Source organism: Chaetodon auriga, chromosome 1 (assembly GCF_051107435.1).
Source record: "Chaetodon auriga isolate fChaAug3 chromosome 1, fChaAug3.hap1, whole genome shotgun sequence".
In the NCBI taxonomy this organism is placed as follows: Eukaryota; Metazoa; Chordata; class Actinopteri; order Chaetodontiformes; family Chaetodontidae; genus Chaetodon; species Chaetodon auriga.
Window position 1 is genome coordinate 10,439,723 of NC_135074.1, and position 144,179 is coordinate 10,583,901.

Genomic DNA, 144,179 nt, shown 5'->3' on the forward strand with positions numbered 1-144,179 from the left:
TTTCCAAAATCTACCCACTTAGCTACACAGGACTTTTAATCTTCTCCATCACTATTGTACTGCCACTTTTTATGCCCTGTAACTAATAGGCCACCGGGTGTGAGCCCCACAGGTACCCTGGTGCTACAAAGAAACTGTACAGGAGTGATGTGGGGGTGCTTCAAAGGGACTAGTTGAAGGCGGTGGAGCATATGGAGTGGAAAAATTCAGCCAAAAATGAAAACCCTCTTCTGAACGAGGACATAATCGTCCTGCACATAACCTAAATAATACATTTCAGGTTTTGATATAACTATTACTGCCTGCGAAGAGCTCTTTGATGTTAATTGAAACCACTGGGCAGCAATCTGCTTTATAGCACTGACAAATAACAGTTTCCTAGGGCGAAGCATTGAAGGTTAGCAAGCAGAGAAGGCACATACTTGCTCCATATGCTCATTCGATATAAATAAAAATCAAAAAAGAGCTTGTCTTCACGGAGGCAGCACAATATGCAGAGGATAGTCCCAGGCCGAAGTTGCGGTGAGTGAAAAATGCTGTTTACAATTCTAACAGTACCTTCACCAGAGGTCCCGTGTGGTGCAGGACAAAGCTCCACTGTATTGTTTTCAGTTTTCCCAGTAGTTTGCTTCCTCTCTTTCGGACAGAAAACCACCGCTTAACTTGATAACGTAATAATAAAATCTAGGTGGCCCAACAGAAACTCCTGCGTCTGAAAGATATCATTATTCAAACAGGTCCGTCTCTTGTAGTTCTGATTTTTCAGGCCGTACAATAGTTTCAAGCATGGGGGAGATATGATTGCAGGGCTGTGGGCTCTGGTTTTAATACAGACACAACACAATGGTCTCTGTCTTCCTTTACTGTGCTTTAGCATGTTCTGGCACCGTGCTCTTCTCATCTTTTCTTCTTCCCCTGCTTTTTGAGACGCTCATTATATCACAAAAAGGAGCCTTGTCAGAGGGTCATCCTGATCTGATGCAATGCACAATAACAGAAAACATACCCCCATCATGAGCGCGAACACATTGGCTGGACCAGTAGACAGGGCTATACGATGATAGAAGAAGTTCAAAGTGATTTTTTTCCCCCTCCATCCCATATGAAACCACATCAGAGAGCGTACAGGGATGACCTTGCCTTATGCTGAACCCCACAGGTCGGACATGAGAGGAGAGGTGCCTGCTTTAGAGCCTGATTCACTGTAGGACAAATGACAGGCATTGTTGAGGATGGTAATTGGCTTGTCTCCATGTAAAGAGCCTGACTGTTATGATTGTTCACAGAGCCTCAGATCTGACCAATGAGCATAAAAGATCCACAGAACTTTCTAGTCATGGACATGTTCCTCATCATAAATGACTGGCAGTGAGAACATGTGAATGATCGGCTGACGTGTTCCCTAAAGTAACATACTATAATGATGGATTGATTTTATGGTTCGAATGAAGTGGTGTAGATGTAAAAAAGAAGAAAAATAAAGCATTTTTAACTTTAAGTTCTGACAGTAATCTGCAAATAACTTAAAGGAACAATTCTGCATTTTTGGAAATAGATTTTGTGTCTTCTGACAGACAGTTACAGTAGATGAGAAGATCAATGCCTCTCTCATATCATTACAGTAAAGATGAAGCTACAGCTAGCAGCATGTTAGCTTAACTAAGCCCAAAGATCAAAAACAAGGGGATATAACCAACCTGGCTGAAATTCAAATTCAAAGATACAAACACTTCTGAAGCTCACTAATTAACACTTTATATCTTATTTGTTTAAGCTGTGCAATATCCAAGTGTGACAATGACAAGTCATGGTTTCACAGGTGGTTACGTTTGCCTGCAGGATTTCTTGGCCAGGAGCTGTGACTTCCTGGAGTCTTGCTATCACCTTGAATGGTCCAACGTTTTGTTGTTACACTTTGGTTTTTGTGCAAAGGAAATATCACATGCTTAATAGTGCGATTTGGAGGAGTTGGTCAGTACATTTTGTCCTTGAGGACTGCACCAGGCTAGCTGTTTCCCCCCATTTCGAGTCTTTATGCTAAGCTAAGCTAACTGGCTGCAGAGTTTAGTCTTGAACAGTATTACAGACATATTGATCTTCTCATGTAAGTCTCTGTAAGAAAGCAAGTTAGCATATTTCTAATAATATATCTAAGGTCATGGAAACTTTCTTGAAATACATTTTTAAAGCAGTTCACTTAATTATGAGCAAAGCCATTCTCTCTACCCTTGCTCTGACATAATTCCACAAATCTCCATCGCTGAAAACTAAACATGATTAGAATAGTTTATATGGTTTGTGAATAATTTAATTGGGTCCACTGTGCACATTCAGCCATGGCGGTTGCAGAGACTTTGACACCATTCCCCCAATGAGCCACCAGCGATTGAATTAAAAACCAAGCTTGTGCAGGGATTGTTGGACAAGGTAAGTGGCCTGTCTGCCATTAAAGGGCCTATACATTATGTTCACTCAGAGAGCTCCAGCTCTGACAGACTCAGCCAAAAAAAGTCAGTCAGGGAACAGTCTGTTCCTTGAAATGTTAGCCATAAAGATGACTGACAGTGTGAATATGTGAATGATAGTTTGACGCATAAAAGGAACATAGTGTAACGATAGATCGGAGTGATGGATGTTGGATGAAGCAAGATTTTGACATTATAGGATAAAAAAATAAATTATTTACAACTTCGTAAGATTTTTTCCATGATAGTAGCTCTCAAAAGGCACTATAGGCTGACATATGTTAATGTGAAAAAACATATATATGCATGCACATGGATCTAGTTTTCACAAAGTGATTCCGAGGATATTTTTCAAACATTCTCCCATTGGACGGCCAGGACAGAGGAGAGGAAATGTAGGTTATAAATAGGAATCAAAAGAACTCCCTCCGTTTATTAGTAAGGGATGCCAGAGACACCGGCATCTTTGAAAGTGGGAGAGCTTTTGAGCATTTTACAAGACAGGTGAAAGAAACATGTGTGTTAAATCAATGTACCCGGCTCACTTGGGTCAGCTCTACCATAAAAGAAAAGAGATTACAAAGGAAACTAATGAAGACACTGATCAAAGTCTGTAATGGTAATATGTAACAGGTGTTTCAGACCCCTGCAATCCGCCTCTGCACCGCCCTCCCAGCACCACCGCCTGCTCCATCCGTGAAACCCTCTCATGTATTTCACATGTGCTTTGATAGGAACAATGGCCAGAACACATTTCAGCACTATTCAAAACATGTTACGAGCAATCTGGATGAACTCTTGGAGGGTACTCCAACTGTGGGTGATACATAAAGGCAGCCGCATAAGCCCTGTGCGTTTACGTGAGTTGAAAAGGGCTGACGCGGTTAAAGCCCACACCGACACAGAAACACCTGGATTTGAGATGCATGCAAAAAGTTGAAAGGAGGTTGGCGGGACTTGAACTGGAGCACGTTCAAAGCATGATTGCTATTTTTACACATAGTCTGAGATGAAAGTGACACTGCTTTTGATTTACAAAAAGGGGGAGGCAGATGGAATACTCATGACCAGGATATTTTGAGGAAAATAGTTAACATTTTTTTAAATCCTTTTCCTCAAAAAGCAAGCTTTCAAATTATCACTGAACTGCAGTACTGCAACAACAACAACAACAACAACAACAACAACAACAACAACAACAAATAATAATAATAATAATAATAATAATAATAATAATAATAATAATGCTAGTGTGTATTAGTACTTGCTTCTGCTTTTCCATATCTACTTCATATTTGTTCACGCTTACGTCAATCACTGTTTTAAAACCACGTTTGCCGCCATATCTATTCAGTTTGTAGATCTGTACCTGCGCCGCAGCTGCGCAGTGCAGCATCTAGAGCGTGCTGATGCTACTTCCGCCACGAGCGCACGTTCATTGTGGGATCTGTAGTTCTTGTCGCTACGCTGTTCGCGTCTCCTTGAAGAATCTCTCCACAAAAAGCCACTTTAGACAGATAATATGTCGACTGGACTCTGACTGACATAGGACGATCAGCTGCGCTCGCATGTGCCCTTTATAACACAAGAGTAGATTTAGGCTCCGTTTGTTCGTGTACTACAACAACCAACGTCGCCCCTAATGAAAGCGAGGCAGTGTAAACACAACTCCAGGAACATGAAAAGATCGGGTGACAGTGAGGGGGAGAAGAGAAGAAAGGTATTGATAGCGTTTTTCTCCGTTAGGTCTGGCATATTTCTGAGCCCTGTCGCTCGTTGAATATCTAATGCTCCTTATGTGATGCTGCTGGCTGCATTTTGAAGGCTACAAAGCCGCGGATGTCAGCGCATACCTCACCTTGCCTGTTTCCTTTATTGTGTTTTCCATTTTCCCCCCAGTCTACCACAATGAAGAATTACAGTTGCATTAAAACGGCGCTTTATCACGTAAATACACTGCTGATAAGAAGCCGTCGCTTGCAGAATGACGTTTTAGCGACATCCCATATCAAGTGTGATACACGGTGTGAGTTACAGTGTGTAGGATGCTTGTGAGACTAGTGCAAAGCATAAGCATGCTATAGGGAGTTATTCACATGGATTAAAAACAAACAAACAAAAGGCAACAACAAGGCTCAGTTTGGGATGTCAGTGTGGTGTGAAGAATGAACAAAGAATCAATGGTTTCTTGTGTAGCAGCATCAGGAAGAGGTCAGTGCAGTCAGTAAAGATAAATGCTAAAGTTAGTGTGTCTCACGTTTGGCAAGGTGCCAGGCCAGCAGTCTACAGCTGGCTTCACTGTAGATACAGTGGATAATTACTGCAGCTCTGATGAACTGAACAAATGATAGCCCATTGACTAATGTTGTGAGTGCTGCTCTTAAACATTACCCTCTGTTAATGTGCCAGCTGTAGATCCTGTTCAGGCATAAGAAAAGAAGAATCCTGCACGCACCTCGATTCAGATGTGTGCAGGATTATGTCCACGTGCTGCAAACAGAGATGCAGAGGTGTGTCTGGAAGCTGTGATGACCAACTGTTGTGTGTGCTGAGCTGTGTTTCGTGCTGACCCGGGCTTAAACAGGCTTTTGCATGCTGTATAACCGTAACTTTGTTGTTTGTTGAGATTATACTGAAGGAGAGAAAGGAAAGGGCTCTGCTGTGCCCGAGGCATGCTGGGCTGTGTTTCGCCCATAGTCATACTGTCTGTCTGTCTGCCTCTCTGTCTGCTTCTCCTCTTATCTCCTGGCTTGGACGCAGTCTGCCGTGGCACATGTGTTTGGATCATGTTAGACAGCAGTGAAACTATGTAGGACGTGGTTCCTCCTGTTTATGAAAGCAGCCATGGCGGCCAGATGAGCGGCTCAGAGAGAGAACTCATTCCAGCTGGCCCTCAGGCAGTCAGGCAGCACTGCGCAGACCTAATGGCTTAGCTTCCTTTCTCTTTAGATAAATAAAAGGATGAGCAAGAGGAATTGTAATTGCAGAATGACTGTATGACTGCAGAGCAGCCAAGAAAGGAGCTGCATGCATTTTGGCCACTTTTTATAATATCAGCAGTTGTGTAACGATACAGTTATCATGATAACTAATAACTTGGATACGATGGTTGTCTTATTCAGTGAGCGAGCGTGTTTGCAATGCTGCACAAAGTGAGAGATGTGCCATGATGGGCCCGCTGTCATTCTGAGTGAGGGAATGCAAGCACCATTAGTACCAAATGAATACACACAATCTCCTGAGAAAAACCCACCACAGCAACTCAGTATAGTTTACTGACAGGTGGTGGGATGTCTTAGCCTATGTATATATATCTTTATACTACCCAGGGGGAATTCATCACACCCCATCCATATTAATTCACATTGTTTAGATTTCAAAATCTGAAATAGCTGTTTTTTTAAAATTTCACTAGAGGTCTGATCCCTCAGACATTGTTGGCACACTAACTGCTGGCTCACACCTACAAAAATGCAGACCGCTTTAGTCTGTATGCATTGCTTTAGGTTCTGAAGTAGCTATATTTTCACAAATTTCCTCCCCATAGCAACATTCAGCTGAAAATATTTCAGTATGTTTTATCAGGATTGTCATCACAAGATGAATTTCCACACATGCCTTGGCAAGTGTGGAAACAGCGCTGGCCCTGTCCCTTAACCCGATGTTCTAATGCTGTCTTTGATGCTAGCTCACCATTTGGACAGTGATGACAAGTATAAAGTGCTGTGTCGAAACAGGAAGAGTGTGTGTGTGTGTGTGTGTGTGTGTGTGTGTGTGTGTGTGTGTGAGTGGCAGGCTAAGTAATGATCACACAGGGTCACCAGATGTTGTGAGGTCCTGGGCTCAGCCTGGCCCATTGCTTAGATCAGCCTCATTGGTTTGCTCTGGTTGTGGCATCTAGTGCAAGCTGTTTAGGGTATTTAATTTCTGAACACTCATTAAAATGGTTTGTGTTTCCCTTGGCAATTCTGTTAAATTAACAACTACCGAGGTAAAAGCTGATTATGTGGCCACACATCCAGACATGGTTAATCAATTCTCCCACACAAAATGTTAGCTGGTGAATTAGTGTAAAGGAAACGATTTATGGCGACTAATGCCGACGTCCTGTCATGTCAGGCCTGGTGTTTTAGCAAGAGGGGGGTGTCAGATTCAGCACATTCAGCAGCTTTGCGCTCTGCCGGCCATCTTTTTCTCCCTTTTAACCCAAGCTACATGCTGCTTGCTCTATTAATGAGCCAATAATGGAGAAATAGTGTTGGGTGCTGACATAAAACATGGGCATGGATACCTAAGGCAGGGTAGCACATAAGCTCCAGCAGAGCTAGATTTACACCGAGGCTCCGTGTAGAATGGTAGAAAGGGGAACACTCGGCATGGGGGCTCTCGCAGCTCCATCAGACCCCCGCCGGTCGAGCTGTGGAAAAGCCAGGCCTCAGAAAAATACGGCTGTGGCAGATAATGATGCCATTACACTAATGGAGCTGGCAAATGAAGGAGAACCCAGATGCCCTGCTTTATTACCGGAGGGGGTCATTTCCTCGCTGCATTCCTAATGGCCTGAGCACACAGTATTGATCAGGCTATCATGCTGCTAATCCTCTACAGAATTACTTATCGCTGGCTAGGTGTCGATCTACCGCGTGCCCCGCTCTGGCCTTGCCACTGGGCGGCCACTGTGTGTCCAGCAGGGACCCACCGGGCCGTTTATCCAGTCATGATTTAGGGCCAAGCAGGGATGGTGTCTGGGAGGTCTTCAGCAGTGGGCCGGCCAGTTCGATGTGTAAAAAGAAAGGAGGCAAATGAACCTTACAGGTTTCATTTAATTAAGGAGTAGGCAATGATGTGGTTCCTCCCTCTTTATGGCCCCATTGGCTGCTGTGGAGCTGGGGAAGCTGGGAGTTTTTGTGTTGTTCTCAGTAATTGTGTTGTGCTGTAAATAAGAACAGGCAGCTCTTGCGCCATCAGTAGCAGCAGGGTGTTAGATTTTTGCCAGGTTGTTGGCCTGGTTTGATTACGAAGTGCTCTACATATTTAATATTTAACATAATTCCTCATGCAAATTTATGTCTTTAGGCCGAATTATAGCGGACCCCCCATTCTAGGACTGAGTACTTCAGTTAGAATAGTGTCTTTACGTGAAGACTGAAGAGCATTTTCTACATTTTTCATGGTCCGCATTATTTGAACATGACCGAGAATGGTGTAGCCTGGGCCCATCATCATTACTAATGAATAGGAGGGTCAGGTAGCACGCAGCACTTTGCCCAGGGCTTGTGACCTGTCATATCCTTGGCCCCTTTACTGGGCCCCAGTGTACATTAGTATCCTCAGCCCATTGGAAGCATGGCATTGTAGCATCAGCAGACCCCTCTTGTCACCTCTGGCCTTGGCTAATCAAAGAGTTTACCTTAAGGGGGGCATTTAGCCCTGTTCGTTAGGGCACTCCAGTAGCCATAAAGAAGTATTTATATATTTCCATCTGGAACAACCTGTCGTGGCTAGGGAAACTAGCTATTGATCCAGATATTTAGTCATTTCTTTCTGCGTGTGCCATCAATATTGTGCAAACATCCATCCACGCGAGGCTTGACCTCAGCCCCTTCGTCTATTTTTCGCTCCCATTGGAGTTCAATGATATACTATTCTGAAAAGTAAAATCAATGAATGAATATGAAGTTTTGGTGTGTAATATAGTGCAGGCCCAAGGCCCCGGGTCTTTCATTGATCTGCTGTGTGAGTGTTGGAGGGGGCTGATTAGTCTGCTGCTGAGCTTTTCCTCTACATGTCTTTACCTTGTCTTGCCTATTTGATCTTTGGCTCATATATTTGGACTGAGTTGTTTACAGATCAACCTGGGTACTCAAACCACTCTTTGAAATAATTCAGCCAACATACTAAAACTGTTATGCATTCATGTTCCAGCTCAGTGAGCTAAAAGAATGTCATAACTTACATTAGAGTGAAACTAATGAGATATGAGATGCAATCCTGAGATATTTAGAATAGTACTTTTTTTTTTTCTTTTACCGTTTTGGAGGAATAGAAGTGCTTTTTGTCTACATTTTTTATATATTCTCTAATTCGACTTACATTTTGGACATTCACTTATCAGCCTTATGAGGGTTCTCATGATCAATGTGAGAAATCCTGCACGTCATTCTCTCACTTCCTGCCACCTTTTTTTTTTTTATAGCCGTCTGTGTTGAACGCATGACATTTTAAAGGTGCATGATGTCTACATTTGGTTTGCATTTGGAAGGATATCAACTTTTACAGCCCCGCCTGCATTGTCTCAGGGTATGAGGCTAAGATGGCCTGCCACAGACTCCCATATGTGCTGAGGAGGGCCTGTGATCTTACTAAACTTTTAAATAGTAAAACAGAGAGAGCAGAGAGAGCCTATGTTACACTTTGGTATGGCTTGGGGATTGGATGCCATAGTGAGTCATAATGTAGCTGAAAGGGTCATCCACAGAGGTTTCCTCCATGTATTGACTGCCATCCATCCCCTCTGACTGGTTGAGCACTATATGGCATGAGGCAAGATGATTGAAAGAGTTCTACTGAAGGAAAAATCAGATGTATTTCCACAGACCACAGATGTGAGGCAACACAAATCACATCTTACGCACATGCAATTATGCGTACTTTGATTTCCTAATACTACCAGCGTTACTGTTTGCAACATTCTCCCAAATAAAAACATCCTGCTAGTGAAATACCACTTTAAGTACCGATACTTGGGCCTATTGCTGTGTTTAGCATTTACCACCGGGATGGTTTTCTCCTATGGAAGCAGTCACAAGGATTGTCCAAACAGCACTTGACAGCTTACGTGTCTGACAGCCCCTGCCGAGCACCTCATATTAGTGTTGAGGCATTAGCCACAGATGTCAGCGTATTCGCAAACACGGCCGCGATGCGGATCATGCAAACCGGCCGACCACATCAGCCGTCAGATTCAATGAGATTACATCGAATGTGACCTGCCCAAGTAGGGTTCATCTGTCATGCATGTGTCCCGTCACAAGAGAGACATAGAATAATCAGTTCAATCAATAGATGGTGGTGGCTCATTGGACTGGTGCTGAATAAACATGGGAATGACCCTCTCACCCCATACACAGAGGCTAGATCCTCCAGAGGGTTCATTAGCCACTCGAGGCTATGATCCGGGCACGTCGTTATTTTCCATTTCTGTTTGTTTGGCATTCTGGTGGTGGTTTTTTTTTTTTTTGTGTGTGTGTGTGTGTGTGTGTGTGTGTGCGTGCGCGCGTGCAAAATGTCTTTGAACCCACGATTGTGTATGTGTATGCACGCACGCATCTATACGTGTATGCGTGTGTCGAGGCTGCTGGTGGTGTTTTTGCGAAGGGAACGTAGCACGAAAATGATAAAAATCTTCAATAAACGTGTTTAACACTGAAGATATTGGAAGGATTAACAATTACACATGCAATATAACATCAGACTTATTCAGTCTCAGCCTCCGAAGCAACAACATCGACAAAATCGATGCTACCCAGAATAGATCCTAGCTACCTGAGTTGTTGCTAATTTTAGCGAACTCCAATAAACATGATTTCACTGTGCAAAGCCACCTGCATAGGACAGAGCAGTCTTCATGCTGTTTATTTGTGAATTTATTTTCCTTTGTAATGACTCACCTTTCCAATAAAGTAGAAGTGCCTACTGCTACGTTGTTGCTCAACATCTGGTTTCAATGGAAAGTCCAGAACCCTTCATCACAAAAGCTGCAGGAGACCAGGTTCACAAGGCGCTGTAAATAGTAACTGTTAATTTGTACATCATAAGTTCTTTTCCATAAACGTGAGCAATGAAAGTGTGTTAAAATACCTGGCATTTAGCTTATTGCTTTGTAGAGGCTGAGCATAGGAAGTGCCTCCTTTAGCCAGAGCCAGCTTTTTGCATTGCTATTAACTTAGCCAGCGGAGGTACACTTGGCCTCCTCTGCTAACCACCATTAACAAGATACCACAGGTTGTTTTCGCTTGTACAAACAAACAATATTATTTTGTAATATATTACTGTGCGATATTATATAAATGAACAAATAAGTAATCATTGCCATGGTTTAAATTGGGGAAAAAGGCTAATTGTGAAAACTCAATTAGCCATTAACCTCATCTCTGTTTTTCTTAAACCTGTCTAATAGACAGTGTAAGGGCACATAGGTAAAAGTACTAATGCCACACTGTAAAAATACTCCACTACAAGTAAAACTTCTGCATTCAGTATCTTACTGAAGTAGAAATAAAATGTGCTTAAAGTCTCAAAAGTAAAAGACTCATTGTGCAATAAACTGGTCTCTGTCAGCGTTCTGATATTATATTTGATGTTTTTGGATTGACATTACTGCTGCACTAATGTCTATATTTCTTTTTATTGCTGTAGATATTTAAGGTTGAGCTAATTTTGACTACTTTATATGCTGTTAGGTAGTTAAATCTACAGCGATGCATCACATCCTTGAAGATCATGATGTATGCAGCGTTGCTGTCCGGTGTGAACCACGTGTCAGCCCTGTCAAAGCATTTTCCTGCTAATCAGAGAGGGTTTTCAGAAGTAGGAGACTTTTCTCAACACATCAAGGAACACTTAAGCCTTGTGTTTAGCAGAAAAAAAATCACATTCAGATTGACCAGATTTGAAAATACATAGTTTTCACTTGACAGGAAGGGTATGAAAAATTCTAATCTGAAAAGCAACTAAAGCTGTCAGACGAATGTAGTGGAGTGAAGAACAGTGTTTGCCTCTGAGATGCAGTGGAGTCGATGTAGAAAGTTGCATAAAATAGAAATTCCTATGTTTAGTACAAACACTTCGACTTTGTGCTGAAGTAGAGTACTCCAGTATATGTACGTGGCTACATCCCACCACTGCTGATAGATCACAAAAACACTGAAAGTGTTCTGAAAAAGGATTTTTAGTTCTCCTCATCAGGTGCTTTTGGTAACTGCTTACATGTGAGAACTTTAGTAACCGCACCAACCTCCAGTCTGGAGCAGGCTTCCCTGGTTATCCTGGATTTGCTTCTGTGGAGCTTTTTGTAGAGCTTGTTCCAGCATTTACTCTGCATCAAGTCTTTGAGAAGTGTCTGCTCACTTCAGGTAGTCTGTTCATGTCTCAGTGATTCTTCCTCTGAGCCCCCCCATGTGTTTTTTCTTCATCAGCCTAACTTTTCCTTGCATATGCGAAGGAGCCAACGACAGCTTGACTGGCATGCTGTCAGACAGGCGATGCCTTTCCAACGGTGGAGCATCAGCCTTTTTCCTGAGAGCTCGTGTGTGTGTGTGTGTGAGTTTGTGTGTGCTTAGAAAAGTGGGGGTATTGTCAGGACGTGACCGGCACACTTTGCATGTTCTCCTCGAGACAGGTGCTCCTGGGCGAGCACTGGTGCATGACAGTTGCCTTTCATCGCTGTCTTCTCTACACTTAACCCCTGACCAGCCCTCCCTCCTTCCTCTTCCTCCTCATCGTCTTCTCCTCTCTCCTCCCACCCTCTTTCCTCCACGTCTGACCTCTTCTCACGGCGCTTCCCTCGGCCGTCCTGAGTGATGGACTGCGAAGGCTGGTGGGCGGGTTGCGTTTTGTCTGTGGTGGTGTGGTGCGGCAGGCTTGTCACAAGCTTAACACTGTCAAGCCACGGAAACCCAGCTGTCCAGACTGAACCGCACACGCACACACACATGCACAGAGTAACGCCCACACACGCACACTTACACCCACACCACAACTTTTTGCTCAACAGTCCGTAATTCCATCCACCGGTGCTGTCAAGCACTTGATCAAATGTGCATAAAGAAAGGAGCCCCTTGGCTGAATCCCATCTTCTCTCTCCCTATCATAATGTAGGCAGATTTCCCCTCCTCTGCCTGTTTCTTCAACTCTGTTTATTCAGATGAGGCTGACTGGGGGGCAGCGGGTCACATCCACTTGCCTGGCTAAAACGGTCCTGAATTGAGGGTTGTCTCCAGTGAGATGGAGAGAGAAAAAACACAAGGAGGGGTTAGGGAGGGCTGCCGAGCGGTCATGTCAGGGCTGTTTTCGGGGCTATTTGTGTGTGTGTGTGCATGTGCCATGGCGGGGGTAGGGGTTAGGGAGTTTGAGGGTTCAGTTGTCAACCCCTGTGTCATGCTTGCCCTGGCCTTGTTATGTAGGGGGCATCCACTGTCATTTGTTGCGGGACTGTTTGAAGTGGAGTGAGCCACAGAAGCATAAAAAGCAGTCAGCACACTGTGCGCTCTCAGGTGCCGTCTCACACACACACACACACACACACACACACACACTCATTTAAAAGGACAAACTCATACTCTACGGGAAATAATCCCTCTTAATGTGACACCCCAAAACTTTGTGTCTTATCTCGTTGGTTTCTTTTGCCAGATTTGTTGTAAGGTTGGCCTTTTAAATCGCACCTGTGTTAATTCAAGTTCAGGACTGATCCAGATGTTTCGTATAGGATGTACTTAGTTTTCTGTTGTTTCCCACTTTTATTCTTCGAGCGTCATCATGTTAAGTGAAGTAGGTGGATTAAAGTCATGCTTGAAGCCAACTTTGGGGAAGACATACACTAGGTAAGCTTGTGGTTTTCATCCGGCACTCAGTCTGCACTTCCAAGTTTTTTTAAGTTTATCCCTGTGTGTGTGTGTGTGTGTGTGTGTGTGTGTGTGTGTGTGTGTGTGTGTGTGTATGTATCTATGTTTGTCACTGTAGGTGTATGTGTGTGTTTCATCTGACATACATCTCCCACATTGTCTCCACTATGGAAAAACAGCAATGGTTAAGACTCCTTAAACTTGTTGTCGAAGTGTCAGCGAAGACATGAGCGCGGCGCACACCATGAGCTTAATCCAACAACAGCCCGTCTGCCATACTGCCTGCCTGCTATCTGCGAGCGAGTGGACCCCTTCCTCTCAGCCATTGTCATATATAGGGGGCATTGTCACATATGAGATGGACTCATGTAAATGCGGTGACAGGCTACTGTCTCGGCTGACTGACAGCACAGAGGGATTGGGCTAATCTGAATGACTGATTCGAGGCGCGCGGCGGCTCGGCTGTCCCCATAACTCCTGAGAAATAGACAGCTTCAGCGGAGTTATCTGTGTTTGTAAGTCCTTCTGCTGCGCTGGGATGACAATAGGGATTAGTGCCAAGGTTCTTTAAACTGTTTTTTTTATTTTATTTTTGGGAGGGGGGAAGGGGGCCTCTTATCGGCGTCTCGGCAGGATGCTGCCGCAGCCACTTTTCCTTGACTGTCAATTAAAGAGGGGATCATTAACTTCAAGGGTATAAATGTTCTAACACTGGTATTACGTTGGGAAGCTAAGTCGCTGACAGATGTTCCAACTTTAATTCTCCACTTGTTTTTTTGTCCTTTAATTAATTTATGTATCGCTATTCGGGTTTTAAATATTTTCTCCCCCTGTCTGCTCTTTGTTAGCCTGTAATCTCAGTTACCATGGTAGTCGCAAAGACGATTGGGCCTTGTCACTCGGCTGTGTTTCTTATGAGGTTCAATCGGCTAATGTATTCAATATCACCAAAAACTGAAAGGTAAACAGTATCTAATGGCGCGTGCCTTCCTGCACTGCCTCAGTGCAGCCTGGAGGTGCTGGGCGGTGGGAGAACAGCATGTCTGCCTCTAGTTCTCCAGGCTTTTTAGGAGGACCCTACAACTTCGAACGGTGCTTGATAAAAACAAAACGAGCGCAGCTTGTATCTCCGTACGCGCGCGTGTGTTTTTCGGGAGGCAAACAAAAGTAGCGTACTACTTTGGGGTATTTCTTTTTGGAGGCTTTGTTGGTGGTTGTGAAGCACGGGTGTGACAGCTGCGGTTGAGATTCACTCAAAGTGGAAGTGCAGACACGGAGCTGTGACGGGATACGGTTAGGTGTGTACTGTAGGTAGCCTCACACAGAAAGAAAACAAGAGGAGGAGAGACGTTAAGGGGAGTGGGAGAGAGATAGGCGACAGAGACTGCTAATGGGCAAACTCTCTTCATCCACCACCACTGCCATCACCACCACCACCCTGTTCTCTCATGACAGCTCTTTTCCTTTGTTCTCCCCCTCGGCCCACTCTCTGCCGGGGATTCGTGACAAGTTTTCGCGGGCTGATCAAACGCTGCGGTGACACCTGATTAGGATATAGCGCGTGTTTACAGTCGCGCATGGCGAGGACCCCCCCCTTCTCAGACAACAAGGGAGACTTCACCTTGACTAATTAAATTTGCACCTGCAATGCCAGCTGTGACAGCCACTGGAGGGCTGCATTTATTTATGTCACTCCATACATACTTCCTGTGACGTTGTGGAGGCTGAGTTTGCAGTATAGCTCCTTGTTTACCCACAGTTTTCAATGGCTGTGAGTGATATCATGGCTTTCAAACGTGCTTCATAAATAATATATATGTATATATATGCTGCATAGTTTTAACAAATAGAATTTATAATTGCATGTCTTGCTTTTGATTTGCTCTCCTTTAAAATGACAAAATTAAATGCAGTGTTCGCTTAGCTTGGATAGCAGGTGGCATAACATACCGTATCAAATTCATTTGCATGATTAGGGGATTTAAACAGAAAATAAAAGCAACGTGTTGATCAATTTTAGATTGTGTTGCGCAGTGTTTCGTGGAAGCCAATGGATGGTGTCGTTTTTCAGGGTCAGCGCTGCACGCTAACCAAAACAAGTTGAATTCTGTGTTATCACTGGAGGGTTTTTGACATCTGATGCTGAAAAGGTTTTGAACCCTTGTTTAAAATAATGTGATTTGTGTGATGGATTAATGTGTGTACATATGTGTGCTTGTATATGATCTGCCTTTCGGACTGTGTGTGTGTGTGTGTATCTATCTAAATCAGTGTTGAGGGTGTAAAAGGCCACCGCTGAAGTGAGCAGGACATCATTCACCCAGTAGCAGGAGACAGCGCCGGGTAATTTGTGGCTCTCCCCTCTGTCTCGCTCACCCCCCCTCTCTCCTACCCCACCATCCTGCCTCCCCAGCCTCAAATTGACCAGGCTCGACTGCTGGTCATGCTGTATTACATGGGTTAGATGAAGTAATTATTTCTAGGCCACTGACTACAAGCAAGATTAATAGTTTTTGAAACGGCCATAATGGAGGGCTGACCCGCCGTGACATAAGCATTATTTCAAGCTCACCTCCACTCTCATCCCTCTCACCTCTGGGCGCTGGCAGAGTGTGATTTATACCTGGGTTAATGAGGGGAGGGGACCTAGGAGCCCAGGGCCACCAACATACCAGTGCAATGTTACAGGCCCGCTCCCCCAGCTGAGCAGACAGCGGGCTCACCGGAAGAAGCTTTTGAGTTTTTACTTGGTAGAAATTTGAAGACAAGATGCAAAGTGATTGAAATCATTTTTGAATGGCATCATTGTACTGCATGTTGAAATTTGACTCGAAATGCTCGGCTGTCTCTGAGATGTCCTCAAAACGAGGGAGCGATGTGCTGCTGACATCGAAACCCTCCGTCCTGGGTCGCTTCATCTGCCCACCACCCCCAACCCTGATGCTCTGGAGCCTTAAGGACCAGAGAAGCTGGAGAGTTGTCACTAGGTGGCACTTGGACATCATGTTATCAGATGCTCTCTCCCCTTCACCCCACCCCGCGCTCCTCTTCCCCTCCCTCTTTTCCTCCCTCCTTTCTTGCCTCGCTCACTTCCTCCCTCCCCTCTGTGCTAAGTACACCTCAGATGTCAGGGTGTTTTATTTTTATTGGATGAGGGCAGTGTGTAATGCATTCACCTCCGTTCCTGCCAGCTGTTAAATGCCCCAGAACATGGTCTGGCCGGGCTCCGCCCCGTTAACCCCTCTGATTGGCTGTAATAATTAGCAGAAGTGAACAGTAACTATGGCGCCCAGCGAGGTTTGGGGACAGTTTGCAACTCCCTGATACAGTACGTACGTGACAGAATGGTCCATCCTGCCCAGGCGTAAGTGTCTTGGGTCCGGCCCAACCTGGCCACATCCCCCCCTTACTTGAGTGCACGTGTGTTTTTTAAGCTTTAATATTAACCCTCAACTTAAACACATGCATGCAGTGTGGCACCAGCAATTACATTTTCAAATGGCTGGGTTTGTAAACCTCCAGGATGTTAATCTGTCACCATTCAAGCTACTGGGAAGAGTGAAAAGAGGATTAAGTTATTCAATTCCTGGTAGAATATTTTCCTTTGTTCAGAATGAGTGAAGGAAAAATAAATAAAGAAATGAGGTGGCTTCTCAAGCAAGACAAGTGCCGTCTGCTATACTTCAGGATTTAGCTAATGCCATTATAGCAAACTTATCTGCCTCAGGATTCCAGGAAGACAGGCTGAGGGTCTTGTAAACAGCCACAAATGATATTTGGCCCTTCAATTCAATATTAATCTCAGGTCACATCATAAAGCCAGTTTATCTGGGTCAAAGACTACATGAGATGGAATTAGACCCGTCCTAGATGTTCAGTCTGCATCTGTTTAGCCCCATATGTTTTTCTAATGGCTTAGGTGATTGTCAGCATTTAGATTTAGGCCACAGCTCTGGCTTGTTAATGCTACCGTGTTCAAAAAATCAGTTTCAACAAATAGGTCTCAGCAAATAATTCAAAAGGCTGTCCGTCTAGTTGTCTTTAGAAGAAATGTGACGTAGTTGATTGGAGAAAAGTAAAGTGCGTTTTGATTGATAGGCAACCTATCTTGGAGAAATTGACGCCGACAGGAGCCTCTCCATTTTTCACATGTAGTATGATCCTCTGGGTTCCTTCTCCCGACAAAGTGGCTCATTTCATGTGCTGTGGGTGAATGTGACATACAGCTGAGTTGATGGTAAAATATCCTTGAAGTGTTTTGTCAAGCAACATACTTTATCAAATCTTATGTTTAGCATAAGGTTATAATATACCACATGATAATTGTCACAGCTGTCAGCCAATCCTGCGCAGTACCCCTGCCTTAGCCCCTCGCTTACCCTTGACTCCCAGCCCCTCCGGTCGGATTGCACATCATCTTTATCCCAGATGAAGTACCAGACTCGGTGGTGTCAGAAGATGATCTAATATGGAGCTGAAAGGACACAGAGCTGGGAAATCATCGTCATTTGAAGAGGTTGCTTGTCACTTGATGGGTTTGATCAACCAGTGCCGCGGTACACAGAGCTGGGTCTTTGCACTGTCTAACAGTGGTACTGGATTAGAGACACAAGCCACTTCGACTGTGATCAGTCACTCACACACGGAGACACGCGGCAGGACTGAAATCCTCCACGCGCGCGTCATCCGCATCATGTACGCATTTCTCCGTCAAGCCCACTGTATGGAAATGAGGAGCGCTGCTTTTGACAATGATAGTACATGCCAGTTTTGCCTCTTTTTTTTGACGTTTTAGTCTATAGCTGCTGGTACTACTGCCTTATAGTGAGATACAGTACCAGGGCGTGCTGCTGCATTGCTGCCTGACCTACCTGAGTGCTGCTCATCTGTGACATGCTGAGACAATGGCAGTGTGTGTGTGAAGAGTCTGCCTCTACACCCCTCAGACACTGTGTATGGCTAAGTGCTATTGAATTGTTTATTGTCACAAATCACAAACCTTTCAGTGACGAGGTGCGACACTCACTCGTCCATCCGTCCGGCTTCCCTGCCCTGAGCGATGTGCTGGTCTGCTGGGCTCTGAGGAGTGTAACGTCAGCCTCTGGAGCTGGGGATTTTAAACGCTCCACCTGCTTATCGATCTCCTCTGCCCCGCTGAGCCGGGCGAGCCCAGACAGCAGAGAGAGAGAGAAGGCGAGATGCAGAGGGGAAGGGCGATCTGGTGGCCTCAGTCCTTCGGTCCTCAGGTCTGTCCTTGACACTGCCTGTGGGACAGGCCTGGAGTACGCCTCTTGTCCTCCCTTTAAGCTCCACATCCAGCCCCTACAGCTAGCCGCCTCTCCCCCTGGGCCAAACTGCACTTTGCACAGCCATATTGATTTTTTTTGGAGGGGCAGGAAAAGTGCGGCTGGGTGGTGAGAGCGAACGGGGGAGGGAGGGGGGAAATGGAGAAATTGAGGGAGCTTTCTAAAGCACTGACTTCTCCTTGACTGCACCTCGAGACGCGACAACCCTGTTAGAACAACTCGGTGGCCCTGGTGCCCCGCTGAAAACTGCTAATCACAGTCTTTCAATCAACGCTCCCCTTCCTCTCGTCTCTTTCCTCCCTCCATCCCTCTCCCTCCCTCATTTTCTCACTCTTTCCCCTGACTTTCCCCCCGCTGAACCGGACCCTGTCTGAATACCAAGGGACTGCGTCTGCATTAAAACTGGCCATTCCACATGGAAAACAGCTGACCTCATGAAAGCATGTTGTAATTTGAAGGTGAAAACTAAAAAGCTTTTCTCGATCGACATAGTCTTAATGGAAACATTATGGCCCGGCCGCAAACTAACAATTAAGGCAAAATGGCAAACGGCCCTTGCATACTGGAGGTAGCAGCCAAGAGTTCACGCAGCTCTTTTGATGACAAAAGCTGCTGGTTCGAATCCTGCGCTGGGTGCGAAGCTCAGCGTGCCCTTGAACAAGCCGTTTAACCCCCAGATCCTCTGGCGAAGAAACTTTTTACTGTCCTCCAGAAATCTTTAGATGTAGTGTGCAGTTCTGTGTGTCAAATTGTATGCGTGTGCGAAGCCACGAGCATTTTCTGATAAAGTCTCTCTTCTGGATAAATAAAAAGGTTATGTAAGGCATACATGGACAGATCTCTTAAATCGCCCTCCTCTCTCTCTCTTCTCTCCCTCTCTTCTCCTCTCCAGATTTGACACTTGCTAAAGGTCACAGAAACATCTTTTTTCCCCCTTTGAGGTGTAGATAAGTGTGAAATAGATGTTGACACCACAGACACATTGAAAAGCACTTAAACAGAGTGGCAATGTGCCAACCTGTCTGCGTCTGGCTTTGTGCATTTATAAATACTTTTGAATGATTGATCTAGAAACCTGGGTCTCTCTGTAAGCCTGTCAGGTGCACTGAGAGAGATGGAGGGTTCAAAAAACAGATGAGGCCCACTACTTTTTCTCTCTCTCTCACATGCGTGCACATATACTGTCCACCTGACAGAATCACACGTACCCTGGGATGCCTGGAGGAGTAGCTTTAAGTCTGTGTGTGTGTGTGTGTGTGTGTGTGTGTGTGTGTGTGTGTGTGTGTGTGTGCGTGCGTACACGTGGCTCACAGAGAGAATTGGACAGGACTTTTGATGTTTAGTTAAAATGGCACACCAGGTGTTTGTTAGTGTGCCTTATCTCACACGTGTGACATTTCTCAAATGTGACTGGGCGCCAATAAAGGTGGTCACATTGTGTGTGCGTGCGTGTGTGTGTGTGTGTGTGTGTGTGTGTGTGTATGTGTGTGAATCTAATTAATGAGTGGCAGTGGTCCCCCGCAGCTCTGGTAATGTGCTTAGATCAGTGTTATAAACAGGGCGTGAAAGGTCTACCCAGCGCCAGCCGTTTAAATGACTGGCCTCTTGTTCAGGTAGATGGATGGAAATGTTCTAATATTAATGATCACGTCCCCCGCCGACCTGTCGCGAGGTGAAATGAACAACGTGGCCCTCAGCCTCCAACAACAATTAACGGGCCAGAGCCGACCTGTCTGCCATTTGTCATCACTTACCCCACCTGTGGACCCCCACTGAACACATGCTGAACGTGTCTGTCGATATATACACAATGTTCGCTTCATTGTTTTGAAAAAAAAAAAAAAAAAAGGTTCATGGCATAGCATTGATTTCTGGGTGGGTTTTTTTCTTTCTTTGTTTCCAAAGTTAATGAAAAAGAAAAAAAGTTTCTGATTTTCAACAGTGGAATATGATCCAAACCTTGATATGTGTGTGCACATGCGTCTATAGGAGAAGCATGTGGAGGATTATGGTCTTAATACGGGACATAAGCATCTGATCCATATTGTTTGCATGAACTTGGATGGATGACCTTGCATTAAACACGATTTGTGAATGTAGCTTCAACCTACATGCCAAATTGAATATGGAATTACAGCTCAGGATAATACAGATTATCCAGAAAACAATTGATATCCAATGGAAAGTAGCTGAAGGACAATATATAGGCGTCTCTAGCAACATCCTCCTGATTGACCTCTGCGTCTCATGGTCCTATTCATATTCATGGCTTGATCCCGAGCAGGAGACATGGGGTTACACATTACCTAGCTCTGAGGTCAGCTCCCACACATTCCAGTTAGCCATTGCCCAGTTAACTTTCATATTGAGTCACCAAACTTGTAGCTGCTGTTCTTAAAATAAATGAATGCCACCGGTGGCTGTAAACAAAATGTCAGAAGTCAGAAGCGGTTAATTTTTACCCTGAATGTTTTTTGTTAGTGTGACGTGGATGAAATGAAGCTGCATAATCTGTGAAAAAGGTCATTTCTGACATTGTAACCAGTACCGGAGCTGTTGTTTTTCAGGTTGTGTATTAGGTAGGGTGGATATATTTTTAGCTGCATTTGGGAAAAAAGAGAAGAAAAGTGGTACGTGATGAAACCCTGCAACAAGAGGCGCTGCAACACAAGAGGAACCTCTGCACATGTGGTTGTGTGTGTGTATTCTTGTGTAGGTACTTGTGTATGGTGGCACCTAGGTGCTGTGTTATCTCACCATAGTTCAAGTTAGTGGCATACCCTGAAGATGAGGTAGACCTCGAGCTATAGAGACCTTTATGGCACAAACGCGACTACTGTTAGCTGCTGCGATTCCTCCACATGTGTATGCTTTCCTTCAGTTCTTTCTATGTTCTAAGCTGAATTCCGTCTTCCTACAGACTTTATGTCTTTCTGTGCATCACACACGCAAACGCCAATGTTCTGGTGGGGCGGGCACTCCCTGCCCTTGTCTGTGTGCTCTGTTGCTTCACACGAGCTCCCTACATTCTCCGATCCTGTGCCAAATCGACCGGGGCGGAAGCGCTTTGATGTACGTGGGCAGTCTGTCTGTTTGAGTCCAACGTTTTACAACCCACTTGTCAAAACTGTTGATTCACCATCACTTTAACAGAGGAGGACCAGTTCTGAAATGGGTGTCACACAAGCACCAATGGCTTGCTGTTTAAACACGGAGCTCTATTACACAGCTAACTCTCATCACATCATCTGGGGCTACACAAGGCCTGAGATCTGAGGTTTTCTTGAAGGCCTTGAAGAAAATATGGCGCACAGTGCTTCTTGCCTCACATTTTGGAGTGTGATCCAGCCCATTGTCACTCCCAATGAGTCAAATATGGCAGCTTCAAACTGTGACGCTAACCCTAACTCTTAACTAATGTACGTCCGTTTATTTTAACTCAAACCCGGATCTGTTCCTAAACCTAACCGAGTAGTTTGGCTACCTAAACCTCACAACGTTATCCATGTGTGTATTATTGTTCTCAGCAAGCTTTATCTTGAAAGTCTAACCAGATGTTGCATATTTATTGTCGCTTAACTTGACTGCGTAGCCCTGCACATGCAAAAGTGACGCTAGAGCGGTATGTAGAGCATCCTAGCTTGAAGCGTCGGGCCGCTGACCAAACTGCTGTTTTTGACAAGTTGGGAGAGAGAACATGTTGGCCGAAGAATAAGAAGAAAATATAGATATCAGCCAAGATGGAAAGAATGTTTTCCTAAGAATTTATTTGACATGGCCTATCATAAAAATACACTGGAAAGCACAAGCGCCACCACATGGGATGGGACACTTGTACTTATCAAGCCATGTTCAGGGCTAACTCTGCATTGAAGCTTTTACGTGCAGTCTATGATGCATCAGCCAAATCTACACAAGACCAGTGGGACTTGTGTCCTCCTTCAGCCTCCTTCAGGGGCAGACACAAGTGAGACTGGAAGTGTTTTTATCCCCGCAGCAGCAGAGTTATCTGGCTATTTTGAGCTATTGATGCTAAGCGCCGGACATTAATCTACTCTGCGAAGAACGCTTTGAAGAAAGTGTCCGCTGAAGTGTCACAGATGGGGAATAAATGAAATTAATAAATATATGGTACACACAGTTTGATATCTCTTATAGGCCAAGATCAAAGCAAACCAATTGAGTTCTATTCTACCTAATATGTTTTTCTGTGATAAACAGTCTGGCTGAGGGAATAATCCCATCAAGGAAGAGAGAGATTAAAAAAGAAGAAAAAAAAAAACGAAAAAAGCATCAGATATATCACTCAGTGCAGACGGTTGGCACGGCTACCGTGAAGCATGCGTGTTATTATGGGATTGGTAATCTCGTTTCTTGGGTCTGAGTGGAAACGCAGACCTTTTTTTTTTTTTTTTTTTCTTGCACCTCGTGGTTTTCCTTCCAGAATCAGGTGCAGACACAGAGACAGGAAGACAGACACAGCAGCCCTCTGATACTGTGAGACTCCATCTGCTTCAGAGGGCTCCGGTAACTTCTTGTCTTTCTTTTTTTCTGTGGAATTTCTGAGTAGCCTGATGTATTTGACATGTGTGTGACAGCGCTGGTTGTGTGCGATTGGGGTTGAGGCATCATGCTCGCTACCCCGGCTGTGCGTTTTTTTTTTTTTTTTTTTCAGGATGGGCATGTATGTGTGTGTATCTGTTGGAGCCTTACACACACGCACCCACACATACAGTGCGAAAACACACTTTTGTGCTTGTTTACACAGCAGTGGTTTGCGCGCTGTGACTAAAGCGGACTGTAATGATCTTACTTATGTGCACACATGCACACATCTACAGTGGATGGATGGCAGGATATGGATCCGTACAGACGCACAGCAGCACACAGATAAAAACACACACAGATACACACAGACACATACACATACAACACTAGCCCAGAGCCTCACCTTGATATCTTGAGCTTCTGTCATGAGTTGGAATTTGACACCAATGAATGTGTGTCAGGTTGTCAATTTCTTCCAACAGCTTTTGAATGCAGTCTGGCCATGAATAGTGCATGTTGTTTTGTTTTTTCGATTCCAACTGTCTGCAAGTCTGTTTTTGTTTGTTCCAGAATAACTTGGAAGGCCTGTACACTCATGCGCATCCTTTAAGAAAACTTTCAGCAGGTGTTGTGTTGTTTAGCCTAAGGTAAAGATTCAGCCCTGAAGGTAAATTCACCAAACTGCTTCAGATCTGATGCCCTCTCATTTCTTCTGCCTCCGTTATTGGGATCTCTTTTCCTCCCTGCTGTCTTTAATGCACATACTTTCACCGCTTTCCCTCGTTTTGATCCAACCCCCTTTCGCGCCAGGACACACATGCACTTTAATGTTATTAACTGGACATTTTATTTCACTCAGAAAGTCAGGATGTGTTTTGGCAGCCGGTTCCCATATTCCACATGAGGTCCTCGGCATTATTGGGGCAGGAGAAATGTGAGACGCTTGTTGTAAATGTCTCGGAAATATACGCAAGGCCGGGTCGCCTTAAACTATCGCAACTGCTATCACTGCTGCTGCTATCAAACTATCGCAACAGACCATTCATGCAAAACTTTTAAAGATTTAAAAAGACAGTGGCATGCTGGTGACATTTCTCCTTCCCTTGCTCTTGAGACACCATGCCGAGGCTGTGTGTGTGTGTGTGTGTGTGTGTGTGTGTGTGTGTGTGTGTGTGTGTGTGTGTGTGTGTGTGTGTGTGTGTGCGCACACCTGGTGGGAATGAATATGAGGTTCTGAATGCGCACAGATACAACACCTCCATGTACACACACCTACGCACAAGCACATACAGGAGGGCAAAAAGAGGCAGGGTGGGGAAATAGTTGTGAAATTTATTTGGGCATATAGTTTTTATGCCAGTTGCCATTGGATTTATAGGTCAGAATGGAATGCGTCCCAATGAAAAGTGCTTTGATCCCTCCACCAGGTTTACGTTTTTATTGGAGGAGCTCTGTATGGCGCAGGGCATCTTTTATAAGGTTGCGAGGAACCCCACGGCAGCCTTCACCAAATCATAAAAATGTGAGACGTCAATGAAAAGGGTTACCAGGTCCCTGTGACATCACTTGTTAAAATTGATTTATTAATTTGATCCCCAAATACCTGGCGATTCAGTTTACATGATTCGATTTTCTGTTTAACAGATTGATTGCTGTGTTTGTGAAGAACTGACTTATGAAGGCCGTACCGGACCATAAGAGATTTTTGTCACACAAGCTCTATGTTTTTGATTCTTATCCCAGGAAGTTATAATCATTTTGTAATTGTTTGCCCAGTCACATCACGTTGGTGTTAGAAGGTGGACGTTGAAGGTCAATCTAAGTCCATCACGTCAGTCATGTGCATTTTGCTTCCAACACCGTCACATCGTCCTCTCACCAAAGTCCCCAAAAGTTAGTCACTGAATATATTTAAATAGAACAAAATAAAGGCATAGATAATTGATCGTTTAGACGCCAAAGTGAGCAGATAAAAATATTCACAACACGGTCCCTTCTGCTACTTATCACCCTATTATGCTGTGTTGTGTTCCACAGAGGCGAAGGCTACTGCAGGAGTTGGGAGACCAGAAGATCCCCTTTCTGGGACCTTCAGATCGGGGATTTCAGCAACTGGTGAGCCAGCCACCCTTCCTGATAATGCTAAGGATGCCTAGACCTGTACTTTAACGGGCCTACAGCAGCCTTTTAGCCAGATAGTTCAAATCTGAGGAAGATTGTAATTCAGTTTTAGTCAGATTTGTTCTGGTTTTGTGTGCCATGATCATCCTGTAATGATAAGAATGTCTTGTGTCTTCAAGTGGGACTCCAGTTACTCTGGCCTGGTTCTGAGGAGATCCTGCTCGCTGCCTGCTGAGCTCCATGGCCGGGTGCAGGCTGCTCTGCTCACCCTGAGAAGGAAGGGCTGCCTGCTGAGGGATTTGGTTCGCGTCCGTGACCGAGATGTATTCACCGCCGTGTCACGGGCTCTGCTGGGTGAGCCCGGTCACACTTATCGCTATCTGGACACACGGCTCTTTGCCATCCCCTGGCACAGTGAAGACACGGAGGTCAAAGGACAAAACTGTTGCGACCCTGACTTGAGGGCGGCCTGCAAGGCATTGTGGGAGCTTAACACCTTCCTTTGCTCTGACGTGTCTCAGCTGAAGGAAGGAGACAGGCTAACGCAGTGTGTGAAGGTGGAGGCAGAGGCCAAACAGGGCGAAGAGGGGGACACGGAGTCTAAACACAGTGAGGACTCCAAGAATAGCGAAGGAGGGGACTCAGAGTCCCGACAGAGTGAGGAGGGGGACACGGAGTCCAAGCACAGTGAGGAGTGGGACATTGAGTCGAAACACAGTGATGAAGGCTGCTCTGGGTCAAAACAAGAAGTAGAATGGGAGACTGGGTCCAGACACAGCAGTGAGGAGGGAGAGTCCTCCAAGGTCAAACCAGGTGAAACAGGTGTCGCAACAGGGTCGGAACTCAGCGAAGGAAAATACCCCGACTGGGGGCCCAAAACTATCAGCGGCACAGAGACTGAACCGGCGGCGCTACGGACCCAAGAGAAACCTGTGGCCCAGCTGAAGCACAGCTTGTCAGATTATCACATTGAGGACAAGGAAGAACCGGCAAGCGGACAGAGCTGTTCCCAGCCGAGTCCTCTGCAGGTATGCACCGGTCCAGTCAAGTTCAATGTCACCTTACTCAACTACATGGACCCGGCAGCTATGAGCCAGCTCAAAGAGGAGCCTTATTATGGCATGGGGAAAATGGCGGTAGGGTGGCACCATGATGAGAACCTCATCACTCATTCGCCAGTGGCTGTGTACAGCTACAGCTGTCATGATGACAAAGGTAAGGTCAAAGCTAAAATATCTTACTTGTCATAACTGTGCTAATTGGTTACACTTTAGAATCCTTTATTTCACACTTCTACGCTTAAATGCACAATATTTAATGGTTGTCTTAAGCGTGTTGTTTCTGAAATTAAGATTCCTTTTTGTCTTTCACCGCAATATCCCATCAACTTATCTCCGCGGCTTTATGGTGGATCAGATGCAGCTAACCTTGTGTATTCTGGCCCTACAGCAGTGCTGTAGCATCTGTCGACATGGCCTCTGGTGAGGCAACCATCAGATCCATCTATGCGATAGTGTCGGGGCATTATCAAATGTCATCACCGGCTGCCTGCTGACAGCCTTATCGCCGACGTGCGTTGGGAGATCACAGACATTTGGATCTGAGCTCTTAACATGTGCTCAATGGCGCCGTCTAACAAACAGGCCTTATCACACACCCTGCATCTCATCTAAATCATTTCCCCAAGAAATGATCGATGTGCAATTATCTGATATGGAATAATGAGCCCTGCTTTGATAAGTGTTCCTAGACTGTACTGTATGGATCATACGATGTCTCCTAATTACAGAATGTGCACTCTATCAAGAGCTGATAGCATTTCCTGATGGGGTTGATAGAGAATCTCGGTAAGAGAGGAACTTTGCCTCTTAGAGCAAACACAAAACAACTACAGAGGACAGTGCTGCCGTATCAAAGATGTTTCATTTGAAAAAGGCTCCCTGTAATTCGTATGTGTTCTTGTTTTTTTATCGTAAAAACAATAGAACACAAGCCAAATCGGTGAATGTTAAAATGAAAGTCAAATGTCTCTCGAGCGGCACCACTCACCAGATCGTTCCTTGCATCTTCCAAAAGCTCGAAGGAGAGCAAAACATGGTTTCCTGTTGTGTCTGCATCTGTGTCCTGAGAGTGTAATTTTACAGTATCACACAAGTGCACTGCCAACTGCTCTGACATCCCAACACGTTTTATAGCTGGGCTTTCTTCATTTGGGTTCCCTAACCAGAAACACCTGCTCCAGAGGACTGCGTCGGTGATTTGTTCCAGGCCATTTCAACTTTGACCCTGTGAACACAGGCTTCAAACGTTATGTGGCATAACACCTTGCCCTGCGTAGCAGCTGTGTCTTTTCTAGTCCTAAATGACCCAACAGCTCCAGACCGTAGAGAGGAAAGTCTGACCGGAGCGCCGTGGAGCTGTATCCCAGTGGCTGGCTCTGAGGCCTCCCAGAACCGGGCTAATGAAATTGTTACTTTGAGGAATGTTTCACTTTTACAATACGCGTCTCTTACATTGTCCCTGAGAAGAAAGAAACACAGCACATTAGATATCTCAGATGTAGAGAGACGAGATGTTTTGCATGACACCTGCTTCCTTTGAGAGGCTTTTTTTTTTTCCTCTTTGAGCAGCCTCACCAGAAGTGTTTGAGTGTTTTTCCCAGCTGCGCTGATCCAAAGGAATCTGCCACGACTGAGCGTTTTCCGGCACGGAGGATGATCTTCCACCATTCCTGAGGCCTCTGGGAGTGCTGTCATTAGCTGGCTCTAAGAGCACAATGGCTGGAAATTAAGTTACTATTTATCCGTGCTGAGCAAAGGAAAAGGCAGCTGTGGGGCAGAGAGGCCCAGAAAGACTTTAGTATTGATTTTGCTGAAGGGTGTTGGCCAGCCAAGCCAAATCTTGTTTTCTTAGTATCCCGTGTAAGAATGGAAGGAGAGAGAGGAGCAGGGGAGGCGGTTATAGTGTACGGGTTCAGAAACAGGAATATCATAGGATACCTACTGTCCAATAACACACTCTCACATACTCACTAAACAACATCAAGGGCTTTTATCCAACTATTTCCTCTTGCACAGCATAATGATAGCATAAAGAACCCGTGCTAACAGCCGATATGATCACAGCAACACATATCATCTTTACTCTGCCGTTAAGTGATTCTCGCTTTCTGGAGACAAAGGCTTACATCTTCGATCCATTGTTTGGACGGTATGGATTTAATCACTGCACTCCTCACTATTTAAAGTGGTAACCCTTTATATGACTTTTTTTTTTTGGAGCTGCTGATAAATAGACTTTGTTCTAGTGTTGTAGTACTGCATTAGATATCACTTGTATTGTAAAAAAGTACTTTAAATGAATATTGTGCTAAATGGCCTTAATTAGTATTTAAAGTGATGAAACACGTTTTTCCATAAAAATATAAGTTCTAGCACTTTGCACTTTTTACACTCAGTTAAAGTCACGCTGGGTGAAACTGTCGCACCAAAAGCCTGAAATGTGAATTTAAATATAAGATGCAAATGTTACAGTGAGTTGGGCTGTGTGTGACTGACAGGTGAGAGCAGTGAGGGAGGCAGCGGTGAGAAGGCGTACTGGAGGATTGGGCTCAAGGTAGCCTGGGACATCCACACACCTGGCCTGATGCTGCCACTGGAGTCTGGAGACTGCTATTACATGCGAGGTACTAAATCTTCTCTATAAACACACACGCATACAGACGTACACACGTGCGTGTAAACACGTAGGTCACACAGCTCAGCCGCATTCGCCACCATGTCTGACTTTGGAGGAAGGGGCCCTTTTATTACCCTGTGTTTTAGTGCTTCTTGTACTTTGTCCCAAATGACTCATTCAGTACCAGCAGGATTCACTTCACTCGCACTCTCGTGCTCTTTTCTCTTCTTACATCACGAGAAATGGAGCTGAGGTGTGTGTGCGTGTGTGTGTGTGTGTGTGTGTGGAGTCACTTGGCCTGAACACAGAGCTTTAAGGTTCCATGAAATTGTGTGCATTAGAGAGGTTAGGAAAACCAAATGTTATTTTTTGAAGTCCTGTGACCCGGTGCTGACTACGTCTCTATGGAGAGGACAGACAGCGAGCCACAGGGGTGTAAATCATAGCTTAATGCTTTTGGCTGCAGCGGACACCTCCACCCTCCTCTTTTCAGCCCTGTGGGCCCTTCCAAGCTTTCTCATATTTTCTGAGTGTGAGGACATTTATCCACATCACAGCAGAAGCTTGTGTTCAGATGTACAAGAAGTTAGGGCCCCTGGTAGAGTGAATGGGAGATTTATCATTTTTAAAGGGCACTCTGCTTTCATAAGTATATAAGGATAGACACACAGTACAATCCTGAGTCAGAGCTGCCTTCATCTGCTCCGTGACTGTTTTTTTCAATCAGTGATTGATTGCAATTGTGATTTGTAAGCTGAAGATAAACAAAATAAATATGTTAACTGATATAGATCGATAATAGAGGCTGAACACAATATCCATCCATGATATTTAGTGAGATTTTGACCCTCGTGATTAAAAGATCACTCTGTTGATCCCAACAGCATAGTATAGTATACAGTATATATCCATCCATGTACGATCGTGCTGTCTGTGTTTTTCATGAAAACACTGGACCCCTACCTGTGCACTAAATGTCAAAATCATAAATACGCTGCTCAGACTTGCAGCAGCTTTCAGAGAGCAGGTTGGAGTCAGGGGGATGTAACTGACATGATTTACAGACATATATCAGATGCACATTTGGAGGAGATACGCAGTATTGTAAGTGTTTTTGTGTCTTTTTTCAGGCGACTTTGTTGAGTTTCGTTTTGTGTTTTTTAGCCCAAGAGCCCACAAGGCCCGTTCTGCTGCTGGAAAACATACAACCAAAGTGTAAGACGTACATTTTCTCAAGAAGGGGTTTGGGTTAGCGACAAGAAATTTGTACATAGTACTGCTAATGTTTCTTTTTTCTCTGTATGAGTGAGTGCAGCATCTCCTCTTGTATGACAAGATATGTGAAACTGTGCAGCTGATTCATGGTAAAAAGGCAGAATCTCAACCAAGACAAGAAAAGAACTGGTTCACTCTGCTGTTTTTTTTTTAGCTTGGACATATCACTCGCATTGTCCAGATGATGTACAGCTAGTACCTGGTGCCTGCCAAGGTGCACAACATCAAATGCTGCATACAAATGCTGTATTATACAGTAAGTGGCTGCATTGTGGGCTAATCCGCTTGATTACAGCAGGTGGGAGATTGTTGTTTTGGTAGCATTGGGAAAATGTTACACAGGAAGCTGCTTTACTTGCACAGTCTAGTTTTAACTGTGCGTCTGGAAGCGTAAGTTTCCTTCAAAACTGAAGGCTGTAGTAGTTTTCAGATCGGCCACTAATAAGCGTTTGTCAATCTGATTCATTTTTTTTTTTTTTTTTTTTCAAGAAATAGGAAGGTTTTAATGAATTCCTGAAGTTGACTCTTTGAAGCTGCTGTGTTTTCATCTGTCGACGTCTGTACCTAATATTCAGCTTGACAGGGCTTGAAGCCGACCTCCTTTTGCTGGATAAGATTTACAATAGAACAGTCAGTTTCAGGCCAGCCATGATAATAGAGTGATGGGCTGTTGTGCAGACCATTCTAATGGGACTTGACTGTCGCGGATCAGTGGGGATTTATGCTCCACTTGGTGAGTACGCCCTTGAGAGGCCAACTGCTGCACAATGATAGCAGCTCACACAGTCCTTGGCTGTCTGTCGCTTTGTCGGTCTACCTGAATTAAATACTTGGCACGGTGCACCAACATATGCACACACCTATAAATTTGCACGACCCGCATGCACGAAAAACGCACGCACGCACATGCAAAGAACGCAGTGCTCTGCTTACTGGAGGAACGACATGCCCTCCCCCCTGTTTTTGTCAAACACACAGACAGAGCAGTCACCACTAAACTATGTGTTCAGATATATTGTACCAGTGTTTTAGTGACGCACACCGTATGATAGATAGTTTTGCGGTATTAAAAGAAAGCTACAGTGGTGTATAACCACAAAAGCCGTAATGTCTTTTCAGCACCATTTGTCGCCGGCTGGCCCTTTTGAACTGCTAATGTCTGAGCTGCTGCAGGCAAATTGAATCACCATCATTTCCACCCAAATGGAATTTCAGTGGTTAAAAAAGAACAATGCAAGTCTTGACACCGGGCCTGTTCAATAATCAGATTTCCAGCTCCCAATGCACAGGGGGACTGGAGAAAAGAGTTGACCCAATATATTTAAAAGCCTGCTTCCTGGAAAAGGAGGACAAGTGGCAGCAGGCGCAGGGGTTGAAAGAAAGATAAATATTTATTACAGTTATCGAGTTTGCCTCTACTCCCTCCTGATCCCACTGACGCATCAGACGCGCCAAGAAAAGAGCAGATTGATGGAGATAATTTGTTATTGGATATAAACAGTTTTAAAGACGCAGAGTAATTCTGCCCAGAGACCTAATCCTTCACAATCTCATCAGGGTGAAGAAAACACCGGCAAGTTGTTTTGTTTGTCACCATCTTTTTTTTCCTCCTACCAAACAATAATATCTTGCTCCCAAAGCATTTGGCTGTTTGACTTTCAAATCACAGGCATTAGCCAGTGTACTCTTGCTCAAGGCGGGTGTAAATATGCACATGTGCTGTGAATGACAGCTCTGTCATGGCTAAATTAATTATTGGTATGAGGCAAATAATGGCAGAGCTGAGAAACATCTATACACACAAAGAAACACATGGAGGGATACACAGGAAACAGCAGTAAGGCTTCTTCGTAAAGCTTCTGTGGTATTGGACAAATGTTTGTTGGTATGGCTCTTCCATCTTGACAGATTGAGCGCGATCTGGTTTTGTTTGGTAATTAAAATTATAGTACAATGCTGCTCACTCTATCTGATTCGATGCTGGACCAGGCGCAATCTGTCTGAGCGTACACGATGATTTAGTTGTCATGTTCCTTCGCGTCCTGCTTTTCATCTGTTTTTTCTATTGTCAGCTCTTTTCTTTTCATGGGCTGTTTTATTTGTTATTACAATTAATTAAAAGCACAAAATCAAAATAAATCAAAATAATGAAATCTTTAATCTTATTATCTCTTCTGTTGTGTTTCTGTGCTCTACAATGTTTTATAAAGCATCTTTTCCTGATGGATGATTATTCTTTTCCTTTCCGGTCTGTTCCCTTGTTTACTCTTCTCTGCTGCTCTGTTGATGATTGCTGTTATTATTGGTATCATGCTCTGATTGTTTTCTCTTCCCTGTATTTACCAGATGACCTGAACAGCACCCACCAGCACTGTGTCCTAGCTGGAGACACCGCACGCTTCAGCTCCACACACAGAGTGGCTGAGGTGAGAAGCCAGCAGTCCTAAAAGAGAAAAACACTGTTTTGAATTTGTCAAAATTTGCTTTATTGCATGCTGACAGTCCCCGCTGGTCTGGTCCTTTTGGACTGCTGCTGTTACTTACACGCTATTGAAGGGGAAGACGTCGTAAAATGAAAAACTTCAACATTTTGTCTAATAAACAATCACAAAATTTTAAAAGTCATATTTTCAGTCAAATGGAAAGATTCTGTGATTTCTGGTGAGTGAAAAGAGACATGCAAATGTTCAACAACATGAATTAAACAGAATGTGACACATACTCAATTAAAAACCACACAAAGATGAGACATTTACTGTTAGACCTCATCAGCTTGATTGATATAAATCTGCTTATTCTGAATTGATGCAGCAACACGTTTCAAACACGTTGGGTCAGGAGCAACTAAAGACTGGGAAAGTAGTGGAACGCTCCAAAAACACCTGTTTGGAACATTCCACAGGTAAACAGGTTCATTGGTAACAGGTGATAGTATCATGACTGGATATGAAAGGGGCATCCTGGAAAGGCTCAGTCGCTCACAAGCAAACCAGCTGTGAGTAGCATCATCATCACTTCCATCTGAAATCTGACGCCTCGCCAAAAAGAAGCACCCCCTCCGCGTGTGTCACCCCTGCGAAAAAGTTCTTGGGGAGCCACTGAGGACCTCTGCAGAATGGTTGCAATTTGAACATTGAAGAAGCTTTATGTTAAAACCTAAAACGGAAGCTGTCCATTGTCTTTTGATTCACAGGGGTTAGCTCAACCCTGCGTGGCAGTTATTTGTATAACACCGACTCTGTACCTTTCCTACCAGTGTTCTAGTGGGACCCTGACCTACATCCAGTCACAGTGCCAAGAAGCCCTGTCCAACCTGCACACTGACCCAGAGACCGGCTCCCACAGCCTGCTGGCCCTGCTGCCGTCAACGCTGCGACACTGTGAGGAGATTCACAATGAGGTGGGCGCATGGTGGTGTGTCTTCACATGCATGTGCATGCACATTTGTGTGTACTAGTGTGTTTGAATATTTGTGTGCTGTGTCTGAGTGCACACACATTTGTTTTTGGTTTTCATATTATTTTGTGTGTGTGTGTGTGTGTGTGTGTGTATGTGTGTGTATGTGTTTGTATTGGTGCTATGAAGTCATGGGTAACAAAAAATGTTGTTCCAATAAAGTTTAGACAATAGCATGCCAGTCTTTATTTATGTATAGTGTGTTTCTGTGATCATGAACTTGCCTGACATTATCTGATTTGTTCTGTTGCTGTAGTCCTCTCACATCTGGTACTCCAAGGCCATTAAAAATGGCCAAGAATGTGCAACTATGACAGGATGTCGTCAGGACAGGATCACAGAAGATATTAGAAAACTGTCATGACCTATAGTGAATTCAGGCATATGAATTATGTGGATAAATATCTAATTAAGGAATTAGATTTTGTTTGAACAAACCTATGGATTTGTGCCTTTGTACATGTGTAAGAATCTACATGTATATGCTGACAGTACACTGCAGATATTAAACTCTCAACACTTCTGATATCATGTCAACACCATCCAGTGTCGGGTGCTGGGTTACCCAGACAAACATCATCAAGGACTTGGAGAAAAATCTACTTGTCAAACAATGCAGCAGTTCAACAAATACACTAACAAAATTTAGGCAATTGAAACTGTGTTATGCAGTACGGCAAAACAATTTATCCCCATCGCTGATAGCAGGTTAAAGCTCTGTAAACAGCAGAATGGGAGCTTGCCAGCTTCCTACCATCTACTTACCTGCTTGTTTAATGCTTCCAATATGAAATCCAGGTTGTTCTCATTTGTCCCGGCCTGTGATGGATCGTAAGGCAATAGCCTCTCCATATGTTATCTGAAGATGGAGTCATGCCCCGCTCCCCTCCCTAACCCCTTTTCCACACACAACCACGAGTGATGCTGGCTCGGGGTATTGAGGGATAGAGTGAGGTCAAAAAAGAGGGACGTGAGGGGCCCGTCTGCACAGCCACCGGCCCCCTGTGCTCGCTTGCCGCAGGCCAACAGTTAATATAGCACTTCACCTCTACCCCTTTACACCCCTGGGCTCAAAGCGCACATCCTAGCTGACGCAAGCACCCAAGCCCCTCAGCAGGACGCCATGACAGATGAGTCTGACGTAAGGTTGTTTAAAGGTTGTAGACAATATTAATTATTCAGCACTGCCAAACAATGGGGCTGTCTTTGTCAGGAGGAGTGCGCCGCTAGTTGAGCTTGCAACACCTGCTAGTTTGCCGCATAGCGCCACAGGATTACCAAGCATAGGCCCCCATCACAACGACAAGGCAGGTTTATTTAGGAAACCTTGGTGCTATTTATAAAAGAGCAGGTGTGTGTGTTTGTATGTGTGAATGTTTAAGTAAGGGGGGGGGGGGCTCGCAGAGACTCAACCCTACCCTACCTGGCACTCACAATGATCGATGTGGCCATTTGTTTGGAGTTGCCCACGAGAGCAGAACACCCACTTAAATGATGTATTGTTGGCGGAGTTATTTATGATGGCGGCCCACTTTGGCGCTTGGTGGGTGCATATTGCGCAGGTCGTGTTTGACATGGGCGACCGAGGAGCGAACAAGCCTGAGACGCGCGGGCAGCCTGACCTGAGCAGTGCCTTGTGGGCCTTTCCTTTAAAAGTGCTAAACAGCATGCTAGCACTGGCTGAGGTGCCACAGATATTGTGCAATGTGGTGCAAAGGGGTGGGGGTGGGGGGGAGTGCAGGTTGACACTTGTCAGAAGAGGTGGGCGGGTCTGACAATGATGAAGCAGAACGTCTGCCATCTGAGTATGAGTGTTTGGGGATGGGGCGGGATGTGGAGTTGAAGTCGGGGTTGATGGGAGACAGAGACAGAAATGAAGAAAACTGAAGTTCCCACCTGTTTGTTAAGCGGGGTCCCTCTCACTGTCTCTTTTTAATCTTACCTCCTGTCTTAGGTGGCGCAGGGGGTGTAGTCGAACATAGCATCGCCACACGGCCCCCGTGCGCATGTTTGGCTTTGAAATGCTAATCCCAGATGCAAACGTCTTGTCTCATTTAAAGCCACTGTGCCACTTCCCAGGTGGGTGTGTGACAGAGTGCCCTGAGGGACCCCCTCTAATGATGCTAGTCCCCCCACAGTAAATATTGAAGGGAGGGACAAGGTTTTCCCACATGTTCTGGCAGAAAATAAAATGTGTGCAAGCAGGTGTGTGTGACCTTGCAGTGTCCTGTTTTCAGGCCACAATCTCTCCCCAGGCTCTCAGGTCTTTGCTTGGCTTTGAAACACCTTTCCTGCGGGCCTTGTGGTGGCAATATCACTATAATCTTATAAATCACTTCTCAAAGCATGGTTTTGCCAGCAGACCTTCGCAGTGTGCAGCTTTACTTCTTAGTCCCGTTTTTACCTGTTGACACTGTTTTTAATTCATGTGAGACTTTTCTATTGTTCATTTTAAGGATTTATTTATGTAGCTTTTTTTAAGGGCCGTAAAATAATTTGTGAGTTTGTTTGGAAAATGCTAAAAGTAAAATGTTCTAAAAATGAAGGTGTTTCACTTGTTGTTATTTTTTGAAGATTTAATTGATTGATTCAACTGTAATTTAATGACATTAGTCACAACGATGTGAGGGAGCGCTTCTCCATGGGTATTCAGACAGGAAGGCTTCTTTTAGCACTTTTTTGTGGCCTGTGAGGGGAGGAAAAGAATTGAAAATTACTGCTTTATGGATATAAATAGAATTTAAAATTTACACAGCCGTCTGTGCATGTACAGTATAAGCTATCTTGTGTGTGACCACTCTGGCAAGTGTGTGATGAGTGTAAATTGCGTGCCCGGTTGCTCACAGAGAGCTGGGGGGACAAGTCCTCCTGGCTGATGTGTGGAGAGACCGGGAAAGGTAAACAGAGGACGGCAGAGCGGGATCGATCCCACTCTCATCAGCTCCCACCTCAGGGCCCCAGCCCGGAAATTGATTGAGCCCGCTCAGGGAATACCGTGAAGGTGTGGAAAAAACGGGCCTCGTTAAATGGGAAAAAAGGGGGCTACTTGGCTTTAGCTCCAGAGTTGCGATGGTGGGCGGCCGGTCGACTAATGTGGGGCTAATGTTTAGTTAGTGTGTCCATCACCTGGAGAGATGACAGCGACTGCCGCAGGGGAGCCACTAGCTCCCCTCTCGCTCCCCCATGCCGTCTCAGAGAAAAACTAGCCCTAACAACCACTCTCTCTTTCACACACACTTTCGATCTGTCTGCCTGGATAGGTGGCATTTAGTCAGAGTTCCCCTCTTGGTAACTCTCAGCTGGGTGGCCAGACTCCAAATGCCACATAGCCAGCACTCCTCAGTAGCTTTAGATGGCCTGCTTTGTGGCTGCCACTGGCCTGCGCAGTGGGGGACAGGCAGCCATGTCAGCTCAAAGTGGAGACACAGGTTGGTTTCTTCTCACTAAAGGACAGGCAGACAATCAGAGAGATGGAAGGAGGGACTGACAGAGAGAAAAGGACGTCCGATATCGGCGCTCTGCGGCTTTGTTGTGTGTTTGAGCTGTAGTGATCGAAGGGGAGTGGATTTGGAGAGTGTTGAAGGGACCATAAAGGATGACATTTCTTTGAAGGGTGGGTTGTATGGAGTGACTGAGAGGCTGCTGAGCAGTGCCACTGGCTGTGTATTCTCCCTGACATGCCCCAGTCCTTGCATGTCATCCCCGCTGTGATCAGAGCCTTTTGGAAGCAAATGGCAGGATGATTCTGTGCACAGCTTCTACCCAAGGCAGACCTCACTCAAGTTGATGGTGCAAATATTTCTTGCCCTTTGTTTTAACTTGCTTGGGATGCTGGACGGTAGGTAACTTGTTTCATACGGAGCGATGACCACTTGAAGATTTCAACAATCACAGCACAGTATTTTCAGCTCAGCGCTCGTACTTTTTCCACAGCACTTTTATTTGCAAGTTTAGGAAGTTGGGGACCTGATTTGAGTTCAGAACTGCAGTACGTTTTAGCCCCCAGTCCAGTGTCGGAGGGGTAGGGGTTGTCTAAAGCTACTCAAGCATCCCACAAGCAATTCTCACCGACTATACTGACCCCTTTAAGTTGAAGGTAGACTTGAAGGTTTTATAATGAAGAACACTTTTTTATTTTGGGATGAAACTTCATGTCACCCGGACTGTGTTCGCTGCTTATCTTTTGTCCCAGTGCAGAATACGTCAGCACTTAACGTCAACCCCAGAGACCGGCGTTCATGTCCCATCTCATGTTTCAAGTTATTGACAGCATTGACTCTTCAGTGCTTAACCAAGACCTCAAAACCAAGAGGTGATTTGTGTCACGGTCCTTCAAAATATATCAACCAGTGATGGATGTTAGAATAGGTTGGATGAGTGGATGAACAGTTTAACCAAAAACCTATTTGAATCGGATAATATGTACAAAATCAAGTGAAACAAAAAATACTAATAGTATTTTTCCTAAAAAGCACATGGCGTTTTCTTTTCATGAGACTCTTTGGGTAGAACTCACCCGCTTAAACCTCGAATGTTGAGTTCGCAGCTCGACAAAAGGTCTGTTGTATACGGTACATGGGCTAATGCTCTGTTAGAAGAACAATAAACAAAATAGTTTTCAGAAACGGAACAATAGCTCTCTCAGTCCCATTTGATATGCGACTCCTTTGCATGCGAGCGCTTTTTGTGTTGTACAGTTGTCTGCGTCAAAATGAAATGGAGCGTGCATTGTTTTGGGTGGATGATGCTTTGTAGGACGATTTGGGGGAGGGCAACCGGCAGCATCTCGCATTTACGTTGGCAGCATTTGGGGCAATCTTTGACATACACACTCACACTGGCAATTGTATGCACAGACAAAGCCACTCACACACTGCTCCACATACAGGTACAAACACACAAACATACACATGGAAAGACACACTTAGAAATAGATAGGCTACACCTGGCTACATGAAGCATCCTTGCGAGGATTAAATCAGCACTTCAAAAGAGCAGGAAACAAAAACACTCCCAGCGGAGGAGAGGGGAGCGGCTCAGCAGCCGAGACTGTCATCTCCAGACGGAGCGAGGGAGTGGGAGAGATGGGGAAGGAGGGAGGAGAATGAGGAGAGGAGGAAGAGGGCGGAGTTTTCAGGTGTGCTGAAGGTGTGTGTGCATGGGCATATGCATGTATGTGTGTGGATGTACTGCGTGTCTGTTTGTCTTGCTGTCTGTGTTTGTTAAGGGTGTGACTGCGCTCGTAGAGATGACCAACACTTGCACTGTTTGCACACTCTTTTTTCATATGTGTAATTAAAATATGGTGTCTTGACTGCATTGTTTCAGAGAGCTCAAGAAACAAGATTTAATGCACTTGTTTAATTAATTGACATAAAAATGTGCAACACTTCAAAACAATGAATACATTTCCGAGGGAAAATGTAATTTTCTCTCTCCGACTAAAATCATGTACAATTTTGATAACAAAAAGAAATATACTTGGACAGAAAAAGGCCAGTCCTCTATATTTATGTATGATGGCAAATGAAAAGTGTTTCATTAAGAAATGAAATAATTACTAGCTGACAAGTACTCTAAGAAATTGACTCACTCCAAAATTAAAATGTGATGCTATTTTTACAGGATAAAAAACAACCATATAGTTATAATGGTAATTATAATAATAATGAGAATTGTGATAATAGTTTGATTATAAAGTACATTTTCTAAGTATATAAAAGGTGTTTCCTCTATTGAATAAAATATAAAACTGTAATGTCTGTTTGAACTAGATTTTTTTTTTTATCCCATGTGCGTGCATGCGTGCGTGCGTGCGCGTGTGCGCGTTTGCGTGTGTGTCTGCAGGTGGAGTTCGAGTGGCTGCGGCAGTACTGGTTTCAGGGCCAGCGCTACGCCCGATTCTGTAGCTGGTGGACCAGGCCGATGGAGCAGCTGGAGAAGGACTGGAGGCTCATGGAGACGATGGTAAGGCCGCTCAGACGTGCTGCTGGTCACATGGTCTGTCTGCTTCCTCAGCCTGCGTGCTTTGCTGAACTCAGTGTCACTCACATGAATCCTTCACTACTTTAATGTGTTGGCCGTTTCTTTAGCAGGAAACTATTTTTTTTCCCCACAAGGTCAGGTTAGCAGACACACTATCCTCAGTCTGAGGCTTTACGTTGACGTCATTCCTTTTTTAGAAAATAGACAAAAACATGGATCTAAACAGTTTTTTGTGATACACAAAGCTGTTTCTTAGAATATAGAAAAACACATTTACTGGCCCTGTATTTAATAGAATGTTGAAGGTAAAATATAATGCATTATAAATAAATATATAATTATAGTAACAATAATAATACTAATAATCATTTTTATACCACTTCCCCAAAATATGAGCAGCTTCTTATTATTTGCAGTCAGAGTTTCACCTCTCTAAATACTCCACATGCCTCTGCTTGTGCTTCTTACACAAACTACTGAAGTGATCTGCTGTCCAATAATGCTTCTCACTTGGGGAGGGTGTGTTAAAAATCACATGATGGATTGTCTAACTTCTCCCCACGGTGCATTATTAAGGATGCGTCATGTGTTTAATCGTAGCCTCACTGAAGTTTTACTAGAGAGGAACGTGGGCACGCAGCTATTAGTTAGACACCACTGTAAAGGAAGCGCACTTAGTAATGTCAGACTCATAATTAAGTCACCTTAGTCACAGCTCTGTACTGTACACGTCTGCTGCACACACACACACACACACACACACACACACACACACACACATATACAGCAGTGTGGATGTACAGCTCACAAACACACACACAGATACATGTACATGTTGGTCTCGCTTTCTCTCCCCACAGGTTCTATGCAGTCCCTCTCTCATAGCTAGATTTCAAAGACTTGTGTGTGTGTGTGTGTGTGTGTGTGTGTGTGTGTGTGTGTCATGTATGTACGTGTGTGTTTAACATCCAGATACCAGAAGCAGCAGGGGGCACTCTTGTATCACTGTAGCAGCAGCGGAGGGAGCGAAAGAGCTGTGCTCCTCTTTTCCTCTCTGCTCCCTCTCTCTCTTTCTCTCTCTCTGTCTGTGTCTCTTTATGTCTCTCACCCACTCCTGCTGTCTCTGGGAGCTCTCTGTCTCTGTCAGTGTCGAGCGCTGAGCAGTAATCACATCTAATGCTCAGGCGGGGATAAAGACAGGGGCTGGAGGAGAACAGTACTGCTGCTGCCGACGCTGCTTGCCTCCACTCATAGTCTCTCTCCCTCCCTCTCTCTCACTTAGTGGAACAGCCTGGCAGAGGGTGGGTGGGTGGGTGGGTGGGTGTGTGGGGGGGTTAGTAGACAGGGGCTAAACTCATCTAGAGCTCCACCTCCGGGCCCAGATGAAGTGTGTGATTTGGACCTGTATTTAGAAAAGGGCATCGCTGAAATGTGAGGTCTTTCTCTCTCTCTGCTGCTGTGTCTCCGTCTCTCTCTAATGGGCAAGCAAACTATATCCACTGTGTGTGTGTGTGTGCGTGTGTGTGTGTGTGTGTGTGTGTGTGTGTCACAAGTGTGGATTTATGTCATGCAGGAGAAACTTAGCACCAGACTTAACACAATTCAGCAAATAAAATGTCAGACACTTTTTAGCCACAAAAGTTAAATCAATGAATAAAGGAAATTAAAAATAAAAAAATATATTTTTTAAATAAAATTAGATGTAATATTTATTTATTTTTGTACGTCTCAAATGACTCTCAACATTAATTTTACTGTTGAAATTCTTTGACTAAATTTCATGTGTGTCAGATCACACAAAAGAAAGTATATCTTCTGCAGACGCGTGCCGAACCTTTGCAAAACTAATACACTGGCGAATGCATAAATGTAATCACTCTCCATTGTGATGAAAGACAACATTATTGCTCTCGCAAGCAATATTTACATACATGCATCGACCTCTGATATGCTGATGAAAAGCACTCCATAGATGTGACTTATAGATTTTCCTTTTGGAGGTTTTGATAGCTGTGGCTTTTCTGCAGTTAGATTAAAACGTATTTCTGGAAATTACTTTGAGTTATTTGAATTATGAGCTTTCCCCCTTACGTTCCTTTATTGCATATATTTTACATTTTCAAGCTGGCAATTGACAGTGTGGTGTAATTTAGTGAAATACAAGTGACCTACTGTGTGCTGCTGCTGTTTGCCATTTTATTTATTTAGATTTTTCTGTTCATGCCTGCAGAGCGTATTTTAATACAGCATTATTTTTGTCAAATTTGATATTGCCATGGGTATTTTAAAATAACAAATATATGTCTCTTTAAATAGGGTTTATAAATTGACACTGTGTTGTTTTAGACATGGCGCTGTAGCAATAAAACCGCGTATTGTTTTATCCTGCTAAAATAGCTATACAAACAGCCAGCCTTCCTCTCTTTATTGTCATATTTAGCACACAGTGTTGTGGGATGTGCTGGGCTATGTATGCGTTTGTTAGGCCGTATGAAGAATATTGCAATGTGGGGGGACGAGCTCCTGTTTATGGATACTGTCTCTCCCTGGGGCTCCCTCTCTGCTTCTCAGCCTGTTGTCATGCAAATGCTCATCCTTCCATTTGAATGACATTCTGATAAAATACATAAATAAATAAATAAATAAAGACACAAAACAAGTCCACTTGCTTGCTTGCCTCTTTTTGGTACCTCATGAATTCATGTGGTTCCTTGATAGAAACAAAGAGATGTGCTGCTTGTGGAGGCACGTGTACATGAATGTACAGTAAAAGTGTGTGTACAAGTGTGTGTGTGTGTATGTGGGGGGGGGGTTAGTTTATGTAAGGTAAAGGTTGTTTCTGGAGGGTGGAAGAAGGACATTAACTTAAAGGTTTTACATTCCCCTGTGATCCAGGGTGCTAAAGTCCATTTAGACCTGCCTCGCTCGCAGCTTTGTGTTCCCTCAGGACTCTGCTATCATGGCCATCACACAATAGTGACATTTCCTTAAACTAGCAGCAATGAATAGCTTCCGTCTGACTGACAATAGACAGAGAGTCTTGGCTTCATGCAGAATATTTTAAATACCGGTGTGGTATTTTTTATCTTTCCTCTTTTCACTGTGGGGGAGAAGCGACAGCGATGAGCCCACGAGCACATCTCGCCTTTTTTCTCCTGTCCTGCGCCTGGCTGTTTGTGCGAGTGTGTGTGTGTGTGTGTGTGTGTGTGTGTGTGTGTGTGTGTGTGTGTGTGTGTGTGTGTGTGCGTGTGTGTGTCTGTGTGTGTGTGTCTGTGTGTGTGCGTGCGTGCGCGCCATTGATGTTAATGTATGCACTTGGCATGACTTTAATTGATTTAGCAGCTCTGCTTGCACAGTACAGCTTTTCCCCTAATTTGTCACTTTCCTGACTTCTGTGGCTGCTCATCTCACAACTTCAAAAGCCACCGTGGATGCAAAGAGATTTCAATGCGCCGCGTCTCTCTCTCTCTCTCTCTCTCTCTCTCTCTCTCTCTCTCTCTCTCTCTCTCAATGTTCTTTCTTTCTCTTGTTCTCTCCCTCTCTCGCGCCCGCCATCTCGCCACATCTCTGTCTCCCTCTCACACTTTCTCCCTCATTTGACAGCAGAACGAGCCTTGTAGATGGAAATCTTTTCAACACATATCAAGGAAATTAATCTACTTTCATAATAAATGGGATCCACTCAGTTGAATACATTTGTATACTTCAAGATGTACAAAACAGGAAGTGGTATTGGGGCCACGTCTTCCTCTCCTCCATTCACCCCGCCTGTCACTCCCTGTTTTCCCGACAGTTTGGTCACACACACACAAACGCGCTCTCTTTTTTTCCTCATTGTGCAACAAAATTTACCTCCTATGATTTGTAGTAGAGGCTGACTTTTGCCCGCATGCATGCGTCTGTGCATGTGTCCCCTCACTTTAATAACTGTCTTCGGAAACAATATGGGCTGCTGAGGAGCGTCGCACTGCAATCATACACAGCCTGGCCCGGTCGCCATCGATAGCTGATTAGGTTATTGACCTGGCATGTGGAGGGTGGGTGCTGAGGAGTGGCCGGGGAGGGAGGCGTGGGGAGCAGTGAACTGTAGGTAGAGTATGTAGAGACAGACACGGGGGGTGGGGGGGGCGTGTTAAAAAAAAAAAAGAAGAGAGAGGGAGAGACTGGTTTTGTGTGTTGGGGAGGAGGGGTGGGGGGTCAATGTAAATGTTATTGCTGTGTGAGCTCATTTGATCAAAGTCCTGGAAAGGTTAAGCGAATCCAATCTGGTTTTGTATGGCAGAGTGGAGACACAGGCGCTAGGGAAGAAACCCCCAGGACGGAGAATGGATTATCATATTGGCGCTGGAGTAGCAGGGGCCTCCGACGGACAGTTTACCCTGCCCGTAATGCGTTTAGACAGCAATTGGCCTTAATAACCTTTATTGACTTCAGCGGGTCAGTGCCAAGAATCTAATTATCAAAGTGTATCAATTTCATTGGAGTTTAGAGTTGCACCGCTCACAATAATTATTTTAAGGTCGGGCCGGGGCAATTAATCCCCTCTCCACTTATTTGATGGCTTTGTAAAACATTATAAATGTTATGGTTTCTGTTGTGCGTTTCGCCGTAAATAATTTCAGGGAGCAATTTTTTGTAATGTATTATTTGGAGAGCTTGCCGTGTTGGTCCAGCTGAGGGGAAAAGGCAGCATATTTCGAAAAGCTAGAGGCCACAGCTGAATCATGTTGCAGATGTTTACCAGCAGTAATTTTTCTCTTTTGCTCGCCGTTTTACTCGCACAGTCGGGCAGAGTTTTATACCCACTTTATATGCACACATGGAACCCAGATTAATTATAAGTGTGAACTAAGCAATAAACTGTTTAAAGACCATTTATATTGCTCATTATGAAGCCATTTATTATCTCTTACATTAAATCACACTATGTTTATGCGTCATATTGTTTTGCATTTTAAGCTCTATACTGTGCAAATAGGCTTATACATTTATTCTTTGTGGTTCTTACCCGTAAATACTGTACGTGTGTGTGTGCCTGGTTTGTTTGTATGTGTTCCTGTTCATATGTCTTCATGGGTGTGTGTGCGCGCGCGCAGCATGTCCGCACTCTGAATGAAAGAAGTAAATGTGCTGCTGCACAGTAGTTTATCCTTCATTGACAGTCAATACGTGCTGTTACCTGGATAGTAGCAGCTGTTTTTCCTTATCGCACAACATAGACTAGAGGCCTAATCCACGCGTTCATTATTGCACGGCCTTGTTTACCCGCGCCTCTATATTAGCTTTCTTGCTTTGCCCTATTTAGACGGAGCGGTATAAAAAAGAAATTACTGAAAGATTATTGTTATTATTCATTTAAAGACGAAATATATGGCTGATAATACATTTTACATCACGCAGCAGCTTGTGTTTGGAAATATAAAATGAAAAGAAGCAGGAAGAGGCAGAGAGAGCGAGAGAGAGAGGGGAGAAAATGTAGCGGTGCAAAGGTATTTGCAATTCTCTTTGAAGTCCCTATTCAACAGGGTAAGCTGAATTTTCGGCAGTGCCTGATAGTGTTCTGCGTAAATGCTTAAACCCCTTTAGAGAATTTTCATGGGCAGATACGCGGTGGCTTGAAGGGAGCGTTTATGTTACCTGGAGCCAATGCAGCCCGCAGCTTTGTACCTAAAGATGTACACTAGTAGTGAATGGAATCCCACAGAGGTTTGTCTATGACAGAATCTCACTGCAACATCGCTGCAAGCCGGAGCGGGGAAAGAAAGAGCTACGAACAGATTTAACCCTGTCACTTCTCAGCCGGCGTCTCACATACGCATTTCTATACATGGACGCAGACATGGAGGGACAAAAACACCAACACACACACTTACTTGTGTGTGTGTCCAGCTGTCCATCAAGGAAAGTTTAACTTCCTGTTAAAGGCTCTTCTGAAACAGATTCAGAGTGCTGCTGCCGTTGGTCTCTGCTCTGTGTTGTATTGGTATAATATTCAGTGATAGTCTGAATGTTACATAGTGGAATAAAAGTTTTCCATGTGTGCACAGAGACATGCACGCGCATTTGCCAATCATAATTGCTTTTATTATCGGAGTTCATGGTGTTTTAACGTCAGTAAGCAAAACCTGACACCAGCTCATCTCCTCTTCTTTATTCCTCATGCAGCACTTTCTCATTTAAAATGATTAAAAGCGATTCCTCATGTATGCATGTGATTATTTCTCAATAACAGGATGTAGCGGCGTGTCCTGGAAGCTCAGGTGTTGAGAGCTGTTTCATTTTCATTCCAGCGAGACTCAGACCTGAGCAAACTTGTTTCGGGCTCGTGGGTGACTGGATTTGTTATGTATTAGAGGAACTTTGTCACTGAGTTTATGTCACAATGTGGAAACCGCAAACAAAACAATGCCATTGTTTTACGTCAACGCCGTTTATGAAAGAAAATGAGCTCATCGAAAACCCCCTCGTTTTTTTTTGTCTTTGTACCCGTGGCTGTCAGCTGCAGTATGGAGTACACCTCATCTTTACAATGAGGGGGCGGGGAATTTTATTGACAGCGGTTTGGATAATTTATTTTGTTTGTCTGTGAATTGTGATGTTGACAGTGTTTTTACTGTATCAGCAGGCTTTGAAGGCGGCTTGTCTCGTCTTCTTAGAAAACAAATGAGCACTTTACAGAGACTGATCTGCCTTATCCGCTTAGCAGCTTCCTCAATCCCCGCATTTATTTATTTACTCACTTATTTACTTACTTATTCATTTACTTACCTCTGTTTGGATTTGGTTTGGTCCCCCCATAGCCACCCCCTCCTCTTCCTCTCCCTCTCCTCATCCTTGGCCTCGATCAGCAAGATAAGCCTTCAGAGGAGGGGAGATAACATCCATTAAAGTGGTAAAGAGGAATTATGGGGCAGCCCAGATTAATCACTGCTCAGCTTAATCGCATTCAGTGCGGACGGCGGGGTTGGCTGCAGGGCCCAGCTTTTTCCTGTGTCATACCAACAGAGGGAGAGATGTAAGGAAGGAGCGAGTGTGTTTGTGTGTGCGTTGAAAAGTGCCCAGATGGGGGAGAAAGTCGAGAAAGATGAAAGAGAGATTTCAGAGCATCTCGTAGCAAAGCCCGCCCCTCTCATAGCAGACTGGAGACATCACCACTAACCAGCGCTTGATATATAATTATTCCAGCACTTTGATCCAGGTGTAATTGTTTACTCTCACAGACAGTCGTGTCAAAGTGGTGGAGTAAAATAAATTACCCCAGGCACAAGAAAACACATTGATTTGTCACTAAAAGCAAAGAAAATAACTTAAAATCTTTTCAGTTTATGTCGTTTCAGTGCAACGTTAATCTTATGGCGTATTGAGTACATGGCCAGAGCTATCACTGGTTCAATATTTCTCATGTTCAGAACTAGCAATGTACACATTGAGACTGTAGCGCTGAGCTCTATAAGCCAGAGGGAATAAAAATAGAGGCCTCATACTCTGACATATGTGCAGACGCTTTTATTAAAATCATTTGAATCTGGATCCTCATCAGGTGCTGTGCTTGATATCCATATTATTGTTTACCTGCATGTTAACTCACATTAATTTCCCATTTATTTGTTCTACCCTGATTCACAGTCACAGTCTCAGATGGCTTCATATCGCCCACACAGAGTGAAAAAATAAATTAAAGCTCATTAATGAACATGAAAACAGCCCACCCCAACTATAGATCCTCAAAGTGAAACCCCACCCCAAAACTTAATTAGGGTCAAAAATAGAACATACCTTCGTCAGGTTCCAACTGGGAGAATAAAGGCAACCAATTATCTGGCATTGAAATCAATAACAACAGAATAAATAAATGATATATGCTATAACAAAATCAAAAAAAAAAAAAAAAAAGCCAGATATCACTCCATCACAAAATGACACTTTTAATCTTTTCATCGCTGAGGAAGCTTTAGGCATAAGGTCTCCAGTGTCGAGATAATGTGATCTATAATCAGCAAACACTAACTACCTAATACCTCGGTACTCCGCTAATTCTTCAAAATCATTGGAGCAGCTATCGTGTCGAGGTTTTTAAGTACATAAAGCCTCCTTTGAAAACAATGAGTGGAGAGAATGGAGGGATCCTGGTGGGAAGACAGTGTAAAATTGTCTGATTCGCTTGAAGTACCGCAAAGAAAAGGAGGAAATATGGGAAAAGATTGTTGATGATGATTGTATCATTTTTTGGGGGGAGGTGGAGGAGGTTTAGGGAGGTGGAACAGCGGGGAAAAAAAACAAGGAAAAGGAGGATGTGGCATTTTCAGAGGTGAAGGGAATCAAGACATACTGTAAGGGTAAAGATTTAAGTTGGAATCGGAGTGCGTGAGAGAAAGTAAACCAGAAAGAAATGAAAAGCTGATGCTGTAAACAATGGGATGTGAGTACAGTCAGGAGGAAGTACGAGTCCTGGGAGCATTCTGGGAAGTTCCATGGCCTGTTTTCTTTTGTCTGTGCACCTTTCAAAATGAGGCGTGTACAGTATGAAGAGGATAACCCAACAGAGATCAGACCTAAGATGTGTGTTCTCTGGTAAAGGAGAGTTTCTCCAATGTGAAGCTTGAAAGGGAAATCCCAGTTTTTACAACCAGGTCTGCTTTTATAGTTGTAACCATCGTCCTATCAGTCACCAATTTCAGTGTTAAGATCCCAACACTGGTAGCAACAACTCTGCAATGGAGTACTATTGGACAAGAAGCTACTTCAAAGCCTGGTGTCCATTATAATCGTCCATTGTATGTTTAAACTGTGTGCATGCACAACTATGATAATTATGGTAAAGTTGAACCAGGAAGCAAGCTCTAATTTACTTGTACTGAGCAATAACTACCCTCACTCTGGCAACGAGCAGGTCCAACTTTGCTTCTCACAAATATCTCGTGAACTTTCGGGCTGTGCCACACTGGCGAAGCTGAGAGTCCTTCCAGGTAGTGCATCGCTTCCGCCCTCCTATCCTTCCCCTGCAGATGGAGCGATCTGATGGGTGGTGTTAAATGGGTGAGATGTAGGACAATGTAATTAACGCTAGTCCTTTAGCGGGCCCCGCCTCGCTCCGCTGGGAGCGCCCGATATAGCGCTCATTAATTCCTATTTGTGTGTAATGAGAGGGTCATGTTGGATGTAATAAATGGCTCTTTTATTTGGGCGAGAGCTGCGGGGCGGCATCCTTCCCTGGCTAACAGTCTCATAAACACCCTTTAGCCGCTCTCATCAGCCTCCCTTGGTGGGGAGCAATCACACGTACACACATAATGCCAAAGTGGGGGACAAAGTGGGTAAATGTGTAGAAAATCAGGTTTGTTTAGAAACACTTGAGTAACTCTACCATACTCATATACATATACACGTATGTTTGGAAATTAAAGCTTTACATTTTAAGGGCCTCTTGAGTGTTTGTCCATGACTTTCTCCACTACTAGACCTTGTATGTATCCTCAACATTGCTGGTAACTTACCATGCATTTGTCGAGCATACAGTAGTAAATGTAAAAACTCCACAGTGTCAGATTGAAGTTGATGGCATCTTACAGAGTGTGTGTGATAAGCCAGTTATCTGTAACTGCTTCATGGTGTGCCCCATTGTTTATTACTGTGTAGCTGCATAGGTTGGAGAGAAATGTTTAAGGCAACAAGGCCGCCTCTCTAATCACAGCCGAGCTAAAGGGAAGCAGCAGGTTAAAGACACTCTCTGTCTGTTGTCACATGCTGTAGTGTGCAGTGCTTTGAACAACTCTAAGTAGAATGATGCAGCATAAAAATGCACTGATTAACCCAAAGTAAATGGTTTTAAATCAAGCAAATCATTGAGCTGTCGTGATTGAAATTCAAAATAATATCACAAACCAATTAAGTTGGTGTTGATGTTAAAAGATTTTCCCTCCCGTGCGACTCCGGGTTTATCCGTAAACCCAGAGAGTTTGTCTATTGCTGATACTGCACAGACCTTATGGCCTTTAATAAAGTAAACAGTATTTCCAGAGTAGGGAAACTGCAATTTTGGAGATCCTAATCTTTTCTTTAGACGCCGTCATTCCTTTTCACTGTGCCTCTATAGATAATTCACATTTGATGTCAGACTAGACATATAAGAGGGCATGTTTAGTTTCGCAACAGCAGCTTCCAGCCAGATGCAGAAATTGAGGAATCACTGCACTTCAGACTTCTTGTAGTCAATCAAAACTTTGTCAACGGCACATTTCAGCCCCTGCAGGCATATTCCCCCTCTAAAACAAATTCCTCTCTGCAAGCATGTCTAGATGGATGGAAACCCTTTTTATTGGTTTAGCATTTTTGAAGACCTGAAGTATGGTGCAGTGTGTGTTACACTGTAACTCCGGGGCTTAGAAAGGCTGGCTTCAGCCCCAGTCAGCAAAAAGCTTTTTACTGGCAGGAGAGCGAGGTGCAGATCACAATCTGCTATCTCGCTAGAATCTAGACTCAGCTTTCATATACTGAAAGAGAATAAGGGGGTTTTAACAGAGCAGAAGGTGCTTGAGTGTCACGCTCATCGCAAACATCTCTGTCCAGCTCTGTCTTCATTGTCCTGAATTAGTCAAAGCGCCTCTCAAAGCTTTCTTGTGATGGATGGATGATGCATTCTTGCCAGACTAGTGACATGTGTGTCTGTGTGTGTGTGTATGTGTGTGTGTGTGTGTGTGTCCCAGCCTGCCGGAGAGCTCATTCAGACCAAGAACTATGTGGTTTAGCCATTAAGGGCCGACTGGATCCACACTCCTTATCATGAGACAGAGACAAAAGCCTTGCTAGACGCAGGCCGGTGAGATTTTATGTGATATTTGTGGGCCCATTGGACTACAACCAAACAACAGATTTGCCTTTTCTTCTAGCTACCAAAAGGGAGCACGACAAAAGCCTGTGAGTTCTGCTTCATTTGCCCCGGTGGAAAGCATATGTCCTTCCAGCCCGCTTGTATATTCTGCCCAGAAGATGGACTGCCGTTGGGGCCATAGAGAGCATCCCTGCCCACTTGACTGTGTTACAATGCCTTCAAACAAAATCACTTGTCAGGGGTCTTCCCTTTTTGGGAGTGTCCCCCCCCCCAACCCATTGTCACTTCAAACATGTTACTCTGATGTTTCAGACACATTTTTCTAATGTTTTACACTCCATATAATCTGCTGTGTGTAGCAAAGCCCATTTCACTGGCTGACATAATTGATGGTGCCTGCGACCCCGCAAGGGTCAATCTGGCAGAAAGGCCTTGGTTTCTGTCACCATGGAGATGGCGAGAACACACCCACACACCAACAAATACACACACATAGAGTAAACTTAGGGCTCGCTAGATGTCCATTAAGAAATTTGAAGTATCTTGTTTTATTGTGGAAACATCTAGATGTGCTTTTCATACAGTCTTTTTTGAGATCCTCGCAGAAATTCTAAAATCTGAGTATACACTCAGTGGCCCCTTTATTAGGTATACCTGTACAATCTAATGGAATCCATTACAACAGCCCCAACACAACATCTATCTTGACAAAGCACATAATGATCCACTTGTGGTGGCATTGTCAGAAATATGTAAATTCATTTGTAAATTTATTACTGAGGGAATTGTTAAAGGTGGCGATGTTCTGGAACACATTATGTTCAGAGGTGTTTCTGATTTTTTGTCCTTCCCATTTATGACATGGGCCACCAATAACTGTGTCCTGTGTTAAAACATATACTTTATGGTTGGAATGTTGCAACAAACCCCTTAAGTCAATCATCTTTAAGTTTCATTTGCAAGAACTGCTTAAAGTTTTGCACAGATAACACACACACGCACACACACGCACACACACACACACACACACACACATTCAAAGAAAAGACTTTGTTGAGAGGATGTTTTTATAGAACTTGCTTGTCTCCCTGTCTTTACTGTTTCCTCTCTGATAATATCAAAGGTTATGGTGCTTCAAAGTCTGGGTGACTAGCAATGTTGACAACCTATCACTCTTCCCTGACACACACACACACACACTCACACACACACGCACACACGCACACACATTATCAGCCAATCTTACGTAATGGAAACTAAACAAATTAAATTTCAGATATAGTTCAATTTTGAACCACCTGTAATCATGTGACAGCAGGCAGACGGCAGGAAAACACACACACACACACACACACACACACACACACACACACAACTTTTTATGACTTCAAGTGTGATGTCACAGAAAAGTGAATGTGGTCTGGGCTTATTTCTTCCTGGGCTAATATAATTTTTCCACCGGTGGAGAGTCCCCCCCAAGAGCAAAGTAACTTGGCGGTGGCATGCAGCAAACACACACAGATCCCTTGTCCAGACTGGAACTGGCCCTGGCAGGATCACAGCTCCCTAGTTGTTTATATCAGTGAGCAGAAGCTATCCATTACCCCGAGCAAGGTGCCTGATGCCTTTTTCCACCAGTGGTCAAAGTGATATTAGTTTCTTGTATTAGAGGCGAGAGGGAGATGGAGGCAGCGACAGTCTGCCAAACTCCCACTCCCAAGGCCTATGAAATCACAAGTCAGAGCAGCTGAGCTCAAACTGTCGCAAAAGTCACTGGAGTGTCTGACAATTTTGGGAAAAGGGTTAAACCTTAAAGCTCAGGAAATCTTGCTAATGTGCTAGCCATGTAGGGACGCAAGAGGAAGACGAGTTAGGGAAGAATGACAGTAAAAAGATATGCATATGTTATCGCTTTGGTCTGAAATTTGGTTTCTTTGTCCTGGATATTAGAGTACTGCCCAAAACGATTCACCTGGTGTTATACTCAGGTTTAAATCTGTCCTTTAGTTCATGGCTACAAAGAAAACCAGCAGAGGTGTGAGTAATCTTACTGGGACCAGGTTTACGAAAACTCTCTATCTCTGTTTGATGAAGTTGATTTGCTTGCATGATTCTTGCAATTTTAAGTCGTTTTGGATAAGACCTTTCCTTCCTGTCATCACAGGAGGTGTTTAATCTCAGACTGCTACACAGAGGATAAATTTGCCATGATAGAAATTTAAAAACAGCACATTCTGCAGAGTGAAGTCCATTTGGGTAAGTTCCGGATACTATGGAGGTCACCCATGGGGAGAAGGCTATCAGTTGAAAGGTGGATTTTTCCCAGAACACAGCTCTCTTATTGTAGTCTTTATTGGCTTAGATTGGCACCTTAATTCAGTAAATGTAATTTTTTAATATAGAAGGGATTTTGTGGAGGTTTTAAGTGCTTGCATGCCATTACTATGAGTTAAAGCCCCCAGTGGTGGCTCAACAGTCACAAACAGGAGGATGGATTACTCCTAAGGGCCATGCCTGCCTCCATATGGGCACACAGACGTGTTGGCACGCAGAGAGACAGGAGAGTCTCCTGGCCTGTTGCTGAGCCTGTTACACATGCTAGTGGCAGGGAGACAGGCGTGGAAGTTGGCAGTCTGACAGACAGAGGTACACTTAGGAGTGGAGGCACCATGGTGGCAAATTAACACCAGCCACCAGTCAAAACCTCGGGGAGTGTTTGGTGTTACTGGTGAGTTTGTTCACCACCTACCTTTTTAGGTAATCACCCATCATTTGGATGGTCTATTTTGGTCTAGAAATCACTGGTGTCTGTTAAAATAGTTAAAAAGGCAGGCAAATTTGGGGATTTTTAGTTTTTGTGGCCTGCAGACATAAAATGTTTTCTATATAATAGAGTGCCAGTGAGCTTAAGAGTGCTGTGGGTCCCCTGAAAGTCCTGGTCTGAAGTCAGCTAAGGCATTTCATGGGGTGTTAACAGTTTCTCAGACACTCTGGTGGTCAGCTAGTAGCTCTGTTTTATGGAGTGTAAACCTTCAGTTCTGCATGCATCTTTTTTTACCTCTCCTCCCTTTGAGCACTTCTGAGCTATTACGTTGAGTCTTGACAGCTATTCTGTTAAGTTTTAAGGGATGTACACCATATTGCACTGTGTGCAGCAACAAACAATCTTGCCATTATATTATTCTGTGTTGAATGAGTGACATGTTGTTATGTGATGGAATAGACAGATGCTTGTTGGTGTTAAGATACAGTCCTGGCTGGAGGTGTTAGTGAGCCGCCCCAGGCTGCCCTCCAGCCAGCCTTCGCTTGGAACGCTATCATCACTCCAACTCTCCACCAACCAAAATATCACCTCGGCCTGGCTGCATGTTTGTTTACCTACCCTGCTTCTGCACAGGGCCGGAAATGTTTATGCTGTCTGTAGTAAAATAGACATGGTTGAGTTTGGGATCTGGGGACTGGGGTTGGAGGTGCCCAGGTCCTCCTTGTCCTCATGTTCACCTTGAGATGTGACCTGGGTCAGTGGGACATCTGTGGTCAGCATCAGGCTTAGAGGGGTGGAGGCTGAGGATAGCTACTGTCATCAAGAGGTAAATAGAAGGAAAGAGGGGGCTGATCAGTGCTAACACAGGCCCAGAGATAAAGGGCTGTGGTCTGGCCTTGGCTTTCTGAGGCCTTGCTCGACCAGTAAACGGCCTGCAGATCAGCCTCTGGCTAAACCTGAAGGTCTCTCTCAGCACTGGGTCTTCCAAACACAAGATGCTTCTGGCACATAAACACACATTTTCATTGGTAGGAGGCTTGGTAACACGCATTCACATTTTTAGAGGCACACCTATACTCACAAAAATTAGCTGAGAACAAACACAAAAAGAAGCTTTTGCATACACACCCGCCAAATGTACACACACTCTCTCGACGTGTTTCATGGAAGAGTGAGTAGACTTCAGTGTGTAGGCTGGAGTGAGGATCTATTTTGGTGATGCTGATGTTGTTGCATGCTCGAATGCATTGGCCATCCATTTATAGGCTATAATATGAAACAAGGTGTTGATGTGCAAACATGATGGACAGTTGGTGAATTACATGGCTGTATTCTTATTTTGTTTTCGCACAGTTAGAATAAACTCATTAGTCTGCGCCGTCTTTCCCTTTCTGCTGCTCATTCTGTTCCCAGGCCAGCTTTGGGAGGAGCTGAAGTGAGCTCGGAAACACGTCGGTGCAGGTTTCAGATCAGCTGCATTCGCTTGCTCTTCAGAGCTGTGCTTGAAACGCTGAAACTGTGCTACACGGCCAGCATGGCAATTTGATGTCAACTGCCTGAGATGGTGATACAGTCTGAATGCACTTTCTGGCACTTTCTTAGCCTGACACTCATCCCAGGAGGACAGGGTTTGATCCAAACCAAAAGGTACAGTTTCCATAGGGAGTACAGCCATCCCTGCTTCCTCCTGGTCACCGTAATCTTTGGTGTCCTCTCCGAGTCAGGTGTAATCAGTCACACACTGCCGCATGTTTTGACACCTGTCCTGTGTGGTGTGGAGGAAGTAAGCATATTACTCTGTCTGCAAATCACACTCCTCTCCTTTGGAAATACACACACAGACAATCAAACCCATCTTTACATGAAGTAAGACAGACAGGTGGATTGTCAGAAATGGATTAAAAAAGGGGAGAGGAGAAGAAATGAAGGTTCCCTTACATTGTGGGGTTTTTTTTTTTTTTTTGAAAAGAGGGTTTGGATGACTGGGGAGGCGAGTGACTGTTAATGGGAAGAAATGAGCGCGCTTTACTGGTGGATGTGACAGGAAGAGACTGTTCTTAACAAGGCGTCAGAGTCAGTCAGAGTTACAGATCCATCACTTCTCAGAGGCTGGGAGAAGGGGGGGGGGAGACATTTAAGGATATTCAGAGAGGGAGAGAGTCTGTGAAGGGTAGAGAAGAAGAGGGAGAAAGAGGGATTTGACTGTGGCTGACAGCACTGCATTTAATTTGGGCTGCCAGATCCTTTTTCATTTGACTCCCTCTCAACCAGCTTAGAGGCTGCGGAGGACTTGGAGGCGAAGGTTTGCCAGGATGTCTCAGATTAGCACTGATGTGCCACGTCACACTTTAAGCCGGCCTGTAATTCATGTTCAACAGGGGGATACTCACACATTACACTGTGCTGTGCAGGACGTGATTAATTGACTCACACTCTAATATTGGGTGTAATTTGCCCATCCTCTGATGTGAAACTGACTTTATACTAGACTTACTGTATGTCGCCGTCCTAGGGATGTTATACTGGAGTCTTGGCTCAGAGCCGTGTAATTTCTAAACTGAGGATAGAGGCACAAGGGGGAATTGCTTCAGGTAGTCTTTCCACTCGATTCCACGCACTTTAATGATAAGGGAAAGATTTGATAGAGCCAGGTTTTGCTGTATTTTACTCAAGGATTTTGTGGGTGGTAAACCAGCCAATATCATTTTAGCCCTCTTTTAAGAAGACACTTTTCTTTTGTATTGCAAATGGTAGTTACAGTAATTAAAGATAGGTTTGGGTTTTTCTCAGGGTCCAGGTCACTCTGTCTTTCACGCATCTTTTCATTTAGTTTTGCTTGATGCACTTATTTTCTACTTCCGTTTCTCTTTTCCAGACTAAGCTCTACCTGGCTACAGTGGAGGAGGAGGGCCAAGCAGGGGAGGGAAGGAGGGAGATGGCAGAAACCCTGCTGTCTGCCTTGACAGACAGACACCAGCAAAGGCAGACATGGAGAGACAGGTAACACAATGAACCACTGACTGTGTTCCTTCCATTGCTCCTCGATAAATGAATCCCTGACATTTGTGTGAGACAGGTAGAGCAAGACACTCTATCAAGCATGAGCACTGTCTCATATTCAAAATGAGAAGACTCTCTCCAAACTTGTTGTGGAAATGACTGTTCTGCTTAATATTTAAAAGTTACAACCAAGCGTGATAGCTCATATGGCTTGGAAGGGCCAGGTTGAGATGTGGACTGTTAGCCTCACTTAAAACAGTGAGGACATGTATGAGGGAACAACTCTGATCACATCGGCAAGCGAAATACTGGTGGATCATCACCATAGTCCTGCTGCAGTTTCATTCAGTGCGCATGGACAGTGATTCCCTCTGAAGAGCGGCTGTGAATTCCACAGATGTACACTGGTGTAGTTTGTGTTCGTCTGTGGTCTTCGGGCCTGGCAGTTATCACAGCTATCACAACGACACGTGTGTCTTGGATAAGCCCAGTCACTTCCTTCCTTCCAGATAAGGGCAGGGAGGCCATGGATTAGAACACTGGCCATTCATTCAGATAAAGGAGGGCCTCACACACACACACACACACACACACACACACACACAGTGTTATTTTAGCTGTTCACTCTCTCAGTCACACCCGCCCTCAGCACTAGCAAGGACACACACAAACATTGGCATGCATGTATACACAAGATCTGCCTTCACATATGTTTCACTGCTTATTGTTTCTATCAACAGATTTGACCTCAGGGTATCACACACACATGCACACACACACACACACAAATACACACACTTTGGACCAGACATGACCCAGAGCCTAGACAAAGTGCCAGGGGCACAATTCACAGACTTGAAATTCCTGAAAGCAGCATCTTTTCTTTTGAAAGATATACGTTAACTACTTGCAGCGTTGTTGCCCTCATCTTTCCACGGCGCCCCTCTGTTTCAAGTTGTCCCCCCTAGTTGACCCTCAGCTATGCCCCATCCAGATGACCCTTGTAAACAGGCTGTTTCCACACACCTTGCTTTGCTGTGTCAACGCCCACCGCCTCACAACTCTGATGTAGGGCCTGCTCTGATAGTGCATTCCAACTGCAGGTGCTGAAAGCTAGAAACCATCTCGCCACAACCACCCCCCACCTAGCATCAGCACTGTCGCCCACTATCCCGGCTCCCCCACCACCCACAATGCAATCTTACCACCTTCTGACCATGTCTCAGCGTAGACTCAGCTCAGCCCAGCCTAAGATCTTGACGGCCAGTATCAGAGACCAGGACAGGAAATGCTCAGCTCTTGCTGGCGGGGCAGACGGACGTTTACTCTATCAGCAGTGAAAGACTGATTAGATTAGTTTTGGAGGAGGGCAAGCGTCCCACACAATATGTTTGAACTCCAGCTGCTCCTGATACCTCCTCTTCCCTTTACACACTTAAAATGTCTATCCCTAACCCCTACCACCCTTACTTACAAAAAAGCCAGGGGTCATCCTGTCAAGTGGCTGTCAACAGATCTCATTTACACAAAACTAAACACATGGCTGTGTGCAATGTTAAGTGGGACGTACTGGTACTGATTAGAGATGCACGGCCGATGCGGGTTAAGGATTGCCTCGCTAGTTCTTTGTGGTGGATGAAAAACAATTTCTTTAAGCGTACTGCGAAGGGACAAAGTGAAGTGTGTTATGTAATCAGACCCACAGTGAGGGAATTTAGTTCACTTCATTCAGATGTATTCAAACCTTCATTTATTTTAATAAAACCACTCACCAGGCGAGGATTTTTGAAATTCATTTGCTGATTCATTTTGCTGCAATTTATATTGGGCATCCTAATTAGGTTTTTGCACAATATGCAACAGGCAGGCTTTTATCATAATACTGCCTTTTGTTTCCATGGATTCCATTCAGCACATAATGCTTGCAAAAGGATGGATAAAGGGGGGAAAAAAAGCATGATTGATCACTCTTGCTTGAGGCACATAAACATAAACAACGAGCTCTGATTGATGAAGTTTCTCGCTGACTTTTGTTTCTTAAACACCAGTTAAAGCAGCACTCTGCGCGCTGGAACGCAGGCCTGCTCGCCACCATTTTCTGCCTCCGGGGCATTTTTAGCACCGGCAAGAAGGAAAGAAAGAGAAATTGGACCTGGTGACCAGTGGTTCTTCACAAGTGACTTATAGGCACTCAGAGTGAGTGATGCCTCAGCTTGCCCTGCTTGCAGAAGCAGACCATTCATTCACTCTGAGCCAACTAAGTTATGAGAGCTTTTTTATTCTTATGAGCTTTTCTGGTAACTGGGTTTTCCAGATGCACATGGTGAATTCTTTGATAGATGCTGCCCTCCGTGTCCCTTTGGTAAATGCCCCGTGAGTGCCCTGAAAATAGATGGATTATTATGTGGGTGGGTGACTGTACCGTAGCAGAGCAGTTGTGTATGCCACACAGGAAGTGCAGATTGACGAGCAAGACACAACCTCCAGGGAGCGCGCCTAATCGGATAGGAAATGGCACATCTCAGAGGCACCAGACCTATAGAGATTCAAAACACTTGGTAGTAGAGTTATTAGGTTTTGCAAATGCATAGATCTTGTTTCACATCTACGCAAATGCGGGTAAAGAAGGATTTATTGTGCGGCAAACACACACGCAGCGTTCAGAAGTTTTCTTTTCAAAAACGCTATATCTTAACTCACTCTTATTGGTTACTCTGTGTGACGCTCTCTTGAATCTGCCTGATTACAGCACAGCTACTTTTGAACCCCCTGGATGAGGTGGCCTCATGGTGACCTTCCAGAGCCTAGAGGTCACTGGTCTGACCAACAGAAAAAGCTAAAAAAAAAAAAAAAAAAAAAAAAGCTTTGTCACAGCCAGCGAGCAAACACTGAAGGGAACAGCTGCGAGTTTTGTACTGACCATGCAAACTGCTGTAGGCTTTGTAAGGTCATTATATGATAATGAAAATCATTACAGAATTACATGGGGGTTTAGGACATGAGAGCAGCAGGGAGGGGAGGGGAGGGCCACATTGGGTTTGATAAATGGACTGTGAAGGTGCCCATCTGGCCCTCTCTATGGCTTTTTCTTCCTGCTCTTTTATCCACTCCCGTCCTTTACTACCCCTCTTTCATTCCCCTCCTCTGTTCTCCAGTGGGCCAGTGTAAAAGCAAGCAGGCCTGTAGTGAAAGATTAACAGAGTGCAAACCCAACTCACCTCTGTGGAGGAGAAAAGAAGACGGGAGACAGGCGGAGGTGTTTATGACCCAAAGCAGGGTTTGTGAATGACTTGGCAAACCCTGTCCTCCCATCTCTCCGTGGGGGCCGGTAGGAAAGTAGGCAGCCATTGACCTTTGCCATCAGAAGCAGTTGGACAGCTCAGAATGTGTGAATCGCTGTAGTTTGGAGGCACGTATGCTGTGTATTCTTTGTTTAATAGGCTCGAGTGGGAATGCATAACAGGGTTTAAAATAGTTCTCTTCATTTGTGTCACAAGTTTGTTCTTTAAAGGGGTCTTCTGTAGTTTTGCAGCATTTTGGGTTTATATCCAGTGACAAGGCAGAGCCAGCGAAGTGTGGAGTTCCTTTTAGTTTCCTTTCCTGTAGTTTTAACATCGTTTTTAATTTCAGATTACTTTTGAACTGACAGTTTTCATCTAAAATGGCAACCATTTCAGTGTTTTACTTAATTGTACTGTCTCCTTTTTTTTTGTCTAATTCCATTCCAGTCACCTTTTGATAAGACAGGACGTTGACCCACAGCGCGCAGGTTTGGGTGTCACTATAATAGCTGTACACTCAGAATCTGTGGCGCAGTACATCTGTTGCCTGTGTTTATTACTTTTCTTCAACTTGTTGAGAGTTTGTGAGGTCTTTATCCCAAGACAAAGGCAACATCAGCTGACATGGCAAGCAGAGCCAAAGGACAGAGAAGGAGGCCCACGTGTCCACAGCTGCACTCATCACTCAGCTGTCCAGCCTGACCCATGACCCCGTAGGGCTGTCTCCAAGCTTCCACTGGCTTTATATTTCCTGCTATTGTCATCCTCTCTTGTCCTCACCTGGACAGGGCGCTGCTCCACAAAAGACTCGGTCTGTCATCAAACCCAAGGGTCACTTGGGGCCAGTAGGGGCCAGAGAGCAGAGGCTGTGCCCAGCCAGGGATGACCCTGCCAAGTGATGTCAGCTACCAGTTGCAACCCTGTGGAGACGCATAGAGACACAGAGAGAGGAGGAGAGAGACCTTCATTGGCTGGCCCTTCATTCCACGAGTGGTGACACTTCCTTTGTGTTATCCCTGACAGACCCCACTCAATCCCTGCACTGGGGTGGGGCTCAGAGTTGGAAGACAATGGAGGTACCCTGTCCCAGATGGGAGCTGGAAAGACTGACAGTGTCATGTCCACAATGAAGATGGACAGACCACAGCCTTGTCTAATGTGGCCAGTGACCTCCTTAAAGCCTTAGAAATGGAGGCACCATTCTGCAGGGATTGCTATCATGCCATAGACAACTCACTCTTTCTACACTCAAGGGTTCGCAGGTTCCCATAGACTTCTAGCAAATCTGTCATCTGTTCAGCTTTTATTGCACATGTTACTGGGTGGGGTTTCTGAAATTTGACTGTAGGCAGTGTGTCAATCCATGACTCGTGTGTGGAATCTGACTGGCTTTTTCGTGGATGGGTTTGGTAATCATGGTTTTGTGAGAGAGAGTTAAGATATGGTGGCATTATGGTGTTAATAAGCGGGTTTAATTAGCAGGGGTGGGGGTGGTGTTGGGGGTTGGCATCATAAACCAACGCTCTGGTTGGCGGCGGGTCGGTCTGGGCATGTTGACAACCAGGCCTTTGTGATGTAAGTTGCAACCTGAGGTGACAGGTTAATCAGATCTCGCAGACAGACAGCAGCCCCACATTTGCCTCTCCATCACCCCCACAACAGCAGTCCTGTTTTGCAAGCAGAGCAGACAGGGCTATCTCACTCTGTTTTCCTTAGCATGAGTTGGCAGCCAAAAGTTTTGCTGGCTGCTCCGTTGTTTCTTTTTACCTCAGGGGTTTGCTTGCTGCAGTGGTGGGCAAACACCTGTGTGCGGTGGGTGAAACTCTGCTCTCTATCTGTGTTGTCTGCGTGTCTTTTTCATTGTACCACCTACTTTTGCCGTCAACTGCATTGCTGTGTTTACTCGGTTCAGGGCACTGGAGGAGAAAACAAATAAGCACATGTCATCTGTCTCTTTCATCGCCGGCCAGCCTGTAATTAACGCAAGCGCAGTGGTTAGCCTAAGACGCTGTCGTCTAATTTGTCTGTCTTTATCTAAAACATGTCTGTGTGGTCCTTTTAGACCGGTTACATGCGTGCAGCGAGATCGCCTGTGGCTTGGGTGTTTGTGAGGTGTGTGTTTGTGTGTGCTTGATTGTAAATTATGAATTCTTCTCTCATGCACCCGCCCCTGTTTAGCAATCAGTCAGTTATGCATGACATGTCCTGACCTCAGCAGAACCTCACAGCTGCTGTTGCTGTAGCAATCACCCTCCCATCCTAGTTAGCTCCCAGGCTGGAAAATACTTCAGAGTCTTATGTCTTATTCTTGCAGGAATGTGCTTTGAACAAGATGACTGATGATTCTATTCCTTTACCTTCTACTTACTGTACAAACAAGTTTTACCCGTGTAAATATGCACTTACCTCTATCTTGCCTGGTTCTCAAACAAGTCAGTAATTAGCTGTTGAGGTACATGCTTTCTCTCGTTTTGTGGTTAAGTGTGGGAATGGAAGGCTTGCAACTGGCAGGCATCAGTATCACACTCTCTCTTTGTTAAATAACCCTGCTTATCCTTGACTGAGTCACAAACGCATTAAATTGCTTACAGGTTTTAATGGAAACAGTCATTTCATAATTATGCGTTTCACAGTAAGAGCTTGGCAATGCAATGTGGCACAGAAAGGGAGAAAGAGAGAGTTAAAAATGTCATTAAAAGTCCCACAGACATTTAAACACACTTGTTGTAGAGACAGTTGCCCATTAAATGCTGCCTTTTTTAATATGGAAACAAGATTTGTGTTTGGAAAAGACAATGTGGTAAAGAAAAGAGGGGAGGGTAACGGGTTCGGTCCTGTTTTACTGGTAGTCAGGAAAACCAGGACATTCTTTCTGGTCAAACCAAACATCCCAGAGAGCTGATAGAGCATGATTGGGTGAGGATGTGTGGCAGGCATGTGAAACAAGCAGCGACAGCACAGCATCATGGATCGGTGAAGGGCGTGCTCACCAAAAGCACTATCATTACAGTTTATCTCAACTAAATCCAGTTTGCTCTGGCTTGGATGGCAGTTCTCCTTAAAACACAAAGTTGAAACTTATCATTTCTAAGCAGGATATTGTACATGTGAAAAAGTGTGTGGTTAAGTGAGCTAATGAGTGCAAGAAGAACCATGACCAAGAATTATGTCAATTTTTAAGTGTAGGCCTCATGAACACGCAGACAGTCTGTTTGTAGAGTAGAGCTGAAGAGTTTCATATTGTATTATGCGTATGGATTGTTACAGCCACTTGTTTGGAGGTTAAACTATCTCTCTGCCTCTCTCTCTCTCTCTCTCTCTCTCTCTCTCTCTCTCTCTTTCTCTCTCTCTCTCTCTCTCTCTCTCTCTATATATATATATATATATATATATATATATATGTGTGTGTGTGTGTGTGTGTGTGTGTGTGTGTGTGTGTGTGTGTGATGTCTCTTTCACTGAAAAGTCCAATCTCAGTGTCTTCAGGTTCAGGTTTCCACATCACACTATGACCATCTATCTCCATCCAAACTATTTGATGTCACAAATCATGCTTGTAGACCCGCCTCTTTAAAACTGGATTTTCAATGAGCACTTTCAGCAGACGAATGTGAAAACTGCACAGACATCATTCTGAACAGCAAAGCTCAAACACATTTTTGAGTGGAGAGGGACCTTAAGAAATGTACATTGTGCTAAAACACATGCACATTTACATGCATGCTCACCACATGCTCCATCCTTACCCCATCTTCCAGAAGCAGCCCACCTGGGCCACCTCACACACACACATACACACACGCACGCACACACGCACCCTCCCACTCTATATACACACATCTTTCTTCCCTCCTCTGTTAATTATAACCTACACCGCTGGAACACTTCATTTCATATCAAGCATATTGTCTCTTCAAGGCTGGCAGGCAGGTCATAAATTATCCTGAAGGTGAGGATGGAAGTTGGAGGAGATAGTTATGAAAATTTCATCTGTCTGCCGTAGCGGCCGCAGCTGCTCCTGTCACCAGCCGTGTGCTGGAGGAATTATACCGGGTCAGCGTTTGTGTGTATGTGTGTGGGATGTGCTCTTCACTTTGTGCATATCCGTAGGTACATGAACACGTGAACAGTTACAGTGTGCGTGTATATACAGCGCTCACGCATGCAAGTCTTTGTGTATCTCCACATTTGTCCCCATGTGCATGTGCGTGTTCCTGTGTGTGTCGCTGGGCCGGTGTGTACAGCGGGTTGGCCAGGTAAGACCTGCCTGTCAGTGTGTGGAACATCTCTGGCGTCCCTGTCACCCCAGGGCCCCCAGCTCTGCCCCGAAGCAGGGAGGCTGGGAGGGGGGGACAAGCTCACAGGGCGGTCCCCAAGCTGTCTCTGTTCATTACCGCTACAGAGACGGGACGTGGCCGGCAGGTGGCCAGACCTTTAGTCCTTACCTACTGTGATCATCTGCTGCTCCATTCTGCGTATGTGTGTCTGTGTGGGTGGGTGGGTGGGTGTGCGACGGTGTTGGAGAATGAAAAAGAGTCAGAGGAAAGCCATAAGTTATGTATTTGAGCAGGGAAGTGCATATTTTATGTTTGACCTATGAATGCGTGTTTGTGTTTCTGACAGATTATTGCACCGGAGCAATGTGCCGGTGCATGCACATCTCTTAATGGCTCTGCTCACATATTTACAAATGTACAGAAATCCTGCATTTGGAGAAAGTAGAGTGCTACTGCGGCACTTTCTTGACAGAGTGCAGAGCAGCTCTTTTCGACAGACGACAGTGGCAATTAGTAAGAAAAGAAAAACACAGTAAAAGTCCCCCCTTGTCCCCTCCTACGTCAATCTGCAGTTTCCTGCAAAAATTCTATTAGGGCCAAAGTCCATAGCTGTTAATTACAATTCTAACAAGCTCGCCTCCTGACGAATGGATGGTTTCAGCAGCGATGTAGGATAAAAGGGATATCAGCGATTTCACTTCCCTGTACAAAGGCTGCCTCTGAAATGGGTCATCAATCCCATAGTGATAAATGTCTGGTGGAGTAATGACTCTCTTATCGGCGCCGGATTACTGCAGATATTTGTAATTAGTGTAGCCACACAAGTCCCCGACAGATGTTTTTGAGGCGGCACAATATTGAAGCCTTGTTTTAGTGCTAAATGGGAACTTTTTGCAAAGAATAGGGATAGTTAGAGCTATTGTATTACAGCAGACATAGGTGAATCCGAAGGACTGAGCCGCTGTTTCGTCAGTGGGAATGTGTGTATGTGCTGTGCCGCACACGCACCTTCAGTGCACACAAATGTACGGAGCCACATGTACGCACGCACGCACAATCACACACACGTGCTCTCATGACCTGATAGCTAAATACACAGCCTGAGGTCCATCCTTCAGATATTGAGCTCAGCCGTCACATGACTGTGTGAGCCAGGGGGCTCCTCTTCTCCTCCTGTTCTTCCTCCTCCTCCTCCTCCTCCTCCTCCTCCTCCTATCCCAGCCCCAGAGGTAGCCACTGCTACGCCAGGGGGAGTGAACGATTCACTTTTAACTTCCATTTCTCCTGTTTTGGGTCGAGATTCACTAGCCGCCCTGAAGTTTTCTCCTTCTTCCTCCTCTTCCAGCTCTCATGAAATCACAATGTGATGTATTCAGCCTGAGGTGTAGCTCTATTCACAATGCAGTTTGACACTACGAAGCCCTGCTCCCCTTCTGCTTTCACAGTGCATCTGTACAGACGGACTGCTGACAAGTCTGTACCTCTAATAAAATTGTTCTGGCTGTAGTCGACAGTACATTAAGCACTAAAGATTTTGAATATACACCTAAAAACTGAGACCTGTGTTTGATTCGTTCCTGTCTCTCTGCCTTAATGTGTGTATATATAAATAAATAGGTGTTGTAGAGAACCACTTCCAATGAACCCTTTGTGTCTAGGTTTCATGTTGAGGGCTGTGTTGTGTTGCCAAAATATACACTCACCAATCCACTGTCCGACACACCCATTAACGTATACACACACATACACAGCCTGCCCGCCACTGACAGACGTGTAAGCAGATGCAGCCAGAACTGGTAATGGCAGGTGATTATAAGTGGCACACGTGCCAAACTAATTAAACCCCTGGGTTGACAGCAGCATTTGGTAGCACTGGCATTCTGGCATGCTGGCATTAGAATAATTGTAGCAGCAGCACATTTCACCTGCGAGACTGCAGCTAACAACGTCATTTATTTTACAGCAGGCTGTACCGGATGTTGCTACAGAGGCTCGAGTTAGCTTGGTTTAGGCTTGACATGTATGGCAACCTCTGGCACAGATGGCCTGTCTGTTTGAGCCGCACTCTGAGTTTGTTGTTTCTGTAGTTCACACACAGCGCAAAAATGTTTCATCAGGATGGATCTTAAATTCAAACTTAAAGTCAAAGTCTTTATTTTACTGAATTGCTAAACTGAAGGAGATAAATAAGTATAGGTTCAAGTTCATCCACTCCGCTGTTTGTTTGAAATCATGAACCCATGATTATACTAATGATAATGATACAGCATGCAGTACAGACATACAGTATGATACAAACAGATATGGAGACAATATACACTATTTTCCAGCATTACTGTGCTGTATGTGGACCCCTACAGGAACCACATGAATATTTACTCATACACATATAAACATGTATTCATTGACATATTATAGATGATAAAAAATAAGAATTAAGAACATAGATAATATGTAAAAATAACAAAGCTAAGAAGAAGATACTAAGAAATCAAGTTCTTTACCTGTGATTTGAAGGAGGACACAGAGTCATCCAGCCTGAGATCTTAAGGCAGGCTGACCCAGCTCTGCATGTCCCCCAATCCGGACGCAGCAGCAGGCAGGCTGGCAGGCAGGAAGGAGACAAGGACGGGAGGACGAGTCTCTTAGTTCGTTCAGTTCTCAGGTCATCACGTCTCCAGCTGGAGGGCTGGAGCTGTGATCCACCTCACAGAGGTTAGAGCTGTGCCAGGAGGCCAAAAACGGCACCAGGAGGCGCACCTGCACACGTGCATCACCGAACGTTCCACCTCTCACACACACACACGCACGCACACACCTGGACTGTTGAGTAAGAATTCTGACATACCTTCAGTTCTGTGGAAACTAGTCCGGCTGTAACCGACGTGACTGATTCATGTGATTGCCTTGTGCTATGCAGCAGGTGTGGCTGGGCCAGGTGCACTCCGCGCTGCATCACAGGGTGTGTGCTCTGAAAGCGAGAGGTGAAACAGATACCGTATATTTTAGTGCAGTTAGGAGTGAGTGCAAGGTCTGTAAGGTCAGTGCATGTATTGTTAGATTTATGGGCAGTGGTGTGGCATATCATACGCTGTCTAAGACCTTAGACAACCATTCTCTCGTATTTCCATGCAGTAAATCACAGTGGTGACAAATACGGTGTATTCAGCTCTCACACATTTTCCCCATAGGCTGCTCTGTCTTGTCCACTTGCACATAATTGCTCCCTTGCTTTACTGCTTATATATCACTTGCTGAAGCATCAGACACACACTTTTCAGGTTTTATTGCACATGCACAGACTGTGTTCACTCTCGATAGCTACTGTGTTAAGCTTGTTGTAGAAGAAGTGAAAAATCAGCTCTTTGAAGGCACAAGTAAGTGGCCGATGGCAGCTGATATCTGGGGCTTAGTGGATCCTCATTATGTGCTGTAGCAAGCTGATTAAAACATTTGATTTGTTCCCAGCGTGTGTGTGTGAGCGTACAGGCAAGTGCCTGTGTGTGTCCTGTGCATGTGCAAGCGTACATGCGCATGTGCATGTGATGAAGAGTAGGCCTTCAGGCTGCCGCGGTGTGTTATCTGTTTTTTCAACCTTGTCATACTAATTACAGTCCATATTTACTTACATCCTCTTTTTGTTTTCTGCCCTCGATAGGCATCTGTGAGCGCCGCTGCCTAGGCTGCTCTCATTAACAAACTGATGAAGTGTGATAGGTCTATTTAGTGATGATACAGGGTGCTTTTCCAAAAAAAAAGAGGTCACGATACAAATGTTGTCAGCTTTTTGCAACCACAAAGAATTATGTTCTTGTTATCAGTGACGCTGTGATTGCAATTTTGCCAGTGAGTGTTGGTGGGGAAGCGCTCCGTGTTCGAGTCACAGCCAAATGAAAGAAGGCATTAACATTCATTTGTATCAGAACCTTATTAAATTGCATTATTGCCCAAAGATAAGCCAAGTTCCTGCTTCCCAGCTTGGGGTACGGAGATGATGAACAGCAAAGAAAAGACAAAAAATATCTAGAAATTTAGAAATAAAATGTAAACATCACTCTTTACTTATGCTTCTCACATAAGGTTTTGCGTCAGTTTCTGTGGGCACAAGCCATAACGTTGGAGAACCACTGGCAGAATCCCGTGTGTCCGTTGAAATATCATGTTTGAAAAAGGTACGAGTTAAACAGCTCCGATGGAAGATATTTCCACTCTTTCATTTCTTGTTCCTCTACAGTCGCTGCCTCCACGACCGGCTCACCAACGGTGACCTTTGTCAAGTCACTGATCGTGGTCACTGCACGGGTCGCTCACCACATGTCACCAAAGAAAAGACGAATGGACCAGACCACACCCTGACACTGCTGCTGGCTTTTGGGAAACACTGTTTCTGATTAACTAAACCCCCTCAGTTAACTAAACAGGTTACAGCACAATCGCCAACATCATTATGCGAGCCGGTGTGTGTTACAGAGACACAGACCATCATACAATAGATTTTGTAAATGGTTAAACTGAACAGGAAGCTGTGAGAGGATACACGGTGGGATGAGCAGGGAAAACCACTGACAGCTGAGTTTTATATGGGGGAGGTGGGTGGTAGGGTGTTTGGGGGTGTGAATGGTTTTATGAGTGTGAGTGACTGATTCCCAGACACAGAGCACAGTGTACCCTGAATGGGTAAATGGCATTTATTCAGCCGGTTAGTCTGGGAAAACATATGGTGCCATTTGGAGGCCCAGACTGGTGCACGCTGTTCTCCTGTAATTAGACTGGCCCAGCAGAGCAGCTACATAACTGCTTCATGATAACCGCCCTACTGTAACCTACAGTGCTGCTGCCACCCAGCCCTGGCTGCAGCACAGGACCGGCATACCGCATTACACATCCTGTTAACACACTGTTCAACACCAGTGAACACCAGTGACACCACAGCCTTGGCAGCTGCACGTTTGCACTGAGGGCCAGATTTACTGTACGTATGTGACGGCACAAACAAAAATATGCACCGCGTCCTGTTTGAGCTTCCAGTATGCATGAAATCTTGCACCGTGTGTGCAATCAGTGACCCGGGCAGCCTTTTAGTTGCATCCTGGCACGGAAGGATAACTTAAAAATGTGCAGTTCAGCTGCGGGATTTCAGAAAAGAAATCAAACAGAGTGAAGTCTGTTAGTAAAATTGTAATAATTGTAGGGGTCAATAAATAAACTCAGAAGAAAATGAAAAAAACAGTATTCACATAAAAATGAGAAAATATTGCTTATAAAAAACTTAAGCCGCTGCAATATAAATGTCAAATCAAAGCATATTCACAGCACATTAGCAGCTCAGTGAATGTCAAGTTCAAGTTTAATGACCACACAGTTCCATCTCCCCATCCACTCTTTGTTTGGTCAGATATTGCTTTATTTTCTGTCTTATAAAACACTGGTTATTGCGTTCCTTTATTATTAGTTCTGTATTTCTAATTGGACACATTTTTTACCACTTTAGCACAGCTTCTCAATTATCTTTTGGGGGGAGCGCTCATTCTTTGTGTATAATCAGAGATGTTTCTGTAAAATATTGTTTGATTAAAATTCCTCCCTACATACTGTACACGGACACGACCTCAGTTTAACATACCTGTGCTCGGCGGCTCAGTGGCTCGCACTGTCGCCTGTGTGGAGTTTGCATGTTCTCCCCTTGTTTGCCTGGATAAAAAAAAATAAAACAAACAAACAAAAAACCTCTCCAGGATGTACCTCATGTTTGGCTCAACGTTTGCAAGGCTAAACTAGAGTCCACGAGAATGCTCCACAGAGCCCTTTTATCATATGTTTACCCGTCATTTTGAGGGTCATTTTCATGGTCGAGGCAGATGGCCGCCCACCCGGAGCCTGGTACTGCTGGAGGTTTCTGCATGTTAAAAAGGGAGTGTTTCCTTGCCACTGTCACCACATGCTTGCTCATGATGGGATTTGTTGTGTCTGTAAATAATGTAATGAGTACAAGTGACCTGCTCTGTATGGAAAGTGCCCGACATCACTTCTGTTATGATTTGGCGCTACCTAAATGAAATTGACTTGACATTTGTGCATTTATCCGTGAGAGGTACGCTCCACTAAACTGTGTCTTCGAAGAAGCGCGCACTCGCTCATTGGCCTGCACTAGCCTCCTTTGTGAAAGGATGCAGGACACCTTCTCTTCCTCTCTTTTTCCTTCCTTATTGTCTTTGCTCTCCTCTTTTTTTTTAATCACTCCCCAACCTCCTTCCATCAGGATCAGGGGAGCAGATTGTGGGTCGAAGGCGTGGGTTGTGTTGGCAGGGCTGTGGGGGCGTCAGCTGGGCTGTTGTCCCGTCAGGGGGGAACAGGCTGGCAGCCCGGCGGGAAGGCCCTGTTAAAGATACACTGCTGGGAATCAGACTGAGCCAGTGCCTGATCCAAACCACGCACACACACACACACATATCAACACACACACCGGGAGGGATTGGTAAGGAAAAGTGGTGGGGGTGTCCAAACCTGGGATAAAGACATTTCCTCCCTCATTTATAAAATCTGACACCACCAGTCTGCCCTTTCCTCCTCCCTCATCAGCATCATTTCACACACACACACACACACACTCCCATGCTGGTGCACATACAGTGAAAATCCAAGCAGCAGTCTGGAGTCTTTCGCTGCAGTTCCTTTAATGACCAGTAGATGCTGGCTAGAAATAAAGTGCTGTCTGGCTTCACAGGATTTCATTCAAAATGTATCAGTTTCTTCCTCAAAATGCAGTCAATATATCAATATTTTTTCCTCACAAGAAGGTGTTAGTAAATGCCAAGCTGGCAACAAGAGGTAAAGCTTCTCTCTTGCTTCAAAATGTCCCTTCAGAAACCCACAGATGCTACTTCAGTGTGTAAATCCTTACACACGATTTAAATATCTCAGTGGGGTTTGAGGACATTTACAGCAAACACTGTCGCATTTCTCTACACATTTCAGACCTAATACGTACAGCTAACACTGCTTCAACACGCACACGTGCAGTTACATACTGAACTACATACTGTCTGTGTCCAGAAGGGGCTGTCTGCGTGGCATGCTATTCTCTTGTTGTCTGTTGAGCAAGTACAGCATGTGATAGCACTGCCGAATTTGCATATGCCGCCATGTATATTTCAGCAGCGTTTAAGACACACATCACCGGCAGTGAATTATGCATGGGGCTGGTACAGTGGAGGTGCTTGTTTTATGCACTTGTGAAGGGAAATTGAACTGTGTTTTCTTCTGCTCATGACGCTCAAGGCCCAAAGCCCATTAAAGCACACAGGACAGGCAGCCTCTAAATGGACTGGCTGTGTACGTCGTATTCCCACTAACTAAGGCGGCCTGGCATAGGGAAAAGCGTCCGACAGGTTCTGACAGCTAGGTAATAGGATTCCCACCTCTCCAAAGGGACTGACTGAGGTGCTGTTGTAGTATCCTTGTAGACCACTCTGTCTTTTTATATGTGAATGTGCATGTGTGTTTGTTAAATGCGGTGCTCTGGCAGAGATGAGTGACTGAATAATTCAAAACTGGCATATCTCACAAAATGATGCAAACCCGTGCATGGATTGTCAGTGGGAGGAATAGAGTGTTGCAGTAAAGACAGCCTAAAAGGCTCTTATGCATTATAAACAAGCCTTTTGAAACTGTTTTCTCATATGCAAATGGAACACACATAACTGCAAAAGGCTTAATATGAATCGCTCCCATTCACTGCAAATCCAAATGAGGCGTAGGGCTGTTTATGTTTATATTGTGTCTGCGACTGCTAGAAGAGGATGGAGGGGTGTTGGTCGAAGCATATGAAAGATACAATGAAAGACACAATTGTGCTGCTATCAATGTTTACTTCAAAGAATGAGCAGTCGGAGCCGTGGCTTTGCCTGCACACAGCAGTTGTGTTTATAAGCCTCTTCTGGACTAAGGCAATAGACTGCAGAGGATGAGCATCATTAGATATGTCATTCAAGACACCTATGTGCTCCCACTGCTCTATATTTATCCACTTGCAGGTCTCTAACAGGCCCTTAGGTCAACACATTTTGTCCCTACCTGTCAGCTCAGCAGTGGACGGGACATATGTGGTGGATAGAGACAATATGAAGCCACCTGCTAGTCACCCTGCCCTCTCCTCCCGGCTCTCCTCCTCTCCTCTGCTCCTCTTCTCTTTGCCTCACCTTGCCACTGGATGCATTTGTGACAATTCATATACTCCTGTTATAGCAGCCTAGTTTAGCTTGGCTTGGTACCAGTGAATGTGCTATTTATAGAGTTCGTTTTAGCCACCTCTGTGTGGCAAATGATGATAAGCCTAGCCTGTAATAAACAATCTCGTAAACAGCTCTGCAGCTCAGCCCTTAATGGCCTTAGGGGCTTGTAAGAGCTTTATAACACATTTATTACCCATTTAATGGCCAAGAAGCTGTGAGCCATAACGTAAGCTAACACTAATTTAATTTCCTGACATATATTGGCTTTATGTTATCTTTAGGTTTGGTTATTTTGCCATCATGATTGATTTCATATCCAGACCTGTTTAGAGTTTTGCGTAACGCATTGTGACAACAAAGAGAACTGTATTCAACACTTGCCTCAATTATTTTGCCACTTGGTATTCAGAGTCTGGTAAGAGAAGAGGAGAAACCATTACTTTGTTAGCCAAAAGCACACATCCACTCAGAACAGACGAAAGGGCCAGCATGGGGAATAGAGATATTTGATGTTGAATCTCCCCCTATTTACAGTAGGATGCCTGAATAAACGTGTTCAGAAGCTGGAAAGCAGCATTATGACCCATAACCCCGAGGTATTTGAAATGGAACAGCAGGACTTACTTTGAAAAAGAATAGGAGATGTGCTCTGGGCTCACTGTTTATACCTTGATGTGATTTGGACTGAAATATATATATAAAAAAACCTGTTTATCTGTTCTTTCCCTTTCGTCCATGGCTGAAAATTGCAGGGTTTAGGAAAGGGAGGCTATTCAGATACACTGCACCGCTGGCAGCGTTTGGAAAAAAGGAAATCTTGTCTTTTGTTTTAGTGTCTGAAGCTGGTAGATTATTCAGCAAGTATTACTGTAAAAGTTTTCCTTATATTGTTAGCTATTTACCCATTTGTCTTGTCGTTCAAACCAGATCTTAGTGGTTTTGTCTTGCACAAGTGGCACTGCAATCCTCATAACCACGGTGTTATAGTTGAAGGATCTAATAGGTTACAGTGGACCTTTTTACAAGGTACAGATTTTCCATCACACAAGTGCCCTTTCTGCAACATTTTCCCATTATGGTTTATTAAACCAACTCTGGGGCCGGGGTATCTACTTTTGCTTTCAGTGCTTCTTTCTCCAAATAGCAATTTCAGCCCTTCCTCAATTATTCTTTTGTCTGAAAAGAAGCAAGGTATCAATCTTTTATGTTTTGGAAAAATCTGATGAGTGCTATTTGCCGGACCTCCTGCTCGACAGAGATTGTGAAGCTGGCGTGGGGAGAGAAACATGAAATTGCAGAGTAAATCAATACTGGGCCAGTAATGTTAGGGGGGATCCCCTTTCAAAGAGCAGAGCTGAATTTGTACGCCTTATGTTTTTGATCTCGTACTGTACTCATTTCATTCCAGGCGCAGTTGTTATCATAGTTGCTGTTGTTTGTATGTTATTTTAGCTTCTTTCCCAAGTAGCTATTTTGCAATTTGGACAAAAATACAATTAAAGGCCCATCTGTTTCCAATGGTCCTAACGTCAGACAGATGGGGTTTGACTATTGAAGCCATACCAGGATCCTGGCAGGTTAGAGGCTTCAGTAATGAACATGCTAAATATGCAACCAGGCAGGTTTCATCATAACAAGGCCTGCATGGGCTAGAACGGGTAAATATTCTTTTTCACGAAGTTAAGCTGTTGCACTTTAGCCTTGGCCGTAGTCCGAGACAAATACAGGACTCATGTTTATAGGTATTTGCCCTGGTGGTGTAAGTTTCAGTCGCATTTGGGACTCTTCTCACTCAGGCCGTGCGTCAGTCTTTTCAGACTTATTGTTGACAAATGGAAAACTGACTGGTATTTGTTCAAATGTGATGGTACAAAGCGATGAAGGCTTAATATGCATGCATTTACAACAGCATGTGGTTTGCGTAAAAGCTGTTTTAACTCATTCACAGCTACTTTTTAATTTTATTTTCATTCATATGTTTTGTAATGTTTCAGCATGACACCTCAGAGTGCTATGAGGGCACGTGTTTCACAGTGAGAAGCCCCAGCCCTGCCCACTAAACCTGACAATGGTAGTTAGTATATTGTGGGACATGCAATCCTGATTCTGGTGCAGCTTTACAGGGCCACTGTAAAGACCACAGTGCTTTACAGAGACCACTGCAACTTTTGAGGAATCATGGGATTTGTCACATGCTTTCACTTTCAAACTCCTCACATTAAGCTTCAAACCACTGACCCTGTGCTCGGCCAATTACAAATGTCAAAGTAAACCTCACAAAACACATCACGCTGATCCCTTATGCATAGCGCATGTGTGTAAACAGCTTGGCCACAGTCATGAATGCTATTATAGAGTAGTCTTCTTACTTCCTGTCTGATCCTGTTCCTTCCTGGGCTGCTACAAAACAGAAGTCAGTAAGAACAAAGGGAGTGCTTTTTTTGGTACATGCTCCTGTTTTAGATACAGTGGCTACCGGAATTACTACAAAAACTGTGCACCAGTGAACAGACTAATCTTATAGGTAATAATATCCCCTACTGACAGCTATCCTAAAGTGTTCTGTGTGACATTCTTGTCTGAATGTGCAACACAGTTGGTGGGTGTTCAGGTTTTCTGGGGACTAAAGCAGTGTCTTACAGTGACTGATCACACAGCATTGAGCCTGATGGACTCAGGTCTTCACTGAAGTACAAGCGCCCACACACTCTTCTTGGTTCTCAAGCATGCAAGCACAAACATTTCTAACACAGGTCTTTTACCTAGAAACAAGCCCGAGGGCTCCGACCAAAACACTTCTAATATAGGAAAATTGGGCTGCTTTGAACTTTTGTGTTTTTGATAACCACTTGGTATGCTTCCTGGAGGATAACCTGTGGGCTTGGCTTCCCAAGCTTTAATCCCTTTGATTAAGCGCCAGGGCAAGATAGCTCGGCACTCAATAGGGCCTTTACCTTCCTAATATCCCAACTGTCCGGGGCTTGAAAGCACCAGTGCTCTCCACTCTCAGTCGGTGAATTTTTGGCCCTCCCTAGACTCCTTTGCAGATAGTTGTTTTCAAAGTTTGGGCCAATATCCTCCTTCCTGTCTGTGCCCGTTCCCTTGTCCCTCATCCTGTTTTAGGTCAAGGTGTCCTCTGTTCTTTAGCTCTGTTTATGCATTATGATTCATAGCAGCAAGGGTGTACGTGGTACAGTACTTTGCCTCCTTCTCCTCCTTCCCTCCCTCTCAGTGACCGAGTGAAGCTGATGGCAGGGCCACAGCCTCCGCAGATTAGCAAGGCTCAGAGGAGGAGCACAGTTGCTGGTGTAATTATGTTGAGAGTTGTGGATTGCCAGATGCAGGATGAGGCTTGGGCCTTGGTTCCATACTAGTGGATCAACCCAAGAAAGCTGCAGCTAATTGCATGGTCTAGTCCACCCAAGACCCCCATCATTAGGACCATATCTCAGCTTATGGCTGTGTTGTGAAGTATGCAAAGGTTTCCTTGTTAAGTCACTTTGTCTCTTGCCTTAATAATAATAATTCTATTATGTAATGATCACATCATTATTGGCAAAACTGTCTGCTGAACAGTAGGACAGTTTGACGTGACAGAGGATGATTTATAAACTGCGCATTGAACTCAGAAATACATTTTCATCTTGTTCCGAGTTTCAGTTAAAATATCACATGATGGCTTACGGTTTCAGGCACTTTTCTTCACAAACAAGCGTTATATTTAATGACAAACGTTGACCTTAGGACTTTTGGTTTCAGTGTGACAATGGAAAAAATTAAAGATTGACTATTTGGCAAAAATATTGCACGTTGACGGCTTCATTTTGCACATCAGTATGGGTGTTCACGCTCATCAACCCATCTCAAAGCCCTCAGCTTGCACTTTTACATAGCTGAAGCTCAGCTGTGTCTGAAGTCTTTGCTCATCTGTTTGTGTTTCATACATATTTCAAATGCATCATGATCTGGGTCCAAAACCCAAACAATTGTTTTGTGCAGCTATTTTTCTGCTCTTTTCTGGGAAATTGTCAGAAACCTTGAAGCCTGAAAAGTAAATGAGCTTGTTTGGTGGGAGAAAACCTCAAACTTCAAATAACTGGCTCATATTTACTGCATCTAGTTTCTGATGCCTGTTTTGATTGGCTCAGTATTTCTCATGAAGAGCTTTTGTAATGTATTGCAGTGCAGCTGCCCAAAGACAACCACTGGATTTAGATGCAGATAGAAAATAAGACACTCTCTAAAATTGTCTGACCCTTCCCTGCACGCTGTACCCTCTCTGCCCTCACCGCAGCGATATGAGGGCACTCTGACATACTTCTGAGGCATCCTTTGTTGTTTCTCATGGGTATATTCTGCCCAGCGTTAGTCCCTGTGAACCCTCTCCACACACACGCGCACACACACATACACACACACACACATAAACAAAACCAGTCTAAAGCAAAATCCAGAGCGTTGCAGTTTTCTTTCACACACATCAAATATTGTATAATAAATACTGTGAAAAGATCACAGCTGGGACCATATTTAGATCCTCGATTACATTTATAATGTAAGACAGTAGCTTGAAACAAAAGGCTATAATGGGTGTTTTTCTAACAGGAGTGCATCCATCTAAAAAATGATTGCGCCCTCTCGATGCTGTGGATTACAGTCACAGAGACGAAACTCATAGCATAAGGACTTTACTGTAGAGAGTTCAGAGCGACTGTAGCATGTTCCATTGAAATGTATTGATGCATAAATATTTATAGAGGAGTACCAGTTTTACTATTAAGTAAAACAAACATTCACAGATTTGCTTGCATGTTAGGTGTTCTCGCATCAGCTGCATCACTAATCCATGTCATTATCAAATATGGCAAATGATTTAATCAGTGACCTTGTGGTGGTAAATAAGTCAGTTTGCATAATGTCCCTAATATCCTGTGTTAAAGTGACTCAGCTGCAGTGAAGCAGTCAGGCCAGTTACAGATGCGGTGGGTTGCCAGTTTAGGCATAGAAGTTATCAGACTTGGTTAATCAATAGCTCAGAGAGGACAGTACGTAGCCCACCTTGGACAGTCTTAAAGACATGCTCACGCTGGCCTCATTCACGCACGTCCACAGACTTCTTAACAGCTAGATGAATTGCTGATACAGACATAGGCTCACTGGCCCCTCAGTGCTGTCCTCTTTGGCACTTATCCTGCCCCCTGTCCCTCCCCAACACCAAAGCAATGTCCAGTTGCATCTAAATAATGAAGAAGGTGAAGTGATCCACCGTGGCAGATAGCAGCTTGACTGCATACATGTGTGTATGAGTGTTTGTTTGCATCTCCGTACATAAATATGTGCAATACTTGAGATGGGCTCCATTACTTCTGCAGCAGGGTATCCCTTAACTGCTATCTTTTTAATTATTTATTTCATGAACAGTATATATATTTTGTTGGGGGTTATTGGGGCATGAATAAGCGTGTGTCACGGCCTTTTCACAATCCCTTATGAGCAAATCCCACCCCCATCCCTGCCTTGCCCCCAGCAGGCCCAGCTCAGAGTTCTTCTGATAGCCATGAAGGGATTTGGGCTGGATGGGCAGACCCTGACTGGGCTGATTGCTTTGAATGGCACTGGCTAAAGCTGCCTTTGAAAGCAGGGGCGTTGATGAGCGCCTTCTCAGAAGAGCCTGTGTAGTCACTGCCTCTGGGAGGGACCCTCACTAATACCCCAGCATAAGATATACACGAGGAGGCAGGGATCACCAGTCACCCCCAGCCATACACGCACACACACACACATACATGCACACAGACAGGCACACACCCACTTACTTAGACAACAACAGAAAAGTACTTTCAGTAAACTTTTTTGACTTTTACTTATGTTGTGTACTAGTTGATGGATCTGTAAGTCACTCAAGCTCGATGGTGCAATGACTAATTTTACCCTCCCGAAATACTGTAGAGTGGAGTTATTCGTATTATTTAAGTCGTCACTCAGCTTGATGAACAGCATGGCGCACCTCTTTCTATTTGTGCTGAAGCTTATTTGAGAATGCGCTCGGAGCAGCTGGCAGAGACAGAGAGGGAGGATTTCCGGACGAGTATGTGGGCCTGCTTGTTTTGTTCGCTGTTTCACCTTGTCCTTTTGCTCTCATAAAACACCTTGAACATGAGAGAAGACAAATTACAGCTTCAGACGCAGGTGTCCTAGTGCGTTTTTATCTCTCAGCAGGCCCCCAGGGTACATTACCTGTGTTCCACAGGGCTGGCTGTGACATGGGAGCTGTCACTGGTGGGGCCCCTGAGGCCCAAGCTGCTGCTCTACACAGGGTGGCCTTCTCTCTTTGATGGCCTGTCCCCCGGAGCATGAAGCTCTGAACGTGGGACGGGTCTGCACCCGGCACCCCTGACCCCTGACTCCGAACCCAGTTACCCCTTGACTTTGCACTCACCTCAGTCATTGAGGCGGGCATGTCCACCATAAGCATCCTTGGTGATTAACATGAGAGCACATACAGCTTCATGCTCATTACCTTGATTGGTGCAAGTCGAGGCATGAGGACATCAGTGCTTTGGACTACTCATCTTCACTGTGTTCATATGTATGGAAAATTCCTAGGTAACGCTTGTTGATGTCAGTAAACCTTGTGTCAGAGTCAGAGAGTTGCTGATACGTGTTTGTCTTCTGCAGCAGTTGGATGGCTTCAGGGGAAACAAGCTCATTTAGTGTGAAAGACAGAGAGACAGAAGGGGAAAAAGAAGTAGCAGTAAATTACTGATAAGTGACACAGAGAGAGCAGCTTATCATGTGACAGCATCGGGGTGGAATGAAGGCCCGGTGTGTGTGTGTGCATGTGTGTGTGTGTGTGTGTGTTTGTCAGTGAGTGAGTGAGTGAGTTAAGCCTTTGACACATCTCACGGTGAGGGCGAAGGTGGGTGAAACACAGACGCACAGATGAACAGCCGTGGAAAGAAGAGAGGCGGAGAGGGAAATGGGAAAGATGGCAGGAGGGGAGCGAGCGGTGCATACAGCGCGCCTGGCTTTATTTTCAATTGCAGTTTACGATTTTTCATGGTCATGTCTCCCCTGCCTCCTTTTCAAAATAATCGGCTGTCGGTTTTTGCAAGTCTGGCCGCCTTTCATTTCAGAGGTTTGTTTTTGAAAAGGTTGCTATTATAGCCAAATGGTTTCTGTGCTTCTCTAAACACGGCGAGGCATTAGGCTGGGCTCCGGTTTCAGGGCCTGGCTCCTAATGAGAGACCCAATCACACAGAGGGAAAAGACGGATCAGTCCTGCTACACCAGACCCAACCTGTGGTTTACCTCTTGAAACATAACCACACTCCTTCGTTCGCTCTTTTTCCCCTTCTCCTTTTCTTCCACACTGTCGTTCCCTCCACCTCCTGTCACGACTCTTCACTTTTACAACCAAACTTGATCAAAGTTGAGTGTGCAGCTGCACTGCTCCGCATAGATCTGTAAATAAATAGATTAACACCAGGGCCAAAATCTGGCCTGACACCATTGCATGGTGCTAGAATTCTCAGTTTCGTCTCATATTGGTCGAGAGATTTTCCTCTTCAGCTGCAATGAGTGTGAGTCAGAGCAGTGTACTGTCCACCGCTAATTACACCTTGATTGTCACAGCGGGGAGATCCTAACAGTCCTGAAGGTGAACCTAGACTAGAGATTGGACCGTAAAAGAAAAAAAGGAATAGTGGGAGTTCTCACTGGCAACGAGGTTGAGGCCGATTTTGACTTTGTTTTACTTATTCTGTCTTGGGCTCCCACATGTTACAGGCTTTTTACTATGGATGGTGACATAAATGACGACTTTTTTTCGCTAAATTTTGTCTCCTCTCTGTGTCAGTGACAATACAGCCCTGAGAAGTTAACTTACAAAACTCACTGACTCTGGCTTTCCAGGCTCCATGTGCCCTGACTCAGGCAGATTTCTAAACTTACGCACAGCCTTTCCTCCAGGCTCTCCACTTCACTTGTTGTATGTCATGAAGCAGAATCGTGCAGTTGTGGGATAGTTCCACATTTTTTTGCCCTAATGGAAATTATTCTAAACTTGAACGGACGTGTCTTCGCATTGATTAACACCACCTAGAGCTTACCCATGCATGTTTTTATCTGTTCAAATCTTTCTGTCTACTTTGTATGCAACTGAACTGAAGTTCACCCCGCCTTCAGTCTGAACACATCTTCAGTTTAATCCTGTGCACCGTGAGTGTCAACCCATTCCGTATCATGGGAAACACTGTATAATCATTTGCTTGATTATGGATGCAATTGTGAGGGCATTTCATGCAATGCAATGGCAACTGCAGTAGGGCAGCTGTGGTCCCCAACTTGTGCTAACACTGTGGCCCTTCCTCCAGCATGCACAGAACCTTTCTGTATTTTCGCTGTGGAGGTTGTCTGTTCTGCACTACTGAGTTACAAGACCCTGTCAGTAAGTCGGTGGCTTTGACTCCTGTAAAGCTGTAGTGGAAGAGGGGATGGAGAAGAAGAGGAAGAGATGGAGAGCAGTGTGCACCGAGTCTTCTGTCACTGCCAGACACTCTTCAGTCTTCTTGCAGTGGGGACTATGATTTATGGAGGAGTCTCCATGTTGTAAGAACCTGAGCAGGATCACTCGCTTCTGCAGGAAGAGAGGGGGAGAGAGCAGTCTCCTCTGTCCCTGGTGCTTCTCTTACACACCTATCTTAGCTCTTCTTATTTCAATTTCTGTTTATAGTTTTGACGGATTATAAAAAAGCAATGCCGGATGGATACCTTCTCTTTTTTCCCCCCTTCTGTTCTTTTCTTCTTTCTTTTTTTTTTTTTTTCAAAGTGAGTGATTGTTAAACAGTTTATGTATTCTCTTTCTGCCTGTGTGTTTATTGGAGGTAGTGAATTAGGTTTGAAACCATCACCGGAGGTTGTGTTTGAAACTTGAAAGGAAGCCCCCATAGCACAAGCCCCCTCCCTCTGTCTCATCCCCCCACCCTCTCTCTCTCTCTCTCTCTTTCTTTTTCTTTCTCTCTCTCTCACACACAACCTCGCACTCTCTCAGCGTTAGCATAGTTGTCACACTGTGGCGCCGCTATCTGCACATTATTAGTTATTACTTTATCGGCTCCCAAAGCTGTCAGAAGACACCCTCCTGGAATATACAGCAGGCATAAGCCATCAGTCCTCATTACGCTAGACCCGCGTGCAATTTACACCCAGCTGCCGCTCACACACCCATGACAACATGCTAATGTGTATGTGTTTTTGTGCGTGTGTGCGCACACTTCTATGCAGATGACAGAGCTGCACACATATGATATGAGCACACCTTTGAGGGAATGCACTCACATGTATGAATAGGGCAGGGCTAATGTGCGACATGATAAAAGCATCCACCGAGGCCTTTATGTATGTGTTTGAAGAGAGCTGAGGCTTATGTTTTTTCATGCTTAGTGCTGCAGCTCCGAGCCACCAGGAGGCAGGGACAACACTGAAAACTGCTGCTCAGGACAGCTCAAGTCCTGTTCAAAACACAGGTGTGCGGTAAAACCCCTGGAGGCACCCGGGACAGAACAGGGCCCGGCAAGTCAGGCTGGGTGAGTTAGTGCGTATCCCAGAGATAGAGATCAACACAAACTTCACATTACCTGAAAGAAGAGCCACCTGTGTGTGTGTGTGTGTGTGTGTGTGTGTGTGTGTGTGTGGGGAAGTAAGGGGAGGGGTTGTAAAAAGTAAAAAGAGCATCATATCAACGTAATGAATTATGTTTTGATCCAGTCTTTGCTTATTTTGCCTGAGGTGGATGTCATGAACAGATGTACAAGTCAGATTCTCATCATTACTGTTAGCGTTGCAGTATGACGATAGCGCAAATCGGACCTCCTGCACCGACATGCCGTTGGATGCTTATTACTCAGTCCTGTTGCCTGTGACTAACCTCTCCACCGTTTGATCTAGCAAAGTGGCCACATTAGCGCTGACTAATTCCTTTGGCTGTGGGTTTGGAAACAGCACACGTTCTTGAGGCCTGCTGTCACACTGTGATTGTAAGAGTTGAGTTAAGGCTTTGAATCCCACCCCCCCACCCCCCTCCTGCACATGTGTGCATCAGTTGGGCGCACCAATCTGTCAATCACAGGACTGCCATCCGCGTCTGGCATGAGGAAGAAATGGGCATGTGTCTCTTGTCTGTGGATGTTTGCTTGCACTTTGAACATCGACATTGTTCACAGTTAATAGTGGCGATCCTGACAAACAGCTATGGTGACTCATGTGATGTTTTTTCTGTTTTTTTCAGTGAGTAATTTCAGTTTCAGCTGATGTTTACACAGCGATACCTCATGATGCTTTTCTTTGTAAACAATTATCATATGCTCCATTTCTAGAGAATGTGTGTCACACAGAGTGAAGCACATCTGTGCTGCTGTCATAATTTTATGGAGGACACACTCTTCAGAAGGTCATGCATAGTAACAGCCTTTGAAGCAGCGGCGTCTCCAGTTTGGTTATTGCAAGAGACATGTCCCTGTTTGTCTACTCCTGCATTATCAAGAGAGCGCAGGAGTATGGATGGCCAGCAGCAACAGGAAGGATTTGCTAAGTTGCTCTTGGATAGCTGAGCCTCCATTCCACATAATGCTAAACACAATTATGCAAACTTTTTTTCTTCAATGAGAACAACGCAAAATAATGGCTTTAATATATGCCCTTACCTCCAGCAAGTGTTTTGTATGCAAATGAGTTGAGATTTCAGGGACAGAGAGGCGGAGTGTCTCTTGCATCCATCTTTTGTTGCCAGGCGGATTAAGGGAGATCTGTTATGGTTTGTTAACATGAGAGCTTTTGATTCGGATTGAAACGAAACCATGTGTAGAATTAGATTAAAGACAATGTGTGGTGAGTGACGGCTCAGGCATGTGCTGGACTTCACCCGCCCATACGCCAGCGCTCACCACTGTGGTCCCATTGTTTGGCCCAGCTTCTGTTGTGAAGTGGGTTTTTGTCCTGTTTTTGTTCTGTAATGGGCTATAATAACTTATATAAATCACACTGACTGTGCTGGAGCTCCACGGTTTGGGCTTGGCATTGATGGAAGGCCTGGTTCTCCAGAGGACTGGTGAGCAGAAAGTCTTGTGTATGCTGAGGGAAAGTTTGAAAGTCAGCGGGCTTTAGGTTTGACAGTGTTGTTTTGTTGCGAAGGGAATCAGCCTGAGGTTTTCTTCTGGGGAGGAAGGTCAAATAAAGAGAGAGGAAAGCTTTGATAGTTATCTACAAACAGTGTGTTAGACCAGGACAGGTGAAGATATAAAAAATATAAAAGGCAGCTGAATTTGTGTGAATTTCTCGCCTGTATTTTGCCTTGCCTGAAGGGCTTTATTTTGATATCAAAAAGAAAATGAGAAGAATAATACTGGATTACAAAATCAGGCTGTTCTCATTAAAAAGGGCACACAAGCATCAACAAAGGGAGAGAGCATAAATAACGTCTTCTTGGGAACTGTGCTCCAGTGGAAGCGAGCGTGTTTTTCTCTTGTTAACTGATCTCACGTGAAGGTGTGTTTGTGATAATGTGTTGGGATGATGAATTAAGGAATCAGGAATTAGTGAGAGCACTCACTGTGTTCATTACCAGTCAGTGATGTTTTGTCAATAGCGGGACTCACATCGTCTTGTAAGCTTTGGGCTGTGCATTTAGTTACACTGCTGGGAATTGTCCGTAACCCTGTTTTACATTGAAAACAGCCCAGAGGAAAAGGGGTAAGAGGAAAGGGGGGGGGGGGGGGGGGGGGTGCAAAGAGTAACCACTGATTAATTATGCACATCCCTGATTGTGACATGCTATCTGCTGCTATTAATGGGCAAGGATAATCACTCCGGATTGTAATTTCAGCCTATGACTTCAGAAGTGCTCGGTGTCCAACATCAATCTTCATACGAAACCCCGTAATTTGCAGAGGAACTTCATTTGCGACTGTTGTTGAGCCTCCAACTCAGCTCATTTTTAAGAAGAGTAGTGAAGTGTTAAGGAGAAGTGGGGGCAGAGAGGGTGGAGGGTTGCTTTAAATGGTGTCAACCATAGACAGGCAAGTTAGAACAGGAAGCCGTGATATTGCTGTACACTGCTTGAGGTTATGAAAAATAATTAGAGATCTGTGTGGAAGAGGAGAAAAAAAAAGTGTTTTGAGGAGGCATATGAAAGTTTTCACATCTTTCATTGTTTGAACTTTTAATTCAGCTCTAAATGAGTGCCATTATTCTCCCTCACGTGGCGTTATTGTGGAGGAAAATATGCGAGAGCTTGGAAAAAGTATCGCATTAAAATGTTAAATATGAGTTAATGAGGAAATAACATGAACTGATTTTTAGGCATCACCAGAACTGCCACAGAGCCATTTCAGGTACAGTATGTGATATGAAATGTGTGTCTGGAAATGTAAATGTCTGTTTTATGTTATGTGTGTAATAACTCTGCCTATTAGAGGGAAAATATAAAGAAGATAAATGGACAGTTTATTCCCCATTTTATCCAATTTCAGCACATTTTTTTCATTACAAACTCAAACCTTATAAAAAAATAACAAAGTGAAATTGAGCCCAGCTTTTTTTTTTTTTTTTCTTGCCTTCTCCAAAAGCTTCACTGGCAGTTTGTCTAAAAGCCGAAATGAAACGAAGAATGTAATTAGAGGGAAGGAAAACTTTTAAGGGGAATTTCAGAATGCCGAGCAATCAGAGCCTTAAAAGCAGCTTTTGGTCCCCCATCAGAGAGTCTCCTGCCCAGCCACAGACAGTACACAGAACGTAACGGGCCCCCTCTCCACAGAGACACACAGCGTTGTACTGTTTTTATTCTACCTTCTATGGGTGTGCTTTGCTGCTGTCACACCTCCCTTACGTTAACCTCGCTGTGTGGCTTCCAGATCCAAGAGGAAACCACAATATACAGGCTTTCCCCGGCTGCAAAGACAGGGAAGGGGAGCTTGGTGGTGAGGAGTTTTTTGCGGGTGGGTGACGGTATAAAAGTCAAAGATAGAAAAAGAAGACTGAGGGAAGACCAGGTGTGAGAAATGGAGGGATTGGGCAAGAGCAATGCATGAAAAATAGCATGAAAAAGTCTGTCCTTTGGTTCTTTCAGGCCCATTGGCGAGGCTAAACAAACAGCGAATGCTTTGGAGAGACACATTAACTGTAACTGCCCTTGATCTGGCAGTGTTTAGAGTGCTGTCGGCATGGCTAATAAACACTTCATTTAGTTTTAATGGTGCCGGCGCCTCTCCGCAGCCTTCAAAAGTACCCTTTATTTGGGTCATTTACGGCTCTTCCTCGAGGAGCACCCGAGGGACTGCAGATCCAGTCCACATCTCTGTCTGCTGGAGCACTCCGGGCCTGGGGAAAATTAATAGGGCTATCTGGGAAAAATAAATAAGTGATGGGCTTTACCCCTGCCAAACAGCCCTGAGAGCTTATTAAGGCAAAGTGAAGGGAGATGGGGCAGCAGAAACAGAGATATTAATATGAATTTTGCACCTTTTAATGTTGGGCCAGGCTACTTCTTTTCTCAGTTTCATCCTTTCTCTTTTTTCCCCTTTCATTCCATTTCCTTGTGCGTGCTCTCCTATCTTCTTCTTGCTTTGCCTCTGTGTTCCTCCTCTACAGTAATTGTAAACACAGCAATTATGGATTGTGTGAGACTTTAATTATAGCTTGTGCAGAGCCCTGGGGGAGCTCTGGCGGAATGCTGCGGCTGATAAAAACGCCAGCTCATCAGCACCCCTCCAATGGTGGCGAGCCCCAGCGAGAGTGGACCAAAGGGAACCGTTCCCCCAGGGCCCTCCCAGCCGAAGGACCAATTAGTATTAGGCGAGAATTAATCTTAATGGGACACAGCCACTCAAACAGGTCCTCCCAAGGTGAGGAGGAATTAATGTGGTTGCCTTATTGGTTATTGCTGCTGTTGTCTTTTAGGTCGTTCCCCACTCAGCACGTGGGCTTAGGCATCTCGGTAGACCCAGATAGGCCTGTCGCTGACATGTGTTCTTCTGTGCGCGCCATATCGAAACACGAGTTGAAGGAAGCTCCTGGATGGGGAAAAAAGAAAGAGCTAATCGAATCATAGGAGAAAATGTGGCATCTAATTTTTTGCTGTTCATATTTGCTGCAGCTCCATTCATCCTTTTCTGGAATGGCTTTGCAGAATCGGTTGGAGGGGGGACAAATTTAAGGCAGCAGCCCATAAATTCTAGTAACTGCTTCTTATATTTAGACATTCAAAGCTCAGCCATATTGTCAGATCCCATCGGGGGGGAGGCTCATATAGTGATCCATGCCCAGTTTGAGTATTGATTTCTGGGGAGCGTGGCTCCATTAAGGTCCTGCCCGGGGGTGTGGAAGGGTCAGCAGGGGAAGTTGCGGGCTGCCGTGACCCCAGCTGCAGTTTACAATCGATTAACTCTGACTGGGAAAGGAGAAAGTCCTGGGGAAGTAAGCACAGGGCCCCACACACGATTAGGCTACATTAGCCCTCTGGTCAGAGCTGTTCCAGAGGTTGCAGTAAGTTAATTAGCACTTTCTTATGATATCAGTGATGACAGGGGTGAAGCAGCTAGCATTGATTCGGCTTTACTCTATTTCAGCCTTGGAGACCAACCACCAAAGCAACGGATACTCCCAGCATCCCTCCTTCTAATCGAGCACAGCACGCACGTCACTACCTGGAAACGATTAGTAAGCGCTAACTCGTTATGACCGCTGATATGCAAAATATATCAAGTGTTGATCCTGATATTTAAAGCTGTGTGGAGGCTATTTGAAGTCCATGCAGATGTGATAAAGAGGCCTGACATCACACCGAGAGTACCTGGAGTGCAGTGTTTTCTTCTTGTCCTTTTCAAAACAGATGATAATACACTTTAGAGGGATAATGCATTTGCATTTATGGCTTCTGACAGTTTGACAAGGGGATGAGTTGCTCTCTTCCATACATAGCCTGTGTGTATGGCACATAAGGCTTGAGATATAGGTTTCCATTTTGACATCTCATCTTCCCCGTGATGTGCTTGTTTTCGCCTGTGACTGCTCATTGTCTGGCCCCCTTTTTCTCGAAAAAGAAAACACAAGGAGCCTGCACTAATTTCTTGTTTTGGCTATTAAACTGTAAAGGTGTCAGGAGCTGATCGTCTTTGTCTCCCCAGCTTACAGCATAACGAACATCTCCCCGTCTCGTCATGTCTCTCCAGTAATCCCTTTGTTGTTTGCCAGCCATTTTCTTTATTTTGCCTCCTGCACTGTTCTTGTCATTCATCTTTACGGCTCCGTCTTCCTTCCTCTCTTGTGCTACATCTTTGTCTCTCCTCTCCTGGTCTCACAGTACTCCCTTTGTTAAATGAAAGGTTTGCCAATAGATCGCTCACGCTCTTTGTTCTTACTCCTTTACAGTACGCTGCGCCCAATATTGTTTGTTTTACCAGCAGCTAAACTGCATTACACCTTCTTTTTCTCTTATTTGGTATCGTTCCATCTCCGCCTGTCTGTTTTTGCTCGGGGCCCAGCCAGGCAAGTGAACAGCGACAGATGAAGCACCTTGTCTGTCAGCAGTGTTGGAGGGAATTAATCACAATTCAGTAAGTGCTCTGATGAGGATTCAGAGATGCTTGTTAGAGATAGAGCCATCAGGTGTGTCTGATCCGTCATGCACTGACAGCAGCCTTGGGCAGGACACTGAGCCAGGTATTAAGACCTGTTTAGGCCCCTGTCCTGCCCTCAGGTGCTAGTGATCATGAGTGCACAGGACTGAGAATTTACACCAAACCACCAACTGTGGGTTACAGTTAATTGAGGCCGGTAGTGTTGACAAGTTACTGGCCAACCAAGCAGAGACTGCATCTAACTGCAATTCCCATCGCAAAGGGCCACATCGCATACTTAAGCAGTGTCCAAGCACACCTGCTCTTCATGTATATATGTGCAGCACACTCAGAATGACAAATATCCTGCCAGGTGATGTGCCTTTGAAAGGTGGATTTATGTTTTTGCACATATTGAAAATGTGCTCACCACCTTGTGTGTGCGTAATGACACACTAATTTAAGAAGATTCTTTCCATATGTAAGTCCTATCTGCACTTCCACAATTATTTCTCAGCTTGCACTTTGACTAACTTTAGTGATGCAAACAGTTGCATTTAATAAGATAGGTTGCATTTACAAATTTTATAAATGAGTTTGTGCATCAGTATTTTTACTGATGCACATTTTAAAAAAAAGTGTAAATGGATAGATGCAATTACAAATCACACATAATGTTTTGGTTTGGCCAGTAGCTGGAAAATAAAACAAAAGTTGCACACATCAATGGACGCACACTGAAACAAACATTCACTTTTGTAGACACTGTCAATGATGTCATTACACAGCGTCACAGAGAGACAGACAGACGCTAAAGAGTTGAGCTCCTCTGCATATTAGCAGCTATATGTGGCCATGTCTTCACATGCCAAGAGAGTGCCTCAGCTCCTTTGGAAAGCCAAAGTATATGTTATGGCTTTGTGACAAATCTCTAACATGACACACTAATCAGATAAGAGCTCAAGCCCGAGGCCAGAGTGGGCCGCTGGGACAAAAGAGCAGGTTGAAAAATAATAAATATCTCTAAAATGTTACAAATTATAAGTGTTCTGCTATTGAGAGAGTCTATGTGATGTGCTCTTTGTGTCTGCGCCCAGTTGCACATTCCTCAGGGTAATTTACAACATGGCTCCGAGCAGCTTGTTTAATTTCAGAGCCCAAATGAAAGCGTTCGTGGCTTATTGGCATATTTTTCTTGTTAAGCAATGTTTAAGGTAGAGATAGACACGGCAGTAATTGCAGGTTTGACTGGGAGTAGGAGTTGAGTTAGCAGACATCAACACTCCCCCTGCCTTGGGAAGAAAATGAGAATAAAAAGATAATGTTGCAGATAAAGCATGAGAGAGGTATGTCACCCACTTAACTATTTCACTGTCGGAGGACTCACATGGAACCTGCTGAAGATGCAAAGTAGATTCAAAGTACGACGGGAAACATTTGAGCAGAATATAAACAAGAAAGCAAAAAAACGTAACTGGGACAGAAATTAAAAATGAGGACACATAGGCCTGTAATAGCGGTAGAATAACAAACACAAGCCAAAATTAGTCTCTCACAATAAACTGACAGGGGTATAAAAACAAGCCTGCGTACATGATGTGAGATTATAATGAGGCATTGATTGTTTGTCCTCAATTTCCATTTCAGTTCCCTCTCAAATTGAAGGCAGACACTTGTAAACAGTCGTACCTATGTCTTTGCTGTTCTCATTAGCTTTTCTTTTTTATTTTCCCCGCACGTTATTGAGCTGGATGATCTAGATGAGAGGGCCCGTGTCACTTCCTGTTTGCGGCAGTGCTTCCTGTTTTTCTGACCATGTTCTGGTCGTCTCTTCCCGAGCTGGTGTTTATCGCCTGGTTTGCAACCATGTGAATGTTGCAGCCGGGGTCCTCTGGGATGTTTGTTTGTGCTGTCTTTTATTATGCCATTTTTTAACTGCCATTGTGGCAAGACAGGAATGTGCCATTGGTTGTTGTTGGCTGCTGGAGTGAGAAAGCCCAATTACCACGGGTCCCAGTGCCTGGTTGCAGTTGTACAGCAGCCTGGGCTCTCTCTCTCTCTGTGTGTGTGTGCGTGTGTGTGTGTGCGTGTGTGTGTGTGTGTGTGTTGGGGTTATTCTGGTGAGCAGCTGTCCCAGGCCCCACTGGCAGTGATGGCAGGGGATGGTTACTGTTGCAGCGGTGACAGCAAGGAAGAGGAGGAAGCAGACAGGCTTATAAGGGACTCCTCATGTGTTGTGTGCTGCCACCTTGGTTCTGCTTAGCAGCCAGCTCTCACTGTCTGTCTCCCCACCACTTTTAACTGCTGTCTGATGTTGTAAAATCTTTGTATGTGACGCTGCGACTGAAGTCATGTGCGTTGCTCCCAGTTTACACAGTGTGTGTGGCCAATTAGAGCTGGGGTTACGAGGCTGATGTATGGATTATAGTCTATTATTCCTTCTTCTCTAATGCTGACCATTAACTGCTGTGTCATTAGTTCCTTTACCAACTGTGGTGGCACAGGAAGGCACACAGTCTGTCATACACATTTCTCTGTGGGTGCATGGGACATGGGATGCAGGAATGTGCCTGCAAAACGTTGACAGCATTCTGGGGAATTTCAGTAGAGTAAACCAGGAACCACATCATATGGCTGCCATCTAATTAAAAGAAAATGGCAAGAGCATTAATTTTCCTTTAAAATTGCCTCCTTGCTTTTGAAACATATACAGCGTGTTGCCGAATGGTTTGTACAGCAATAGCATGGAGTCGTGAAATTTAATCAGGATCGCACGAACCCTCAATTTAACAAGAGAAACAAACATACGGATTGTGAGCGTTTCGGTGTTCCAGCTGCAGAGCATACAGTAGTATCCTGTGCATGATTCCTCTCCTGTGTTGTCCCACTGTGGGCAGTGTTGTGTGTGACACAGCATTGACTTGCTGTCTGTCTGTCTCATATCCAGTGTGGCAGCGTAGTGAGCGGTGTCTAATGGAGCCTCTGATGAGTAATGAGTCCATACACTGGTAATGTTCTGTGCCGAGTAACGGCTGCATTGGTTTCTGTCCTGTTAACTCCGCTGGTGTAAGATTGATTGTGGTGTGCTCTGCAGTCATACAAAGACACTTCATTGCTTGGCAATGAAAATAAAGCTTCTCCCGCTGAAATGAAGAGCAATGGCACCGGGGCAGCAGAGGCAGACCAGCGCCAGGCACGGAGACAACCGCAGCACCAGCGCGAGTGAGTGACACACCATGAAATAGGCAATGCTCCAATAAGACTTATTTGTTTACACATTGCTTTCTGCTAATTGAGGTGTGGAAGAGTTTGTTATTTTTGCCTCAGTCGAGATGAACCTTAGTTGGCCCGATTAGGCTTCTCACTGTACTTAGAGAGTCTCCACCAAGACTCTCCTTCAAATTACACTTGACACTGTGAAGAAACATCTAATAGAAGTGTGTAATGGGCTCTGATGACAAACTACACGGTTGGAAGACCATGTAATCTCCCCGCAATTAATTAAAGTGCGTCCTGTGTGTGTGTGTGTGTGTGTGTGTGTGTGTGTGTGTGTGTGTGTTAGCAGTTTTTTTTTTTCCTTACTCCCTTTCTCTCACACCCAGCCTAACCAGATGCCACCAAATAACTGAAATAACATTGCCTGTCAACGGTAAAAAATGAAGACCCATACCCTAACAAAGAAAGGTACTTAGAGCTGGCAGAGGGAGGCAGATGCAGGGTTATTTATGCTCCAGTGCTTCTCAGTGTCCCGGTAAGGGTCCTCCACAGCTCAACATCTGTACCTCCACCCGCCTAATTACCCACAACACCCCTGCCCAACCACTTCCCAGTCTGTCACCACCTCAAAGCCTGCTGGAGAGGAGCGGGAAAAAGGGAAGGTGAGCGAAGTGTTACCCCTTGCCGGTCTTCATCGTACAGTTTCTCCATGCACTATTGTATTTTTGCCCGCTTTTGTTTTTTTCCTGCTTTGGAGATGACTAGTCACGATGTTTGGCTGTACTGCGCATTGCCAAGTAAACATTTTTGCATGTTGTAATTGTTCTTACAAAGCAGTTCTATCACTTTTGTCCGAAATGTTACTTCTTACTGATCAGAAATCTGCTAATATTCAATGAGACACTCACTCTCTCGCTCTCTTTTTCCTGCTCCTTTGGCCCTCTTTCCACATTGTTCTTGCACTTAACTTTTGTTATTTATCTCTTCACTTATTTATTTATTTCCCAGAGCAGTATTGATTTGAAGACAGAGAACAATTAGGTCAATTTTGGGGATAATTCCCCTGTCTTCACTTATTTTTATAAGTAAATGAGAAATTTACCATGCTTTATGTAGCCCAAGTTTTGATGGGAGATATCAGTTTGAAGTTGCTTGTGTCATTGATTTGATTAAAGGCATTACGCATTGTCTAATGAGTTTTACACATGGCTGAGTGGTGAATAATCACCCAGTGATTTCTGACCCAGAACTCTTCTTCACACCCCCTCCTCCTCTCATTTTTCTCACTTTCTCCCTTTCTCACTCTCTTGGAGGGCCAGACACTCAGTAGCTCAGAGAAGAGGTAACGGAAATCAATTGAGACCATGATTTGAAGAGTTTTTTGCTGCTTTTTTCCCCCCAACTCTCAAGCTGAATTGATTCCTATGCTTGTTTTGCTTTAATAATCATTTGAGGTAAGTGTTCAGTAAATGTGCAGAGAATGAATATGAATATTAGGTGTCAGGCCTCTTTGCATGAGATCAGTTTTGAAAACTATAAATTTTACCCGGCTGCAAATTGTCTGGCAATTAAAGCGCATTGTGTATAATAAGCGGTGTCTCTATTGGGTGTTTAGCTTTATCGAGCCTGTCTGGAGATGGAACTCATACCTGCTGCTCTGTGAATTGCAGCACATAAAAGATGGACTGAATATGTTCCCGGGGAATATTGCCCTCTCCAAAAGACCAATCCGTCTTGCTTAGGGAGGCAATCTTAGGTGCGGTAGATAAACTAATATTTGTGTATAACCTCAGTCAGACAATACAAATGATCGGATGATTTTTCATCTCCTTATGCATACAGGGAAATATGAAAAATTGAGGTTTAGGAATATTTGCAGGGTCTGCGAGGCGGCTGGCTGGGCCACTGAGTGCCCTGGGCCACGCTCCTCACCAACGACTGCCGAGTGAAGAGTGATGAGAATATTATACCCGTCTGTTTCCCGTCACTCCCCATCCTCCCCTCCCACCTTCTTCATTCTCTCCTCTCACCACACTAATTCATATGGCCACAAGATGGAGAGAGAGGGAGCGAGCGAGGGAAAATTAGAGAGAGAGCCGTGCACAGGTTGCCCCTCTGGCTTGCTGTCTTTGACTTTCGCCGTCTGCCCGCCACCCATGATTGACAATCACGCTGACATAATTCTCCCGGTCCCTCTTGCTCCTCTTTATTGTCCCTCCCACCTTAAACCAACACCCCTGCCCCCACTGCCAATTCCTTCCACTGACACACACCCACACACTCTCTTCATCCTCTGACCCTTGCCTCCCACGCTGCTAAAAAACTCATACCGGGTTAATCGGTTGGTGTAACCAAGCCAAACTGTTCATCACATTTAGTATATGGAGAATATCGGGGCACGGTGTCATCAGAGTCAAGGTATTTTAGAGGCGATGCTAGTACTCCATCTGTGTTATTTATTCTAGGATGGCATCAGTGATCTTAAATCTCAGATATTGAAAAATGAACTATACGAGCTTCGTGCAGCTTGTACAGTAGATTTAATGCACATTTAAGTTACACAGGTACCTTTAACAATCAGCTTCACTATACACCAGCTTTTATAATGAGCAGCCCTTGAGGGCATGGGACAGTATGTGTTTACCAGCATCAGTCAGGAAAAGGCCATGTTTGGCTCACTCCAAATAGAGCAGCCCTGTGTCCCTTTCTATCCTTCTTCTGTGCCTTGAAAAAACTGCTGAATCCCACAGAATCCAGCCGTCAAGTGCAATTCCCCTCACCAACACCCCCTGACATGGAGATGGTGACATTTACCCCCACAATCCACTCTCCTCCTCAGGTTTGGGAGTTTTTATTTTTAGTTTATTGCGTCGCCTCACGCCAAAGCCTCCATGTTTTCCCCTGAAAACCTTTCTGTTTGCTCTCTATATTTCTGCATTATCTCCCATTGCCCTCTGCTTTTCAATATGTCTATTTTTCTCCCCCTTTTTATTTCATTTTCTCCCTCCCTCCTTTTCTTTGCATTTCCCTCTCCCATTGTCCCTAGCGCTCTATTTTAGCTTTGCTATGGTGAAGAACTCCCCCCCTCCCCTGTTCATGATAAATCAGAGGTCTGAGCAGCGGCACTCGGTCAGAGGCATCAGTCGCGAGGCTGATGAGATAAGCGGCGCTCATCTCTCGGTCCTGTATGGAGATTTATTGGGCTGGGATAAGCAACAAGCTAGCCATCACTCTCAGCCAAATAGACTCCCCGCCTGCATGTGTTTATTCTTATTGCGCTGCCACGACCACTGCCGCTGTCAGGGGTGGAGTAGCCCCCGGAGGCCTGCTCCGTGGTAGAGGAAGCCTAGCCCTGCTCTCTGGATCATTACCTTCTATTAGATCAAGAAAACAAGCCTCCACATTGGGGCTCTGAGTGACACTGATGGCCCAATTTCTCTCTATCTCTGAGGACCACATAGGCATATATAAAATAAGGTTATTGTTTATATTGGCTCCTCACAGCCGAGTGTCAACGGCGTAGTCTTCCTTTTGTAAATTTGCAGGGCTTTCTTTTGGTGCATTGCACATAGAAGAAAATTCCAAATTATTCATGTACTTGTCTCAGACAAACCTGTATTTCAGTGGTGAGGTCACATGTCAGGGGGCATTCAGGGGCAAGTATAGTTTAAATGGATGCACATATTGGCTTTGTGGATAATGAATGTAAGATCTTTAAATTCGGGGTCATTTTCGAAACAAGTTCGGCTGTGCACTGTTGCTCTGTAAATTAATTGGCTCTGCAGGGTCATAAGGCCACTGTGATCCCAGGCGATAAGGCTTTTGAAAGAAAAAAATAACACAATCTTCCTCTTACAAGTGAAAAGTTGAATTCATATTCAAACAAAAGCACCGATGCTGAATTAAAATGTTCAGAAGCTTCGCTGCTACAACCTTACTTGCTTTAGCTTGACTGGGACGTTGTGGTGGCTAATTCTAGCTAACGTTAGCAATTGTGAGCTAGATTTGGATGTGTAAGTGACTTTATTGAGGCATGTCACTGACTTCATGACTCTTGTGCTGTTTGTTACCTGTGCTGCTGTTATACTTTATTCTCCCTCATAAGAGAAAATGAGGGATAATTGAATGCCATTATGTGTGAATGTCACATGTGACCACAGTGGCCATTGTTCAGCAGAGGTTACATAGTCTCTCTCAAACTCAAGCTGCTGATGACAGCATTAATTTCAGGCGACCAGCAGTCTAACACATTAACTGTTGCCCGGCTGGTGTCGGAGAGCTGCAGGCCAGGATGTGCACATCCAGCACCCGCTCTCCCTCCGCTCCCTCCTCGGTGCCACAAAAGCACACTCCACTCACCCAACAAGTTCTCCACAAATTGCTTTTACCCTCTTCACCCCATGAGTGTACCCATGCACACACAAACTTAGGCCTGGGCGGGGTAGCAGGGGTTAGTTTTTCAGCACTCAGGTTATATTTAATCATGGCTGGCGGATGAGGAGGCTTTTCTCTTTATGAAAGGTATTAGAGCAGCACTGTGTTTTCACTCAGCTTTACACTCTGCCCCCATGCTTTTCTTCCCCTGACCTCTGTTACCATGTGCCAGGCAGGAATTTGATAAAGTGACACCGGGCCCCCTCTATCTCTTCCTCTCTCTCCATCTCCCATCTCTGTCTCAGATTCTAATAGTGCGTCTGGCAGGTCTGGACTGCCTCTCATCTCATCAGTGGGGTCACACCTTTGGGCTGCCCTCGCTCTCTCTCCCCCAGCACTTGCCTTGTCATTTATTTTGCTGCTGAAACGGGCAGCGAACCGGCAGGTCTGATTCAATCTCCTACATCCTTAGGCTGATGTACTGGACAGAGCCACCGCCTTGCGCGATAGTGCTCACAGGAATGAAGAGGGGGCAGGGTTTAACAGCAGGAACATCAGGCCCCCCCTTGTCTTGCAACTTCCTGCTCTCCGCTCATCCTTTGCTCTTACCTCGCTGAACTCAAACCTTCAGGGAGGACTTTCTTGCGCCATACATTGTTAAAACACACTTTCGTTAGCCGAGGAATTGCACTCTGACAGAATACTCTATCATTCAACTTTCCCTCTGCATCCTTATGTGACTCACCCCAACTGTAGTTGATCTGTACTACTTCTATTTGAGGGCCCCATTCTCTTTGATCTAACTAAAGTTACAGAGGAAAGTGAGAAGCATTGGGAAAGCTCCAGCAGGGGGGTTTACATGCCCTTTCAACACTTTGAGAAGCAGGGGATGCTCTCCATTCTGCTTCATGTTGCACCCGGGGACTCTCCCCTCTTCACTAGCATGCATCAGCAGACACTTGGTCATTAGGTAGATTGACAGTGATTGTCTGGCCTGCAGAACTGAGGCAGCCTCTGCACGCCTCAGATGCCTCCTTTGAAATGCACACATATAGATTTTGTGTGGGTGAACAGAATTAACAGAAAACGTTACAAGCGAAGGTAATCAATAATGTTGTGAAAGATGTGGTGGACAGTGTGGAAATCACATTTTGGACAGGTTGCTACTCCATAATTGATTGGGTGTAGCTTTAAGCTGCCCATTTTTTTTCCCTTTAACTTAAGGGCTGATGGTCAGTCCCTCACTCCTGCTCAACACAACCTACACCGACGAAGGTGAAAGGTGTGCTGTAGAAGGTGGTGTTCGGAGTGGGACTTTCTGCCAGAACTGGACCGAGAGCACGCAGACTGATGATTTGCTTTTTCGTGGTTCTGTGTGAGCCGGGCGTGTTGAACAAAGCGCTCCAGCATCTAACATCTCTCCTGTTAGATCCAACACTAACAGTAGTTGTTGTTCACCGAACGAGGTCAGTGATAAAATCCATTTATGACACCTGGGATTGAACTTGATCTGACTCCTGTGCTCATTCCTGTCTTAGCTTCTCTTCCTGTGTGTTTTCATTTGTGTCTCTGTATGTGTGCACATTCAGAGGGGACAAGAATCTTGAAGAGGTTGGGGGCAGTCCTCTATTATTCATCAGTGGTAATGAGTGAAAGGCGCTGGCAGCATCTGTGGACTTATTGATCCTATCCTCTGGTTTCGTGCCTCACCTCCGGTGGGGGAGGAGAGAGGGACGTGGGCTCAACCCAGACGCACACCTCTTTTCCGGAGCCTGGGGAACAAGCCCAGCCCGCAGCTTCTCTGCCCTGGCTGGCCGGCCACCTGGCACTGAGACATGAGCGTCTCATTGTTGTGGATCGGGGTGCCACAACATCTGTGATTAAACAAAGTCTGTCCTCTGTCACTGTTGCGACATGACATGTTTGCGATTTTCATGTTTTTCCTTTGAGTGTCACATTGTGCTCTGTGGGTTGAAGTCCATAACTATAAAAAACTGGCACTGTGAAAATTACATTACAGTACATTGTGTCTTAAATCCTGACGGCTTTGCATGTTGGAGATGGTGCCAGCTGTTGTTATTTTATATTCTGATTCATATTATGTTCCCCATAAATAACGTGAATTTTGGAAACTGTCAGACAAATAAAATGTCGCTGTGTAAAATGTTGAATTTTATAAAGGATGTGTAAAGACCATTAGGCAGTAACTCTCAGCTGGCCTGCTGACCACACAGTATATCCAAACCTTGCAGAGGCCTCCCTCTTGCTCTGTATGCCTATGTATTTCCCCCACTCCACCCATTTTACTGCCTTAGTGCACAAATGCAAGCAGTCTAAATTAGGCCAGCCCCCTTTTAATACCACAGAGAGGGGAGAAGCAGCCATTATGAATTATCCTTAATTACAGCCATTTCCTAAACTAATAAAGCTGCTAAATCTTTACTGCAAAGGTTAGTTTACCCAGCATGCATAAAAACCACTGCATCATGTGTGTGCCTCTGTGTGTGTGTGTGTGTGTGTGTGTGTGTGTGTGTGTGTGTGTGTGTGTGTGCATATGTGTGCGCACATGAAGGTGTGCGAGCTCATGCATTCAAGCGTACATGCTGGTGATTGGTGTGTGTAAAGAGTGTGTGTGTGTGTGGGCGCAGGAGAGCTGGCTGGCTCGCGCCACCCATAGTCCCATTAATTTCACGTGGGCTCCCTATCACCAGCCACAGATGCCTATAGACACGTAAATGAGCCTCCAGCGAGCGGTGGGCCGCCTCAGCCAGCCAGCTCGGGCCTAATGGGCTGGAAAGCCAGCGTATGTGACGGCAGGAGATGAGGGCCTTATTTACACTGGCAGACATTAGTGGATGGACGCTGATTCACTGATTAACATGTCAGTCCCCCCCCCCCCCCCCCCCCCCTCCACCCCTCATGCTTCCAGCAGTTCTCTTCATCCCTTCTCTCTCCCTTTAAACCTCTATGCTCATAGCTACACGTACATAATGAACATATAAAAAATCCATATGAGACATATCCTGTTCTGGCTGTTTTCTTCCCTTTCCTCTCTTTCCTCTCCTCCGAACTTCCTACGCCACTCACGTGCCCATACCAATAGACATATACACGCTGAAAGACCCACACACACACACACACACACACACAATATCCAGCGTTGGAAATGCATGGTGGCAGGTTGCCGAGAAGGGGGAAGCCATCTGTGAATGATAGCTGCTGTGGAAAGATAATGTTTCTCATGCAGCGCCGACTGAGGCGCTGATGGAGGAAGATGACTTTTTGAATGGTTAAGTGGGTAAACGTTAGATCGTGGCCACAGCGCTCCCGTTCGCCTCACCCACCATCAATCCCTCCCTCTCGCCTTTCCTCTCTCCCCGTCTACTAGATTGTTTATTGAAAAGGCACGAGGAGGCAGCCGATAAGAGAGGCAAGGCTAATGCCATGATTTGTGTCAGTCACGCCGAACAATTTGTTACAATCGCGACACTTATCACAATATAATATGTTTATTCTGGTCAATTAAGTGGCACAGGAAGGCTCCTGCATTTGAAGTGTCACATGCAAGATGGGACGGGGTGAGGCCGATCAAAGGAAATGGAACTAATCTAATTGTACAGCATCTCATGCTGCTGCCACCTCCATGGCCATAGCCACCACCAGTCAGCGTATAAACTGATGCATTTTGGGAGAAAAGAAGGGAAATCAGTGCAGGTTTACAGGTGCAGAGGTGGCCACCAGCTGCCGTTTGGCTGGCGCGTGTTTATGCATAAAAACAGGCACAGACAACAGTTGCAAATGTATGCACAGTGCAACCCAATCTGTTCTTTTTTAACAATTTTGGACTTTACCCACACACACGAACACATGCACAGGTCTTCATTGGCATGTTTAGACCTTCATCTCACTTTAGCACATGCAGACGCAGACACGACACATTTACAACACATAACTATGCATACCATAGATACTGTGTGCTGCATAAACACGTAACTTGTATTGACAACCACAGTTCTCTGTCTACATTCACACACTCAATCACAGGCAAGGCAAGGCAAGGCAAGGCCCAATTCCCACACACACGGAGATACACACATACATTACACTACAGTATATAATAGGACAAGTATGACAGAAATGCAAGCATGAAGTTTGCACATGAAGTACGTGTGTCTGCACAGCTGTGCAATTACATTGGCCACAAAACACTCATAGAAGCCTTTGATCAGGTGTATTATTACTACTACACACACACGCACACACAGAAGAAACGGATACATCAGCACACATTTATCCAGGCAGCTGCTTGCACACATGGACACACACACCTGGACATGTTGTGGTCCAGCATAGATCCCAAAAGAGTCCGAGTATACATAAAAGCAGGCAAGGCAGTGAAGGCAGGCTGTGTAGCGGACCAGTGCTTTCATCGATCTGAGCGGGTTCATTAGGTAAGTGCTGACATCACAGATTGATGTCTCTTTAAACCAGTGCCTGCCGAGGAGCTGACAAGGAAAATCAGCACTATTGACTCCTTTAGTGGTGTGCTTCTGTTTGTGTGTGTGTGTGTGTGTGTGTGTGTGTGTACTTTTGCAACATATCAGTTTGTGAACATACATGCTTACATATTTGAGTTCATCACCGCCAGTGTGCACATATGTCCAAATAAAATGAACATGTGTGTACTAGCACTTGGCACGCAGGTGTGTGTGTGTGTGTGTGCGTGTGTGTGTGTGTGTGTGTGTGTGTGTGTGTGTGTGTGTCTCTCTCCCTAGGCGCAACACTAAATACTCTTGTCTTTGATGGGCTCCTTGGGTGTAGGTGTTCGCTAATGTTGCTAGTTATACACTCAGCCATGCAGCTAAGCAGCCTGTCAGCCTGGTTCTGCCTTTACGCCACCATCCATCCATCTACCATGACAGAGTGGGGAGGAGATGGAGTGGAAAATAGGGATGAAGAGTAAAAGAAGGAACATAGGGTGGAGACGTCAGAAATGGACTGGATAGCATCTCTCTCCATCAATATTTCATCAACACATTTAGGAACTCTTTTTATGCCTCCATGTTGGTGACAGCTGTGGCTGGAGGCATTATGTTTTCGCGTTGTCCATCCTTATGTACATATGTGTGTATATCCTATTCTCATTAACTCGCTATCTCAGGAATATCTTGAAGGAATTTTTTCAGAATTTGCCACAAAACTCTATTTGGACACAAGGATAAACGGATTAGCTTTTGGCGGTCTAAGGTCAAAGGTCACGGTGACCTCACCAGCCATAACTCAAGAATTCATTCACTAATTATGATGAAATTTCACCCAAATGTAAAATGATGAAGGGATGACATTTTATAACCAGAAGGTCAAAGGTCAGCTTCACTGTGGCATCATGATGTTCTGCAAAAACACTTTTCTGGCCATTATTCAACACCATAACTCAGGAACAGCATATTTCACATTTGGTCAGATCCTGATTTGGTGTCTCTAATCTTGGGTGTCCACCTTTAAACTGGGCTGATTGTAAAGATCTTCTGTGCTGCCGTGTTGAAGGTATGTGTGAAGCATCCAGTTCTTACAATTTGTAGCTTCTTTGCAGCATATTTGAAGCATTGTAGTCGACCGCATGCTCATTGGTTCTGCATGTCATATAAGGCCTCAAAGCATTGAGTTAAAAATGATGATTTAGGACTTACACTTTTAAATTCATGTTGTGTAAAAATAGACAGAAGATTGTCTCTGTATATGACCCCAGTCTCCTCAAGCTGTACTTGTCGATTGATTTGAGATGTCGTTTGTATCTGATGTGTTTCTCTAATTAAGATCAGGGGAGAATCATTGGCATTGAGCGGCTCCACACGCCCATCGATTGGACAGGGAAGGAGTCAGTGTGTGTGAGGTTAGTGTGGACGGGAGTGACATGAATTAAAATGGAGGGTCGTGCCACAGCCACAGCAACTCCACACCATGTAAGAGGGTCCTTAGAACCTGCAGTGTCTGTGGCACACAGTTAGTTTCTGATCATATCATGATGCAGGTGACTTGCAGGTGAATGTTGCATTGGGTTCTGCACATACAGAGTCAGTGACCTTCTGTTTATAGCATCTCTTCTGGTAGCAGCAGGCTGTTAAGACCATCAATTTCCTGTTTTTATGTTGCAGCTGTAATAAGCGTTTTTTGTAGCTGCTGATCTGCATCTATTGTAATCCATAATAAAGTAGTCAATACTTTGTAATACATTTTAACAGAGAGCATTGACAACTGGAGATCAGTGGCACATCCTCAACAGTCTTAAGCTCTGACTCTGATACAATAAACATTACCTCTCCTAAGCACCATGGCACCACAGCGCGCTGCTCTAAATGAGCAATTGATCAGCTCCTTTGGAACATGAACAGGGTGTCTTCATGTCCAGTCGAAATGCCTTAAAGCGATCCATAGTCTCGGAGAGACAAAGGCAAATTGACTTATCTGGCTTTAATATATCAATACTCAAGATGGTGTATTTTTTCACAAATAAGGAAAAGTAAAACAGTTTAGAAAGTTTGCCTGTACTTTATTTTAGCCTGAGCTGAGCATAATGCAAAGTAAGTGTTTGGATTGTGGAATGTGCAGAACCGAAGGCATGAATCCCTTCCAGGCCGCCACCACCGGAGGCACATCCCCATTGGCTGCCTGCAGGAGATTAAAGAGAATAATTGCCACCTGATTGGCTGTTTAATTTTTCATGGACCTTTGATGCACAGGGTGTTTGTATTACCTTTATCAGCAGGCATAATAATGGGATAGAGTTTGACACACTTAAGTAAAACAGGCTTTTTCACAGAGCAGAGGAGCTGCTGCTCTGCGTCTCAGCAGGAACGAGCAGCATGCGGCGGGCCACCAGTATCTTTTCAGAGCTGAACAAATTGATGCAGGTTATGTTGAAATGTCCTTCTGTGAAGTGAATCAGTTACAATTCAATGATTAATATACACATATGTAGGTGCCACGGACAGGTTGACCTGTGTCATGCACACAGAATATTGTTGTTTAAATGTAAAAACACAATAATTTTGAAACTTAAACACGTGTTTTATGTTTTGACAGTTTTTAGAATGTAGATTTTGATGCTATTGGATTTTGGTTGATGGTATTTGATTGATGGTTTCTAATATTTATAAGAGAAATAAGTAAACAAGATATGAGAAACACCTTTCAGTCCAAGCAGCGTAATCCAACACAGTGCTGCCACAAAAAACAGAGCAAGCAAACTGCCAAAGCAGACGTCAACACAAACAGAGCGTTTCAAGTAAGGTAGTGTTTATCGCATGGCTGTTGTATTCCATTACATTATACTGTGCAGGTGTTTCTATTTTTCTGGTGACTCATAGTATGGAAAAGATAGCAGCCTGTTGGAAAAGAGCTCGTGTTATACCTGCACACTGTGTTTAATTTCAAAATTTGGAACTCCTGTTTTTGGAAATCCTGTGTTTAACCACCTCTTTAAAATGAGTATGAAAGTACATGAGAGCTAGTTCTGCCAGCCCCTCCCAGATCAGGGACAGCTGCAGATGACAGTCCCGTGTTCATACCTCTGCCTGGTGACACTAATCTCTTCCTGTAGGTGACCTACCTCCTCATTCCCAATCTGTCTGTGTGTGTAGGTGTGTGTGTGTGTGTGTGCGTGCGTGTGTTGTGTGGTGGTTGCAGCGCATGTCTCCTCTGCGGTTCCGCTTCGGAGGTCCAGGAACGGTGAGCTTCTCATGGTTGTCACTTTGAGGTGGAAGAGCAATCATTTCCTTGGACAACAGTCCCATCCTCATCCCTGCTTCCCGCCCGCTCGGATTAGTTCCTCTTGCTGAGAAGATTTGCATCCAAATATTTTCTCCTTATTTATTCTTTCACTGTTTTTCCTGTTTTCTTTACATCGTCTACCATCTGTGTTTCCTTTTCTCTGCCCGTCTCTGTTTCCTCCTCCTCATTCTCCCCCGGACGCTGTAGAGCATTTTATTACAATTGTCAGAAAGAGTAACAATTCTATTGTGGGGTGATTACGACAGGGTGTTTTACCCACAGATCACCAGAGCAATTAAAATCTGTAAATAAGGCTACCCATGATGCCTCAGTCTAAACAATGGAGTCCCGTAGGAAGTGCTTGTTTGAAGGAGAACTGTGGAAGAGAGAGTTTGTCTCTCTTTGACGCCCTCACTCTCTCTCTCTCTCTCTCTCTCTCTCTCTCTCTCATTAATTAGGAGATGCTCCTTCAACCCGACACGGCTGTGTCGATGGGCAGCTTTGCACAATCGCAGTGACACATATTTCAGACACAAGATGAAGTTGTTTACTTTTGTGTAAGACCTTGCATTACGCCACTGCACTTTGTTTTACAGCATGGCAGAGATAATGCAGGCCCACTGTAATTGTGCTGGCTACAGCTGTTAGGAAGGGAGAGGCCTGCACGAGCCACCGTGAAGAGGCTGACAAGTCACACACACTTGCACATATAGGGACACATACACACACACACACAATGTTTTGACACTGTTTTGTTTGACTAAGCCATAGATTTACAGACTATGAGGTAAGAGATAGTGAAATTGTGATGGAAACATCTGCAATGTGGATTTTGTTGGATGTCCTGTTTGACACAAATGAAGTCATTTGCAGAAATCTGGCGCTGTACTAATCTTGGAGAAATATTTCTGAGTGCACTGATTGTGCTTTTTTATGGTCATGGGCCCTTAGCTCTTGGCTAGTCTTTTGGCATGGCTTTCTTCTGTTCACTTGGCAGTGTGACTCGTCTGTACCCTGGCATAACCAGAGGACAATGCTGCCAGATAACCAAGACAATGCTGCCAGTTAATGTCATATTCCTTGAATGAACAGCTTAATTAGGGCTTAAGTTAACCATTAGCACAGAGAGCAACTTTAATTCTAGTTTAGCCTCATAACTGGAGTTACCATTAACTACCTGGTTCACTGCAGTTCACAAAGTGATGCAAGCGCCTTGAACGCCTCAACTACTTTTTGGTGTTTCTTTTTCTTTGTAGAGACAAAAGGGCTCTTTGTAGTTTCGTGGGAAGACATGTGGAACATGTCATGTATTTGGTGTCAGGATGTGCGCGTACCGCTTCCGCAACCACCCCCACCCTGCTTCATGAATTACTCACGAGTGGAGTTTGGGCAGGTTGGAGCAAAGGAACCAGATAGATAGAAGGAGGGACCGTGGGAGTGTTTCAGCTCAGCACAGCACTGCGATGATGCCAGGCTCCGTGGGCCTCACCAGAGGCTGTATGCCTTACCAAGATCCTGTTTACAGTCAGCCAAAGAAGCTGCCAGGCACCCATTTCCATAACGCTGCCTGCGGTCCTCTGCGGAAACTCGTTTTCTGCCGGAGATGCGCCATGATGCTGCCTGCTCTGTACCTCTCTCACTTTGCACTCTGTGTCTTGTGTTTCTCTCTTTTGTTTCCATCTGTTTTCCTTCCATCTCATCTTTCCATCACTCCTCATTTGCTGTGTCTCTTTTTTTTTTCTCCGTCTCCCTCTGCACTCGTCTTTTCTTGGCTTTCTTCCAGCCCGAACCATTGAATTCTGTCCTTTCCTGTTAATTCATAAGAGTGGTGCCAGTATTCCAGGAATATGTTGTCACTCAAGTGCGAGTGCAGCGAGCTGAATTAGATTGTTGGCGTAGTGAAAAGATAGGTGCACTCAGTATATAGGTCAGCATAAAAGTTGCATATAGGTTGTTTTGTGTGGTTATATTTTAATGTGTGGAGGCTGGAGCAGCTTATACTCCACCTGTCCTTTGGGATAGTGGAAATGTGTTTATTTGTGTGTGTATATTTATCTCAAATATTGTCTATATAGTCTTATTTGTACATCTCGTGTGGATGTGTGTACACGTCTTTATTCAAATGTTATATGTTTGTCAGCTTGTGAGTGCAAAAGTATTTTTTGTGATTGTTCTGTGTACCTCAGATTTTTTTTTTTATTTTTACATACGTTTCACTGTTTGCATGGTGTCTTCTTCCATCTATGTGCATGTCAGCGTGCCATGTCCACTCTGCAGTGTATTTGTGGTTGTGTTTCAGCACTCGACACATCTCTGTGTGAGCCTGCCATCTTCAGCTTTTCCCCCCTGTTCTTTTCTGTCATATGTTTGTGCAGATTTTTTTCTGCTTCAGCCACTTGTGTAGTTGCCATGTTCCTGTGCCTGTACATCAGTGAGCATCTGCTCTTTCAACAAGGTCCCCATGGCCTCAAATGTCAGAGCAAGCAGCTGCCAGACAAGTGCATTGTGCAGCAGGCTTGTGTTTCGCCTCCTCCCTTCCCTCTACTTCTTGTTCTGTGATGTTAACTGTGATTGAAAGTAAGCAGGCTGCAGCAAGTGGGGGAGAGATGAGGGGAAGGGTCTCTGCTTTTTAGAGAATTGGATTCCTGCAGTTTAGAGGTAGTGCTGTTACTGTTGCTCTGGGCCTGACTGTTCTCCAGGGCTTTAGGGTCAGATGATGGGAGGTGTTCTGTTGTGCATTAGGTACTGCTTCCTCTGCCCTCTTGTGTGAAAGGCCTCTACAATGGGAAGCCATTTGAAGCTTGTCCGTATTGTGGTCCATGTACTATAGGCTGTCAGGGGACAAACTGTGTGCACAGTTACCAATATGTGTCTCATTGTGCATGTGTGTGTGTCTGCATTGGCTTTTGTATGCGCTTATATACCTTTTACAAGTCTGCATCCCAAGACCTCACTTCCACTTCATAGTATAGATGATGCCAGATGTCACAGGACGCTTGTATAAGAGTATATGTAGGCTTGTTGCACGCATTTGTGTTTGTATGAGCGAGTAGTTGGAGGATGGAAGCACTGAGGCAGAAGAGATGGAGGGTGAAGAGACAGGCAGGTACCCCCCAGGAGAGGCCTGGGGGCAGCGGGCCAGGGGTAGCCCCTCCAGCTCCCCCACAGCACACTCTGCTCTGCTCTCAGACACTTCTATTGATTTGTCCGGCAGATATGGCCACAGTTTAGCTGCTCTGCTAAGTACTGCTCTTTCACCTCCCTTTGCCTGCAAACAAAGGCTGAACACAGGCTCTGCTTGATGTCAGGTGATGTTGCTTCCTCTGCGTTACTTTTTCTAGTTACACTACTCATCCTACCTACAGCTTCCCTCCCTGGCACAAAGCATGTATGAACCATCAGGGGGCACTGTTAGACTCACTCTTGCCCTATAAACGACCCAACCCAAACCTGGCATAGTTCTCCAGTGTCTTCTCCTGAGGCTATAGGAAGCCATGAGTTCATAGTCCTGGCAGGTCTACAAGCTGTGGGAAAAGGCACTTTAGGTGTCAATCAATCCGCCACCTTCATCTCTGGATCCCAGAAAGTCGAAGTTCTGTGTTAATTCAAGCCTAAAGTAGATTAGTCCAAACAGCAGCTTGAAATTGTGCCTGTACTTTGCTATATGTGATCAACATGTGTAGTGAAGTGTAAAGTTTGAACCTGACAGATGTAGATGGAAGCCAAGGCAACTCTTGATCAGCTTAAGACAGTTCATCTCGTTGCCAAGCTCTTATGTGATCGGAAATCAGACGGCAGTACCTCTGTGCTCCCTGACAGATGGATGAATCGAGTCTTCAAAAGGCCTCATTGGTGACACATTAACATGAGCCGCGCTTCCTGGAGGACTCTGAATTCTGAGCCTGTCACAGGTGGCATATGAGATAAAGCTACTATGCTGCTCAGCTTGTTTCGTAACATAACCCAACTTGTGTTGAGAAGAAAATTGGCACCTGCTTGACATCTATTAAAAAGCAGTTTCTGAGATTTGAAGGAGGGTTGTTGTAACATGTCTTGTATTATTAATTAAAACAACCTCCTCTGAGTCATGATCAGCTTTTCATGTGTCCGATGTCAGAACAGGTGTGAAGGTAAAACAATGAACAGTGAAAGAAGGAACACCACAAGGGTGTGGGTGTAATACAACTTCCCACGCTTTATTTGCAGGCTAATATGTTCTTACAAGACATTGCGACACACTTAATCATTGTTAATTAGGAAAGTGCAGTGTAGGACAGGATAATACCAGCTCGTCGCATTGTTTGTTTTGCTTCTTGCACATAGTTGCTTGTCATTTATCAGGGCAGAAAGGCAGACTTGTTAGTGTAGGTTAAACTGGTCCTCTCTCACATGAGAAATGATGGCTCTTAACAGCTATGTCAGCCAGAAAAAACTACCTGCTAATTTGACTAAATGGGACAGGCATCTTTTTTAATGGTCGTCTTTCAGACCTCAGGTTCCGTTCAGAAAACGAACTACAGCACCAGAACATTATGAAAATTTGAAGCATATGAAAATTACGTGGTTTTTCACGTTTTTCACGGAACCAAAGCAGGGATCATCACAGCACTGGATAGTTTTGAATAACAAAAAGACACATTAAGAGGACTATCATGAGTGATTTATGAACACTGAGTGTGCCCAAAGTGCAAATGGATATGTCAAGGGTGCAGGAATTAAAAACAAACACAGATAAAATGAATAAAAAGAGGTCATAAGGAGTGTTATGAAGTTCAAAGCAACCAACAGGGATTTGATAAATGTGCAGTTAAAGGGTAATTGGCAAATGTTTTGAAATGGCATGCAACCTTAAGCGACCTTTTTTATGAAGTGGTTATGTCATTTTGTCTGCTTCCCAAACAGAGATTGATTGATTGATTAAACTGTGCTAAACTGAATTGTTGCCAGCTTCATAATTACATATGTGAGATGCCGTTGACTTGCACACAAAGAACTCATCTCAACCTTCCATCTCTCCCTGGACTTCTTAGTCATAGCTTTAGCTGGTTCGCTCGCTACCAATACTACTTACCTGCAACATGAACAGGGAGGACAGGGACTAATTGCAGGGACAAATGTTCCCGACTGCAGGCTTTGCAGTTGTCTGGGCCTGGTCCAGGCCCTGTTTATCTCAACCTCTGTTGGCAGTCATACACACACCACACACACTATGCTCTGATTTAACCAGAGGCAAAGCCCCCGCCAACCCCCACTCTCTCATCAAAGATTCATAAAGGCAAGGTTCTCAATGATTTTCTGTCTCTTCCCGTATTCACAGCTTGTTGTCCTCACCCTCCCTGTCTCCTGCCAGTCAGACAGCGGAAGTCAGGCGGAATTACGGCTGAAGTGGCCGCTGGCTCCCGGAGTGTTTGTGTGTGTATGGTGTATAGTTGTGGGGTGTGTGCTTGCACTGTTAGGAGTGTTGGTGTAGGGAGACGCGCGGGGTAGGACATGGGCAATAGGGCAAGGGGACGAATGGACAGTGACATGTTGATGTTGTACTGAAAATGTTAGGAGCCCCCATGCAGAGAAAGGAGTTTGACCCCGCCCGTTCGTCTCTTCCCCTCATGCACTCCTTCCGCTGTTCTTTGTCTTCCGCCCCAACCCCTGAGCCCTGTGCGTCGTGGCAGCTTCCACACTGGATCTAAAACTAGCTCATTCAGAGCCCCAGTCACCAGGCCCAGGGCACACCATCTGTAGCCCTCTGAGTCCTTCCGTGTCTGTGCGTGTGTGTGTGACTATGTAAGTGTGTGTTTACCTCCTCATATATGTGTGTCTGTTTGCGTGCAAGCTTACAAGCATGGGAGTGTGTAGATGTGTGTGTCTGCGAACCCAAACCACCGTGCCTCAGCCTGTTAGTCTTGCTACTTACCAGGCTTAGCCAGATGAGGGCCACTCAGCCGGGATCTAATTCCTTCGACTCTGGCAGCACTTCACTCCTGGCTCCTTCTGCCTCTCAAGTGTGCATCTGTGACCTTGGCTGACATCGGAGGGGGTTAAACTGTGAACTTGGAGATGTGGCCACAGCGATTGAGTTGTAAGCTAGTTTTTGGATCAGAGCTTTCGCACAGCCATCTGGGCTTCTATGAGGCTCAGAAAGAGGTTATCCCTCTCTTACTCCCCACAGCTGACCCTGGATCAGCAGTAAGGGCAGAGACTTTAGTAAGAAGCATCCTCATGGGGATAGGCAGTGCAGAGCGGGGATGTTTGTGGAGTGGAAATTAAGAGAGGAAACTAATGAAGAGAGTTGATCCTTGTGAGCACTTCAGTTGTAATCCCTGTGTTTTTATTGTGCCGAGCTCTGCGTGTGGCTCCTGTCTTATTGTCGCCCTTTGCTGCAAACAAGCCGGGCAAGTGTCACCTATTTCTTTGACTTTTTTTTTTCTCTTGATTCACATCAGTATCAGTATGAACAACGCCTGTGCCACTATAGACAAAGGGTTGGGTTTTACCAAAGCTGGTATTACGGTTATTGCATAAAGTCTTATTGTCACTGTAAACACAACACCATTAAGTACCTGTTGGACCACAAACAGCTTGTTTTCAACACCCAGAACAACTTTTAATGAGTGATTTACACACACTCACACACACACCTACACAAACACACTCATCTGAATAGACAGGTACATACGTATATGTACATACACACACCCACACACACACCATTATACTGGCTTGCTGTGTTCACTCTTTGTATCCTGTTTGGTGCAGCGCCTCAGGGCCTAGCCTGGCTGCTCTTCCAAACAAATTGCTGGCTGTTCACAGCGTTTTAAATGCCGAGGCCCTTTAATTACACTATTTACTTAATAGGGTGAAACAAAACTCGTGTTCACGCAGCAGGAGCACCAGGTGATGCAGAAGTTCAAACACCTGGCAGTAAGCACTCCTCTGGCATGGATGCGCAGCATACACATGTACGCATGAATGCACACACATTCACATTACTATGTTGAAACTACTGTAGGCCTTTCTCAGGCTTGTTGAAAAGCTTCATTTAGTTTGGGACTTTTTCTTTTGTTTGGTTACGGGAAAAAAAAAACCCCGAAAGCGTCTTGGAAAGTGCGACTCATGAGTTACTGTATACCCAGCCTGACATTTTCAGAATGAGTTCATCCTGTACTGTAAATAGAATGAGTAATGCTAGTTTTAGTTGTTGACTTATGGCAGATGCCCATGTGGGATGCGAATGTGGACATCTTGTACTTGTGTGCCACTCCTTTTTTGTCCACTGAAAGCTTAATTACAAAACAGAAACCAGCAGAAATCGCACTGAAAGTCCTGCCAAAACAAAACAGCACAGCGATCTGTGCATTAGATATTACTGTCTGATGTGTCTGTAAGTGCAAACTGTTTGTCTGGTGATGCACTACAGCAGAGATCAGTGCAGACACCAAAACTTAAGTGATTAGTTTAGTCTTTCTCTCCTCCACTGCAAGCTTGGATCTATCTGAGAATCACTGTTAAAAGCATTGAAGTACCAGATTTTCTTTTGTCTAGTGTACACACACTGTACACACACCTTTTAAGTCACACATTTCCTTTTTTTTTTTTTTTTCGTTTTTTGTTTTTGCGTGATAAATTGAAGTAAAAATAATTAATATACTCTTGATTCATATATAATCAAAGGTCCTTTTTTTCCTATTTGTTTTTACAAGAACGTCTTGTCTGTGCTGATTATCATATTCCAGCCTATGCTTGCACCTGTCCAATTTATTGGATTGAAGATTTATGACTGTTTCAGTGGGCATGTTTACTGCCAGTGGTTTGGTGAGCCTGTTCTGTGAACTCATCGTGTCAACAATGAGGTGATTTTGTTGATGCAGTTTGAACAAAATCTCATTTGTTCAAATGACTCTCTCTTGAAGAGTTGCTTGTTTGTTTTCACGCATTCCTAAAAGGGAACAGCAAATTCAGTGTGTCTCTTTCTTTTTTGTAAAGAAGTTAATATACATGTTTCTGAAACCTAATATCTGTTGTGCAGCAGTTTGAAGCTTCTGTCTCACAGTTTAACTTTACACAAAGGCTTCAGAACTTAACACCCATCCCCTGGAGCTAGAGGGATGACTTGTAACCAGGCAATTGAAGTTACAATAGACTATAATTAGCTGGGGCAGCTTGACCCCGCCATTGTCACCTGAAGACAGGTGGGAATTGTGCCCACATTGGATCGACCTTATCATGTGACTGGGGTCAGGTGTCGTCCGATGGCTTGGTTGCATAGCTGTTGAGGCAAGCCTCATCCATCACCAGCTTTATTGCACCGTTCAGATGATGCCCACAAGGCACTGACGCTTGGCCAAGAGGGAGGGGGCATTCGGTGGAAGGTAGGGATGAGGGTTAAAAATGATCGTTTCACAAGAACACTCACAGAACAAGTTTTCACAGCAATGGTGTGCCCTGGAAAACGAAGAGTTAGTGCTCCCAACGCCACAGTAACCCTCTTCCTGATTCCCTAACAGCTGATTTACAGCCCTCGAACTCTGAGCTGTGAAAAAGTGCAATCACTCGCAGGCTCGTAACCTCTTTACCCTCGCCATCAAGTCCTCTTATTGCTCAATTTTCTCTCCTGGGCTTTATAAATAAGCAGCGTCATCCGGAAAAAACTTCAGTGTCTCCTTAGAACCAGCTTTAATTAGTTTTGCCTGTATATATCAAAATGTTTCACTATGGTATTTGGCCATGTGTGGCTTGTTCAGGACGATTATGGAGAGGCCTGTTGTGTTGAGCTAGGCATCCATCCCTGCTGAGTGTCGCCCTTTGGGTGTTACTGGCAGGGTACACACTTTGTTTTTTCTCTTTTGTATTGTTTTCACTGTTCCTTCAAGCCAGCTGCTTATGTTGAGCCAGCCTGTTACCTGGCATAGGTGACTAGTAGGCCAAAAGCCACAGCCACTCATTCCTCCCTACTCAGCCTGGAGCACTCGTGCACGCACGCATGCAGGCACGCACGCACATACACACACACACGCACACACACACACATACTCTGTTTGACTTTTTCTTCCTCTCAAACATACGCACACACTAACACACACAGATCCAGAGCCTCAGGGGGCGATCTGTCTCCCCACCCCTTGTCGGAAGAGTAAACGGCCAGGAGGGCCCTATCTGTTTGTCCTTTTCCTGCCTCTTTTTTTTATTAGAACCTGATTGCATTTGAACAATAGTTGTCTGCTCGTAAATTTTGCGCCTGTGTTGACATTAGGCCACATTCCATCCCATAGCCTGAGGAGGAGAAGGAGCAGACCAGGGTGTTCGGTAATTTGTTACGCTGTTAAGCACCTAATGGACGTCCACCTGGTTTTTGAGAGCAGTAGCTGTAGTTCAGGGGCTTGCCTCCTTTGCACTTCCAGACTGCAATAGTGTTTTATTGCCTCCAATTATGAAGGCTATTTAGAGGCTACCTAGCTTTGTGTGTGTTTTTCTGTTACATCTGGTTCACCCTGCTCCAGACGGGGCAGCCAGCCAGGCCACATCAAACACTCAGGGTGTGAAGGAGGCAGGGGCTGTGCAGGTACAACCAGCCTTCCCTGTTTCTGCCGTAGGCTCCAGCGTACTCTGCCTGCACTACATGGACCCGGTGCAAACTCATGCTCTGGCTCGAAATGCCAATAATGAGCCTTATTTGTTTCATGTGGTTTAATGAGCAGCCCAGACTACAGCTGGCAAGAGGGACACCTCACACAGTATGAGGAAGGGGCTGCCCCACCCAAAGGCACCCATGCTGCCTGGCAGAATCATTGTTCCCAGCAGCAGCAAAGTCATGGTGGCACGTGGGGGAGAGTGTTGAAAGCACCATGCAGCACCCACCTCGCCTCCTTCCCACCCTCTTGCTAATGCATTTTTGTGTGGTTTCCACAACCATTAATTACAGGGGAAAAGAGTGCATCAGATGTTAGTTTTATTAGCCCAGGCTCCTTAGAGGGAATCAAAATGAAAGGAACATATGTCATGCATCTGATGACGGCCCCCCCTTCTCTCTCTGTTTCTCTCTCCACAATTGCCCACCTCACATACTCACAAAGTGTACAGTCAGCAGCTGTCTGCAGACACAATAGCATTTGATTGATCCTGAGGAAACGGTTAAGACATGGCCCTGCCCACGCTTTCTGGCTGGCTGGCTCACATTCTGCACCACTCTACATTTAACGCTGAATGTGGCAGTGATTGGGATAATGGGAGCCGGGGATGGTGGGTGGGGATCTGAGGCTCTGTTCAGGCTCTAATGAGGATAGCCCTGAGAGTTTACAAGACCCTTGGAGTCTTGGGTGGTGGATGTTGAGATCCAAAGCTCGACACTTCACAGGTTGGGCCTTGTTCCGTACGTCTCCCTGTTACACTGTCCTCAGCATGACATCACTTATGTCTTGCACAACACAGCAAGCAGGAAGATAAGTATGCAGATAAATGTGTCTGTGACTCTCACCCATTATATAACTGCATGACATACAAAGACAGATGTGCTCAATCACTCGTTTCTCACACAACATTGCATAGATACAGAATGTACATGGATAATATACTTCTTTCTTTCTTCTCTCTCCTTGGCACGTGATTGCATGCCTTACCTTCAGGGCCAGGCTGATTTATGAGACACATGCCTGTTTTTTCATGACTTGTTTGATTGCATTCTCAGCTATGGGGCACTCTGGTTGCCAAAACCATAAAAATTCACACCTGCACAGGATTGCTAGAGAGTCAGATGAAGTGCAGGCAGAGCATAAGGAAGCAGGTGAACTGAGGTATTTTGCTTCCCTTGATCAGCACAGGCATATAATACAACTCACAGCTGACGTGGCTGATTGATTGATGTTCTTCATCATTTTAACTTCACACGGGCTTTAATTTTTTGTGTAGGGCATGGCACATATTTTGGAGATGATCCTCAACGCGCTGCCTTTGTTCACTTTGTAAACATGAAGCATGTGCACTGATATCTTCTCTCTCTCGACTAGCAAAGAACAGCGTACAAAATATCCAGGTAGTTGCAGCCACAAACGTTGTATGCAGTCTATCAGGTGAACGTTTTAGCCTTTGAATTATACTGTAGTTATTAAATATTATGTTATTCCTGCATTTATTCCTTCAAACCCTTAAAATATAAGGTAAACTTGACAGGTGAGTGGATTTTTATGCCTCTGCAATTGTTACAGCTGTGGTTGCAACCATTCTGTTTTGTTGTCTGTCTGTACATATGTACATAAGTATGCGCCAGTATTGTGCATACCATATTTCAGGAATGTCGTGAGGGAATTTCTTAAAAATTGGCCAAATGTTCACTTGGACTCAAGAATGAACTGATGAAATTTTAAGGGTCAGAGGTCAAGGTCACTGTGACCTCCGTCTCATTCTCGGGAATGCGATATCTCAGGAATGCCTGGAGGGAAGTTCATTACGTTTAAACATCCACCTGGACTCAAGGATAAACTGATTGGAATTTGGTGGTCTGATGTCAAAGGTCAAAGGTCACTGTGACCTCACAAAACACATTTTTAGCCATAACTCAAGAATTCATTCACTAATTACGATGAAATTTCATACAAATGTCTCATCAGATAAAATGATGAAGCGATATGTGACGTTATATATTCAAAAGGTCAAAGGTCAGCTTCACTGTGGCATCATAATGTTAAGCAAAAACACTTTTCTGGCCATTATTATTATTATTATTATTATTATTATTATTATTATTATTATTATTATTATTATTATTATGTGCTACACCATAACTCAGGAACAGAAGGGCAGACTGTGACTATATTTCACATTTGGTCAGATACTGAATTGGTGACACTCATCTTGGGTGTCCACCTTTAAACTGTGCTGATTGTAAAGATCTTCTGTGCTGTCGGGTTGAAGATGTGTGTGAAACTTCCACATTTTACAGTTTGTAGCTTCCTTGCAACAACATGAATATTGGACTATTGTAGTTCACCACAAGCTCATTGGTTCTGCTGATATTGAGCTTCAGGTGGTTGTTGTTGCTCCATGTGATGAAGCTCTCTATCAGTCCTCTGTGCTCCTCTGGAAAAATAGTCTGTAAGTGAAGACAGCATGTTTCTCACTGGACATTATTCACTGGAATCACACTTGTCAATACATTGATAACTTCCTTTTCAACTTAAAATACACTTTTGTGAATTTCCCTCAAAGTCTTCCTGATATATATTATATAAGTCTGGACAGACATGGATGTAACCTGCAGCTTGACTGGTTGGCAGAGGCATTCAACCATGACGCAGTTTTTGTAGTTTTTACTGGAAAAGATTTCATAAAATACTTATAAATCCCAACCTAAACCCTCACAATGCTGCTGTTTAACGTACTATGGGGATAGGTCTTACATTCAAACGTTCAAAATTAAAAGGACACATCTTACACATCGATGCATAACCAGAAAGGTAATTTACATGGCTCTCACATAGAACAACTGCACCACATTCAATTTGGAATAGATGTCTGAGCTTCTGTAAATCCCCTCCAAAAAGCTTTCCATCAGCATGCTGTGCCTCCACCCTAAGATGATGTCCTGAGTGTGCAGCCCAAGCTGTCTAGTCCCATGTGGTTACAAATGACCCCCTGTAGCAATAATGCAATAAGCGTTGTCTCCCATCTATGTTCTCTGGGCTCTTTTTCACTTGGCCTGACACAATTGTGCATTTATCAGTGTAATTGCAAGAATTGGAAGCACTGATGTTGTCTATTAGGCGGATTTCCATCCTGTTAAGAGCAGAGGGTCTTTTAATGTATGGCCCTGCTTGAATGTACTACACAATTACGCAGTGGCCAGAGATTGAGTGGGCTGATGATGCAGATGATGGTGATGGTTGGGATGGTGGTGATGGCAGTGATGATATTGGACCACCCTGCACTCTTCCAACAAGCCTTTCAGAGAGACACTAAGAGGGAAACAACAAAGTGAAACCGAGGTTAATCACTTTATTTACTCGTTGCTCTCTCTCTCACCTACCACTCTTTCCCTCTCCCTTTCCTTTCTTAAACCAAGTGATGGAGCCTGGATTGTGAAGCGGGGGGGGGGGGGTTGGGGATCGATGGGGAGCGCATTACAGTAAAACGTATTGATTAGGAGGCCTGCGAGCAGTGTGTTGGAGATGGTGGAATGATGCAATGCTTAAAGGAATTTATCCTTTGACTTTTACATTAACCTTTTATTGACTGCTTTGCCTGTCCATAATTAACACTCACTTTAGCTAAAGTGGTTAGTTTGAGCGCAAAGGGTGCTCCGGACCTTATTGCAGCGAGGGCCGCGGAGCTGCCGTCCCAGCCGCAGTTCAAGTGCACTGTGCTGCATGAAGGGAACGGCCTCTGTGGAATAGAGGCGATAGAATCCTAGATACCTTTCACATTAGCATACCATTTGAGTGGGGGCCTGCCAGGCTATAAGGTTTCAGGGCAAATTGAAATGAGTGATTGTGTTGCCAATCTCTCTTGACCGAGCGCCAGATGGAATAGTTAGGCCCATATCTGTCTGGGGTTAATCCATTGGAACAGCCTGAACTCGCAAACACATTCACTCCATCCTCAACACCCCACCCCCCCATACACACCTCTTTGTCTTTGACCTTAACTTTAAGGTAGGCTGTTCTGCCATGGGAAAATCTTTTGGTGAGCCTTGTTTGTACGCCGCTGTGGCTTACACTGAATTTCTAGCAAGAGCCCTGGAGAGCTTAAGGCACCTCGCTTGATATTGACTTTTTGTTTGGTTCCATTTTAGCAGTCAAGAGACGGTGCTCTGTGAACAGTGGTGATTGTGTAAAAGTGTGTGCTGAATTACCTCCACTATATTATCTTTGATAGTCCTCCAGTCTTGATATCTTTAATATCTCAGGTAAACCAGGAGCCTCTTATTTGCAAGCTAATGTTGCAAGATCCCTTGTCAGAATGCAAATGCTGCAGCTCTGTCGAAGGCGGCTGGTCAGGTTTTTACAATATGAAGCCTTTCAGTATGAGTCAGGGCAGCAGAAAAGAGGCGAGTGTTTTCTCTCTTAGCTCTACTGCATGAATACTTAATCAGATCAAATCAAAGGCCTGGGTTCCCTTGGCCTATGGTGTCCTGATGTCAGCAGAACCACACAGTGTGGGTGTGTGTGAGTGAATGTATGCCGTCTGGGTCAGTTTGCACTCTCTCTTGCACACTCGGTAGATATGTATGCCAGCCATGTCCTCCTCCTCCTCCTCCTTCTCTGAAGTGGCGCTTCCTTTAATTCGTACCCTAAATAAATGATGAGAACATTTAAACACACGGCTCGTCGCAAAGCCCCAAGGTCGCCTAATCGTATTATTTATGAAGTGATGTGCTACATAATGGTACTTAGTGCATGTTAACAGATGCTATTATCAGGCCCTGATCCAGAGCGCAGAAGATATATTGGAACAGTGGATGTTAATGCCGCTCCTCACCACCATAATGCAGCAGCTCTTTAAAGGGCTAACCGCACCAAAATGCAGCACTTAGGCCAAGAGCCAGTCGAACATTAAGTGGCTCCGGTGAAAATATATAACCACAAATTGTGGCAGCCCCTGGCTGTCCCCTGACAACTTTAACATCCCCTCATCTCATCCATAACCGACCCCCATATCCTTCTCCTGAGCTCTCTATGTCCACGCCATCCCCTCCGTTAGTCACTGGCCACAAGGTAGTGGTGGTCGTGTGTGTGTTTCAGGGGGTTGTTTGAGGTTTTGTAGGGTGTGGACAGTAAAGGGATATGATAGGGCAGACCCTGGCATAATGGCTGAGTGGGGAGTATAACTGGCCTTGTCGCTCTAGAAGGAAATTCTTAGGCCACCAGTCACAAGCGCGCACACACACTCTACACACACAACGTTAAAATGCCATCCTCCACCCCTCCCTCTTGCACCTCCAGGTCAGGGGTCACTCTCATCTGTCAAGAGGCAGAGGGAGGGCAGATTTACAATGACAGCAGAGAGCAACACCAAGTCACCGCAGTAAATATTTACACTGGTCTGACAAAAGATGTGGCTAAGGTCTGTGGGGGTTCCAAACACTGTAGAAATCACAACTAACCCCAGATTATTAATCACACAAAAATCACGTAGTGACATGAAGAGGCTGGATTTCTCACTGCTCTGTCATGATCGCAACAACAGAGAGTGATGTTCTTGTGAAAGCGTCCTGCTGTGTGTGCCTGTGTGTGTGTGTGTGTGTGTGTAAGATGAATGGGGCATTAATCATGATACATGATATCGTGGTTTCTCATCAGCTTGATACTGTTGCTGCCATTTATGTCTTTAGGAATGCTTTCCTGATGCCTCACTTTCTCCCCCTCTCTCAGTTCCAGTTCGCTCAATGAGCTGTACTGGCTCGAAGGTTTTGCAACAGAAATGCCAAAGAAAGGAAGTACAACTATCAGAAATGTCAATAATTTAAATATCATTCACAATGTGTCGGGCAAAGACACCCTTATCTAGAAACTGAAGTCTCTTATAGTCTCTTTTATACACATAGATCACGCAGACACACTCCGTCTCTCATATCCTAGAGGCTCTAACTGGGCCCAGTATTATTAGGAGTCATAAAATGGCGAGGAAACACACAAGCTTACTGCCTCCTGGTCAAACACTCAACACCCACTGTTTATTTAGGGACGATTTAACACACACACACACACACACACACACACACACACACACACACACACACACATACATATTGACTAAACAACTTGACATTTCTGGAACTGACCCCTTCAAAGCCCCAAACAGTCAATACAGAAAGACGAGATAGAAAGATATCAGTTTGTCTTCATCTGCTCAAATCCCTCTGTTTTCAACCAGCACTTGTTGATGCGCATTAAAAAAGATTATCTCGCAGTGCTCACATCTCAAAAAGTAAAAGCACCGGTAGAAAGTCTGGTCAGCGACCTGAGACATGTGTCCTAATGCTGATGAGTGTCTAGGTTTTGATGGGAGGGAGGAGTTAATGGGTGCGCTTGTTTCCTGTGTCCTGTCGCCTCAGGTGCCACTCAAGTCTGGCCCAGACATTACCCCCTGAGGAGGCCCCGGTGGATCGGCCCTTCTGGGGTGTGGATGACCCCAGCATGCCGCTGCCCTTTGATCTGGCTGACATCATCAACAGAGTGGAGTCACTGCTCTGGAGGTGGGCATGACATGTTGAAAAGTGGGAATTTGCTTATGTACACAGTGTATATATGTATAGCTTATGCAGCGTTCATTCATTCCAAGGAGGAGAGCTTGTTTATTCAGTACTTTATCTTATTATTGAATAATGTCTTTATTCTCACATGAATTCTCAATGACGCATTGATACTGATGAAGTTGTTTACGGTCCCCTGCATGAAGAGTCCAGAGAGAAATGCAGCCAGTATTTTGCTTGTTGTGCATCCCAAGTGACAAAAGCATAAGCAAACTGAATGGCCATGTAGGGTCACTCTGTGGGGCCCCAAAAGGAACATGAAAAATAAATGAATAAATTATCGCGAATGACTTTGTCAAACACATGTTCAATTCAGTATCATCTTTTAAACTTTTGGAGTCTTTCCAGTCTGCTCAGGGCTCTGGAGAAGTTTGTCCTGCATTGTCCCTTCACATGCACATATACAATCATACACACCTGCTGTCACACATACGTTACATACACACTCGCCAAACTACATTTTCACCATTGCCAATTCCTTTTTTCCTTTTCCCACAGGATGTGAAGGATGCAGAGAGGAAGTGAGACTGAAAGACCAGAAAAAAAACCCACCAGCTTTTCTAAATGTGGGGGCCCCACATCAGCTGAGGGGACACATCACTGAAGACACCTCCAGTGTGATCCCACTAAGATTGTTTTCCTTTTGATTGGGGCATCTACATTCCCCCTTACTCCACCCTCCGCTACCCCAGCTCAGCCACACCATCTTTGAGTTGGCTGGAAGGAAGCCAGACCACCACAATAGAACCAGAATAGTGCTTCAGTAACATGCTAACAACGCAAGCTTAGCGACAAGCTATTAGTGTCACAACAGTCTAACAAAACATAAGTGGAACCTGCATTTCAGTGTTAGCATACATTGTGAAACTATTTATTATTTCAGTGTATTCTGTTACTTAATCTCATGTAACCCAGACATGCTTTTATCAGTGGATTGACTCATTCTCAGTAGTCACAGTACAGTACATACATATATGCTTTCTATTCGTCACACAGTGTTATAATACAGTATAGAATGGTTAAAAAAAAAAAAAAAACTCACTTTGCTCTCATGGTATTGCATTCTTCACTTGTGTATAGTAATCCCTTTTATTGTGTTCAGCGGTGGAATGAGGCCGAAAGAGACCAAAGAAAGATTCTGATAAGAAAGTTATGAATGTGACCCAACGGAGAACATGAAGAATGTGTTGTTTAGTGTTTACGGTGCGATGGTGTGCCTGTGCCATATTGATGTGTGTGTGTGTGTGTGTGTGTGTGTGTTTGTATGTGCACATTTAACCATGTGAATATATATGTTATCATTTGTTGGCCTGTGTGTTTGTGCACGTTCGCTCTCCCACATGTCTACATGAAGGCGCGTGTGTATGAATGTGATAGTGTGTGTGAGCCTGTAGGCAGCCTGCCAGTTGTTTGTTCTTGAAGATATGCATATGGAGAAACAGAGACTAGCAGCGGGGCCCCTCCGCCTCTGCTCTGATGAAAGGCAACACTGATAGAATGACCCGGAACACAACCGCCGTTTCTCATAATTACAGCTGTTCAATCGCTTTTAATTACTCTTAAAGTGTGTAGAGCACCACATTCCCCTGTAATGCTGCAGGCCATCCGAGAGAGCGAGGGAAAGATCCGGCGCTTCTGACAAAATCCACTTTCAAAAAAGCTAAAAGGGTGGAAAAGGGGGCCGACGTCAAAGCAGTGTAGCAGCCCTCCTCGTTTGATTCCTTTCTCTATCTAGTTCATGATGAAGTAGAGATGCTGTTTACTATTAAAAATGCAGAATGCACTCCTTTTTTTACTTCTGAAGTTTTTTCCAAGATGTTAATGGTTGCCAAACGCTGTTCTTCTTGCTTCTTCTTTTGCTGCGCCTCTGTTGTTTGTTGTTGTCAGAGAGATTTGTTTGTAGATCGGCAGTAGCGTTGACTTGTTTGAATCACTCTGTGCTCCCTGCGCCACAGCTTGTCTGTCTGAAGCAATAGGAATGGCAGTAAATAAAAAAACAGTGTTTTATCCAACAACCTGCGTCCCTCTGTTCTTCGCATGCTTTGGTCCATTATTATTATTATTATTATTTTTTTATTCCTGGTGGATAACACACATATGACAGGTGCAAATGTTTCTTCAGACATGAATGATGTTAGTGTGTTCAGTTTTGGTTGACTGTGTGTCTCCTAATGTTTCTGACCTGACCTTAAACCTAGCCACCACGTGCAAGCATGCCTCTCTTTCCTCTCAAACTGTGGTGACCAGGGTTCTAAATTAACTTTTTTGATCACCAGCCAATGTGGCTGGTGACCTTCTAAAGTTACCAGCCAATCAGAATTTCCACTAGCCAAATTTTTTCCCGGTGAAAATAAGAGAGATTATGAGTGCCACTGAATGCATTTGATCATTTTATTTACATTGTTGGCATGATAAATGCACAGAAAGTACAACACATGAAACAAAATATACACAGAAAGTGCAAACATTTAATTTATACAAACAAAAAATGCTGTAAGATTTATTATTTTATAAAACATTTTTCCAGTAAGTATTTAGTATCATTACATTCCTAATAAGATGTATTTTTCCTTTCAACTTAAAGTGTTTTTGCTTTCCTTCTTTAATGAGAAATATATATAAGTAACAGCCATGACTTTCTTTTTTTTTCTTTCGTGTACATGCGGCAATCCTTACAAAACATGACGGCATTTTCGTGATCAAACACAAGCCATTCACGACCTGTCAGCCATTTAGCGTTAAACTTTCTTTTCTTCGTTTCGCACGCTTTGTCGACATTCTCATCCCCTGCCTCCTTCTTCTTCTCGCCCCCAGACGTCTATCCCAACCACCGCAGCATTTGGTTTAACTTTACTTTTTACTTTTAGCTAGCTCAGTCTCCTTTTTTACAGTTTATACGCCGCCGTTCATTCTTCTTCTTCTTCCCCACACAGCCAATGGGCGTCTTATACGTGATCACGTAGCATTACGACAGTGTTCATGGGAAATGTAGGACGGACTGTCAGGGGGACAAATGACCAAGAACTGTAGAGCGGCTCTGACTGACATGATTGCCTAATGCATTACCGGCCAAATTGGCTAGTAAGTTTTTATTTACACCCGCCACTATGAATTTTAACCCGCATTTGGCGGGTTGGCGGGTGTTAATTTAGAACCCTGGTGGTGACGTTGAGTTACTGTGCTTTGAGGTAGCCTCTCCTTAGAAACTCTGTCTTCCTCAAGATAAATAGGACAGTAATGGACAAAGATCCCTTATTTAGTGGTTCAGCTCGCTGGCAGCTAGCTAGCTTGAGTATAACCACACCAGACCAAGGTCAAATTGTGCTTATATGCACAGTTAGGCCTCCACATGATTCCCAAATTCCTAATATTCAATGTCCCTGCGAGTACCAGAGGGCTCAGACTTACTGTATTGGGCCAAATCTTCTGGAGTGGCAATGCACAAAAGGTTGTTCAGGCACTGATGGTTCCTGGTCGATGTGCCATAATTGTGCCACCATAAGATTCACATTTGTGGCTTTGAGTGAAATGTTTCAACAACCATTGGATGGCCGTGACACTTTGTAGCCTACACACGTTCATGCATCCCTCAGGATGAATTCTAATGACTTGGTGATCCCTTAACATTTCATTTTGTGCCATCAAAAGGTCAAAGTTTCAATTTTTCCATTACTTTGGTTGGTGACCAAATACCTGCAAAACTACATTCCCATCCACCTGACAACATGCTCAACTAAACATGGTAAACAACAAAAACCCTGTTGAATGCATTGTGGAATTGCACATGAAGGTTCTGATTCTGATCATTTCCAATATGTTCCAATTTAATATGGACATTAAAGACAAAACTTCTAAGCATCTGTTTAATTCATACATCTGTCCTCTAGCTGCTTAACAACAAAGACTTTGCATGAGGTCTTGTTTTTGTATTTTTGGCCAGCTGCTTGCTTTCTGTTTTCTCCAAACTTCAAAGGAACTGGCTATGTTAGCAGAGCAAACAGCTTCACCGTCAGATTGATTGATGGATTGATTGATTGAGTGAGTGATGTCACTCCCAATGATGAAGTGATGGCTAATGTTCTGCATGTTTCTCTAAAACCTCAACTCCACACACCCTACCAACAGTGGACCGCCATCCCAGAGGTCGCCCATGTTAACTACTTCCTGCAGTGGCTGAGTGACTGAGTGATGGATGAGTTCGGAGCGCTCTCCCCTCAGGGGCCGACTGAAAAAGGGCCCCACTTGAAGAGACAATTACACAGCGCTGGTGAGAGCCACAGGTATGCATTGTTCTGACCGAGGTCAGCTGCCAGCCTACAATAGGTGCGGGGAGAGATAAAATAACCAGGTGTGTGGTGGGGAAAGGTATCGGTTTGGGGTCATATCCCAGTCAAATGTTTCGGTGTGTGGCTATGAGGCTGATTGCAGTGCAGTTTAATCAAATCAAGTAATGGATCCAAATTTAAAAATGTGTTTATATCCAGATTGTCAAGAAGTGTGAAGACACATGACAGATTTATGACATTATTTTGGTGAATAATGACTTCATCCATGTCAGTGAAGGACAATTTATTCTATATTTACAACTAAAGAAAGCTGACCACAGCTCTAATGTTATATGGGGAAGGTTGCATAAACTGTACTTGTTTTTAGTCTTGGTGCATTCTTCTGTGGATGTACAATACATGAAACAGTGATAGTGTCTACAGGACCAAATACATGTGTAAAGTTCTCTGGGAGTCTGTTTGTACAAATGAATAGATGCGTGTCATGTATCTGTGTGTGTGTGTGTGTGTGTGTGTGTGTGTGTACGTCCTGGGTTTCAGAGTGCAACCTGGTGTTGGAGGCCCTGGGGCCAGAGAGGCAGTAGTAATTGTAGAAGATGGCTGAAGAGCTGAAGATAGCATCGCAGCTCTGGGGCGGCTGTCAGCGGTGGGAAGGGCCGCACTCATTTGTCACCAACACAGACAAACACCACTCAGCACCAACAAAACACTGACTTGATTGACTACATGTGAAGCAACACCAGCCCTAATGTTTTGCAACTTTTAATTGCACTAAAGGTCACAAAAAAGACGGACTGCAGACGTTTCTCTCACACTTAAGGTCAGGCAGACATTAAAGGTCATAAAAAACAGAGAGACAGCATTTTTCTACAGTGTTTGCTGAATATTAACTTCATCATTCTGATTTATTGAGTCATAGTGGAAGTTAGAATTCATAGTTGATTCAGAAATATCCATGAAGGCATTGTGATGAAATGTGGAATCAAGATACGTACTCCATATTTCCCAATATATTTTAAAATCCTTTCTTTGGGCCTTTTTTTTTTTTTTTTTTACCAAACCCAGAAGTCAAACCTATTCTTTCTGATTTCTAAAATGTGAAGCATCTCTTCCTGCAAACCAACTGTCCTCTCTGTTAACAGGCTGATCACCACTGACATGCCGCCTCCCCCCCCCCCCGCCCGTTCACTTAGTATTAGACTGAGAGCGTAAGTGAAGTGATGGTGAAGTCTTGACGCTGATGTTGATGCTGTCAGGAGCCTGGCAGCTGAGCGGCTCTGATGAACAGAGTATGGCGTGATGAGCGTGTGTGTGCGTGTATGTGTGGTTGAAAAGTGCAGAGAGGGTCTTGCGGGAGCGAGGCCTTGCAGATCAAACAGCTGTCTGATCAAATGTAGAGCATGTTTGTGGGTCGTCGCTGTGGCCCTGGCTCTAGTGACCAGCAGCCCCGATATCATCTGTCCTGCAGGACCTCGCTCTCTTTATCTCTCCCTCTCTCATTTCCAGTCTGAAGTGGCTGACCCATTTCTCTCATTCACTCTTCATCTTCATAGGAGGCTTTTTGTAAAACACCTCCGGTTGAATTTTCCACTCCATCTTCAGTTACACTCCAATCTAAAGGAGACAACTTTATGTCCCTTCCATTATTCCAACATAATTTCAGCTTCACCTTAGCAAACATGAGGTCACAATGGCTGCGAAAAGTGATTAAAAACAAAAAGAGTTTAAACATCACAGCACACAGCATCTTTAAATCCAAGGCCGCATCCCCCTCCTCCTTTTTCGCCCCCTTCACCTAAACTGAGCCCTGTTTCTCCAGAGTGGTGCTGAAGCATCTCCGCTTATACCTGTCTCACCCTCTTACCGTTGCAAGCCCTGTTAGCGCCCTGCCATTCATATCAGTGGGATTAAATGGATCGTTTTCCAGCGTTAGCAGCTTCTCCGCCAAGTGGTCTTGATGTCAGGCCAAGCATAATTGAGTCATCTGCATCTCATCTAAAATGGATGAAAGGACTTTTTGATATCGCCAGCCCCCTCCCTGCTCTCCCCCCACACCCGGCAGGAGAGAGAAAAGGCTTAGGCTAGCATCACTTCATTTTACAAAGGTAGAACAAGGAGAGAGGGAGGAGAAGGAGAAGTCAAACAGCTCTCGTGCACCGTCGTTACTTGTGGAATGACAACACAAGAGAACGTGATGAATCGGTAGAAGCAAAGGAAAAAAGATCAGTACAGGTTCTATAGTTTAAGCAAGTAAAACGACCTGTTTAAGGGACAATTAAGGTCATGGTTGTTCAAGTTCTCCGCGCGACAAGCAGCCTCTCACTCTTTCCTACTTTGGCACTCATCGTTATCATTTTAAGCTGCTGTTCTGAGAAGAAGGAGAACAAAGCAACAGTAAATATGACACAACTGATGTATTTCACTCAACTTTTCTCCTTTTAATACTGGAGTGGTGAAATATTTGCCTGAGTTTTGGCCCAAAGTTCTGATTTATTTCCTGATTTCAGGCTTGAGATCAAGATGAAACCTGAACATATTACAAAAGACAAGAAAGCTAAACAGAAGGAGCAAAGCTTTAAAAATTAGAGTGAGAACAGTTCAAATCTTAAACAGGAAACAAACAACTGCGTCTTTCTCCTCCTACACTGCCGTCATGTTGAATGCATCTCCAGGAGACAGACAAAATAAAACATTAGGTCATTGTTGATCGATGATGATCACCTCAGAGGTGAGAGGTGGAGGAAAGTTTAAAAAAAGTAGGAAGGAGAGCAGGAAGGTGTGATGTATTCACCAGCAGAGACACTCACCTTATCTGCTCCAACCTTGAGGATGAGTTTCTGGCCAGACCTCCCAAACACACACACACACACACACACACACACACACACACACACACACACATCCCCAAAGCTAACACTGCTGCCCCTTGATTGACAGCTCTTCAAATGAGTGTCTGAGTAGCACTGGGCTCTGGCCCTCCAAGTAAGTGGGCCGTCAAATTACATCCAGGGGACCGGCTGGCCCCCTCTCCCCTGGCAGAGGAGATCTATTTATTTGTCTGTTTATTTGCTTGGTTTAAATATTTGGTGGGGGAAAAATATTGAATTTTTGTCCCCCGGTCAAAGTCCCCTCATATTTAGTTAATAAAGAGCAGAGGAGGTTGTTTGCCCAGAAAAGTGCAGGATAGGGGACTTTATTTAAGGGAGTCCTCGGAGAGAGCTGGTGACCTTCTTCTCATGGAGGAGAGGCTTGTGTACACTGTGCTCAGATTCACTCTCTCTGCCTCCACCAGCCTCTGCCATTCTTCAGTCTATCTGTGTACTCAGACATGTTTCCTTCCCTCTTCTTCCCTGCTCTCCTGTCACCTCCTATCCATTCTTTCCTTTTTCCAGCCTCCTTCTCTTCTCTTTTCCTCTCTTCTCTACTTCTCCACTTGACTTTCCTCTGCCTGCCTCCTGCCTCTGTTTCTGCAGAGCCTTGCTCTATTTGACTGGAGTCTCTCTTTGGATTCCCCGGGCTGTATCCAGGTTAAACTCTTAATTGCCTCGGCAGTGGGTGGTGTAAGGCGCTGGCTCACTGCAGCTCAGCCGGTCCCTGTGCAGGGTGCTGCGGGGTTATTGGGGGGTGAGGGGAGGGGTGAGTTGTTCTGTGTTGGATTGTGGCTGGTGCGTGCTGGCAGACAGTGCTGGGAGATGATAAAGACTTATTAATATAGATGATGGAGATGACCTCTGACAGCAGCTTTACAGCGAGTCTCCGCAGCACGTCGGAGACAAGACATGATCTTTGTGTGCTCCACACCTCTATCTATCTATCTATCTATCTATCTATCTATCTATCTATCTATCTATCTATCTATCTATCTGTTCTTTGTCACACTCTCTCTACGTGGAGCACCACCACCTCCTTTTCACTTCCTTTTTCCGCACCTTCTCATTCCATTCCTCAACAACATGGATGCATTTCCTGCATGTGCAGTGACCTCAGCCACACGCCCACAATCAATACCCACTAGCAGGATGAATTTAGACTGTACACGCTGTCAATGTAAATGCGGACATCCAGAGTGTCTGTCTGCTGTCCTGACTCCCCCATATCTGGATAAACTGCAGAAGTGTGTGCGTATGTGCATAAGTCAGTCTGAAGGCTACAAGACCCTCCCACCTTGTCACACACAACCACAACACACGCCTGCTTCGATCCAAGATCCGAGCTACCCCTCAGCCAAGCAGCACTACGTGTTAATGCTTTTCTGTCACTAAAATAAAACCTGCAGCGCGGCCGCTCAGCGAATCAGTGGGATCGATGGTGTATTATAGTGCATCCGGATAGAAATATGTTGACAGCTGGCAGGTCCTCTAAGTTACAGGTGAAGTAATCTTTTTCGCCTGCCATGACAAACAAACAAAACAAGCTGTATACTGTACTGCATATGAGCTTTACAGACTGAGGAAATCCAGCTTCAGCAGCCACAATACAACCCCGGCTCATTTCATAAGGCTATATTAACGAGTTAATGCCCCCCGTCTCAGTGCTCCACCCCTGCCATTGATTCCTGTTTAAAAGGCTATGGGTAGTCAATACCACCTCCTCATCGCCATCTGTCTCTATTTACTAATAAATAAAGTGGAGAGCATTGACTGCTTTGGCCAGGCCTGTAAAAGCATGCATGCTAATGAGCTCTGGGCCTCTGTGGCTGGTGGTGGAGGGAGAAGGTGGGGATACTCTACCTCTCCACTAACTCTGTCTCTGTCTCGATGGCTCTCACAGGGCACAGCACTCCAATCATGGTAATTGCCCGCCGGTCCAGTTGTTGTTTAACATCGCTCATCAGACAAAATGCGGTTTCACTTCAGCTGCATAGATTTTTCTCCTCGGCTTTCTTTTATGTTCATTCTGTTTTTTTTTTCTCCCCTCTCCTAGTTGTGTGTAGGTCATCTCTTAAGGTCGTGTCTAGTCGTTTGTCAGATGTGGCCCATGAGCGCTGTCGCACTTCACTCTGTCAAGCTGATCAATTATGGATCATACAGATGGGCTCGTTTGGAATGGCCCCCATGACGCATTTGTTCTAAAAAGCGCTCAATCTTTTCTATCCACCTCCCTCCTTCTCATTCTTCTTACTTTTGCAATATCTACATTGGAAGAAAATAAATGTTTATATTAATAAAGATATGTGAAGGATGTAAAAATCAATATTTAGAATGAAGGGCTTGATAGACACACTGACTCTTGCACACCAGTTATTAATTTCATAATAATTGCATTAATAATAGTTATTATTTGAAGGAGATTTAGCAGAGGAAGAAAAAGCCTGCACACATTCACACACACATTCACACACACAGCTGTATAGTCCATTTGGTTTGACACTGATTTCCTGAGTGAAGGGGTGGTGCTGATGTGTGGAGGCTCTCATAGCTCAGCATAACACAGTACTGCTGTGTCAACTGTGACCCCGGCGACCCTGCAGGAGCCAGAGAATGGGCTGCGGGGTCGCTCTGCGACTCAGGTGAAATGAGGGGTCAAAGGTCAGCTGTCCAGTGTGTCAGGCTTGCTGATCAGGAAGTGTAGCCTCTCGCTTCAGGGAGTACACAGGGAGTGTCATGTTTTGGATACATACTCGCAGTCTGACATAAATCTCCCATGCTTACATGCAGCTGCACTCCGTGCTAAGCCAGTGCGCTGCAGGAAAGTGGTAGGAACCCGCCAGTAACAGCTACTCAAAGTAACTGTGAAGTGCAGAAGGCAGATCATTATTTTTCCTTTGAAAACAAAAAATCCCACATTTTCACACAATGATGATTTGGATTAATTTAGCATCTTTAACAAGCTACTCTCTATTTTGTCCAATTTGATTTAATTAATTCTACTTTTTGTTCTTTAGGAGGAAAAACTCTCAATCAAACTTGAGTAAATCTAAGCTCAAGTAAAAGCATTTAGACATAGATTATTTCCATGCTTTTTCCTCCCATCTGTGGGAGTCTCATACGGAGTGAAACAGTGCAAAGGTTCATGTTTGTTTGTCCCAACCCTTGCTCTCTATCTGCAGCTCACTCCCACTGTAGACACATCCAGATGGACCCCCTACCTCTGCCACACTGAGGCAGTCCTTCCTTCCATCCTTAACCCAGAGTCTTGGGTTAGAGAGCTCACTGTTGTTCTGAGCCACCCCAGCATCCTGGTAGTGCTATGAAGAGAAAACAGCAGCACGGCAGTGGAGTTTCCTTCCCCTGTCTCATCTGAAGCCGGCTCTGCTGGCTGTCCGGATCAAACTGGCCCACAGTGTGGTGCCAAGTCCTGTCTGCAAACAAGAAGAGGCCGTGCATTAAAGCCTCGCCATGGGGGCACCCATCCAAGAACTCTCCAACAGCCCTGAGAGGTTAATATTACAAGTCTGTTTGTGTGTATGTGCACCCGACTGTGTGTTCACACATGTTTCAGGCTCTGTAATTCTAATCACTCATTTGTCCATGCTACTCTTTGTCTTTATGTGATGCAACTTAAAGCTTAAAATTTCTCTTATGTGTTTCCCGGTAGAAATTCTCTCAACACTCACCAAATGGTGTGCTCGCTTTCGCCAGGAGCACAGAAGAAGAACTGGGCCGTTAGCAGAAGGAAAGCCGCCCAAGAAGTCTGACCTCATCAGCAGAAAACCGAAGGAAAAAGACGTCACAGCACTTGACACATGGTTAACAGGTGAGTATGAAAACACCCCGTCAGTGGTTGCTTATCAAAAACTGTAACCAGTGATTAGCACTTTAAATTCATCTCTTTATCAGAATCCGGCTCAGGTCTCATTTGCATTGTTTCAGGAGAAATGACTGTTTTGAGCTGATAGCTGCAGGGTTTTGTATTTTATTTATCATGTTTTATTTCCAAATAAATCAACACAAACTGTGCGTCTTATTAATCAGCTACTTGTAATGTATTTAAGCTATGGGTCATGTATTATGAAGTGTTTATATGAAGCTTGTTCTACTCTTTCATAAAATGTGGATTTATTGTTTTTGCATTCAAACTTTTAATAATCTGCTTGTTAATTTTTTCACTTATTTGTGATCTATTATCTACTGTTATACCTTAAATATTGAAAAGCAATCCAGAAGTAATAATCTTTTTTGTTTGTTTGTTTGTTGAAGGCCATGAAAAGGAACCAATGCAACCACTGCTGTTCGTTTAGTATGTGTACTCTACTGTCTGCACTTTGATATTTTAAGCACTATAGCGTGACAAGATTAATCTTTATTCTTCATTCAGAGAACAACTAAAGTTTGAAAGTCCCAGGTCAGCTTCTTTCATCTTTGTTCATCTTGCTACTGACAAAAAAGAAGACAGGCACTCTTCACTCTCCGATTTCTCGTTTCTTGCTCTTTCTTCCTCCCTCTCCTCTCCTTGCTTTCTTCCTCCACTCACTCTGTCCAGGGAGTCATTATTGCTTTGGTAAATATTTCATAGGCCTCAATACCTTTGCACACAGCCACCTGCCAGCTGCCTCCTCTCTCCCACACAGACCATGGATAGACAGATCAAAATGAAAGAGAGCAAAGTGAAGGCGGAGGAGGAGGTGGTGGAATGAGAGAAAGGGAGAAGGAGTCAGCTCTCTCCGCCTGCCTAGTATGCATTTACATTTTCAGTGAGCTGTGGCTCTCTGCTCTGTATCCTGGCTTCATAACAGACTGAGTCCTTTCAACAGATGGAAAGATTCCCTGAATGTTGTCAAATCTGTGCCCAACACCGTTTTGTTGTCTGAGGCCCTTTTTTTCGCCCTAAGCATTTTTTTTTTCCACTCGGCACATAAAAGGTGGTGGTTTAGTTTCCGAGATGGTTGTGTTGGGAAAGGAGGGAGATAGAGAAAGAGTAAGAGACGAAAAGAATGAGCCGGCGCCAGCTCAAGACAAGACACACAGAGAGAGAGAATACTAAGCTTCTCCTTCTTCTGACCTTGAAGAGGCCTGTAAGCAGCACCCACTCTCCCTCCCTTCGCTTCCTCCTCCTCCTCTTGCTTTCCCAGCCCCACCTGTTTACTTTGACTGGGTTAGAGAGGGGTCTTGCATCACCTGCAGTGTCCTCTCTTTCTCTCTTTCTTGCCTGCTTGCCTTGTGTCGTTCCCCTCACTTCTTACCTTGAAAAAGACTCAAAAGGAGTAGCGATCCAGGGATGAAATATTCAGCTTGGATATAAGCGGATAAGTTGTTTCAGAGTGGATAGCTTGTTGCCACAGAGCTTTGACTTCATAAATAAATGGTCAACAGTGGTCTCATCGACTGCCCTGCCTCCTGTATATATATGGCTGAGTTGTGCGTGTGCCCGGGGCTAAGCCCTGCCAGTAAGTTCCAGCCCTTAAATATGGATAAGCTGTGAAACGCCTCTGGACACACTCCTATGTAGTCAGTATAATGCCGAATAAAGCTCAGCTATACATACGACCCTGAATAGAAAATGGATAATCTTCACGCCATCTTTGGAAATGCAAGGCTGAAATTTGAATTTGCAATGAGGGACATTAGCTTAGATGTGCTTTATATTCATATTGTATGCTCGTATCCAAGCCAGGAGGCAGAAAATGTTTAGCTTCTGTTCTTTCTGTGGAAAAAATGGTTGTTGATGGATACACTGACTCATCAGGAGAACTTAACCTGTGTACATTTGTTTAGATGCCAGTCAGCCTAACCACCAGTTAACTGTGTCACCGTATGCTGTGCTAGCCTTTGCATTCCAATAATGTGCACTGACCATTTACCCCTCCCCTCTCCCCTTTCAATCCCCCACCCCAAAAGCTGCTCTTGTTTCTGTTGAGGGAAAAGCTTGACGCTTGGTTTCCTTTGAGCTTTCCTATGTAAACGCTTGTTCTCACATTCGCCTTGCAGTGTTGGACATTTCTACCAGGAAATGAAATGAGTCCGTAACAAATGTTTTGGCTTCTGTTGAACTCTTTAACGAACGGCGGCTTGCCAACAGTGGCAGTGTGTTTGCGTTCCCAGAAACCCCCTGGGATGGTGTCTCCCTGAGCTTCCGGATGGAGGGCGAACAGTTTCTCTCTTTGATTGAAAAAAAAAAAAAGACGGCAAAAATGTCATACAGAGTTGCATAGGTATTAGGATAAGAGGGATTGAAATAAAGATTTTCTTTTGTAGATATATATAAGTCCATTTGTATTTCATTTGTGTGAATAGAGATATGGTCTTAGTCTAGCCAAGCCATTTAGCCTTGTGTGCTAATCTGCAGGTGAAAAAGGGGACTGTGAGTGTGATAAAGGCGCCCTTGAAGACAGGTTTGGCTACCTCTGGTGCAGCAAGTTGAGCTCAGGTCATGAACAATTTGTGCCTCGTTGGTTTTTTTTTGTGTGCCTAAGTGTGTGTGTGTGCATGTGTCACTGTGGGAATATGCAGTATGCTAACACCCATGAGCCTTGTAGCCATAAATCAGCAATAGGAAGTGGTGTGACACAGGCTGCAGGGCCCTGCTGATATGGACTGGGGCTATAATGGGCACCGTTTCAGGGGGAGGAAGACATCAGCTGCACTGATCTTTACTACCCTGCAGGGCTCTGGAGATTATTACTGTACAAGAAGAAACACTATTCAGGTCACTCAGATGGTAAAAACTTTTTCTTCGGCATGCCTGTACCACACACACTCTCTCCCATACAGTACACTCAGTCGAAGCCTTGACAATGCAGTGCCCCTGCATGAATGATGAGCTGTATTCACGGTTTGTTCAATGTGCGCGTGCAGACAACAGCGTTTGTTATTCTGTCTGTTTGTTGCAGATAGGGCCTGGGTCTTGTTAGCTGTCAGACCAAGCATCCACAAAGCTATTCTCTCACTTATTGATGGGGATCCACTAAATTACAGACTCAAACAAGAGAGGCGGCTGCAAAAAACAACCCTTGTAAAAGTTTCCTACAAGCCCCTCATATTTCAGCTTTGTGTGTGTGTACATGGAGAAAAAAGAGAACGAATGTCAAGAAGATCCCAAATGCATTTTTCTTTATTTCGCTTTTTCTTTTCTTTCGGCTGTCTTTCTTTGGTCAGACCCTGTCTGGTCTTGCTATTATCCTGGGGCATTATCAGTGTGTAGCTGCCTCTTCAGATCAGGCCGGCGATAAGGGCTAAATAAATGGAATGCTTGGCTAGTGGACATAGGTCAAGCCTTGTTTCGCCCCTGTTTTTTTCATGTGTTGTTGTGTTTGTCTGCAGGGGAAGTGGAGGGTGCAGCACGAACAGGCTCTGCAGTCTAACGAACTTATTGATTTCAATTTCAGGGCTGTTCTCTCCTCGCCTGACGCTTCTGAAGCTTTCATCCATTGCTGGACATAAATTAGTAACTGTGTCTCTTGTTCGGAGAATTTTCCTTTTTTTGCGCTCATCCCTCTTGCTCACTCAGTCTGTCTCTCTGAGACAGGCTGCTATGCTGTTTTTAAATGTGTTAAAAGCTTCTGTGGTTAGATGGATTCTGTCTCTGTGTGGGCGTTTTCTGTGTGGCTTAGCATACACCTGTCCCTGACAGAGATGGAGCTGTGCGTGCGTGTGTGTGTGTGTGTGTGTGTGTGTGTGTGTCCGTGTGCGTGTGTGTGTCTGGATGTGTGCACTGGCCATTGGGGGTCATCGAAGATGCTGAGTGACCTCTTCCCAAGGGGTTCAGGGAGCAGCTGACAACTGTTTGTGTATGTCTGTGTGTGCATGTATGTGTGTGTGTCTTTGAGTACATGTGTGTCCACTACTAATCCATATCATGTATCACATGCACAACATGTTTTCCCTCCAAATTTGTGCACACATCCAAAGACAGAGGCCCATGCCAACAGACGTGAGCGCAGCACATTCCCAAAAGAAGCCCAGCTCATGGAAAATGAGAGGCCACCAGCGCTGGGACAGGAAGCCTTCTCAGCCCGGCCCTAACGAGCACTGTGGGAGCCTCCACTGTGGACCTGGTACATCCGATATCCCCGATGATGTCCAAAGGCTAAACAGTTAAAAGGTCCGGTTGCTATATGTAGATGTGCAACACCCCCTGTTCTGAATCCGATACTCTGGGAATCACAATAACAAGGCTGTGAGCTCTGGTCAGTATTCAAGAGCTACCAGTCGGCCTCCCACAAACAAGCGCTGGCTGCGGAGACCTACCGAGAGAAAGATAGAGAGAGAGCATGAAAGAGAATTGATGCTGAGTAGCACAGGTTTTAATAGGGCTGTCAGAGTCATATTGTTTATGTCGTGTTCCAGATTAATCCATCCTTCCTTTATGAGCCTCTGCAGCCACCGTAAATTGCAAGCACGAAGCCGGTCCACTGTTGAGTTACGCCTCGGGGATCAGTGCCACACATGGGCGGAAAATAAATCATTTCCCTCGGATTTAACGCCGGGCAATACCTGGGCCCTTTGTAAATAAAGCCATAGATGTTTTTACACCCCCCTGTTTTCTCTCTCCTGCCTCCAGGGCTCTTATTGAATCTCAAAAGGAGAGGGAGGGAGAGACAGAGAGAGAAACATGAGAGAATAAGAGAGAGCAGAGTTGAAGGGGGACCGAGGGAGAAAGAGGGAGGCAAGTAAGAGAGAGTGAAACAGAGGGAAAAGTCAGGGAAGAGATTCCAAGTGGGGAAGGATGAAGAGACACAAACCAAGGTAGCTTCACAAAACAGACAAGTAGAGAGAGAGAGGATGTAGATGTTGGCTGGGTGATGTATGCGTGGAGTGCTGATTCCCCGGGTTCTCGGGGTGTTCAGGTTGAGATCTGTCAGACTGTCTAAACACAGGGCCCGTTGTAATGCACTGCTCCAGAGCCGTGGGCACCAAGCAGACATCCAGCTTCACCGGCGCAAACCAGTGGGGCGGCCCAGCTCGGCTCCAACGCCGGTCGTGGCCATAGGCTGCCTGCCTTCTCTCCAACACCCGATTTCCATCGCTGTAACCTCTAGCCAGGGGGAGCAGCGCCAGAGTCTGGAGACACAGAAAGAGGGGCAAGAGAAAGAAGGACAGAGAGAAAGGCCGGAACAAGTTGTTCATCCTGGCTTGTGCGGGCTGCCAGCCGGAGACAGCCAAAGGGAATGGGGAATGTGCACGGCTCTGTCAGGACTTCATGAGTTATACATGACGTGCTATGTGAAAATGCTTCCTGTGTACTGTGTATCATGCTCTTTTCTCCCCCCCCTTTTCTTCTTTAACCCCCTTCCTTCCTCCCTCTTTCTCTCTACCGTTGCTTTCAAGAGCTCAAAGTTTGCTTTTCTTTTCAGTGACAAAGTATTCCCTGGTTGTTAAATGTTAATCAGTGGCAGGCAGCAGGGTGACACGAGAGGCTCCAGCTTCTGGTGGGATACTGCAGTTCTGGGCTGCTGGAGATGTACATGGGCCGCAGTGAGATCAGCGCTAACTAGAACGTACACTGCATCTTAACTTATATGACACGCCACTGTCTTTGTAGCCTTTGTCGGGTCCAAACCAAATGATTACATAAATACAGCTACTGAACAGACCCAATAGTAATTCATTCTTAACACAAGCATTTAACCTATCCATTATTCATATCTCCAACAATGCCAGGGGGCAAAAATCAGTGCTCCCCTCGCCCATATATCTGCCCAGCTACAGAGAGGGTGTTGCATTATTCAGGGCGTGCCAGGCTAGACTGTTCTCCCTGTTCTCGACTGCTGGAAGCAACAATCATCTCGCTAGGACACTGTTCTCTGTCTGTAAACTCTCTGTCCTCTCCTTTCTCTGTTTGATGTCGCTGCCTCTCTTAACCCCCATTCCATCATGGTAATTTTTCATCTTTGGTGTTTATCCAAATGCCATGTGGAATTGCTTCCTTCATCTCTCTGTCCTATGCAGGACATGCATAATTTCATCTCTCTCTATGGTGTGTTTTGCTGGATACATGTTGATCCAATGGCCTGCACCAGTGTTTAAAAAAGCTGTGATTATTTAACTTTGCGACAACATACGTTTTTGAAAATTGGAAGTTTTCCTTGATGACCTCGGCCACCGTTTTGTACCCTGCTGTTCATTGTTCCAAATCTCTACCTCTACACATACACACATCTTGCGCTTGTCATCTCTTTAAACTCAAACCTCTGCCCTATAATTTAGCCTCTTTGCTTTTGTTTCTTGTTGTTGTGAACTGTCACTGTGTTGGAGGAACAGTTCCAAATATATATTTTTTGTATCCGTGGTCTGTTGTCTCCTGACTCTCTGTTCTGTGTCTCCCACTCAGAGAAGACATTAAAATTTGAGCAGAGAGGGGAGACAGAAAGCCAGGGCCAGCCTGGGGGTCCTAGTGTACTGCTGCACACTTTTGTCCCAGAAAACAGAGCATGGGATGATAAGTTGTGAAGACTCTGGGCTGCTTGTTTGTTTAGACTAGAGTGGGACTGTTTCTCCAGGCGTAGAACATCATGAGTTAGAGTAGTTACTGCTGTAGCATTCAACTCAAACTTCTTCTCAATACAGTTTTGAATGCAGGGACACACAGTTGACAAAGCAGGGCAAGGGGAGGAGGGAGAGAACGCGGACATTCGCATATGTAGTACATGCAAACAAACTCAGATCTGCATTTATCATCATTAAGTGTCAATGCCTAACTTAAACTTGAAAGATTTGAGGTCACTTTGCACAAAAAATCACGAGTTTAGCAAAATGAGTGCTGGTGACTTTTCTCAGAAAGTCTCAGCACCAAAGTCAGAAATCAAAATGAAGCAGTTACTTTGTGGGTAAAAGGGACGAGGTTGGTCTCATTTCTTATTTGAAATCAGCTCCATAATTTGATCTTTGTAAAACTTAAGTTGCTGCAGGTGTTCAGTAGGAGGAATGATAGCCTTAGGGCTTGGAGCTACCGCGAGGCCCCGTCGAGATTTCCCATCATCCCTACAGTCTGGCAGCAGCTTTTCAAACAGCGCCCCTTCTGAAGTTGCCCTTGGTTCTACATGTGTAGCAGTAATTATGAATGAGGGGGACTAAGATCTGTACAAAACCATCAAACATTTTACAGCTTGCTGCTATTGTAATAAAGATCAATAGACACGGTATCAGTCATGGTTTTGAAGGAGAGGTGGTGCTGTACATTTTCCCTCGCATACTTCCTCTCTTTCTTTCTCTCTTTCTGTCTCCCTCACTCATGTCCCCTCTCATTTCTCTTTTCTTTCGCTCTCTTCTCTCTCTCCCCATACAGAGCCAGTGTAGCACATCCGTTTTAATTGCCGTTTGTAGGGCTCTGTGATGTGAGCTGCTAAAAGACACCCGTCCTGTGAAAGAGCAGGAGATGGAGACAGAGAGAGGCGGTGAAATATATTCACTTCAGCAGCAGCTAGTTGCATAGAAAAGACCAAGGCCAAACTGCAAGTGCAGGGTGTGCATGCAACTCACTATACTGTGTGTGTATGCAAGCACATACGTAGCACGAACATGTGCAGTACATATACATCTATATACAACACACCTTTTAATGCTTAGATGTCTGGCTGTGTGTGTGTGAACATAGCACATGCAAGCAAAGGCAAAGAACCTGTATGTGCGTGCGGGTATGTGTGCGCGTCGGACCATGCATGCAACATACACTCTATATCAAGACAACCAGATGGACTTGAATATCACCATCACTCTTTCCATACTCTTTCAGCAAGCCTGGGAGTGGTGGGACTGTTAAAGCAGCCTCTGCTAGTGGGCTGAGGTCATTTGACCAGAGATAGAAGACACTGAGAAGCTGCAGATCAAACAGTATTCTGTCTGACAGGAGGAGATAAAGAGACTGTCAGCCTCGTCTCTGAACAAAGCAGCCCCTCACCTCTCTGGCCCACATCAGCTCCCTGACGGCCAGTGATGCAGTGCTAAATCAAAAGGTGGGTAAACTAAGATGAACGTCAAAAGATGATTGCAGTGTCGACATCCACCATATAAAAAATGTATAGTGTTACAAAGGGTTTTGTTCCAGTGTGCTGTGTGTCTGTTTTGGGAAAATGTTGCTGCTCCATGCTGATCGGCAAATATATCAGAGAGTTAGATGTTTGTGCTCTGAAAGATAGGAGCTTATCTTTATTTGATATTACTGTTTGTATGGAAAATGGCAAACGTTAGGCAACGTCACATCAGTTTGGCATATTCAAATGAAAAAAATGTTGCAGCTCCAATTTCTAAATCAACAGTTGCACCAATAAACTACAACATAACCAAGAACACTTCCTCTCCTGATGCTCCCATCACAGCATCTATTGCTCTCTCCATGTGCATGTATAACCGCGCACTTGATGCTGCTTGTCCATACAGGTTTTTTGGGGCCTGTCCAAAGGTATCAAGTTTAGCAGACAGGTGTTGATATTATGTGCCAACAACTTTTAAATCACACAACTTGCAAATGGCTGTTGGAGAGACAGTTGGCATCGTTTCCCGGGGGGTAAAACACATTGCTGATAAAGCTGATCTTCAAGTTCTTCTGGGCAACTGGAACATATGCAGTGTAGACAGTGGAGTGTTAACAGATTTTTAAACACAGAAATACATTTTTATTACTAACAGTCTACTCTACAGAATGTCTTCTGTCCATAAAGTTGTAACAGTAATTCACAGACATTCCTCTCATCGGTTATTATGAGAAATGCTTCCTACAGAAGAAGAAATAGTCCTATTCAAAACTGTTGGCAGTGTAATTTGTGGATTATCCTAATTTAAAGGGACATTGGGGGTTGCTGTCGAGTTTTTGTAATGCAATTTTTCAAGTTTTTCAGCACCACAAACAAAACTCTATTTATCTAAATTGTATTTGGATGGTGGCACATGTTTCAGAAGGGGGTGTCTTTAAACCTGGGCACGAACCGACACTGTTCGCATAGCCTGAATGTGTGTGTGTGTGTGTGTGTGTGTGTGTGTGTGTGTGTGTGTGTGTGTGTGTGTGTGTGTGATCTCGGGTGAAATGACCCTTTAAACTTTGCACTTCCTCCCTTACGGGAGTAGGCATGTACTATTTTTCTGTTTCCAATTCCTACTGTTAAACCAAAGAGTCCGCTGTGAGAGGGAGATCCTGCAGGAGCTCACCTGGAGAATCTGTATGAAGTCAGATGGCCACATGTCTGTATGAGAGCAGCTGTAGGGATTTTCAAACCGAGTGAATGAAAAGGATGCCTACCTTCACAGAGATTTGGCTTTTTCCCATTCAGTGTTTTTTTTTTTTTTTTTTTTTTTTTTTGCAGTGGTGTGTTAGCAATCACGCTGCTGTAGAAAGAGCAGTCGCAAAAAGTGCTCAAAATTGACTGTTGTGCAGCTTCGCTTCCTCTCCTTTCACTACAGCAGCTGGACTTTACTTTCATGTCTGAAGACATTTGAGTTATTACTTAGGGTAATATGAAAATTATGATGCAGGTATAAAAAAAATCAGAGTGAAAGTAACATATCTGACATGTTTGAAAGGGCTTGTTTCATCGTACTTAATTCAATGTGATTTTGGTTAGCATAATGTAATCAACTATATATAATCATATATCTTTGGTCAGAGCTCCACTAGGTTGGACAAAAATCATAACCATCCAACCCCCAGTTGGCAGATCACAGTCATAAAACACGCTCCCGTCAGTCAGCCTGTTTTCCTCTAATACAAGCTGAGGGGTCACTGTGAAGCTGCACGACTGAGGAGAATGATCCAGTGCGACTTTATTCTCTTACTGAACACTGATGACATATTCTTTGCCAAAATGAAAGCATAATGTGACACGTCGATCTCCACAACACATTACAGAACCTGCTCATGCGTCAAGACTTTGTAAGTGTGATGCTTTTCAGCTGTGATCTGCTGTCACACAGCAGAAGTCTGACTGATGAGACTTTATCTGTGATGCCTCTTTCAGAGTGGAGTTACATTCACCGCCTTGTCAGTAAGTGATTAATGGATTCAAAAGGACATGATGGCTGGGATATCAAACTGCGTACTGTACAGAGAATATAGATTTTCTGCTGAGCTGACTGTGTCTGTTTGTGTTGATAAAGACTAAAACATAATCTGCTTCTTATTATATGGATATTTCACTTCCTTGAAGAGGGCTATGGATGATTGCTTCACAGTTTTTTTCACTCATTCAAATAATCTGGTCTGCAATTGTCCTTGATGCCGCACAGCTTTGAGCCACCAACGCACGGAACAAAAGAAAAAAAAAAATGGCACACACACAAATGTGAAGTCTGTTAGACAACAAAAACTAAACTCCATCGAGCGTAAATACAATTCTCAGTCAGTTTTCATTTAGCATAGGGAATATGTGGGCTTCAACTGGCAATCAATGAGGTTTGGCATTTAACTGTAAACTTTAAAAGACACCCATAATCTGGCTCCATTGTTTTTAATGGCCACATCAACCACTTTCGAGGATAATCATTTTATCTGATAAATGAGGATTTCAAACACTCTTATCAGCTGTGCACTTGCAGTTGTTTTTTTAATCCTTCCATTCTGTCTCGTTGTTTTTAATTGATTCTGCAGCACAGAGGCTTTCTTCCAGAGATAATGCACTTGTGAGAACAGGTCATGATCTCTAAATGAGGGAATTTCACTTAAGTGTATTTGCCACGGCATATCTACCGTCCTTCAGAAGCATTTCCAAACTGCTGGAAAGTACAGATTGACTTTGTTTTTCTACATTTCTGCAGCTCCCTCTCTCAGCGTGGCTCTCAGAGATGCCATGCTCCGCGGCAAATGGCCTCAGCTAAGAGCTGGTGGTGTTGATTCTGTTTGGAAACACTTCCACGTATGTCCTACCTCAAGGCTTGAACCAAATCTCTGTGTATTAGGATCAAAAACAGTGTCTACTTCTTTCCCTATGTCTTTACATAATTTTGCAATGTGAGCTCAGCCAGGCATGGAAAGTAGACCACTCTGATTATCCAATGATGCCGCAACAGAAGACGTAAAAAAATATATATATAAATAAATAAAAACAAGAAGTGTTCCAGCATCTGTGCTGTGTTGGACTGTGATAACGGCTCATCCAATAAGACCTCCACTCACCTCGCCCATCGCCTCACGAATCCACTACCAGTTCCAGTCTCAGGCCCTCAGAGGAAAGCTGTTTATTCCACACACTGTCTAAGTAGAGGTCTTGGGGTTGGAGCGGCTGTGTAGTGCATGGTGAAGACAAACACAGGCCTATTTAGTCTAGTGGGGAAAACCATGGTAAACAGTTTCGAATGGAAGCAGCTGGGGGGGGTCATTTTCTTGTTTTTTCTTTTATTATTTAAACGCTTCTGTTCCTGCTCCATCACTCTGGCTTGGGAAATATAATGGATTTACTGTGACGAACAAGTAAAAGCAGACCAGGCTCCTTTTATTCTAATATTACAATCAAAGCACTTTTTTTCACTTTTTTTCCAGACTGCTATCCATACGTACTGTTTAGTGTTCACCACAACATATAATGACACAATTGCAGTTTGATCTTGAGCTTTACCACATGTGTAAACTCTGCACTCTACTTTGAAGCAATGCTATTATTTAAATGGTCACAGTTGAAAATTAAAATTAAAATTGAAAATTGAAATAAAGAAAAATTAAAAAAGTCATCAACATCATTAAGTTGTTTAAGTGTGAAGTTAAAACATTTGTATTTCTCCTTTTTTTAAAAAATGTTTTTACTTTTAACAAGTAATATTTCTAGTCATGATATTGCGATCCCACTACATTGCGATCCATTATTCTTGAGCAAGTCGACTATATGCATGACTGCATGTGTGATTAAAAAGGGTGAATGTCCTCTGCAATGGCAGGGGGAGACCCCTTGTCCACCACTGGGCCTGTGAATCCCACTTGGTATGGTGACATAAACGCTGTCCCATCCCTCCCACAGACACCTGTCTAGAGGTCAGAGGTCATCCTGTCAGGGGTAATCCCCACAGTAACCTGACCAGGCTGAGGGATAGTGCCAACTAAACGCGCAATGGTGAACCAAGCTGTCCCCCTAATACTTCCACTAATCAGATTTTAATTGAATTCCAGCGAACATGTAAAAACCTGGTTCAGTTTTGTTATTCCATTTTCCTAACAGATGTCCCAGTGATCCCTGTAAAGTGATCTGAGGTGGTGATGTCCTCTGTTTGGAAACACATACATGAATTGGCTAATCTAGATGGGAGAAAGTAGAGCCATGTGCCTGTCGTCAGGATGGATGCCTGGAGGACTGAGGGGTGCTGTGCGTAGAGGTTGGAGCTAAGATAGTGGGCCTCAAAAGATATAAGGAATCTCACTGGGGCCTTGTAAAGAGATTAGCAAAAAGTCACGTCTTTTGATAAATACCATCATTCCAAAAACCTCAAAGCATTATTAGCACATTCATTTTTCCTGGCTAGAATGTAGATTTTTAACAGTTAGCACTGAGCTTGACTGCAGGACTCAGCGTGATCTCCAAGCCATCCACACTTCATCACCTCTGTGGCCATGTGCACACTGTTTGCAACCAAGTATAGACACATGTGTTTCTCCCGCCCTTTGAGTTTTCACTATGGACATATCTATAAGAAGCACGCTCAGAAGCTAACTGCAAAGTCAACGTAAAACTGGGTGTTGCACTGAATTCCTTTGGGTTGATCTTTTGGTGCCATTTAAATAAAATAAATCAATTCTGTGTGACCACCAGCTGATTACAACTGTTGGTAAAAAAAAAACAAAAAACTGAAACCAATCATTCAAAAGGAGCGGCGTGGTATTGCAGCAACAGTGGACCTCAGTGCTTCGAATTTCACAAGGCACGCGCCGAGTCTGCACACCAACCACAATTATATAAATGCGGAGGCTTGCGGGCGAGCATGTGAGCGTGCAAAGACCGGCTCAAGAAGCATGCAGGGGCCCTTGGTGGACTTCACCGCAGAACCGCTGCGTAAAAGCTACATTCTAGGAAAATAAATAGGATCGGAGCTTAGATTTTCTTCTGTGGCTTTCTTCTATATTCTAATGTGCTTTCTTCAGTCTTTCCACTTTTACCTTTTTATCCCATTTCACCTCCCATCCTTTCTGCTGTCCACACCATCCCGCATGTGGCCCTCTGATGCTGTAGTGTTTGTAGAACTCGGTCATAGCATTTGAAAGTGAGGCATGGAACTGACGGTGATTTCATGAGGGAATGGGAGTGGTGGGAGAAGGTCCTGCTGGATGAGCTGTTATCAGAGCCCAACACAGTGTTGACACAGGCAGGATTTTTTTCAGTCATTGGATAATCAAAGTGGCTCACTTTCCATGTTTGGCTGTGATCAAAGTACCAAATTATGTAAAGACATAGGGAAAGAAGTAGACACTGTTTTTGATCCTAATACACAGAGATTAGGCTCAAGCCTTGACTTAGGACACATGTTTTCTTCTCCCTTCTACTCTCTGCATTTTTCCTCAGTTTTGCTGCGGTGGAATCTGGGAATTTGTCATAAGCACATGCATGCAGCCCCATTTCAGTGATGGATGAGTGGTGTTTTCACACCATCAGCTGATCAGCCATCTCTCCTTGTCATGCCTCATCGTCACAAACTGGGCAAAGTCTAGTGTCCTAGTTTGGGAAACAAGCCATAGCAGTTTCAGGGATCGGGGTGATCCATTTACCAGCCTCAACCCACCTCAGACCAACCAGCAGCCTCAAGCCAAGGAAGGGGATCCACCCACATGCCTCCAACTCTCTGATTAACCACCACAAGCAGCAGAAAGTTTTGTGTCTGCAGCCCACTCGCCTGTTACTGAGCGCAAAATCAAAGGCCCGCTCTGTTATTAGAGCCAATGTGCTTTTGAGGAAAACAAAATCCGACTGTGAGCTTAAAAAGGAGTTGTCTCATTTGATCATTTATTACACATTTTAAGTGGTTTGGAAATAACTGAGGCCAGCGTGGTCTACATCCCTAAT

The 144,179-nt window shown here is 44.6% G+C and overlaps 1 protein-coding gene across 1 annotated transcript; it reads left to right on the forward strand.

Annotated features, from left to right (window-relative positions):
• The first annotated feature begins 4,067 nt into the window (after positions 1-4,067).
• On the forward strand, positions 4,068-121,063 carry fto (FTO alpha-ketoglutarate dependent dioxygenase). The gene is made up of 10 exons (XM_076749302.1): positions 4,068-4,185; positions 24,982-25,059; positions 25,245-26,280; positions 28,625-28,750; positions 32,365-32,444; positions 33,275-33,418; positions 39,322-39,441; positions 55,927-56,051; positions 118,851-118,991; positions 119,547-121,063. Exons 1-10 carry the CDS (start codon positions 4,108-4,110, stop codon positions 119,551-119,553), a joined length of 1,935 nt encoding a protein of 644 aa, XP_076605417.1. The 5' UTR covers positions 4,068-4,107; the 3' UTR covers positions 119,554-121,063.
• The last annotated feature ends 23,116 nt before the right edge of the window (positions 121,064-144,179 follow it).

Coding starts and splice junctions, on each gene's coding strand:
- fto (XM_076749302.1), top strand. CDS start 4,108: ATGAAAGCGAGGCAGTGTAAACACAACTCCAGGAACATGAAAAGATCG. Junction 26,281..28,624: donor CAGCTGTCATGATGACAAAG/GTAAGGTCAAAG, acceptor TGTGACTGACAG/GTGAGAGCAGTGAGGGAGGC. Junction 32,445..33,274: donor CCACACACAGAGTGGCTGAG/GTGAGAAGCCAG, acceptor CTTTCCTACCAG/TGTTCTAGTGGGACCCTGAC.